This window comes from Nothobranchius furzeri, chromosome 4 (genome assembly GCF_043380555.1).
Source record: "Nothobranchius furzeri strain GRZ-AD chromosome 4, NfurGRZ-RIMD1, whole genome shotgun sequence".
In the NCBI taxonomy this organism is placed as follows: domain Eukaryota; kingdom Metazoa; phylum Chordata; class Actinopteri; order Cyprinodontiformes; family Nothobranchiidae; genus Nothobranchius; species Nothobranchius furzeri.
Window position 1 is genome coordinate 79,583,828 of NC_091744.1, and position 144,179 is coordinate 79,728,006.

At 41.7% G+C, this 144,179-nt stretch overlaps 3 protein-coding genes across 4 annotated transcripts in view; 1 reads left to right on the forward strand and 2 right to left on the reverse strand.

The window, feature by feature from the left end:
• Positions 1-25,171: 25,171 nt before the first annotated feature.
• Positions 25,172-57,800, forward strand: LOC107389090 (protein arginine N-methyltransferase 8-B). The gene is made up of 10 exons (XM_015964985.3): positions 25,172-26,281; positions 28,311-28,547; positions 31,636-31,791; positions 46,540-46,603; positions 47,508-47,650; positions 49,088-49,175; positions 50,702-50,817; positions 53,352-53,502; positions 55,407-55,528; positions 55,901-57,800. The coding sequence occupies exons 1-10, from the start codon at positions 26,213-26,215 to the stop codon at positions 55,982-55,984; spliced, it is 1,230 nt and encodes a 409-aa protein (XP_015820471.1). The 5' UTR covers positions 25,172-26,212; the 3' UTR covers positions 55,985-57,800.
• A 3,178-nt stretch (positions 57,801-60,978) lies between these two features.
• Positions 60,979-119,626, reverse strand: lamb1a (laminin, beta 1a). Of its 2 annotated transcripts, XM_015964986.3 has the most exons (33): positions 119,522-119,626; positions 115,057-115,271; positions 113,945-114,083; positions 111,772-111,845; positions 111,253-111,441; positions 108,893-108,956; positions 108,599-108,801; positions 106,465-106,585; positions 105,967-106,155; positions 102,349-102,525; positions 98,080-98,192; positions 94,161-94,240; positions 91,792-91,927; positions 86,404-86,562; positions 83,745-83,872; positions 82,794-82,914; positions 81,873-82,071; positions 80,378-80,521; positions 75,912-76,143; positions 75,647-75,810; positions 72,949-73,173; positions 71,547-71,764; positions 71,302-71,398; positions 67,864-68,233; positions 67,608-67,792; positions 64,036-64,277; positions 63,699-63,905; positions 63,475-63,619; positions 63,086-63,293; positions 62,095-62,236; positions 61,817-61,993; positions 61,586-61,745; positions 60,979-61,337 (listed from the first exon to the last, which is right to left on the reverse strand). In XM_015964986.3, exons 1-33 carry the CDS (start codon positions 119,550-119,552, stop codon positions 61,198-61,200), a joined length of 5,394 nt encoding a protein of 1,797 aa, XP_015820472.3. In that variant the 5' UTR covers positions 119,553-119,626; the 3' UTR covers positions 60,979-61,197. The 2 variants fall into 2 exon arrangements, with proteins under 2 accessions (XP_015820472.3, XP_015820473.3); XM_015964987.3 differs by lacking the exons at positions 113,945-114,083; positions 115,057-115,271; positions 119,522-119,626 and adding an exon at positions 111,964-112,129.
• A 6,264-nt stretch (positions 119,627-125,890) lies between these two features.
• lamb4 (laminin, beta 4) overlaps positions 125,891-144,179 on the reverse strand; it is an 80,201-nt gene continuing 61,912 nt past the window's right edge. The window contains exons 23-34 of the mRNA XM_054733301.2: positions 141,556-141,773; positions 140,801-140,897; positions 140,347-140,716; positions 140,086-140,249; positions 139,717-139,931; positions 136,785-136,943; positions 134,631-134,775; positions 131,707-131,914; positions 130,260-130,395; positions 130,022-130,183; positions 129,765-129,918; positions 125,891-126,261 (exon numbers count right to left, since the gene is read on the reverse strand). Coding sequence (XP_054589276.2) covers positions 126,122-126,261; positions 129,765-129,918; positions 130,022-130,183; positions 130,260-130,395; positions 131,707-131,914; positions 134,631-134,775; positions 136,785-136,943; positions 139,717-139,931; positions 140,086-140,249; positions 140,347-140,716; positions 140,801-140,897; positions 141,556-141,773 — 2,168 coding nt within the window. The 3' untranslated portion in view covers positions 125,891-126,121. The remainder of the gene's footprint in view (positions 126,262-129,764; positions 129,919-130,021; positions 130,184-130,259; positions 130,396-131,706; positions 131,915-134,630; positions 134,776-136,784; positions 136,944-139,716; positions 139,932-140,085; positions 140,250-140,346; positions 140,717-140,800; positions 140,898-141,555; positions 141,774-144,179) is intronic.

The following is a 144,179-nucleotide window of genomic DNA, read 5'->3' on the forward strand; positions in this document are numbered from 1 at the left end:
TTGTTTGTTTTTGCCTTTGACTGGTGTTGGACCAGCATGTGCTGGAGCAGGCCAATGTATTCTTTTTTTTCTGAACAGGAGAAGCAGCAAGAAGTTAAACAGAAAACAGATATCACTGCTTGCCAAGCTAAACCTTCAAAATGCAACAGTTGGACTTTAGACGTCTTTTGCCTGTAATGTAAAAATGTCATTTCAGTGCAGCGGTGGGTTCAGGATTTTAAAATGAATTAAAGTCGTTAGACAAACAAGAAATCCCCACTACAGGCACAAAAATCCAATTCAACCAAACTTGACCATTTTTCCTTAAATTTGAATTTACATTTCTAAACTCTTTTCTTCCTCTCAGTTTAAAAGTCTGTGCGTCTTCTTTCCCAGAACCCCTATTCCATTCGGTCGCACATCAATAACACAATTCAATCTGTAAACTTCTATCTTTGTAACATCCTCCCTCATGCCGAACTACACCAGTATTCTCATCCACATCCTGATGTTTTCTTGTCTCGATTACTATAATGCACCTCTAATCCCACACCAATCACTTCAAAGCTTATATTTTGTCCAGACCTCTGCTACATGTATTATCACTAGAAACATGTCCTTGGGTGCTATAAATTAAATAAACGTTGAAGGTGCGCAACACTGAAAAAGCATTATTTAAAAAAAAATTATGATTATAATGAGTCACTCTGAGTTTATCAGGCTGAACATGAAAATAGACGACAAAACTCTAGGATTTTTAATTCCTCACAGATATATATCCCAACGTAAACTAACATTCATGGACTCGCCCATCTTGATTCATGATCTCAGGCTGTCGTTTTAACATTGGGGAATCATCAGCAGACGTTTCGGCTTGTTTCAGGTAACCGTTAGCATTAGCAGCACCACCACACAGCAGAACTCCTCCAGGCTTATGTTACTTGTGTGGAGATAAAACATCAACGTTGCAGGTCAGTAGATTTGCATTTCTGTTATTCAGTCCGGGGTGAGATGTCCAAATATCAGGAAATAAGTTTCCAAAACGTGCCGTCTAAAGCTCAGCTGTGCTGTGGGCAACTTCTCAGGGGGAGAAAATATACTGGTGCACCATTCATCTGACCTAGAACGACTTACAAGGCATTCATTCCAACTAAAACCCCTGCAAATGTATTGCTTAAACAAACATTGCCCTCCTTTAATTGTTTATTCTTTCCATCAGCCAAGTTAAACGCTGAGTCTTTGAGATAATGTTCAATGTCTCTAGGAAACTCGAGGCTCATATGAAATTCTGATATATAAATATTGAGCACATTCCCCCCAAAGGCCACAACAATTAACTTGGATTTGTTTATGAAACTACACAGCTGATTTCCCTTTTTGATTAAAATGTAATCTAAACCGAGCACCAGAGCACAATTTAAATACAAACCTCTGGATTCTTGTTCATGAAAACCTCACACCTTCATGAAAACTCTGATTTACGAAGAAAGCTGCTCTTTTTTTTAAATGCTGTACATTTTCTTTTTCGTGACACGAAGGTCTGGTGTTTGGTGGAATCTCTTTCACTCGAGACAGAGTAATTACAGATGCAACTTCAAAGCTATTCCCTGAGCCTTAATCGCATTACTGAGAGCATTATCTGGAGCAGGTAGCAGGGGAAGTGGAATCACTCAATCTCAGCACTTTCACAGAACACGAGCTCGCCACTTTTGGCCCCCATAGCTGGATTAAGTTACACCAGGTTCAAGAAAGCTGACAACAAGACATTGGAGGTTTTTTTCCTCCTGTCAGCACAAATTTGCAAATAAACTTTCATTATTCGTCTGTTAACATGTGTGTGTCTGTGGGCGTGCACAACTGGTGTTGATGATGGTTTATTTTGATCTCCTGTTTCTGACTAACGTAGACAAAAACAAGCGACTCAAAACTTTGCTAAGTCACCTTTTGCAGTTGTGGAAACTAGAGGCTGACCGATATGGTTATTTTCAAGGCCGATACGATACAGCACTGATTTTAAAAGATTTTGTTGCCGATGGTCGATATTTAAAGCCAATTCTTAACTAATTCACTGCCATTGATGACAAAAGTCATCATTTGTCATCATTTGCATTTTTTTATTGTGTGGGAGTCGAATCCAGCCCCCGCACCGTGAATGCAATCTTCCCAGCTCAGATGCCAATCTTCATCTGCATACGTCACACGTCATGTGATCAGGAAGCAGAAAATCCATGTGTTATGAGATCGTTTTGGGCCTCTGCTGTAATAAAAAGGCACGATCTGGAAAAGCTTCTGCCGATCACAATTCGACAACGGATTATGAAAGAACGGATAACGCACGAAACGCGCAGATTCTTCCTGATGTAAGAGGTGAGTCTACTCTTTGTTTTGGTACTTTTGGCGTTGACATCATCCTAGAGCGCAACGTCCTGTGAGTCTTCAAAAAACGGTGAAAATGCTGAAAAACGCTGGCAGCGAAGGGCTTTTCTGATCAGGAAACAATGGCAGTTAATGAGTTAAGGCCGATTGAAATATTGAGTCATTTTAGCAGCGCATTGATTGTGAAAGACAGCTGAACACTCACTGTGTGCAATATAAATTAAGTAAATCAATCTCTTAACTGTTATTGAACTTCAAATATAAAACAAACTCGAAACATTTTTTTTAAACGGCGTGTCGGGGTCCTTCGGGTCCTTTTTTCTGTCTAGTTGTGGCAGCAGTCAGACGCACAGGAGGCTGATTTAAAAAAACAATTTTTTTTATTGGCTTTTAAAAATTATTTCAGCCAGTGGCTGCTATAAAAAATTTAATATATGGGCTTGATATATCGGCTGGTCAATATGTCGCTCAGCCTCTAGAGAAAACAGTAAAAAGGTGATCATCCCCCTGACCTAACAACATATCCTGGTCAATGGATACCATTAAATTCTGATGAGCCTAAATTTTATTTTCCTGTCACGAGTAGATTTTCTCACTTTAACGCTGGTGACTGGTGAATAACTAAGACACTCCATGGTTCTTTTTTAACAAAATGATCTTGATGACCTAAGTCTTCCTCACTGTGTTTATCAAATCCGAGCATAACTCCTTGTACATGAGTGGTCATTAGAACCGTTGGTTTTTTAAATCTACTTGCAAAAATGACAGGCTGCCAGTAAAGTCATCATCTCCAGTAAAATGTTAACTTATTATCCTTTTTTGAACTCTCAACATTTCCATCTAACCCCTTTTTGCTGTGATGGTTAAACTGTTGCAGGAAGAAGCAATATCAGCTTATTTTTAGCTGGCTAGAGTCAGGTGTCAGCGTTGCAGCTCTATTGCTTCACGGGAGGTGCTTGGTTTTTTTATGAGAACAGTCATCTGGGAGACGTGGCCTTTATAACTGAACCTCACAATGGCCAGAGATGATTTAAGAGCACTGCAGAGGCATGCTGATGTCTCGGGATGAAGGACACGCTTTCAAGTAAAACCCTCCTCACAAGATCTAGTCTCAACTAAAAAAGAACAATTAGTTGGCTCTTGAACAGTGGGAGCTTTTAAAAATAAAGTAGTATTTTAGAAAAAACATTTAAATGGGAAATTGGCAGTTTTGGGTTGCTTTTAGCACCCCTCAGTGTCCATTTAAAGAACAGTAAGCAAAACCTACGTACTTGCTGTGCGTTCATCTTTTTAACAACTTCATCTAACAGCTGAAATGTCTGCCCAGCCTTCCTTAGAGTCTACAAGCGTGATTCATCACTAAATAAAACAATCAGCTGTGTTCACGATCTAAAACATGCTGGAACCAGACAACAGCAACAGGTATGTCGGTTCAATTTTTTTTTAAAGTCCTACAGAGCAGCTCGCCAGTCTGAAGTTGCAAATGCGGTATTTTGGCCACAGGGGGCGGTGGGGTCCGAATGGCATTTCATTAACCCTGTAAAAGGGTTGTTTTAGCTCGAACGGCTCAAGAAAATTATTTAGAAATATGAAAAGTTGCAAAGTATCCCATAAACTCAGGTGCATGAGACTACCAGGACCCATATGACTAAAATCTATCATATAAACAGAGAAAAATAAAATAACCAGCACAAGTGAAGCTCCAGGACTTTTCATATCTGCACAGGACTCTGAAAGACATCCAGACAGCTTTCATCCAAACCCCATAAGGCCACGTGTCTGTTTCTCCCCTCCCCCAGATCTGAATGTCAAACCCTTAACAAGATTTACTGTCCATCATCTGCTGTCATCGGAGTCAGGAAGACAGCAGCCAGGTAGCTGGTAGCTCTAATCGTGCTGAGCCATGTCTAGGCCCTGCTTCCTCTGCAGGCAAACAGACTTCCATTCACACAAACGTCATTGGGTTTGTCAACTATAACTTGAACAGAGTATTAAAGTTTCAATAAAAATCAATTCCTCCAACAGCATGATGCTATTTTCTAGAAAACAACTGGAGTCAAGCTTTGTACACTACTTGCTTTAGTGCCTTTAATGAACATTACATCTATATAATAGTTTCTATTTGCCCATAATTCCCCCCTATGAGCGTTCTTCCTTCATGATTCCTACGTTGTTTTCACCTCGGCTCTCTCCTGTAGCCGCTCTGCTTCCGAGTCTCTGATAATTAATCACGACACACATGAATGTGGTTACTGCTGATGGAAAGTTGGCTAAGGGAGAAACGGTTTGAGCCTGCACATTCAGACGGGCTCAATCAATCCGTCATGTTCCGCAGATGTGTGAGAGTTATGAATATGAATTGGTGCTCCAGAATGGATCAGTTTTCAGCCTTTTTGCTGGCACAATACCCCCAGGAGGATGCCACCTGCAATGAGCCGTTTTATAGCCCTCCTTGCTCTTGCATACCAAGCAGATCAAGCTGCTCGTTAGAGTCTGACGCACGCAACGAAAGATTTTTAAGGGCTTCACCTAACATTGACAGGGCAATCATCATTAGAGTTTAATTTAATGGTGATTAACATCCTTTTCCCAAATGATGCACCAAACTTCTAAACGCAAATATCAAATGTGTATGTAAAGATAACTTCAACAAGCCACATGAGCGTTGTACTCAAGCTGATCAGGTTGTTGTTTGATGTTTAAATTACTGCGAGCACTAGGAGTCAAAAAACAAGACGAGAGCCTGCAGCAACATTAAACTGAACCGTTATCACATTATTTGTTTTGTAGCCTGCCTTTGACCTTTGGATGGGTCACTACAGTCAGATATAAACAAACAAAAAAAAAAAACAACTAAACAACACGGTAAACATTCTAAATGACCAAATTTAGCATTATTGGCTAAAAGAAGTGATGGAATTTTTTAATAATGCACATAAATGACTCATTTCTAACAGTGAAAGAGTTGGGTATGAAATATTGGATACTTTACATACAATCACATGAGAATATATATTAAGTATAGATGTGATGTATTGCATTATTCTTGACTTTATTATATGGTTTAATTTTTTGACTTAGATTTTTACATACAGTTGTGGTCAGAGGTTTACATACACTTGTAAAAAATATAATATAATGGCTCTACTGAGTGTCCCGTTATTTCTAAAACTCAGATTTTTCTCTGATAGAGTGATTGGAACAGATACTTCTTTGTCACAAAAAACATTCATGAAGTTTGGTTCTTTAATGTCTTTATTATGGGTTAACAGAGAAAAGTGATCACATTTGCTGGGTCACAAATATACATACAGCAACAAGAACTAGCAATTTTGGTGACTTAGAAACGTGTCAGTGAACTGAGCTTCATAGCATGGCTTCTTAACTTCTTGTGAGTGATTATGAGTGACTACAGCTGGTGACTTCTCTTAGGCCAGGTAAACAGGGCTCATTGGATACAAACGCCCACAAACGCTACAATGGGAAAGTCAAAGGAGCTCAGCATGGATCTGAAAAAGCGAATTATTGACTTGAACAAGTCAGGAAAGTCACTTGGGGCCATTTCAAAGCAGCTGCAGGTCCCAAGAGCAACAGTGCAAACAATTGTTTGTAAGTTTAAGGTGCATGGCACTGTTTCATCTCTGCCAAGATCAGGAAGAAAACGCAAGCTATCACCTGCTGCTGAGAGAAAATTGGTCAGGAGGGTAAAGAGTGAACCAAGAATCACCAAAAAGCAGATCTGCCAAGAATTAGAAGCTGCTGGAACACAGGTGTCATTGTCCACAGCCAAACGTGTTTGGCATCTCCATGGACTGAGAGGCTGCCGTGCAAGAAGGAGTTTTAGAAATAACGGGACACTCAGCAGAGCCATTATATTATATTTTTTACAAGTGTATGCAAACTTCTGACCACAACTGTATTCTTACTTTTCCTGGTATCAATATTTCTGCACCATGCACATCTTTGTGTATTTTTTGTTTCTATTTCAGAACTTTTACTTCTGACTTAATGCATCCCCCCAATTGAATTATTATTAGTAATAGTATGTGTTTAAGGGCCCATGAGGAGGTGATCAGTAACCAAAACTGTTAATAAAGAAAACAGACTAACTTCAAACAGACTGGTATGAGCAGAAACTATGAACTGAATCAGAAAAAACAAATTAAACAAATCTGAAAACTGTCTGTGGAAGCAACAGGTGTATTTACACAGGGGCAGGCAGCCCGCTGTAACAGCTGGGGTAATCAACAGAATAAATTACAAGTGTGATAGCCTGCGACTCTGGAAGTAGACTGAGAAAATATTCACAGACAAAGAAAACACCAACTCTAGAAATTCAGAGCTCAACAAATCAAACAACGAAAACAAAATAAAAGCAGAACCAAGAAAGCTCAAACTAAACAGTCAATAAAGAACACGACCGACTAAAGAATGAAATCACAGACCTAAAACAAACGATTGTCTCACTTTGGTCGGTAAGCGTACTTTACAGTTGATGCCACCAAATGCAAATGCCTCTAGGCGCTAATGCTACGCACACAAACCACATTTTTCTATTGAAAAAAAAAACCAAGCATGCAGAGTGCTTGCGTTTCAACAAATCAACAGAGACAAAATTCTAACTTTTATAGTGATAACATTCTCTAAAAGTTCTTCTATTTACTTTTAAATAATTATTTGTGTGACCACCTAATACATACGCACCCACTTCTGGTCAAATCCTTTAGCATCCACGTTTGGATGCTGTTTGGTCGAGACGTTCAGCTGCGTCTCCTCGATCACTCCGCTGCTTCATGGAAAACTCCACATCTGAGAGTGTTGGATTTCTAGAATGTAGGGCCTTTCCACGGTCAAAATGAACAACTAAATGTGATCTGCTTCACATTGAAAATCCGCTCTTCCACATAAGTACTGCCACCGCTTTGCTTTGTCTGTCTTAGAAGCCCGTTCTCTTTGCAGCTGTCATATGGTCACAAACCTTACCCGGCTTTGGAAAAGGGATAAAACATCCCCTACGACATCTGATCGGGGCATCTAGTCTGGTGTGCACCACCCCCAACAGTGGTGCTTCCTTCCTGTTTGATCATATCTAGGAGACAAAACTACAACTTGTAACAACTGGAGCAACTCTGAACCATAGACGGCGCGATGGTGGCACAGGAGTTAAGTGCTCGCCCCGTAATCAGAAGGTTGCAGGTTCGAGCCCCGCTCAGTCTGTCACTGTCGTTGTGTCCTTGGGCAAGACGCTAAACCCACGTTGCCTGCTGGTGGTGGTCGGAGGGACCAGTGGCGCCAGTGCTTGGCAGCTTTGCCTCTGTCAGTGCGCCCCAGGGCAGCTGTGGCTACATTGTAGCTCATCCTCACCAGTGTGTGAATGTGTGTGTGAATGGGTGAATGACTGATTGTGTTGCAAAGCGCCTTGAGGGGTTCCAGGACTCTAGAAGGCGCTATATCAAATACAGGCCATTTACCCATACAAAATCCATGCTTTTTTGAGTAGGGCCACCACCCAGAAGGCATTGCAACATTACAGCACAATCTACTTTTGCTTCTGTGAAAAGTTGTTGGGGCAGCAGTAGCTCAGGAGGTACAGCGGGTTGCCTCATGATGTTCTCCATCCCTCTCTAGATTCCCTTTTTGTGTCTCATAGCACCCTCATGCGTCCTTTGTCTGCGTCTCATTTATGTGTCTTCTGTTTGTAGCCCTTCAGGTCATCCACAGCCCCTCCAGTTGTAGCTCCAGCCTTTTTGTCCCCAGCTCCCTCCTGGTTTTCTTCATGTTCTCTTGGTCTCCCCACCATATTTCTATAGGTCTATTATTTCAGTTGTGTGTGTGTGTGTGTGTGTGTGTGTGTGTGTGTGTGTGTGTGTGTGTGTGTGTGTGTGTGTGTGTGTGTGTGTGTGTGTGTGTGTGTGTGTGTGTGTGTGTGTCCTTCCCCAGTCAGATCCGGTGTCCTCCCCTGCTCCTTCCTGCTCCTGCTCCCTGATTAGTTATTGCCTTCACCTGGTTCTTTCCCCACACACCTGCAGCTCATCTGCCTCCCATTATGCCCCAGTCTATAAAGCCCTGTCTGTTTCTCATCATCTTGTCAGTCCATTGTATTTGTCAGTGTTGTTTTGGTGCTCTGTGTGAGCTTCGTGTCCCGTCCCCAGTTTGTGCTCTAAGTGAGCTTTGTTCTCATTTTCTGGATTTTTGGATTTTGGCTCCCTGCCTTTTGGAATTATTTTTGTTTCATCCTACAATAAAAGGATTTTACTTCATTTCAACTCCTGCCTCGTGTCATCCTGGGTTACTGCATTTTGGGTCCAAACCATCCTCGCAACATGACACACATTGGAGCAGCAGAAAAAATTCTACAAAGAAATGTTGAATCTGCAGTAAGAAAACTTTAAAAAGTTTTATACAACTGATGATGGATGGAACTAACAAGAGGCTGGATGGTGTTGTGAGAGACATACAGGAGCTGAAGACAAGTTTGGAGTTTACACAAAGTAAAATGGAAGAGATGACAACAGGACATAAGGCAATCGAAGCTAAAGTTAAATCTTTTGAAAGTGAAATCATGAAGTCAAAACAGGACATTGATGAAATGCTCGCAAAGATGGACTATATTGAAAACCAGTACAGAAGAAAAAACATTATCATCGATGGGATACCAGATGCCAAGGGAGAGAACTTGAAGGATTTGGAGCTTAAAGTTCAACAAATGTTTTCCAAAAACCTAGAGCTGGAGGGCGCAAAGATTGAGGTGGTGCGCGTCCAGACGATTGGTCAGCAGCAAGAGGGAGGAAAGCCAAGAAAGAGCATGGTGAATCTGCTACGTCTGAAGGACAAAACGCAGATCGTCTCCTCTGTCAAAAAGCTGAAAGGAACAACCGGGGCAGTGCAACTGAAAAGGAAGGAACTCTGGCCTAAACTAAAAGCAGCAAGAGAAAAAGGTGAAAGCATGGCTGAGGTATGACAAGCTGGTCATAAGACCAAAAAAATGGCCCTACTGAACATGCACATCATTAGGAGCACCTAATGACCCAAAGAAAGAATGATATTCTGAAGTTCTAGTATCATGCAGCTTGTGACTCTACATCATCAAATGCCAAACACACCAAGAACACAGACTACACCAAGTATGGACATGGACAGGTTACAGACCATCCTACAATATCAACAAATCGAACTGGAAACGTGTGAGTATCAGGAGCACACCACAACAGAGATAAATACTGATAGAGACCCTGACAACTACTTTTTCTCTTCAGAAATTCACAACTGTAATCATCTCACCCAAGATCAATATGAAAGCAGTGTAAAATCACAATCTAACCTATCAATAATACATTTAAATAGTATGCATATGAATTTTGAAGCTATTTAAGATTATGTTGAACAATTCGCTCATCCATTCAGCATCATTGCAATTAGTGAAACCTGGTTCGATGAGGATAAAGGTATTAATTTTTGTCTTGATGATTACAAATTAAGCTATACAAACAGAACAAATAAAAAGGGAGGAGGCGTTGCTTTGTACATTCATAAATGGCAAATTTTATGTAGTTAAAAATATGTCAATAGCTTAGATGGAGTATTTGAATGTTTAACTGAGGAAATTCTAAATGGAAAAAACTGTAATATCTTCATGAGTTGTGTATACCGGGCACCTGGTTCAAGCATTGAAATTTTTAATGAATGGATGGGTAAACTGTTTTGCTCTGTCAGTCATAAAAATTTATTTGTGGATACTTTAACATCAACTTGTTAAATCCGTCCAAGCTCAAAACCATGGATTATTTCAGTGACACTATGTACAGCTTATCTCTGTATCCAACTATAACAAAACTGAGCAGAATAACGCCACATAGTGTCACACTCATTGACAACATCTTTACAAACATTATGGGAAATCAAATCACAAGTGGCCTTTTAATATGTGACATCACTGACCACTTACCTATGTTCAGTCTGTATGATTGTAATTTTAAGAAAACCATTGGCGCTACAGCAAAAGTTTCTAAACGAATAATCACAGAGGAAAAAATCCTTGCCTTGAACAATAGTTTAGTGCTCCAGGATTGGACTCCCGTGTACAGAGCACCAAATGTGGACCGTGCTTATTGTAGTTTTTTAGAAATCTTCACTTCCTTACATAATAAACACCGCCCGGTGAAAGAATATTTTATAAAGGAAAAACATAATAGCCCCTGGATTTCAAAAGGAATACTTAATGCCTGTAAAAAGATAAATAATCTTTACAAATTGTTTGTCAAGGTAAAATCAACAGAAGTCGAACAAAAATATAAGAAGTACAAGAATAAATTCATTGACATCATAAGAACAAGTAAACTGTTATATTATAAAAAAAGGAAAATAAAAATATGAAGGGAATTTGGAACATTTTAAATAACCTACTTAAACACAGATCTTCTAAGTTGACATATCCTGATCTCTTTATTGATGAACACGGTGACGATTATAGTATGACAAATGTTGTAAATAAGTTCGACAATTACTTTGCAAATGTTGGTTCTAAGTTGGCGGCTGATATTCCAGATAATGGAGTTAGAGAATCAACCATTGAACAGAATCCATGGTCATTCTTCCTCTCAGCTACAAATAAGCCGGAAGTTATACATATTGTCCAAAGTGTAAAAGTAAGTCCTCCACTGATTGTCCTGACATCAACATGACAATGGTTAAAAAGGTTATTCTGAATATCGTAAAACCATTGACTTACATCTGTAATTAGTCATTCCAGACTGGCTGCTTTCCTAGTAAAATGAAAATGGCTAAAGTAATTCCACTGTTCAAAAATGAAAGCAAACATGTATTTACTAATTATAGACCAATTTCACTTTTGCCTTAATTTTCAAAAATTCTAGGGAAGCTTTTCAATTTTCGACTTGAAAAAGTTTCTTGAGAAGCACTTTATAATTAATGAAGGTCAACATGGATTTAGGTCCAAAAGGACAACATCAATGGCAATAACTGAAGCCATTGAAGAAATTACGAATTCACTGGAGCACAAAAAGTATGCAGTAGGTCTCTTTGTTGATCTACAGAAAGCTTTTGAGACTATTAATCACTCAATCCTATCACATAAGATGGAAAGATATGGAATTAGGTGGCTGGCTGGGGACTGGATCAAAAGTTACTTTACAGGGAGGGTACAGTTTGTAAAAATGGGTCAGTATTTATCAGACACTAATGACATTACTTGTGGTGTCCCCCAGGGGTCTGTGTTGGGGCCAACACTATTTAATATATGAATGACATTTTTAACACATTTAATATACTGAGACTCATACTATTTGCAGATGACACGACAATACTTTACAGTAATGATGATTATAATGAGCTTGTAAATACGGTTAACAATGAACTAAATATAATAAAAAAAGTGAATGGACGTAAACAAATGATCCTTGAATATGAATAAAACTAAGATAATGATGTTTGGAAATTGCAACACAATGTCTGAACAAAAAATAAGTATTAATGGTGACCAAATTGAAAAGTTTTTGGGAGTAACAATTGATAAATTGTCATGGAAACCCCATGTTGGATACATAAAGACAAAAATCTCCAAAAGCCTCTCAATTATAAATATACCAAAACTATTCCTTGATGGAAATGCACTCTGTATTTTATACTGCACCTTGGTACTCCCATACCTTACGTATTGTGTTGAGGTGTGGGTTAATACTTACCAGAACACATTGCATCGTCTGATCGTATTACAGAAAAGAGCAGTGCGGATCATCCACAAGGTTGATTTTTTGGAACATACCCATAACTTATTTACAAGCCAAAGCTGCTAAAATTTGTTGATCTCGTAAAATATAATACATTAACAGTTCTATATAAATCATTCAATAAATTATTACCATCTAACCTACAACAATTTTTTATAACTCCAGAGCGAGTTTATACCTTGAGAGGATTTGGATATTTTTCATTGCCGAGAGCCCAAACCACTCGGAAATGTTTTTGTGTGTCTATATGTGGAATGAAACTCTGGAACAAGCTGGACTTACAGAAAAAGCAAAGTCAAACTGTCCATCAATTTAAATTGTTATATAAACATCAGGTCTGGTCAAAATATAGAGATGAGGGTCTTTAAATTAATCTGTCATTTTACTCTGTCTCAAAGCATAAACGTGCTTACGGTTCCTTACAATTGTTGCTATATTGTCTTAAAATTGTTGGTATTTATCTTTTACCATTGTTGATATGAATTGTGGTCTATGGGAAAATTGCATAATGTAAAAATGTAAATTGTAAATTACCTGTGGTAACACCATCATGCTATAAAAATGTAAAAAGAAATAGTTAAACAAAGTAATAGCAAACCTCTTATTTGTTGTTGGACTGTATGGGGATTTGGGGGTGGGATTATATAAATTTTCTTCTTCCCACTCCCTTTTGGGCAGAATAATATGGCCATATATGTTTATTCCTTTGTATAATATGATTATATTTACCTTGTTTACTTAAATGTGCCATTGCCTGGAAAAATATATATATATATATATATTAATTGTTTTGGTTAAAAAAAGTCTCATCTGCTATACATTCCTCAGCATCGATGCACTATTTCATCTTAAGGTTTCAACAGGGACCACAACACTGTCCTCAACTCCCAGGACAGCATGACTCAGGCTGAGAGCTGGGATTTGGAACCTCAGGACGTGCAGTAAAATCTATTATTCTCTGCTGGAAGGAGATCGGATTGAGATATCTGACAAAGGTGACTCTTATCTTGTAACAGGGAAAGAGAACCAGGGGATGCAGACATGGAGCAGCGGGCCAAATATTGATATTTTCTGGTCTACAAGAAATGACTAGAGGACGTGTAGAAAATAAAGTGTTCTCTGAGCAAGAAAAAAAATGTCTTGTGATGCATCAAGACAGAATAAATTAGAGGAAAACTGTTGATTTACTCTAGAATTTTGGTTAACACTTCCTTTTACAGTCCCTTAATTACCAAGTATGTGCATGGTAATTACATAGTAAGTTAAAGTGTATTATTGTGTAATTAAAGTGTATGATTGTAATAAAGTGTAATTATTGTGTAAAGCAGTATTTACTGGGAATGATTAATGAAAACAAAAACTAGAATTAAACCTGACTTGCATGGTAATAACTGTTTAAAAACGACCAATAATACACTTTAACTTACTATGTAATTACCAGGTAAGTACTTAGTAATTAGGGGACTGAAAAAGGAAGTGTTACCGAATTGTGACATATTTTACACTTTTTTTTTTGCAAAATCTCTAATTTTTTTTTATAAAATTAGATTGAACAAGTTAAAAAAGTCTATTGACTCATTTCCATGCTGTGGCTCAGTCATTATTGCTGCATGGGGTCATCGTTGTGGGAGATTGTAGCAAGAAAAAGACGAGCAGAAGGTTAGCTCACTGGAAAATACTGCAGCAAAGCTTTTACCTCACCAGCGGTACCTTAGAGGGGGTTTAAGGCCAGTTTTGTTTTGTGTGCTCTGCATCAACATCACAACCTCATGCATTTCAACTCACACAAGGATATCTCTTTATCTCTTCAGAGTGAGTCTATAAATGATTTAGATATTCTGTCTCCGATGCAAAAGAAACATTTGTGTTTTGGTTTGTAGCTGCACACCATGTCTAGGTTGCCAGCAACACTTTTGCATGTTCTACAGGACCGAAGAAGTTATTTGAGAGGTGAAATGTCTTCAACCAACAACCAATAAATAATCATTAACTTCTAAACTTTACTAAAATTAAATCCTATTGTAATTCTCGATTGTTCCGTTTTAGTTTTACACACAAAATTAAGATATATTTTTTATTGGCCTTATTAACTGCTGGGTTAAAAAGATAGTAAATGGTCTGTATTTTATAACTGCTTCTTGGGTTTTTACAACCCCCCAAGGCACTTCACAACACAAAAAAAAAATTGTAAGTCGCTTTGGGTAAAAGCGTCTGCTAAGCACATAAACATAAACAACCAGTCATTCACCATTCTCACACACATTCACACGCTGGTGGGGATGAGCTACGAAGTAGCCACAGCTGCCCAGAGATGCACAGAGGCCGGCCAAACACTGGCGCCATCGCTTAAGCTTTTGCAGTGTAGCGTTATGGATTTATGCTCTTTTATGAAAGAGAAACCATGCTACGTATTAATTCGGAATATTAATTTTAATAAATCAATAACCAAATTTTATATTGTTCAGAAGACTCAAAGGTTGTTTTCATCCATAAACTGCCGATAATATCTGAGTGTCTGTGTTTCAGTTCAATGAGGAAACCAGTTTCACAATTAAAAGTTTTAATTCATCAAATTAAACTAATGATTTTGAAATTGACAAACAGGAAATACAATCAACATTGGTAACTTTGTGGGACAATCTTTTTAACAGTTGATATGCTGTTCTGGCTCAAATAGACCTTCTGATGAATTTATGAAGATTGAGAATGTTGTGAATTGTGCTGGTGAGATGAGGTGAGATGAATGCGTGTGTGCATCTGATTTTGCTTCAGGAAGAAACAGGTGTCTGAGTGAAAAGTGATGGTTTGAATAAACTTAGGTTTAGTGGAAAAGATGCATCAAAACGCTATCTGTCGTGTTTTGCCTCACCGAAAATCGGACCCTCTGTTGGACCCGGGACGTCACCTTAGGATGTTTCATCCACATCACCTTGGCTGGCAAAGAAGACAAAGATGCGCTGCGAACCGGTCCAGAGTTGTCCTCGGTACACGTTGATGGTAAAGCGTTTTGTCGACGCGCTTTCTTAAGTTAATTCACTCAGAAATCAAAAGACTCGGTAATGAGTCTGCGTTAGAAGTTGCGATTCAGCTATTCTGCCTGGCGTGGCAGAAACAGCGTGAAAGGGGGGAAGAACGAGCCAACAGGCTCTGCCCCCCCTTTGGTTTTCAGGTCTGTTCTCTCTCGTTGTCCCACACGAACTGTTCACAAAAGACTGAAACTTACCAAAAAACTCTCTCTTCTCAAAGCAAAAACATGTGCGTCATCAAATGTGTCTGGATTTTACTGTGGGAAGGTGTGTGAATGTTTGTGTGCTTGAGTGTGAAGGTCAGTACCAAACATTCAACATTATCTACTTAAGTGTGGATTCATTAATCCATTATAATTACCCCAAAGCATAAGAACCATTCATTTGATTAAACACATTTATAATGAGCAAAATGATAATGGTTACTTTAACATTAAAATCAAGAAAAAGAAGTTTAAACTTTATGTTTTGACTTGGTCTGGGTACAACTCATGTAAACACATCTTCTGGTAGACTGCAGGTGGCAGATGTTATGGTTTCCTCCCAGACTCGCTGGCGTTCAGGACTTAATCTGTGGGCGAAAGTTCTCAATGACCCAGCTTTGACCTAGCTGAGTCCAACACCACCATTGTGACAGAAAACCCATATTTCCTCACGTTACAGACCCCCCCTTTTTGTGACGACATGGTGGTCAAGCACAGGCCACCTGCCGTTACAAACACAATAACGTGATGTACTCGTGAAGGTAGACATCCCAGATGAAGGCAGGAACGATGAAGCGTCACCACAGGTCTCGTGCAGAAGGGAGTCTATCCTGATCAGATGATTAAGGCCAAAACTGTTGCAATCATTGTAAAGTAATCCACTTAGGAATCTTGAAAGCAGAGCTATTTCAATAGCAGTTAATTTTCATCAGCAATAATGCAAAGGTATGCAAAGGATAAGCAGCTCGTGTGCCACACGGAGCTGGGCAGGTGATGTATTCCCCAGGCGTAGTCCAGGCAAAGTCCGGCGCAGACCTCGACCCATCTCGAACCACGACCGAAGCCCCATGCGACAGAAAACCCATATTTCCTCACGTTACAGCAGTTTAAATGATCCTTGTTCCAAAAACTGTATTTGCATCTTAAAGAGCAAGTCACCCCCTGCCAGAGTCTTACTCCACTCCCACTTCCTGTTTGAAAAATGCTGTTGCCTGGCAGACTGAAAGGGCGGAGCCGCTAACACACACGCACACGCGCGCGCACACACACACACACCATTGTGACCTCATAATGTACCAGCTGACATCATAGTGTACTTCTTAGCCTATAGCAATGGCAGATTAAATTTAAATGCAGTGCAGAGTTTTTACCTGACAACTGTGCAACAATGACAGTTTAGGCAGAATTTTTCAATTTTAACTAAGATGCACTAAAGTGCCAAATTATTGACTATGTGTCTACAGCATGGTTAGACACTCATTTATATAGTTTATCAGCAAAAAAGAAGTGGATTTGGGGGTGACTTGCTCTTTAACTTTAGATCCTTTTTGCTCTGATTTATGATCCTCACCTCTATATGCAATCTCTGCTTAAGTGCACTTGTTTTGTGTAAAACCGTTGTTATTTACTGCTTAGTTTTAGTGTTTGGGTGAAACTTTATTATAAAACTCTTACTTTTAAGGATCTCTGTACACATTTGCTTGTCACCTGTTTTTCATATTTCACAGGATTTCTGACTAAAACCAGATTATTTCTCTAAAGCAGTTTTTGTCGCTGTACTCCAGTTTAACTGTTTCCAAGAGAACAACGTCATGCATACTGCACATTTGGAGCTCTGTCTACTTGTGTTTTGCACAACGCCTCGTCATATTCCTGTACCAGTCTGATAATCATCAGTCAGGAAGATTTGACAGCGGCAGTTATTTGTTTTTGTTTTTTTCAGAATCATGAGAGATAAAGAAAAATATGTCACCATGCAGAAAGAAAATGACAAAGGAAATACAAATGAAGTGTGTGTGTGTGTGTGTGTGTGTGTGTGTGTGTGTGTGTGTGTGTGTGTGTGTGTGTGTGTGTGTGTGTGTGTGTGTGTGTGTGTGTGTGTGTGTGTGTGTGTGTGTGTGTGTGTGTGTGTGTGTGTGTGTGTGTGTGTGTGTGTGTGTGTGTGTGTGTGTGTGTGTGTGTGTGTGTGTGTGTGTGTGTGTGTGTGTGTGTGTGTGTGTGTGTGTGTGTGTGCGTGATGCAAAGTCTTGGAAAGAATAGTCGCTGCCCAGCTCCACACCCATCTGACACTAAACTCCTATGAACCCTTCCAGTCTGGTTTCCGCCCACGTCACAGCACAGAAATAGCCCTCCTCAAAATAACTAACGATCTCCTCATTGCTGCTGATTCCGGTCTACTATCCATCCTGGTCCTCCTTGATCTGAGTGCAGCCTTTGACACAATATCTCATTCCATTCTCCTCCATAGGTTATCCTCCATCGGCATTGCTAACATCCCACTTCAGTGGTTCCAGTCCTACCTATCAGGTCGCACCCAGTTCATTACCATCAAATCCTCCTGCTCACAGCCCTCTCCTGTCTCTTCTGGTGTGCCCCAGGGTTCTGTCCGGGGCCCCTCCATTTCATTATATACATTGTTCCCCTTGGCATTGTTTTCCGCAGATTCAATATTCATTTTCACTGCTTCGCTGATGACACCCAGCTCTATCTATCCGTTAAGCCACATTCTGCACTTCCTCCCTCCTCCCTCATCACCTGCCTTCAAGAAATAAAATCCTGGTTCAGTTCAACAGACAAAACAGAACTTCTTTTGGTCGGTACCAAGAACACCCTCTCAAAATTTGACAGTTTCTCTCTCACTGTTGATAATACTTCAGTTCCCCCTCTCCCCAGGTCAAGAGTCTGGGTGTCATCCTCAACAGAACACTATCTTTCCAGTCTCATATCAATAGCATCACACGGTCAGCTTATTTCCATCTTCGTAACATTAATCGTCTTCGCCCCTCCCTTACCGTTCACTCTGCTTCTATCCTCGTCCACAGTCTGGTTCCATCACGTATCGATTACTGCAACTGTCTTCTCTCAGGCCTCCCTCAGAAAACCCTCCGTAAGCTCCAGTTGGTTCAGAATGCAGCAGCACGTATCATCACTAAAACTCCCATCTCTCATCACATCACCCCCATCCTCAAACAGATCCATTGGCTTCCAGTGCACACCAGGACTGACTTCAAGATTCTCCTTCTCACCTTCATGGCCATCCATAGCCTCGCCCCTCACTACCTCACAGATCTCGTTCACATCGTCACCTCGTCCCGTTCCCTCAGGTCCTCCTCCTCCATTCATCTCCTGCCCTCCTTCCGTCTCAGCACCATGGGGAGTAGAGCCTTCAGCTGCACCGCTCCCAAACTCTGGAACTCCCTTCCCCCTCACATCAAGAACATTAACTCATTCACAGAATTCAAAAAACAAATCAAAACTCACCTCTTCATAACCACATATCAACCTTGAATTTTAGAGTGCCTTGTTTGTTGAGTTTTACGTATGTTTACTTATTTTATGATTTGTGTTTTTATTGTGAACAGTGTCCGTGAGTGACCAGAAATGCACTTTTAAATAAAATGTATTATATTATTATTATTATTATTATTATTATTATTATTATTATTATGCTGATCCAATCCAATCCAATTTTATTCATAAAGCACATTCACAAGGCATTACAACCAAACAAGGCGCTGTACACTAAAAATGTTAATTTAAACCTGCGTTATACAAACATGTCGAACACAGATAGAAGAAAAAAAGGAAATACAACAAAATTCCCAAAACTAACAGCTAAAAATCAATAAGACACAGGGAGAGTAAAAAATTAGAAAAACATTTTAAAAAAGAACCTCAATAGTACGGAAGTTGATAATTGTGAAGTCCATTTTTAAACAGTGCAGATGTAAGTGAGGTTCATAATTATGTTGTATAAGCTAGGTTGAAATAGTGAGTTTTCAGGCGTGATTTAAAAATGCTAGCTGTTGGTGCTAGCCTCACTAGCAGTGGTAATGCGTTCCACAGCTTCGGTGCACAGACAGAGAAAGCCCTTTCTCCACGGCTCCGTGGATGGAGAACTATATCAGGCATGCTTCATGTTTTTCTGATTCTCCCATGTGAATCTACTCGGTCTCAGTCGACAGCACCATCTTTCCTCAAAGTCCACCCACATGCAACAGTCAGCTAACTCAGTTTGCTGCATTTGATCCATTTTCAGTTCGGGGGTCTCGTCCCACAAAGTGCACGACAAAGCGGTGGATAACGAGTTGTCAAAACAAAACTTTATAAAGTTGAAAAAGGGTTTTTAAGGTCAGCTGCACACAATGTAAAAAGTCTTCTAAAGCTGCGAATGCTCTTTCAGCCTGAAGTGATGAATGCAGCAATAAATGATAACTTTTTTGTTCGGATCTCATCCTAATTTAACGGCCTTGTGCGAGGGAGTTTATGAAAAAGTTGCATGATATCAGATTCTGTTCTCGATCTGATAAAAGCTCTAATTTAGTAGTCACTGTTTTCTGCTCTGAGTTTGTGGCTTGAAATATTGGTTTGATTCACTCCAGCATTGAGGGTTCTTCACCCTAAAATAAAACAGTTCGTATCTTAGACTATCAAGGGTGAAACTGTTTCAGACGTTTTAAAACTCTTCCATCATATCTTGTGTGAACACTCCGAGTAAAGGAAGCTGTGCATGTGTCTTTATCTGCTATGCATCTACAACTGAAATGATCATAATTTATTGGTTATCCCTTCAAAAGGACGAGGCTTCTTTAAAATAATGTTTTCCTGCAGTTGAGTCAATTTGTTTACACACCCTGGTGGATTTATTCATTTGTTTATTTGAATGATAACACAAAAACCTTTTTTCACTCCTGGTCAACGATGTTGTGAAGCCATTTATTTAACTCCTTTCAAATCATTTCAAAATAAAAGACCACAAAGACCTTCTCGAAAACACGCCAGCTTTCTGGTTTTAAACGTGCACACAACCTGGCACAAATGGGCTTGAATGGTGTAACCGTCCTCACCTGTGATCTGGTTCCTTGCAGTCAGTGTGTGTTTATTAAAGTTGTGTGAGTTGTGGGCTCCTGACAAACCCTTGCATCTTCCACCCAGAGCTACGCTGTTGATTCCAGTTTCTGAGTTGTGGGGGAATTTTTTATTTATTTATTCATTCATTCACAATAAATGGCTACACAACATCATTAACCATGGATGAAAAAAATCAATCAATCAATCAAAGCTTTATTTATAAAGCGCCTTCCGCAACCCTGTCAGGAAGCCCAAAGTGCTGAACATGGTTCAGTTGCAGGTAAAAATATTGAATAAATCAACAATAAAAGCAATACAAATTACAAAATACAAGTTACAAAATACAAATTACAAAATACTAATTACAAGATAGATGAAACATTCTGGTACAGGACAAATGTGTGAAACACAATTGGATTGAGTGGATGGATTGAGTGAACCAATGAAAACTGAAATAAATTATAAAGGCTAATAATAAACAAAAAAGTAATAGAAATAAACAAAAGTAAAAGAAATAAAAAAGGCTTTTGCATTTTCATTCATATTCTTTGAGAAATTAAAACCAAAAACACCAGGGTGTGTAAACTCGTGGGTATAACTGTAAGTGTGTGTGCGGTGAAGAAATCTACTGCCCTTTCAGGAAGTATGTGGCTTATCAGAAATCCATAAAAGTGATTGTCTTATGTACTTTAATATAAAGAAGGCAATACATCTTTTATGTTGCTGAAACCATTACCTGTTCTGTAGAGTTCCATGCAATATGAACTAGTCAGCACTAACCAATAGCGTTACACTACGGCTTTCGTACAGACGTCAGTCACAGAGCGTGCTCCCGCATTTAAGGATGTTCCTTGGCTGATGCAGAGTTGGCAACTTTTCACATGAAACGTAAGTCTTTAAGATATAAATGTTTATGTATTTAGCAGACGCTTTTGTCCAAAGCGACTTACAAGTGATATTTACAAGTAAATATATGCTGTTTGATGTCATACATGTATGCTGCTGTTCCTTTTCACTGGCAGGACTAAAGCCATACAAGCACACCGCTGCACTTCTGGAATGATGCTGAATAAGCCATTAGGTCACTTGTTTTGACGTGAAATTTCATCGCAGAAATTTTGAAAATTGGGGTTTTATACTGAAACAGTGTGTGATTTCCTGTCTAGCATGATGTTAAATGTGAAAATTGTCGTGTCCCAAAAGCGGCTCGCTGTAAAAAAAAAAAAAAAAAAGAATCCGATCCAATCTGTAGCGGCGCGGCACGGCGAGCCACTTCTGATATGCACCGGAAAATTTAGACACACTATACTGGATTCTATTTGAAGCAGTGGCGTTCCACTGCTGCTCCACGCCGCTGATGCTTCCAGTGTGAAGCAGGAGTGAGACCATACCAACGGACTCCCTCTCATCACTGGCAATTAGCAAAGAGGTTAATGTGTAAAATAGCGTTTATGAATGGTAAAAGTTTAATCATTTGTTACAAATCAGTAAATGCATTTTGTCCTCACGGGCTCCTGTAGAAGGAAACACTGCATCTAATATGGCGTCACCCAGAGACTTAGACCCAATTTTCATGTATTTTAGACTTGATTTTCATAGTTACATGTTACAAAGCCAAAACAACGGAGCATCATTTTATTCATTTTCAACAACATTTGAATGGATATTTCCAGAGCTGAACAGAACAATCCACACACTGTCCCTTTAAATTTATGTAAACATACTAAATGCATTTACTTGAGCTCAGGTAACAAGGAGTGTTTCTCCCGTTTGTGTATGGTGTGTGTGTGATCATGTCAGACAGCCACAAACCAGAAACAGGAAAAACAGTGATTTTAAATCAGATTCTTTGACAAATCTAGAACATCCGATACTTCATTTGATGACATAAGAGACTGCAGAAAGTAGCAAAGCCTCCTCTAAGATTGGTTTGTTATAATTTCCTGTTTATTTACTGTGAAGTTAAATTTATCCCAGACTCCAAAGAGAATGGTTACATTACTGGCTGGAAACCTCAAACGTCCCGTGAGACGTTTAAAATCCATTATGAGCATAGTTCATCATCTATAAAACCGATCACATCAGCTAAACACAAGCAGATCTAATCAGGCTGCATTAAACCACAACACAAAATAAACGTAATAAAGTAGCATTTTGTGTGTCAATCTTTCTGTTGTTAGAAGACAAAAATAATGACAACATCCATCATCTTCGGCTTTATTTCACCACAGCAAAGTTTAATCAAAACAGATTTTCTGAGGAGCCTACTGGTGGTGTTCGGAGGGACCGGTGGCGCCGTGTATGGCAGACTCGCCTCTGTCAATGTGCCCCAGGGCAGCTGTGGCTACAGTGTAGCTCATCACCGCCAGGGTGTGAATGTGTGTGTGGATGGGTGAATGACTGTGTTGTAAAGTGCCTTGTGGGGTTCCAGGACTCTAGAAGGTGCTCTATCAGAAAAGGGCCATTTACCATTCTTATTTAAGTAATGATAGTTTTACATTATTGGCCAGTTAAAATGTATCATAATTCATTTTCTTTAATTTTTTAAAAAATTAAACGTGCTGTGAAATCTATTCATCTAATCAGTTTTATCTAATTAGTTTAATCAGAAACATCATTACCGACAATCCAACTAGTTAGCTTCTCTCCACTAAAAAGTTAGCCTAACAAGCCTTTAGCTTACGGCCAATGTTTGGAGTACAAAACAAGACAATCAAAAGCAGAAGTTGCTTTATTATCTTTTTAAAACATTTCTTGGAGCGGTTCCAGTTCAGTTTGTCTATTCGTGCGCCGTCAGACGCGTCCGAAAATGTCCCTGTGAGAACTGAACGAGGATACTGGACTTCCCTTTCATCAATAAGTTTGCTGCACAGAAGAAACGCAGAACCTATTTAGTGAGCATAGCCTGCTGCTGCTGCGTGTGTGTGTGTGTGTGTGTGTGTGTGTGTGTGTGTGTGTGTGTGTGCGTGCGTGCGTGCGTGTGCACCTGCTGTGTTTGCTTTTCTTTTTTAACATTTATTTAAATAAAAAACCTGCACATAGCAACTCATTTTACTCAGTAAATAATCCTGTTGGATAATAATTGAGAAAATTCTGATTAAAACTAATTAAACTCAAATATTACATCAATATTTTGTTGTATTGTTTTGATTTGAGTTTAAAATATGATTATTAATAAAAACTATTCATAATCATAACTTCAACTCAGAAATCACAACTATAAATCAAAAACGCAACTATTATCAGCGTTTGTGCGTTCGTATGCATGTTTGTGCATGTGTGTGTGTGTGTGTGTGTGTGTGTGTGTGTGTGTGTGTGTGTGTGTGTGTGTGTGTGTGTGTGTGTGTGTGTGTGTGTGTGTGTGTGTGCGTGCGTGTGTGTGTAAATGAGCTTTTGGGCATGAAGCAACTTAAGTTTTCTGATAGATTTTAGATTTTGCTTTTTCTTTACTTCACAACAAGCAGCTGGATACCAGATATCAGCTGGTATTCCTGGTCTGTTTTTTTTTTTTTTTTTTTTTTGCAATGTGTTGTTGCGTTAAGCCCAATTTTTGTGCTGGAGCAGGGAAACAACTAAAACATGATAGATTTGGAGTATTGAGGACCAAGGTTAGAGAGCTGATGGGCCATTGTCAACTCAAAATGCCTGGGCTGATTTTTCATCCCAGTCCGGCCCTGGTCTCAGCGGTGAGTGTGTTGCAAACAACAATTAAAAAGGAGAGGATGGTAAACAGGAAATGGCTTGAGAAGAAAATTGATGATGGCCAGAATATCAAAAACAATGGTAGAGAACAGCAAGAGAAAAAGGCCAGCAAAGCAAACAGACTCTGGTATGTTATGATTTAAACAGTCAAAACGTGACGGTTTTTAAATTGTGTCTCCAGCTTGAAGATCAACAGCAGCAGAACAGTTTGACGTCTTCCAGATGTTGTCAACAATGTTTAATCAACTCAACTTAACCCAACTGGACTCAATCCCATCAATCTCACACCCCATCTTTCCCTCACTCGTGAACAACACCCCGAGATACTTAAACTCCTCCACTTGGGGCAGGACCTCGTCCCCGACCGAGTGAAGGCATTCTATCATTTTCCAATGTTTCAGACAGAACTTTAAAAGAGTAATTATACTTCATTCAAAAAGCACCTCAGCAGTAATCTGCTTAACTGCATGACCAGTCATCTGTGTCATTAGAAATTGATGAAGATGCTGGAAGACCTTAAATTCAGTTCTTTTATGAGATTTTTCCACAACGTGTGTAATCTCGTGGCACGATTTGATGGCCCACAGCTTTACAACACTTCGATTCAGACACATGCTCTTCTTTATCCGCTTTTATTTCTTTAGTCACCTGCAAATATCTTGAATCAAATTTTCAGGATTATGAATGGCTATAAGGGCTGCCAGTTCAATCTTGGCTTAATCCCAATCCTTCTTCTGTTGTGTCCTTTGGCAAAGACAACGAGGCTGGTGGTGCAAAATGGCAGCTTTGCCGCTGTCTGTCGGGCTTTTTTTACATCTAATAAATTAGCCCTATTAATGCATAACAAGACTGGTTTGATCAGACTTTGTTGAATTAGACTTTAAATTAGCTATAATATAACGATATTAATATTCTCCAACTGCTGATAATCTCCAGAAAGCCTCCACGGTTGCAAACAATGTGGGCGACAAAAGAGCTGTTGGCCAGGTTTCTATCTTGGTACCTCATGTATGTCTGCCTACCCTCTGATGAATAATGTAACGAGTGGTGAGTGGTGTGGGTGGCAGAGAGGAATGGCCTCTTCTCAAAATAGATATGAGTGCAAAAATACAAAAGAAGGAAAAGGAACATTGAGGACATGATACAGTAGCACAGATATTTCAAAATGTCCTCGAGATCTAAAACACAAAACAGGTGGGGGGTGTCACACCCTGTCCTGTCTCCCCAATCGGTTCAGTCCTGTGTTCATGTTAATTGCTCCCACCTGCCTCTCATCTCCAACTCACCCAAGGTCCCAGCTCCTCCTGTATTTAAACCCTGTTAGTCCATTTTGTCTGGTTGGTTCATTGTTTCATTGTCCTACGTGTCCCTGAATAAATCTGTGTTTTAAATGTTCTGTCTGCCTGCTTCTTCACCCGCGTGTGGATCCACACCTCCGCTTCGCTCACCGGCACGTTTCTGACAGGGGGCGGTTACAGGTGTCATGACGTCATCGTGGCTGGTTTTTAGAAATTGGAAGGAGGTTTTTATGATGGCAGAATTATAAAAAATGGAAATAAATATTATTTAGGGATAGGGAAGGATCAGAATGAGACATGACGTTGGTATGAACAGAACAGGTGCAGCGTAGCAGCAGATGCCCCACACAGCGTGACAGACGCTTATTTCCTCTCTGTGTGCGCGTTTTTGTGCGTGTGCGCACTGAGCCGCCTCTCCAAATCCGTAACTTTCTCGGTCCGGTCTTTCAGCACTCGGTGCCGGCGGAGAGCAGCGAATCATCTGGAGCTCGGTTCCGGGATGGTTCCGCTTCATTGAAGATGACATTAACCGTGACAGGACGCTGATAAGAAATCCTCCGACACATTTCTGCGCGTGAACGCAGCGGAAAGTATCTCCGCGCGCACCGCCACGCAGCAGCTGCACCCGGGCTATTTTTAGAAACAATGTTGCGGTAGAGGAATCAATCAAAGTGGGGCTAAAACATTGTGTTCGAGACAATCTGCTCCTCGTTTCTCCTCCTCCTGTCTGAGATTTCTGCCCGGTCATGGCTCAGGATGTTGCATTTGTGTCCAGCTGCACTCAGCTGATCCCAGATGACGCCGGCTCCTCTCACGCTCTTCAGGAAAGCAAACCGGTGGGCTGCAAACTTTTGTACCATGGACTCCGTCGGCATTGATCCAGGCACCTCAAGTAGTTTCGTTGGAATTTCTAATAAACATCCCAGTTGTCTATATGAAAGAGATTTTTTGCTGCATAAGAACTAAGAAGCCTACAGTGCAACATATATTTTCTCTTCACTTTTATCAAGTGCACATTTTTGCGGGCTCTTATGGGAATTCGGCACTCGTCCCGCTGCATGCTCCTCAGGAGAAAAATGGCGGAGTCTGAGAGCAGTGAGGTGAGTGAGAAACAGCTTTCATTTGTTTAATCTGACACGAGAGCTCCGTTTTTGCTGAATCTGTTAGAGCTAATTGTTTCTTGCACCATGCGCCCTGCAGAAAGAGGCGGTGGAGATATTTGAGATTTCTGACAGAAAAGAGATCTTTCTCGTTTTGCAAAGACGATTACCACCATACGAGACCAAATAAAGATGTTATGTTCCGTTGAAGTTTGTAGAAATGTGTGATGCCACTTTGATTTTCTAGAAGAGTCGACAGGCGACAGGAAGAAGAATCCCCTCCGCATCCCACTTGTCCTCCATTCTAGGGCCCTGTGTCCACATGTGGACATTGTCTCCTCATGAAATCTCTTTCTCTTCCACTTATACCCTTAAAGACACTTGATCTTGACTTTAAATTAGAAATTTTTTGTTTTCCCAAAATGTTTAAGGAAATTTGCCAACGTATTTATTTAAATGTATTATTTTTATTTAAATGTTTGTAATTTTGTTTCCATTAATGAGAGTCAGCTAATCTGTAATAGCTAGACAAGTTTTTTTTTCTTTTAAATCACACCAAATACAAGTTTGGGTCTCATGGTTAAAACTATTTAAATATCCGTGACTATGATGCTAATAGAAGATGTTGTACTTTATAATGTAGGCTAACAGGACAGAGTGCGGCTTTTTCGGTCTGCTGGGAATCACTTGCGCTGTCCATGGTGCTGCAGTGCTCCGCAGCCTAAACGAGGGGATTGTTGAGACCCGATGCTTGGAGCAGTTTCTGGGACATGGAGTAAATTCCCAACCTGTAGCCTTTCCATTTTATATTTCGTTCTCTTTGGCTCACTTTGAGAGCTCTAAATTAGACATAAGAGATTTTTTTTGCCTATTTTAGATGTTTCACATCTGAATTCATGATGTGAATGTAGCCTATACAGCTGTCACGTTTGATTTATATGGACGCTTAAGTGATCCAAACACATCTCAGCCTCATCACGATGCATTATTTAGTGCAAAAAGTGAGAAAGCCAGTTCTTAGACGAAGCATTTCTCAAACTCAGCACTTTTTATGAATACTCATGCCCAAGTGGAAAAACAAGTAATACATTGAGATTATTATGCTTTTTTTCTCTCTGAAAGCTAAAACACACAGAGTCTTGCATCCTCCAATAACGACAGATATGTACTTCTCAAATAATACATATCATCTAGAGATCTTAATAAAGACAGAAATACAATCCCAAATGTGTTTATCTGTTCTGAGGGTCAAAGGCAGAGATTTGTTTCACACTCTTCTGCCTGTGGCCTCTCAGCTGCACCCACTGCACCTGCTCCTCTCGGATTCTGTTGCACCCTGAAGCTGATTTAAATCTGTTACGTAACAAAACACATTCCATCCCTTCAAAAATGCACATAAGATTCTGTAAATGAGACTCAGCAGGATATGTGTCGGATTACAGCCGAATATTTGGAGTATGATGCATTCTGCAGGTTTTGTACCTGTGCCGGTTATTAAAAGGTGTAGAGCAGTGAAAAGACGTCTAAATGATGATAAGGTTAATCTCCTTGGTTTATATGAGGTAAAGAGGATTACATTTGGAGATTAAATTTATAGAATCTGCTGCATGGCTTTATGGGGCATGTATCAGGGGTAAGTATCATGCCTGCAGCTGACAGACCATTCATGCTGGAAAAATATAGACATGTTCACACGCCAAATATTTTACAAATGCATTTTAAAACTGTCTGAAACTTGGAATGGGATTAATCACCAGAATGGCGTTAGTATGGAGACATATGGAACATCTGTCTCTGACACACACACACACACACACACACACACACACACACACACGGTGGTCATCAGGGTAATGTCCTGCGTCATGCAGAGCTTTGCGACTTCTGCCGACAGCTGACTTGACTCCTCATCAATCTGTAGACCTAATGGACTAACCCTAACCCTAACTCACCCAATAGCTGTCTGGAACGTGACCCAAGAATCTCTAATTACAAACGAAATGTTCTTAATCTTTTTTCTCTCCGACAGCCAGTCTCACGTCCACAGCCAATCCGTATAATACCATCAGCACAGCCAACCTCTTTACCCAAGCCCGTGCCTTCGGTCCAACATGCTCCTCGACCTCCCCTCCCTCCACACACGCCCCACGCTGCCAGCCTGCCCAGCTGCCCGGGACGGGGCAAGATGGCCAGGTTTCTCAACCCAGAAGAGATGACCTCACGGGACTACTATTTTGACTCATATGCTCACTTTGGGATTCATGAGGTACCTTCACAACCTGTACAAATATTCTCTGGTGATAAAACATTTTAACATGCACTTTTCTGAACCTTTGGACAACAAAGATGCGACATTTCTAAATGTCAACATTCCCTCATGTTTAAAACCAATTCAGGCAAAGGCCCATCACACTGAAACTCACACACTGTCGTATTGACTCAACAGTTCTTGTCATAAAATTGCACAAAGAGCATCAAGTCATTCTATTCTGAAATAATGTTAGGCTCAAAATATTACTTTGTATTGGGGATGCACGGAAAAATAATCATCCAGCCATAAGCATTGACATTGGACGTGTTACTGCTAGTTTACCCATTTAATTAGAGATCCACTAGGATAAATACAATAAAGTTTATCTCACCAAATAAGACATCACAATATAACTGTAGACACATTGTGTGTGTGTGTGTGTGTGTGTGTGTGTGTGTGTGTGTGTGTGTGTGTGTGTGTGTGTGTGTGTGTGTGTGTGTGTGTGTGTGTGTGTGTGTGTGGTGTGGTGTGGTGTGGTGTGGTGTGGTGTGTGTGTGTGTGTCTGCTCTGTCTTCTCGATCCCCAGTGAGTCGTGGAGGATGGCTGCTTATACTGAGCCAGGATTCTCTGGAGGTTTCTTCCTGTTAAAAAGGAGTTTTCCTCTCCACTGTCACTGCATGCTTGCTTAGTATGAGGATTGCTGTAAAGTCACTGACACTAGTCAGTGACTTGATGCAATTTGCTGGGTTCCTTATATAGGACACATTATTTCTGATTGGCTTAATGAACTGACCTGAATTGGAATGTTTATTATGTGAAGTGCCTTGAGACGACTCTTGTCGTGATTTGGCGCTTTATAAATAAACTTGAATTGAAAATATTCAGCACAATCTGCTTAATCAGTGATTGGTCAATCTGAAAGTTAGAAACTGATGTTTTATTAATTTTTGGTTAATCAATGCACCATTTCTGATCAGCAATAACAATTCCTACATAGTTCAATGTGCATGAACTCACCATGGCGAAGCGCCAACTCACACTCATACCAGATCGTTATTTGAACATTTTTACTACCAGCATCACTATAGTCAGGTTAATAAGATAAACCGTGTTTGGTATCCACAGATCAGAGCTGCACAGCAAATAGTTGCTAGTTCTGGGCTTCAAAACCAGAACTGGTGCATGTCATCGCTATAACTGGTGGGCATAACGATGTAAATATCAATAACTGAAATTACACGTTGCACCAGTCGTTTCTCCTAAAATGTGTATTATACAACGCGAACGTTGACGAAAAAATTGATGTTTTTATTTTTGAAAATCCCAACTAAATTAGCTATTTGAGTTGGCATAATTTACTAAGTTAAAAGTTCCATATGATGCTATTTTAAACCTATGAGAGCAAAGCTAGGGGACAGTATTTGATAAAACATAACCGTACCATTGAGATGTCATTGATCTAAATTTTGTCAGCCTGAATTTATACCCAGAAATGAAACGCTTTGCTTCAGTGAAACTCTGCCCACACTCGCTACGACAGACCGTGCCTACAACAGTGGCTTAGGTGAATCAGTCACCATATTGGTGAAGGCATCTGCCCGATATCTCAGTTTTGCCCTAAGCTGACGTGGGTTTGAATCCTGGTGGTGTGGGCATTAATTATTTAGCCAGCTGAAGCAGATTTTATGTTTTTATGTTTTAGTTTTATTGATTATTTTCTGCAAAATATTTGGTGTCCCTTAAGTTCTTTGAATTTGGTCAACTCCAAACAGCATTTTAGTGGATTTACGCAGCTCGCCTCACACGGACTCACACTGGCTAAAAAAACAAAGAAAGTAAGAAACACATATTAGTCCTTATAATTTAAACAGTTTATTGGTAAACAATTGAAAACATAATACTGGCAAGTGTAGCAAAAATAAATAAATAATTTAAAAAAAAAGAACTTGAAGAAAAATTTACTACTCAAACTGGGATGTGAACCTGTACACAATTGTGTGCCAGCCCAGCAGTCTAACCACCACTATGATTCCTGTGCTGGCCAGGGGAAACCTGTTTTAGACCAGAGGCTACCTTCTGGGAGAGAGGCAGCGCCTGATGACGAGGCTAGTTTCCATTGATGCTTTACAAGATTTTCAAAGTAAAACTCAAAATTTGCTGCTAAAACTGGCAAATCCATGAATGCAGCCAAAAACGGATTTGTTTGCTTTTTTTCCCACAAAGAAATAACATCACATTAAGCTCCAAAATGCCGATTATCTACAGACAGGATGTTGCTGCTGCTGATGCTACTTAGATTTTTGTCCCGATTTCAGTCCCTATCCTCCACACAGCTCTTTGTGTTTTAGAGGAACAAAACTAGTAACTGTGTGAGACCTTTTACTGTCCTGCTCTGAGCTGCTCACAGCCTTTTAACTCGGACTCTTATGTCACAGAGAGTTTTAGAGGTGTCTGAGGCTTCCGGAGCTTGTTCCGTAGACTGTTTAGTTCACATAAAAACGGATCCCTGCCTAAAAGAACGTTTTTGCTAGAAGAACCCAGCAGACAGCTGTCAAGCTCTGAAGTTGAGGAAGAAGAAACAATTCAAGACAGTGTCAGAACTTTTGCGATGGTTCTCATTGAGAAATTAATGGAAACTTTTCCTTCTGTCAGTATCATAGATCTTTCAAGGAAACCTTCCTATGAGTGTGGGGTTTAACAACATGTAGTTGCCTAAACCATCAGGGTTTTTCAGATTTTAGAAAAAAAACATGAAACCTTAAAGAGGAAAAAACAGCTATTGCAACTTGGGATGATGTTTTATTTATTTTTATTTTTTATTTTTTAGAAATGTAGGTCAGGTGTATTTTTGTCAGGTGTTATTTTTCTCACTGACACTTGCATGCACACAGTGTGAAACAGAAAAAATGATCCAGACTTGTTGAGCCTGGAGGTTCACGAGGTTTATGCAAAACACCCATCAGTTTAAATGTGGAACCAAACAGTTGATAGGAATTCAGGTGAAATTTAGTTATCTCAGTAAATCCAAACCCCTCAAAATTCCAGTTTTCACTCTTTGAACTATATGCACTGAAATCTTCATATTTTTTATTTGCTAAACCAGGAAATGCTGAAGGACGAGGTGAGGACGCTCACCTACAGAAACGCCATGTATCACAACAAGCATGTCTTTAAGGACAAGATTGTATTGGATGTTGGAAGTGGGACTGGAATCCTCTCCATGTTTGCAGCTAAAGCTGGAGCAAAGCATGTGTATGGGGTAAGTGTCATTCCCTTTGGTGAATGTATATGTAGCTGATCAACCAGGAAGCATGTAAACCAGGGGTGGGCAATCCCAGTCCTCGAGGGCTGCTGTCCAGCAGATTTTACTTGTTTCTGCTTAAACACACCTGGTTTGAATCTACTAGTGATTAACAGGCTGCTGCAGAGCCTGATGAGCTGCTGAACAGGTTATTCATCCAGGAATCGGGTGTGTTGGGGCAGGTAAACAACTAAAACCTGCTGGATAGCGGCCCTCGAGGACCAGGATTGCCCGCCCCTGATATAAACACTGGGTTGTTCAGGCTGTGCCAGAAATGACTGCTGATTACAGTGTGAGGCATTTCAGTAAGGATAGTCATCCGAGACCTCCTACATTTGTAGTCAGGTCATGTTTAGGAAAACATGCTGCATAATCACCTCTAGTGTGATATAGTTACTGGGAGTGCCTTTGTACAAAGGGTTAAAGCATTATATCAGGTGTGCACAAAAGTGGTCCGCAGGTGCGCATGCGCTGTCATAATTAAGAATGTGCACCTGAAGAAAAGCTGCAGAACGCATTTGCGCACCTAAGATTTTGAGGAGCAAGGAAGACATTTCTGGAGCATTGTAAATATGTCCAAGAGGCAAGATCCATTAAGTAATCATTTTGGTGTTCCTCCGCCTCCAAAAATACGTCAGACTGAGTCGGAACCGCAAAAGAAAAGAGTATTCACGGAGAAGTGGATGCAGGAGGTCGGCTGGCTTCAAACAAACGATGAACGGCTTTTGTTATCACAAAAGCAGCTGTTTACTTATTGTGTTTTACATTCAGTCATGTTATTTGAAAATTAGAAGGTTTAAGTTAAGCTGGCAATATGTCCCTGTTGTACTTATTGTTTTCAGACAAAATTAAAATATGTTGCATCGTCAACGCGTTACTCTGTTTTGTTCCTATTGGGAGTTGGGTTAAGAATTAAGTGCATTAAAAAATGTGAGGACCAAGCAGCAACCAGGTTCTCCCCTGAGTAACAACCCAAAAATATTATGTGCACCCCTGCATTATATTATGCAAAACTCAACTTTTGCATCCGTTTGTGCTGCCATGTGGGTCTCTACTGCCTCTATAAACACTCCAAATGTGAAAAGAAAAAATAAACTTTCCTTCCGTTTTATGTCTAGAATTCACTGTCCCCTTCTGTGATGTCACAAATGTGGAAGGTAGAATAGAACCACCTCTCACATGCAAACGAGCTGCTGCTGGAGGAGCAACAGCTTTACTCGGAGCCCTTTCCAGATATTGGAGCTTCTCAGCTTATAGCAGCTTGAGTGAGGATTGGTGGGCAGGGCCAGCTCCATGTTGTTTTTTAAATGACAGCATGCTGAAACAGCTCATTCTGGAAGGTACTGAAACTTTCAAGGATAAAACGGTTGAAATTGCTTAATGGGAGAAGAATCTTTTGCAAAGAGCGTTGTGAACTTGTTTTATATCAACAATAGAACTAATATGCAGTAAAAAGTTAGTGTGTGTCGCCTTTAAATCAGCTTCTTATTGAGCTGCAATTGGCAACAAGTTAGAAATAAAAGTTAAAAGACTCAATTTTTGCTAGGATCAAGCTGAATTGGTATATCTGACACTTTTGATACATTTATATATACAGTTCATGTATTTTTTTGCAGTTTAGATGTGAGTCCCTCCCTATCTTTAATAAGTAAAAAATTCATGCTAAATAAAGAGCAAGACCTTGTAACACATGTGTAACACATGCATGGAAATTAAGAGCCACTGCATGCTTTTCAAGTGCTTTTCGACATCTTAAATGTATGAAACAAAACTGAAACTCTAAGTTAACGCTAAAATAACAATGGCATTGCCATCTTATGCTCCTTACTTGCTGAATTTATTTTAACTTGTAAATCAGAGGTTAACAGCATGACTAGAGGGGAGATACGATATCTGGGCTAAATTAGAAACACCGTGTCCCTGGAAAAAGGACAAGCCTGAGTCCAACAGAATGACGACAGTGACAGAAACTCTTCCTGACACTAATGAGATGTGTGAAGGTGTACCTCTGATAACACACCTTCAGGCTACTGTATTCCCGATGAAGTGTGATTCTGATGGACACACGGCTAATGGCTACTCCTTTCCTCTGAGATCTGGGCAGAGATGAGGACTAACTGCCAACCGGAAGAATCACGATCGAAACCTAATTATCACATACCATCACAGAGTAATTTAGACACACTGAGGTCTGCAAATGCAACCGTATTCACCCACCTGGTCCAAAATGAGTTTGGCTGATTGTGTTGGTGGTCAGTTGCTTATTGACCAGTCCTCTACTGACTGTGAGTGGAGGAGTACAGCAGGCCAGCTTCAGGGAGGCTGTGGTGATACATCCTGCTGCTGCGGGAAAACCGTCGACAGATATACTGGACAATTCGTGTCCATAGGCTCCAATTGTAAGTTTTTGTGCCAAAATGGGAGGTGGCCACCACCGCCATTTTGACCGTGTCACAGGTTCCGTCAAGCCCAGACAATTCCATAAAAGGGAAAAGAGGTGGAGCTGAGGGTGAGGCTGTAAGGCTGGGATCAAATGGCGACACCAGTGGCGGCTGGTGAAAAATATTTTTGGTGGGGCTGCCATTCCTACCCTTTGATTTTCTTGTCAGCAATTGGACGACTGGTCTCGTCCCGTTTGGGCGATTGAAACACAGCCCACAGCCTCCACCGCTCGGCAGAGCTCGGCAGAGACCGGCAGAGACCAATATAGAAATATATATATATATGATTTATTTTTGTTACAAAACACACAATTAACTTAGAATATGTGATTATTGTTAATTTTATTTATTTATTTATTTATTTAAATAAAAATTAAAAACATTGGGGAAACTGGGAGGGCGGCGCCCTATCGCCCTCTACTGGCCAGCCGCCACTGGACGACACCCGTCGAACTGAAGCGATATAGCTACAAGCTAACCCAAAGCTAACGCGGAGGTGGGAGCTAAGCTAACGGAGGTAGCTACCTAGCTACAACCAGAGTTAACTGCACAACACCGGAGCTTCTGAGTCAGAGATGCGCCGGGCTGACCGCTGGATAAAACTGGGTGGAACACAGACAGACAGGCGCTGCAATCAGAGATGCGCCGAGCTGCTGCTGAGGGGAGGGGACCATACCGATAGTCAGGACCCAGCTCCACTAGGGCTGGGCGGATCAATCTAAAATATCGATAGAATCGATCTAACGTTGGTATTGAGTATTTATTAGACACCAACGTGATGATTTCAATTCAGTTTCTTCTAGCCTGGCAAGCCATGACGTACTCACCGCTACAGATGTTGGTCAACGAGGCAGTCCACCAAACTCCGTCAAAGGTGATGCTGGGCCTTTCGCTGGAGCTATCTGCAGTCACGTGGGTCTGATGCTCATCAATTATTCAGAATTTTAGGCATTTAATACACTTAAACAGAAGAGTGACAAAACAATCCCCCCTACAGTTGACATGAGTGTAAACTAGATCTATTAAACCAAAAACATGTTTTGGAACCAGGCTGTAAACATGTTTATTTCTGCTGTTGAAATTGGTATTTTTAACATGGGAGTCAATGAGGATTTGCTAACTTCTGACATCAGCCCCTAGTGGAAGAGAGTGGAACTGCAATGTTTGTCACTTCCTGTTTTGCTTCATATCCAGACTCGAATTATGGGGGCTTGGGGAAAACGGTTGTCCTCTGCATTAAAGAAACAGGCCAGTTTGTGCTACGATGAGACATTTACAAGATGAACTTTATAAGTTTTTCAGTATTTCAGTAATAGTTAACAGTTAAGTTAAAGTCCCATTAGCGCGCACGCGCACACACACGCGCGCGCGCACACACACACACACACACACACACACACACACACACACACCGTGTGTGTGTGTGTGATATTTATCCGCATTTGACCCATCCCCGGATTGGGGGGGGGGGGGGGGGGGGGGGTTAAGCAACAGACACCGTCACACTTGAGAACCATTTGGTGGTTTAACCCCCCAATTCAACCTGAGTATCAAAAGGGGGAAGCACTGGGTCTGGGTTTTATTTTTTGTGTTTTTAAGTCTTTTAACCGGGATTTGAACCCCGATCTCCCAGTCTCAGGGCAGACATTCACAACACTCTAGCCCACTGAGCTAGTATAAACAGATATATCAGGGAAATATGAAGCATGTTGAATCAAATTCTGGAAACTAGGAGTGTTCTGATCAATTTGTTTTGCCTCCACTGATACCAAAAAACAGAAGAAAGGAGGAAACTCACACCGCAGCTCTAGGGAACTGAAAAACCCAGCTTTTGCAACCAGACAGTCGTCCAGTGCAATAAATCTTGACTGTGATCTTTTTGCTTCCTGCAGGCAACTTATCTCACGTTTTTAACCTATCTTTTAGTGAAATACCCAATATGCACACATAACAAGAGGCTGTTGCACTGCCTCTACTGTCCAGGTTAAATACGTCCAAATTGCATCTCACTCTTCTGAGGACACACATTAGCTCTGCATTAGCCAGCTAGCTAGCAAACAGCTTAATGTTATGTTGACTCAAATCACCATCTGTCGTGAATTGCGTAATAGTCCGGCGTGAATATTCTTGTAATGGAACTCGCTAAAATTAAAACTAAGCCTGTTATTTTGTTTGAAAACTTCTGTTTCTGGGTGAATTTAAAAGGTCATGCTTCTTTTCCACCCGATTTCGATATTTTGAAATTCTCATATTCGAGCCCAATGTCCGATCGCGTTATTTGTCCGGATATTTGTTAATTTAGTCAAAGAATCTGAGAAACGTGAGACAACTTTGAGAGGTTTTGAATTAATTTAGGATAAACCGCAAACAAATTGAAGCATCGTTAACTTTTACTTATTTAAAGTTTATGATGTTATCAAATCTTTTTGTAATTTACTTCCAACCGTGGCAACTATTTTGGATAAGAAGTCTTACCAGGCTTGAGTATGGATGTTGCTTTGTGCATACACCTTTGTAGGCTCCCCCTGAAGTGTGAATCTGTAATTAAAACAAAAACTAAAGCAATTATTTCAGGGCTAATAAAAGAAAAAGGAAACAGAAAGAAAATACAAATGAGAGAAAACAGAAAAGGAAGGCAGTGGGTAAGCTTAAGAAAAAATGTTTAAATTATTCAAAAATGAATAAAGAATAAAGCCAACTTTAGGTGTTTGAAATTCTGCTGGGCTCAGTGGTTACTTGCAGCAAGCTCTAATCTTAACCTTAATTACTTTGAATTAAGAACCTCTGGCAGCACTTTGGTGACTCTAATAGACGAATTTCTCTATTTAAGCGATTTCCCCTTCATATTTTTTTCCCCTACAGCTTCTCTATTTTCAGCACGACTCCAGGGCATCTCCTGCAAAGCCAAATTAACCTCTGTGCGTGATGTCGTCTGATAATCCACCCCTTGCTAGTTGCCTGCTGCTGTCAGGCACGCAAGTCGTGTACATGCTCGGAGTTATAAAAGCTCACTTGCTGCTCTCAGATGCTGCAGAAAGAGAAAATAAAAGCCTCACGTTGTTTTTTCACACACTTAAGGTTGATTGGTTGGATCTCATTCCTTTTCCATATTGTGTGAATTTGCAGAGACTTGTTTCCATGTTTCATCACGCAATCATTTAAATAAGCCACCTATTAAAACTTGTATCAGTTAGGTCAGGTTCATTTGCATGCATGTTGTGTTTTCATCAGAACCAGAATTTTAACAATCTACAGATCATCTTAAATAAATGTTCTTTTTAATTATATGGATTTCTGCAGTATTGGAATGCTTCAAAAACAAAAACTCCCCAAAAAAATTTTAATTAAAAAGTAAAAAACAAACAGAATTCTTTCAGTTGCTCCAAGCTTCTGGTGCAATAAGAGACAACACATTACTGTCAGACAGTGTTTGGTTTAGTATTAAACCTAAGAAGGGACAAGCAGCAGACTGCATGGTGGAGAATGATATGCTTGAGGAAGTGATGCATTGTTTGCAAATTAGTGCTGTTTTTGTCTGAGCCCATAAAAAAATAGCACTTCTGTCTCTCTCAGCTCACCTGAAAAGCTTTGGCTCCAGAGCTAGCGACACTAACAGACTTAGTAAGATCAATAAGAAGGCTGGCTCTGTTGGTCCCAGAGTGGACACCTTGGAGACTGTGGTGGAGATGAGGATGCTGAATAAACTTTTATCCATCATGGACAACAACCAGCACCCCCTCCATCCCACAGTAGACAGACAGAGAAGCACATTCTCACAGGCTGCTACAGCTCCGCTGTCAAAGGAAAAGACACAGGAAGTCGTTCCTACAATTTGCCGTCACATTGTACAATAGCAATAACTAAACTTTAGTTCATAATATGCAGTCAGTATGCTTTTCATGTTTTATACTGCTATTGTGTTTAACTGTCTTAATGTGCTGCAACACTGCAATTCCCCAGCCTGGGATCAATAAAGTGGTGAAGAAATAAGAAAGAAGAAGAAGAAGAAGAAAGAAGAAAAAAAGAAGAAGAAGAAGAAAGAAGAAGAAAAAGAAGAAGAAGAAAGAATGAAATGAGAGGTTTGCATGTTTGTCCATGCAACTAATCAGGTGCAATGTAAAAAAAGAATTACACAGTTTGACCAAAAATCCTCCCTTTTTGGGGCCTAATCCTCTGAGTCACAATTTACACAGATGTTGGCTATATTTTTTAAAATCTTAGCTGGAAGCCAGCTCTCATCACCAACATCACCAACAATAAGCTAGGAGCTGTGTGTGAATCAAAAAGCGGTTTTAGGTGAAAGGTCGTCACAATCTTTGATAAAGATTTAAATAAATCTAAAAATCACAAGTTGGGCAAGATCGGGTCTCAATTCAGATCCCTGAGGGCCACTAACCTGATCTGGATGAGACAATTCACAATATTCTGAATACGAGAAAACCCTGGACGGGGGATTAAAGTGAATCTGGTTAAACATTTAAAACACAGAATATTTTCCTCTAAGAACAAGATTAAACAATGATTTAGATGTTTTAAAAATGCCAGAGCCAAATGATGAAAGGGCCTGCATCATACCATTTCACACCTACATATTACAGTTGGCACAGTTGAGATGTCAAAATGAGTTGCCCAATAAGATTCATGGACTCAATGAAAACCCATTAAGTTCTACAGAAAAATTTTAAATAACTCATATTTAAATCTGTTGTGTTAAATCTGTGAAACGTTTAACAGTGATGGGATTTGTGGCTCTTTCATGGGAGCCGTTCATTATTCTGTCGTTTACCTCAAAGAGCCGTTAGAAAGACTGGCTCCTTTGAACGAAGTGAAGCCAAGAGAGTGGTGGGGGTGGGGGGTTGTAGTATCAGGAGCAACGTCTTCCCACATAGATATGTATATAAACACGCGTTTACAACACAATCACATAGATATGTATATAAACACGCGTTTACAACACAATCACATAGATATGTATATAAACACGTGTTTACAACACAATCACATAGATATGTATATAAACACGTGTTTATTTACATATCTATGGTTCCTCCTACATCCGTTGAGCGGGTGAGTTTGACCGACTTCCGGGGAGGTTTGATAAGATGAACGGCTCTCTACGGGGACTCGGCTCTCATTCAAAAAATTTGATTCGTTCGTGAACATCACATCACTAACATTTAAGCTATTCAGGAAAGTAGGCTCTGAAGCCTATGGTAATATATGGACCTTTCGCTAGAGGTTAGAGGTGAAATGTCGGCGAAATCTTCGTTTTACCACGGGCATCGGGATAGCGATGCTCTGCCACAGGGCTACCTACACGTCTGAAACAAACACTTGGTCACACCTCGTCATTTTTCGACGCTTAAGGTGCGAGAATGTGTTGGACAGAAACAGAGGAGCAGGAAGAAGTGAGAACGTACTGAGAACCTGAAAAAGCAGCACACTCAGCTGGAGGTAATCAGAGTTTAGATGGGTGAGCTGAATGCTGATGAGGGACAAGTGTGAGTAGAACAGAACCAAGGAGAACGCAACAGGTTGAGAGGGAATAAAACTGAGGAAAAGTGAATTTCATAATTTAATTTTTTCTCATTGATATTATGAAATATAATAAATCTGCCTGTTTGTGTAGGTGCACAATATCAAAGTAATGTAAACATGACCGTTTAGACAAGAACTGAAAACTGGTCACAATAATATGGATCGACGGTGGCACAGGAGTTAAGAGCTCGCCCCGTAATCGGAAGGTTGCAGGTTCGAGCCCCGCTCAGTCTGTCGCTGTCGTTGTGTCCTTGGGCAAGACACTTAACCCACGTTGCCTGCTGGTGGTGGTCGGAGGGACCGGTGGCGCCAGTGCTCGGCAGCCTCGCCTCTGTCAGTGCGCCCCAGGGCAGCTGTGGCTACATTGTAGCTCATCCCCACCAGTGTGTGACTGTGTGTGTGAATGGGTGAATTGTGTTGCAAAGCGCCTTGAGGGGTTCCAGGCCTCCGCAGTGGGCTCAGCTATCTTCAGCTGATGACTGTAACAGATTTCTCCACAGTTTGAAAACAAGGTGCTGAATATGAGATCCAGCATTCCACCAGCCCTCGCCCCCTCAGGAGGGGAGGCCCCCCAGTGCTCCGAGTCTTTCACCTCCTCCTCCCCAATTACACTAAATGACTTAACCTCAATAATCAGTCAGATGAAACTCTCATCATGCTCTTCAGATATCTTAACTCCCTCTGTTTTAGTCGGGTCCCTTGGCGCTATCAGTCCATCTCTGTTGACTATAATCAACAGCTCACTGAGCCAAGGCTGTGTTCCATCTTACTTTAAAAATGCAGTAGTGACTCCTCTCTTAAAGAAACCCAACCTTGACGCCAGCTCCACCAGTAACTTTAGGCCCATTTCTAAGCTACCTTTCATCAGCAAAGTACTTGAGAAGGTTGTTGAAACTCAACTCAGATCCTGGTTTTCTAAGTCAAAGATCTCTGACCCCTTCCAATCTGGCTTTCTGAAGCAGCACTCAACTGAGACTGCTCTAGTAAGGGTGCATAATGACCTCCTGATGGCTGCTGATGCAGGGAAATGCTCTGTCATGGTCCTGCTAGACCTCAGTGCAGCTTTTGACACTGTAGACCACAACGTTCTACTAAACAGGTTAAAGGCCCTGGCTGGGATTTCAGGTTCTGCTCTAGACTGGCTCTCTTCCAATCTCACTAACAGAACATTCACAGTGAAGTCCGAAACCTTCTCTTCAGATACTGCCTCTCTAACATGTGGGGTCCCACAAGGTTCAGTTCTAGGGCCTCTATTCGCATTCTATATTCTTCCCCTAGCTGGCATCATTCAGTCTTTCCCAGACATCTCCTACCACATCTACGCTGATGATATTCAGCTCTATATGTCCTTTATGCCACACCAGTTGGACAGGCTGGCCACACTTGTACTCTGCCTGACCCAGATCAGTAACTGGCTGTCTAGCAACTTTCTTGTCCTCTATGCTAACAAGACAGAGACCCTGATCGCTGCACCCCCGGAACTTCAGCCAAAAATCGAGCAAGAAATTGCCTCTTTCTGCCCATCAGCCAAGGCCAACATTAGAAACCTGGGAGTTATTTTTGATCCAGCTTTAAGTTTAGACTCACGTCAAAACCATCTCCCGCTCCTGTTTCTTTCAACTGAGAAACATTTCAAAAGTCCATAAACTGGTTTCTACTGCAGATATGGAAAAAAATCATCCATGCCTTTGTGTCATCACGCTTAGACTACGGTAACGCTCTTTTTACTGGTCTCAGCAAAACCTCCCTGTCACGCCTTCAAGCCATCCAAAATGCAGCAGCCAGACTCCTAACCAAATCCAGCAGACGAGCTCACATCACTCCAGTTTTACAGTCCCTCCACTGGCTCCCGATAGAATATAGAATTCAGTTTAAAGTTTTAGTCCTGACCTATAGAGCTCTTAACAACCAGGCTCCAAGCTACCTATCTGAGCTTTTATCCCCACACACCACCTCTCGGAACCTCAGATCCACATCTGAAAACCTCCTGGCTGCTCCTCGAACCAGACTGAAAACCAAAGGGGACAGGGCCTTTCAGACTATTGCACCCAGACTTTGGAACAGTCTACCTTCAAACCTCCGTCTCTCTAACACTGTAGAGGTCTTTAAAAATCATCTAAAAACTCACCTTTTCATCCAGGCGTTCCCTCCCTAAATGTTTCAAAAAGATGGCTTTGTTCGGGTTCACAACTTCACTTTGTTTATACTCCTGATTTAATTTTCTACGTTTATCACTGCTATTGTTTTTTCTGATGTTTTTATTGGTTAGAGGTATTTGCCCTGATCTTTATCATGTTGTACAGCGCTTTGATTTATATCTGTGCATAGGCGTCATTTTAACCGGGGACGCCGGGGACATGTCCCCGGCAAAATTTGTGATTGGCAGCTGTGTCCCCCCCCCACTTTCAAAAAAGCCTGCTGATGAGGATTTTTGTTTTACCAGCTCAGATCTTATACCGGGGGTCGGCAACCTGTTCCCATCAAAGAGCCATTATTACCCGTTTCCCACAGTAATGAAAACACTGGGAGCCACAGCAGCGCAGCGTTGTGGGCGGGGCCTACCCTCAGACAGCAGAGAGCTGCTCACAACAGGTGACAGCAGCCGGTACCATGGGCGTCGCACCCGTGGGGGATTCAACACCCACACTTTTCCAGCTGTTTTGCTCACCTCCACACCAGTCTGGTTTCTTTAGGTCGCACTCACTCTGTTTGCCTCGTCTCCTTCTTCACCTCCCCTATTCTGACAGCCGATGTCGGGTTCAAGGAGAGCAGGAGAGAGAGGGACGGAAGAGCTCGACTGAATTCATAATTTTACATCTTGACATTAGCTGTACAAAGTCTGAGTTTGATCAAGTGAAGAACAATAATTTGCAGAGGTTTATAACAGGCACAGCGCCAGGTTTTCATTTTTGGGTGGGCCACGGTAATTCTGGACGGACCTTAATAAGCAGAGACTTAAGTGAAGCAGGCAGGTCGCGCTAGAAAATCTCGTTTAAAAACACGTCATAAATGTGTTCCCCCGTCATTTTTATTTCTAAAATATGAAGTAAAAACTCACAATTTAATTTTCATTCATTTGTCATTAATATGTAGTCTACACCTGTGCGTTAAGTGGACCATCTTCCAGCATCCAGCCCACCTCTCCAAATGCGTAAAATGTGCATCACAGCCACTAGGCGCACCGTGCGCACTGTCAGCTGATCAGCCCAGACAAGAGCAGAGCAAATAGAGAAAGAATAGAGGATAATTGTGTCTGGATGTGGATGGAGATTACATTTTACAGCAGCCTGATCATCATCTAAATACGTAAACCATCACCTGTCTTCTAGTCCACGCTATCAGCATTATGTTAATTGGTGTGTGTGTGTGTGTGTGTGTGTGTGTGTGTGTGTTTTCCACATCAAACACTGGTCTAACCAACCAGACCAGCGTGTCCAGTAACATATTAATGTTACAATTAAACAGTTTCACTTCATGTAGGCTAGGAACATTTCACCTGCCGTAGCCCGACCGCTTCTGCTCCACATAAACTTTGTGCGTGATCAAATGTCTCTACAGGTGCTTTCTGAGCTGAAGAGGCGATTCTGCCTCAGACTGGATGCGTCATGCGTCTCCATATTAGAGACGGGAACAAGCGCTGTTCAGCCAAAGTTTAATAATTTCATAAAAATAAATTTTTTCCAAGTGACACATCCCTCAGAGAGACCGGGTTTCCAGACCGCTTCAGTGGGAGGAAATCAACCAACATCCTTGAGTTTATCCGTCAAAATAAACAGTCAAATGGAAATATCTGTAACCTGTCATTTAACTGTTTTGCCTTCTTGTGAAGATTGTTGCAAAGAGAAACAATTAAACCTGATTAACCCCAGAGCCACGCGCACTGCGCTGTACTGACTGTAAGTGAGGGGAAACGATTTAATCGGATCCTTTTCTTTTCAGCATGGTTTAATGTAAAGTTTCATTCAGTACAAACTTTAGTTGTACCAATATAACGAGACAGAGCCTGGATTTGTATTCTGAACAGTTTAAACATGTTTAAAACGGAGACGTGCGTGACGCGTCTAAAATTCGTACCTGCTCCGCTCTTATGGAAATTAAACTAACAAGATGAATAACATGAACTTATTTTAGGCACAGACAACATCCCCCACACTATTGAAAAGCTTGCAACGCGCCTGGTCGCTCGTGTACGTCAAAGTTATCTGTAAGAAGATAATCAATAAAACGATTAAATAAAGTGGATCCAGAAGCTGTAGCCCGTCTCTGCCTTCAATTTTTGGTATTTTTCACCCTGTTGATGGTTTTACTGAGCAGGTGCCACTTTTGTCATACGTTTCTTTTTAAAACGTGTTTAGACTGTTCAGAATACAAATCCAGGCTCTGTCACGTTTGATTGTTGTAATTAAACTTTGTAGGTGGGGAAGGCCAGAAAGCAGCTCAGAAGCGCATGATTACGCACAAGCGTGACGCGTCAACCCGGTCTCACAGTACGACCGGGTTGGACCTGTTCAGGTTTACAGACAATCTTTACATTTAGAATTGGCATACAGATGTAAAATTAATGCAGTAAAATATAAAGCATTTTATTTAAATATCCATTCATTATTTTAAAAGTACAGAGAGCCACATCAGATGGATGGAAGAGCCGCGGGTTGCCGACCGCTGTGCTAGCCTACTTTATTGTCCCCAGCAATTTTTAAGCCCCACTCAAGTGTATGGTTATTGTCCCCAGCAATTCTGAAAATAAACTGACGCCCTTGTATCTGTGAAAGGCACTATATAAATAAACTTTTACTTTTACTTTTATATCAAATACAGGCCATTTTTACCATGGATCACTTAAATATGAAACCCTAATTTTAAGTCAAACATTTGGAGAAAATGCTATGAAGGTTTAGATATTCACACATCTAAACAGGCTGTTATGTGTGGAGCTGTGGGTAGAAGGGTTTTCACCTTGCTTTGGAACATCTGTAACAGACCTCAGGACAATGAGCCGCTTGTTCCAGAGTGTTTGACCCTAGCAGCGAGCAGCAGATCTGGTCAAATTTGGATCTAATTATGGAAACCGATGAAGGCATCTAATGACCTGAGCAACCTCATCTGGTTAAAGCCAAGGAGGTCCTCTGCCGCAGGGCCAGGTGCTTTAATAATGAGTACGATGTAGTTCTGAACACAAGTCAACAATGAAATCTGTAATGGTGTGTTTAAAATAATCCTGGAAATTATTTTAACTACTAGATCAGAATTATTTGACTATTGTTGTGGAGTCAAATCAACATCTAGAGTTCAAATTTTAAAGCAGTCCTGGTGATTACAGTAGGGTGGCTTTAAAAACAAGATTTTAACAGAGTTTGAGAAACTAGGAATTATGTGAGCAAATAATTCTCATATTTTAGGAATCATGACAAAATATAAAATGTAAAGCTAGAGGATAAAATCTGTCACTATCACTAAATTCAGGTTTTAATTTCTTGAATGGATGTTAGATCTGCAAAAAGTGCCCAAGTTTTATTGTCAAACACAGTGAAATCCATGATTTGCTTACGTTGCTTCAAATATTCAACAAATAGCTGGGCAGTGAATGTATCATGTATACGTTTGTGACTTGATATTTTTAATGATACATGCCCAAGCAGGAGTGTGCAGATCCAATCAAAAATGGGCTGAGATTCCAGCCTTGAGGGATCCCAAGAGAGTTTTATTTTGCTAATATGAAGGTTGCAATATTAGATCTTAAGTACCACAAGACAAACTGTTTAAAATGGTAATCAGGCCGAGTTTCTCAGAGAATCACTCAATTTGGTCAGCTTTCTGGCTGCACGTAACACGCATGAAACCACGTTTCTGCAAATCATAGTTTTATAATCAATACCATGTTTAACCAGCTGTTAATATGTAATATTATAGGACTACTTTATACCAAAGTATACAAATGGATATTAGTCTGTACCTATTTATTATACGTATTAGATTGTTTTGTTTTTAGCAACAGGGAGATAACAGCACATTTCTGAGAAAAAAAATGGAGATCTGAATAATTTTTTGAAGGGTTTCATTCTAGCTTCTCCTGTTGCACCAATATTTACACTGATATCTTTATATTGCATGTCTCAGGCATGAAGTGTGTCACTCCGCACTGAAATATTCAATAAATGGATCTGTCAAACCTTCATACAGCATTAAATAGTTGTGTACAAAGTCAGGAAGTGATGGAGTAACTGATATTTCTGCTTCGTGGTAGTTGACCCTGCCTTTAGGTGTGTGTGTGTGTGTGTGTGTGTGTGTGTGTGTGTGTGTGTGTGTGTGTGTGTGTGTGTGTGTGTGTGTGTGTGTGTGTGTGTGTGTGCGTGTGCGTGTGCGTGTGCGTGTGTGTGCGTGTGCGTGTGCGTGTGCGTGTGCGTGTGTCTTTCATGCTGACCAGACTGAGTTGACTTCTTCTAATAATAATTTTTCGTAAAATCCTTTCGGAATGCCATCTTCAGCTGCCCGAAAGGCTCCAACTCTGTTTTTTATTACTATTATTTACTTTTGCTTTGTGCTAAAGTTCTTTTGCTCCAGTTTAATACTGTGATCAAAGCTTTTTTCCCACAACATGTACCTCAGCAGTTCAAGTCACAGATTTTGTTATTGTACACATTTTGTTGCTGAATTTGAATTTTGCGTATATACAGTTTGTCATAATGAGTATATATATTCTGCACATTTTGAATTTTTTTTCTTCCAGATTGAATGCTCCAGTATATCCGAGTACTCAGAGAAGATCATCAAATCCAATCATCTTGACAACGGTAAGAGCTACAGCTGCTCCTCTGCTTCGGTGACTCAGCACTTTATGAACACAAGAGAAGTTGTAGCCATGACGGCGAGTGAAGAAAGGCAAACAGAAAGAGATAAGTTTAGTGGAGGAAATCATGAATATAGTCACACCACCATGCATTTTCTTATGTCTTCTGTTACGGTTGCCAGTCTGGCCAGGGAAGAGCAGGAGCCAGAATCACCCAGCTATAGTGAATCAGCCTTCTTTTGCATCTTCTTTTGCAGAATTGCATCCAAGTGTTTGACTTCAAAGCATGTGACTTTTAAAAGTCTTGTAAAAAAACACATTTCCCTCAGAGCGCTCTAAGCTACACACCTTTAAAAAGAAAAACTCCTCCATAAACTGTCTCGTCAGCAAACTGTCCAATCTGTAAATCCGTGAATACCAAATATGCTCCAGTAATTTAGAAATGTATTACCACTATTTGCTGTCAACAATGAATAAGCAGGAAGCAATCAGCACTCCCTGTATGAAAAAAGAGAATCATTTCACACGTCATTCTGACAGGCGCTCTGTATCGCCACAAAAACTCTTCAGTAACTTCTTCCCAAAATAAAACAAACAAAAGTAAAGTCAGTTCAGCTCCAGCAGAGCAAAGAACCAGACCTCTGTTGTGATGCCCGGCTGGGCCGGATTCCACCAGAACACAGTGGCTGTCATGGCAGCACATGATGTGTGAACTAAAGCATCACTCTAGGCTTCTTTTGCTCTGCTAATTTCTTATTTTAGAAACAAACTAACAAAATCTGAATATATTTGCATTTTTTTAAGATTACTGGAGACAAAAACTACTAAGTGTCAAATATTTTACTAAACGTAATTAAAAAAATTTAAGCTTTAATGATGCAGATTAATACGTTTGTTGCATGTTTCAGTCATCACCATTTTCAAAGGAAAGGTGGAGGAGGTGGAACTTCCTGTGGAGAAGGTCGACATCATCATATCCGAGTGGATGGGCTACTGCCTCTTCTACGAGTCCATGCTCAACACGGTCATCTTTGCCAGAGACAAGTGGCTGGTAGGACACACGGATCATGTTTGTGTGGAAGATTTAGGCCTAGTCCACACGTAGCCGGGTTTTTTAAAAAACGAATATCCGCCCCTCCAAAAACTTGCATCCACACCACCTCATTAAAAAAAAAAAACTCTGTCCACACGTACCCGGATAAATATGTTGTTAAGGACATGCCAGACCTGTAGGCGGCAGTACTTCCTCCGTTCTTAACCTCGTCCTTCGTCTGTGGTCTTCCACAAGGAGCAGTAATTCCGCTTGCAAACACAAACAAGCAGAAAGCGCTTGGACAATTGATAAAGCGAGCGCAGCTCTGAGGGCATCCATGCTGTCGGCTAGTGTAAACACAGGTCGCACACGTGATGTCAGCATTTTTTTGTCGCGGAAAGTGACGTTGCGGACCTTAAAACTCCGGTTTTGTCCGTCCACACGCAGACACCCAAAACGGAGAAAACGCAGATCTTCACTTTGGCCGGAGTTTTTAAAAAGATCCGTTTTCGTGTGAAAAAACTCCGTTTTCGTGTGGATGACAGGCCAAAACGTAGAAAAATATCTACGTTTTGGCAGATCCCCGGCTACGTGTGGACAGGGCCTTAGTCTTGATACGTCATGCAGTAACAGACAAGCTCATTTAGATAAAATCACTCAAAAGAAAGTTTCTTTTTCCTTCCTCAGAAAAACGTTTAAGAGCACATTGTAAATTCTCCCCAGTTTAACTTTTATAAGTGATAAATTACTTTCTGTAATTTACTGTGAGTGATTTCATGGGTAGGAATAGAATGGAAAAAGTCAAGGAATTAAAAGCTTCAAACTGAAAGCCCTCATGAAGCACTTTCTGCTTTAAATGCATCGTTTCACATCCACTCTTCTCTGCAGAGACAGAGCTTTTAGGGAAGTAAAGATGAACATTCGCATCTTAAAACTCTAAAATAAACTCTAAAATTAAAAACATAACTTCCTGTTGCACAGTGAGTTACTTTTACAAATAAGCATGTCAACATGCCACATGGCACACACGTTATGCAGATTTTACGTGTACATGTGATTTTGTGAAGTGGTATTTTATGTCTCACTAAACACTCGTGTCCACACACACTTTGCTGAAACTTTGCAGCAGAGATTAAAAGTATATGCAACATTTTTTTATTTTTATAACTGTGACAAATGTAAACAGGGAAAACACTGAACTTTTAATCAAGTATTATTCAAATCTGAAGCAGTCATCAGTCATGAGTTTTGCTTCATTATCCTGTAATTGAAGCCTGGTTGAGGCGTGGGTCACACATTTTATTTTGTTATGATAGGGCACATATTTAAAAGATCCAAGGTTAGAGAAACACAGTTGATTTAATTAGATTCTTTGCGGGGGAATAATCTGTTGTTGGGATGTAAAATCTTGCTTTTAAGGTTATTCCAAATGATTTGTCTCATTATTCCTAACAGAAACCTGGTGGACTGATGTTTCCCGACCGGGCCTCTCTGTATGTGCTGGCCATAGAGGACAGGCAGTACAAAGACTTCAAAATACATTGTAAGCACATTTCTATTCTATAATGGCCACAGAGGAAAATATTCAACTCTATATGTTCAGAAAAAAAAACATTAAAACACTGGTAAAACTTTTGTCAAAAAAAAAAATTAAAAGTTGATGAATACATTAAATTTTTATTTTTGCCCCTTCTGTGTGTCCAGCTCACTTGTGCTGTATTGATTTTTCTCTTTGGTGGTTCAAACAAAAATAAAAATTGTCACACCCTGTCCTGTCTCCCCTTATGGTTTAGTCATGTGTCTCTTTTAACTGCTCCCACCTGCCTCTCGTTTTCCAATCACCCAAGTTCCCAACCCTCTGGTATTTAAACCCCTTCAGTTCTTTGTCTCGTGTTGGATCATTGTTTCTATGTCCTGCCTGCTTCAGATTAAAGTTCTTGTTAAACGTTCCTACCTGTCTGCCTCACCCCGTTTGGATCCTCACCTCATCTCCGCTTTGCTCACCGGCACGTTAGTGACAAAACTACGGGATGACTAATGAATGGCTGCTAAAATGTGTCTACACCTCCGTATCACCCCAGGGCACATTCACACTCAAGCTCTCCAGCACGACTAATAATTCAGTTATTCTTCTGGCACGAGACCAAGGGGCAGTGCTTGACATCATGGGTCAACAAGCCTCCCCATCACTCATCCCACTCTAAACCTTTCTGGAGGACTGTGGGCGATGTTTCGCTTGTGGACATAAAGCGCAGATGACATTAGACTCACAAAAACAACAACAACAATAGCCGAAAGGGCTCCAACTCACACTCCCCCACACGTGGGAAATTATACAACCTGGGTGCACCAAGTAAATCAAAGAGAAAGTCAGAAAGTGCTAGTTTGATGCACTGCAGTTTTCTTAACAAGTCTGTAAAGTTCATTTTGGTCGCTCTGGGATGCACATTTTGACTGCAAACTTGTTTGTTGCCCCTGGCGAGAGCCCCAGAAGACCTTACAGCTGACTTAGAAGTGGCTCTCTGAAGGATCTCAGCATTCTGAGTACATCCAGTGATTGTTGCCGCTTCTCTCGGCTGCACACGCTCTTAGACAAGTGGGAGGCAAGAAATGCAAATACGCCATATAACGAAAGCCCCGGGGGGATTTGTGACCTGCTCATCATCGCCAGTTCTCCTAAGTGCTCAAGTTGTTCTCCCCTTTCAGGTCAGGACAGAGATGTTTGCTCACACATTATCCTAAGAAGCTGAATGAATAATGCATGTGATGATTTAGCCAAGGATGTGCGAGGCAAAAATCAAGTTTGACTTCAAGAGAACACATGATAACAAAGCAGTGCCAAAGCCAATGTGACTTTTCATCCGTCACAATAAAAGTCCTCCCGAAATGTTGGGAGGTGTATCTGCTGGGTGTAGATCAGACTATCCTCAGATGGTTTTTGGGTAATTCTCTGATTCAGAAACTGTCTCTTTAAAGTAAAAACTGAATGGAAATGAGAACTTGGAACATGGGTGGCAAATTTCATGTATTCATTTGAAGAAAAACTAATTATGGTTTTTTTCTTACCAGGGTGGGAGAACGTGTATGGTTTTGACATGACATGCATTCGTAATGTTGCCATGAAGGAGCCCCTGGTGGATGTGGTGGACCCAAAACAGGTGGTGACCAACTCCTGCCTGGTCAAGGTCAGCACGGTCACAAACTACTCCGGTTTCCACGGATTATTTTTTTTTACTTGGGTAACAACAAATCGCAGCCAAGCTCAACTGTACAGCCATAGGAAAGCAAAAGAGTGTTTGTAGTAGTGTTTTCATTAAAATTACACGACATTTAGCTGCTAATCTTGCACTGTAAAGGGCATTAAAGGTTTTGCTAATATAATGTGCCGAGCCTCAGGCTAACATGCCTATGATAAGAAATTAGCTGATGGGAAACAACAGGCTTTAAAAAAGTTGGTCCTACACTGTGTTGGAATTCTTTCTTTCAATGTTTAGGCAACACAGCTTTATTTATGTAGCAGATGTCACGCACAGAGGCAATTCAATGTGCTTTCCAGTAGCATGAACAGCAATAACGTTAAAATCAACATGACAGAAAATACAATTTAAAAGTTAAAAAGAAACAGTTTTGTGTAGCATAGTGGCCAAAAGCAGCTTAAGAATATAGAAAATACATTTACAGGGTTAATTTAGAAGCCATTCCAAATTGTTTTTTTTATTGTAAAATGGCATAACCTTTGGTGTATCAGCACAAACACCACGTCAAAAAAATGTGTCCAACTTTACCTAAATGCAATGGGTCTCTGTACTGCCCCTATAAATACTTCAAAAGTGAAAAAAAACTCTTTTCTGTCAGTGTTTGGTTTTAGGAATGATGTGCCTAAAATAAGCTATTTAGAAAATCCCTGTTTGTGATGTCACAGACGGGGGAATTAGAATAGAAACACATCTCACGTACAAAAGACCTGCTGCTAGAGCAGCGGCTCTACTCTGAGTGCCTCCCAGATATCGGAACATCTCGGCAGCCTAAGCGGGGATGGGTGGGCGTGGCCACCTCCTGCTCGTTTTCTTAAGGTCATGAAAAGCCCTCAGATGGTTCATTCTGGAAGGTGCTAAAACTGTCAATAATACAGCTGCTTAAACCACGTTGTGAGAGGGATTTTGTGCAAGAACTTCATGAACATGTTTTGTGAACCACAATAACTTTAGAAAAGAAATCATAAAGATGACCCATTTTGGAAAACTGACCTTCTGCACATCGTGCTTTCATGTGGGACTCTACGACCTAAAAGGAAAAAAAAACACTGTCCACCTGTTTCCTGTCCGTGATTGGTTTTAGGAATGAATTAGCCATTTTTAAAAAGGCCTCCATTTGTGATGTCACAAATGGAGAAAGTTAGCATTGAACCAACTTTTGTAACCAAGAGAGCTGCTGCTGAACGAGCAGCAGTTCTACTCCGAGCCCCTTCCAGGAGCTTCTCAGCTTATAGCAGCCTGAGAAGAGAGGTGGGAGAGGCTAGCTACAACTTGCTGTCTTGCCCTGAAACGACTCATTCTGGAAGGCACTGAAACTTAAAGGGGGAAAAAACTGTCAGTCAATGGAGGGATTTTGACTATAACTGTTAAAACATTTATGTCTCATCTTAGTAGAAAGCTAAACAGTTTGTTATTCATTATCATGTAAAATATGTTAGTGTTACATAAATGTTGCAGCCCTGATTTATTTGTAAAGTAAAGCAGATATTATGCAGAACATTTGGTCTAGCATAACTAAATCAGTGCCGTTATTGGAGGGCCCTGCAGGAGGCTGGAATGAGTATGACCTTGGTGTGTGCGGCGCGCTCTCGCTGTGTGAATTACACTCATCAGGGCCGGTGTGCCACGCATGACAATAGCAGCCCGTCTCATCACCCTGATTGCGCAGCTTGTCATGGCGCCCTTCCTAATGACTGACATTGATAACAGGGCTCTGTCCCATTTTACCTCTGCCCCAGTGGAAGCACACCTGGGACATTGTACCTGATGTGTATTTCTGTAAAAATAAAAATAGAACTCTGCAGAAATATCAGTTATGAACATTGGAAAAAGGATGATTTCATAGAGAAAGAGACAGCAGAGTCTGAGCATCTGCTGAGGAAATTCTGACTGCAGTCTTCAAATGAATCTTTACATTCAAGTTACAGCTGAGCTGCTTTACACGCCAGACTTTGCTATTAAAGCTCTGCTTTAAACTTCAACAGCAGCACTGAGGGGGGATTATTACCAAATCTAATTGTGAATAAAACAACTTTAGCAGTTTTTGTTCGACTGTGACTGTAAATGAGCATTTATTGATCTTTTAAACTCGAAACAAGACTTTTACCAGAGCAAACATTTGATGTATCTGGCTCAAAGGAGGAGCATCTCTTCTAGAAGCAATGATATATAAAACAGGATCATGACAGCACTAACTGTGGGATCATTGCGCCTCAGAGGTTTGATATGCACTGTAAACTCTTTGTTATGCTCTCATATTTCAGTAAGATGGTTTGCACGAGTCTAAGATCTCTGTCCATTTCAAACAGACCCACGGGACTGCTCTTGCAGTCCTGCACTTTACTTTTGCAGATGGAGACTTTGCTGCACATCTCAGTGTTCCTTTGTTGACACGAGTGATGCAATGCAAGTGATTTCAACAGAAACCTGACTCGTAGCTTTTGTTTTTGTCTCTATCGTTTCAGGAGGTGGACATTTACACAGTGAAGCCTGAAGACCTCTCATTCTCCTCGGCCTTTTGCTTACAAATCCAGAGAAACGACTATATTCATGCACTAGTTACGTACTTCCACATTGAGTTCACAAAGTGTCACAAAAAGACTGGGTTCTCCACAGGTGAATGTGCTTTTCTTCACACTGCAGGGGCCTGTGATGCTCATGATTTATATCATCAATTAACAATCAGCTGACATCTAAAGGCCTGTTTCATCCAATTAGGAGGTTCTTTCTTGTAAATTTGCCACATGTTCAGACTTCACAGAATGTTTGCAAATTTAGGATTTAACAATCTCTGTGAACATTGACCTGTTTATAAACTTAAGAATTTTATCTTGAAACATCCAAGTTTTTCGCTTGCAGATTCATCATTTAACATTTAATCTTTATTCTCTTGCAAAGTTTTTCAATATGACACACCAGCCTTTTTAAGGGTTTTCTTAGAGTTTTACCCCTTCACCCGGCTCAGGTTTGATGCTTTTAATCCACAGTGACCCTAATTTGCCTTTGGAACGTTTAAAAAAATAGGAAATGTCCTATTATTTTTAGAAAGCTGCCACATAGCTCATACTGGGGCTTCTTTTATGTTGATCCAAACACTCCACAGCAGCTGGTGAGAGGGCAAGACAAAACCAGAGTGTGACTGCCCTCTAGTGGTGTTACAGCAAACCATTTCCATTGGTAAATGCAAACTGGTGCAAAAGAAAAAAAAAAAGAAATATGCAAACTAGAGTTTAGTTCATGAAGCGACTCACTTCAGGACTAGAGGTTTATGTTTGATGTGAATTTAGGTTTGTAATCATGTTATTTTGAAGTCTGCTACAACAGGCGGTCATCAGCATTTCTGAAGTGTTGCACAATTTCATCACAATAATAATAATAATAATGCATTGAACTTATAAAGCGCTTTTCAAGACCCCCAAAGACGCTTTCACACACTCACATTCACACACTGCTAGTGATGGTAAGCTACTTGTAGCCACAGCCGCCCTGGGGAGGTCTGACAGAGGCGAGGCTGCCATTTGGCGCCGTCGACCCCTCTGACCACCACTAACACAGGCAAGTTGGGTGAAGTGTCTTGCCCAAGGACTCAACAGCAGGATACCCCTGGCGGGAGCTGGAATCGAACCCATGACCCTCCGATCATGAGGCAACCTGCTCTACCACCTGAGCTACTGCTGCCCCAAATGAGTTAATATTTTGGTTTTATTGACAGAAATAATATCAGCCTCTTCTTTTTATCAAGGACAACCTGAGGACCTTTCATTTTTGACACAAGGATGTAATTTTTTATGACTTTGGTTTTCCCCAAACTTCCCTCCTGCAAATTTATCAGTCAGGCACGTTTGCCAGTATCAGACCTGTGAATTCAGCTGACAAAAACTAAGATACAAATAACTACTTGCACACAAATGCAAGCACTTCTAACCCGAGGCAAAAATAAATAAAATAAAATAAAAAAGCCCAGAATAAGTCAAAGATTTCATTTCACAGCCATCAGTCGAAAAGCCATGTCATCTGCTGCATTAGCATGAGAAGCAGAGCTCGTTCGTCAGAGTCTTTGTTGAAGCGGGCCCAAAACCCAGAGCCAAGCCTATCCCACTGACAGGCCCATTTATCTAAGAACTCAAAGAGCTCGTCTACAAAAGCCTAAATTTGTCTTAAGAAAACTAGAAGCTGGATTTAGGAGACGGACTTTTCTGACCTCATCCAAGTCACACACATTTGTTTGGTGTCACAGCTTGCCTGACGCACAATATCACACAAACAGACCAGAAGATGTGGGGATGAAGGACGAAAACCATCAAACCTTTTAACTGCGTCTGTGTTGAATTGGCCTCAATGTTTTTTGTAAATGAAACCTGCGAGTTTTCAGGTCAGAAAAACGCAAAGATCCAGTCCGTCTTGAACTGCACGTCTTTATCCAGATTTTACCTGCATCAATAAATTATCTTTTAGACATATTTGGTGGAGTGTTCGAGTTGACAGAATTGCTGCTGTAAACGTTTCTTTGTGCATTCCAGCTCCCGACGCTCCGTACACCCACTGGAAGCAGACTGTGTTTTACATGGAAGACTATTTAACGGTACGAAGAGGAGAAGAAATCACTGGCACCGTCGCTATGAAGCCCAACGAGAAAAATATTGTGAGTTTTTCACCAAAAACAACTCATGCAGTTTGTGATTTGACTCATTCCCTTACCGATCTGCCCTAAGAAGACGGTTTTCTCCTCAGAGCTGTGCAGCAGCCAAGCAGCCGGCTGTACGGCTCTTGACTTGATTAAACAACTCATTTTGCAGGTGACCTTGACAGCGTCCTCCCCTCCCCTTAAAGTAACAGAGAAGCAGCTTTTGATTTTTCTTGTTGTCTGACACAAACATTGTTTATCAAGCGCCTTGTCCTGCTGACAGGTCATCTGATTGGTCTCGCTGGTCTTCATACACGCTGCTGTTTGATCAATTGTTGCCCTGATTTAACAGAAATATCTTCTGTCTTGTCCCCCTCTGTTCACCCCCAGCGTGACTTGGACTTTACTTTTGAACTGGATTTCAAAGGGCAGCTGTGTGAAGCAGCAATATCTCACGACTACAAGATGCGTTGAATTGGAAGGTGGCGCGCCGCCTGAGTTCGAGACCAGAGCATCGAGGGGAGAAGGATCCACGGCGGGATGTGAGAGGGTCAGACAGAGGTGGCCACATCGATTCTATCAATAATCTCATTTCGTTAAATACTGACAAGGGGATGTCACTTCTGCAGACTGTTAATAAATCTGAATGTACTATCCATAAAAACTGATCAAAAGCCTTTCTAATGGTGATGAATGTTGCCGTGTATTGATGTGTGTGTAAAAAGTTAAGCTGCAGTGTGGTCATGTTTTATTCAGCAACCGATAACCACAATAATTGACTGGACTTTAAGTATTTGCTCCAGATTTCTTCTGTTTTTCCCATTTTTGGGTCTCACATTTAAAACTTTCAGAGCTTGATTTTATTTTTCTGCATGAACAGCCTGTTAAAGGTCAAAGTTCAGACATTTTCCTTCAGGATAATCAGGTAGAAGTGGCCCAGATCCACTAACAGCAAATCAGCCCCATACCAATACACTACCACCACCATGCTTGGCTGCTGGAAGGATGACTGAGATGTGCATCTTCTAAAAATCTTACTTTATGTCATCAGACCACACAGGTCTTTGTGTCTTAGCCTTGCAACTCACACATATTACCCATCTGCTGTCTCATTCTTATTGCGATCATGAGCTCTGACCTTTAGAAGTAAACAAGTAAGGCCCACAGTGCTTTAGAATGTGCTCTTGGTTATTTTGTTACTGAATTTCATTTGAAGGGGAGTACGTAGCTTTTTGAGATCTTTTAGCCCACTTCATGTCGTCAAACTGGCTCTATTAAAACCATTTTGTCCACAGATCTGGCAGTAATCAGGCCCAGGTAGGAAACTGGACTCAACTTCCCAAATATTGAGTTCATCACAGTTAAAATGACTTTTTTTCCACACATTGCCAGATTGATAACAAATAAATTCATCTTTTGAAAATTACAATTTGTATTTTCTCAAGTTGTTTTTTGTGTTTGAATTAAAAATTTCTTCACAAGTTTAAAATATTTAAATGTGACAAAAAGTGAAAACAGAAATCTGTAAGAAAATAAATATGTCCCGCAGCGCTGCTGATCTTAGTGAATTATGAAATTAAATGTTTTGTGTATTTCTGATGACCAATTGTTTTTCGACATTCTGTATTGGGTGGACGACACAATCTGAATAATACAAATACACTCGGACATAGATAATGTACTGTAATGAATGACCGATTTAAAGTGTTTCATTAGCAACAGTGAAAACTAACAGTAAGTAAACACCACAGCCAAGGACAAACAAATGTATAATACAAAAAATAATGTTTCTGTTGTCTGTATGCTTATTTTTTGTGAGAAATATAAAGTGTGAAAACTGTCAGCTGGAGCTGTGATGTTTTCTGGTCAGTTACATCATGTTACTTCATCCTGAAGCCCATGACCTAGTCTTCATGTGTCTTCGTTATTTTGTGTCTAAACTCATTGAAGTTGTCGCTTTTGTACCATAAATACTTATTAGACCTTTATTCAAACAATGTGGAGCTTTATTTATTTATAAGAACAATTTTTAAATAATTTGTATCCTTGCAATAAGTCCCTCCATCTTTATTTTTCCTAAAAAAAGATTTGGATGATAGGATTATTATTTCCATATATTCAACATTTTAATAAACTATTTTTAATCAAAACCTGAAAAAAATATCTGATTTTCAGCTAACAGAAGCGAGAGCCAACAGGATAATGGTTTCTAGCAGCGTGATGTCGAACACACACACTTTGATCATTTCTTTGATCTTGTGTATTTTACCCGCTCCAGGGTTGTTGACAAGACAGAAATTCTGTCCTTCAGCTATGCATGACTCATGTACCCTTAGTGCCTGCGTGCACCCCAGCTGGGGGAAAGTCTAGCAGCAAACTTCATTCCCCATTCATCAATAAATATCCTCAAGCTGCACATCTAGAAAAAAAACAGCAGATCCTTGGCTACAAGGCCACAAAACCCTTCTTTACATGCTCCAAACAACTAAAACTAGAATAAAATAAATCTTGAGAAGTCACTCTTCATACAGAACCACTGTGAGAAAGTTTTGGCTACATTTCTGTCTCCAGCACTGCTAGACTTTTCACCCAGTACTGCTGATTCTAAACATGTGCTCATAACCTTCTACACCCAAGTTTCACAGAGATGTGAGCCAAAGGAAAACAACAACAGAAATCTTCATTTCTGCAGAGCTCTAAAAATGTTCTTACCTTTGATGTTTTGCCTTGAAAAGTTTGTTGTACCCAGAGTGTCTCATCATTTTCTACTAGCCCTCCCTCTTTTGCCAAACTGAAAAATGTTTAGACTTAAAGCAAAGGCATTATGACCGAAAACAGAACTCAAACATTGCTGACAGCTGGTCTAAATCCTCGTTTGTGTTTGACGAACCTCATTGGCCGAAAGTGTTGCCAATTTCCTTTTGGTAAGTAAAACTTCATTCTATTGGCCCCAACAATCCAAAAGGGTGTCAATCATCCAAATTGACCCCAATCATGTCTATAGAAGGCTACTTCATGAAGCTTCTGGAATTTACAACTTCTAGATTTAGGGATAAAAATAGAAAATTTCTAAAGAACATTCAAAAAGCTGTTGAATTTGATTGTTTAGAATTTATTTAGACACATAAAAAATTATATACCTTAAATCCTCTAATACAGGCCCGGGCCTGTATTTGACTCAAGCTCATCAAGCTCCAGGCCTTTATTGGAAGGAGGGCCAGAATTAGAGGCAGGCCTCAATTTCTATTTGAGCAAAATGAACTAATGGTTTGCTGGAGTTTTTGACAATTAAAATTGCACCCACATTTTCAAAGTTAAACACATTTCTTTTAACAACGGTAGTTTCTGCTTCAGCCCTCTTCCCCCTCCCCCTGCGCAGCGGCCGCAAACTCACTGATGAAAAAGAAAAACTGCTACCTGCCTTCATATATATTCACCTTATGAGTTACCTTTGAACTGCAGTTCTAAAAGATCTACCGACCTCAAAAACAGCGGAGTGCTCGCTGCTTGGCGGCCGCATCAGTGATCGGTGCGTCACCGGAGGACGTGGTGATGCGCCTCGCTCCACAGCAGCGAAACGCGTCAGGCGCAAATATAAGACAGAAAACATTAAAGGAAATGAGCCGACATGAACGATCGCGTGTCAGTACCAACGCTCTGGCACAGGCCACAATAAGAAACCGGCCATTATTCCCCTCCGCCGACTCCGACACCGGCCAAAATATGAGACCCGGCCGTTAATTGAATACAGGCCTGTATTAGAGGATTTACGGTAGATTGCACTGCTACTTAAACTCATGAATCTGCTACTGCAGATTCTAGTCTTAATAAGTCTGCAACTGTGGACTTGGTTCTCAGACACTGGCAACAGTAGGTGTCAGCAAACCCTCAATATTAATAAGCCTGAAACAGGATCTTAAAGTACAAGTTCACTTATCATTAAATTAAAAATACTGCCGTTATCAGGTTTTTTTTGTCTTAATGTGGGTTTGCGGAACCCCAAATAGGAATTTACGAAGCCCAATTGAGCACGATGGACACACGCCGAGAGTTGATCACCTCGGCGGGCCTTGCCAGAATAAAGTGTTCATTAGTGATGGCCGAAACACTCGATTTCTGGGTCTACTGCTGATGATGTGTCCTAAAATTGTATAGAATTAATTTGAAGGAATGTAAAGTAGTAGCAGTAGTACATCTAAACCCTAACTAGGGACATGAGAACCATCTGTTTAGCTCAAATTGAGATTCATTAAAGGCACTTGGCCTCAATATCTAACCTCTACCATAACCTTGTTTTATTAAAGCCTCATCTGCAGGATCCACATTCCCAAGGGATCATAATTTGCTGGGAATTAAATAATAAAATCCTGGGGTCATGAGCTCTTGAAACCAAAACTGGTCATCTGTTAACGCTAACCAACGCTTTTTCCTCAGCAGACACTCTTGGGTGTCAAGGAGGGGCAGAATTGTAATTCCACCCAGCTTACTGCAGGAGTGCCCGTGCACCGGAGTTCTGGGGGGCTCTGTCCTTCAGAGCTCTCTTTATACAACTCCTAACCCTAACACTATTCTCTGAGTACGGCCATGTCTGCAGCTCGCCGCTCCCCATGATGATGTGTCAAAAAGCAGAGGACAAATGTCACCACACACCAATATGTTTGACAAATGATGGGACTTTAACTTTCACTTATTAAACACTCAAAACAAAACAAAAAGTCATTTAAAGTCAGTTGGTTTATACATTTTATTTTTGATAAAATGCACGTTTCTGCTCAATAGTACCCAGGCTGAACAAAATGTAAACACTCTTGCAAGGAGTTTTAGGAAACAAATCTATTACGTTACATGGAATTTTATGAAACTGCATTTCAATAGCAACCAAACGTGTTTTACAAGATTAGGTATCTTGCAAAATTTATGTGATAAATTTAACATAATTGCAACTAACATTTTAAGGCCCTGTCCACACGTAGCCGGGGATCTGCCAAAACGTAGATATTTTTCTACGTTTTGGCCTGTCATCCACACGAAAACGGATCTTTTAAAAAACTCCGGCCAAAGTGAAGATCTGCGTTTTCTCTGTTTTGGGTGTCTGCGTGTGGACAGACAAAACCGGAGTTTTAAGGTCCGCAACGTCACTTTCTGTGACAAAAAAATGCTGACATCACGTGTGCGACCTGTGTTTACACTAGCCGACAGCATGGATGCCCTCAGAGCTGCGCTCGCTTTATCAATTGTCCAAGCGCTTTCTGCTTGTTTGTTTTTGCAAGCGGAATTACTGCTCCTTGCGGAAGACCACAGACGAAGGACGAGGTTAAGAACGGGGAAAGTACTGCCGCCTACAGGTCTGGCATGTCCTTAACAACGTATTTATCCGGGTTCGTGTGGACAGAGTTTTGTTTTAAACCGAGGTGGTGTGGATGCAAGTTTTTGGAGGGGCGGATATTCGTTAAAAAAAAAACGGCTACGTGTGGACTAGGCCTAAGTCTGATCAAGGCATGATATTTTTCTTCAACCATGAATGCTCAATCTTTGTTTTTGTTTCATTGTGTAATATAACGCAGCATTTGTACTACAGCTCAAAGTTTTACTATAGCTTAGATGAGCTACATCTGTAAATGACACAAAAGGTCGGATTCTGAACAAAGTTTTCCACATCTCAGTTCCGTGTAAAGCCATGAAACATCCTACAATAAACAGGTGCTGTAAACCGTGACCTTGTGGCTGATTTCCTGCAACAGCTTCTTCACAGCTTCTTCCAACTCAACAAGCTGCTCTGCTTTCACCTCCAGAATCTGCTGATTGTCCTCATATGACTTCTCCAGATCTGAATCAGAAGATCAAGTTCATCTTACCGTTACTTGCTGTTCTCAGTAGCACGTGTTAACTATAACATGTTTCTTTGTTCCTTCTCCTCTTGTGTTAAGTGCTGTTTAAAATATTTTAATGCTAAACGAATTATCCTAAAAATAAAGATATTAAAAAATAAACTGTAGCAGGATGCCTAGCTGCTGAATTCTGATGCAGCTCTCAGCTACCAAAGTGATTCTGCTTTATTAAGTGATGTGATGTCACCTTTAAGTAGCTGCAGTTTGTCACTGGCCTGCAGCAGCATTTCCTTGGCTTGCTTCTGAAGTGTCTCTGCCCTCTTCTTAGCGTCTCCAGTGCCGCCGGCCTTTTTATTTATTAGCTGTTCCACTGTGCTGTACTGGTGCTTTACATCAGTCTCCAGGTCCTAAACACACAGGAACACAGTGACAACACAAGCACACAAATAAATGAAAAGGATCATATTGCAAAGCTCACCTTTTTGATCTCCTCTGCAATCTTCTCTATGCTTGAAGCATCCTGATTGGTCAAATCACTGCTCAGAGTAACATTCACAGCTTTTTCTTTCACTTGCACCAGATCTTGCTCAAGCCTTTGCATTCTCCGTGTGGCATTATGCAGCTGCCGTTCTGTATCTGCAGTTTCCAACTCCACCTGAACACAAGGTAGATATGTTACCTTTATGACTGCTTTAGGATAATAAATGTAAAGTTAGGAAACTTTGGATCATCATGTTGGAGACAGACAGTACTGACAGAGGAAAGGAGGTTTCTGGTAGTCTGTACGTCATCGGTGGCCTGCTGTAGTGCACTGCTAGCAGCAGTCTGAGCTCTCTGGGCTTCTTCCAGAGCTTGCTTTACTCTTTTTACGGACTCTTTTACATCACTGGCGTCCTCACTGATGAATAAAAGAAATGGGATTTTAATAACCATCAAATGTATGGTAACGTATAACTCTTATAACCAATAAAAATCAGTCATAAAATATGTATTGAGCTTATGCTGTGTAAAGTTTATTCTTGTCAGCAACCTCTAAACCAGGGGTGTCAAACTCATTTTAGCTCAGGGGCCACATTGAGGGAAATCTAGTCCCAAGTGGGCCAGACCGGTCAAATTAAAAAAAAAACAACTTCAGATTGTTTTCTTTGTTTTAATACAATCAATATAAAACGAGGCTGGAGCCTGAGGACAGTGTAGTACAAGTACAACACCTGAAGTGTACTTGAAAATTTGAAAAATAAATAAAATCAACAAATAAAAAACACATTCCTTAGTGATTCAAATAGCTTACAGATCACATGGCTAGATCAGTTTCATGCAGCACTTAAAGTATATTTGACTCATTTTACTTTACATCTTTTAGCTTTCACCAGCACATCAACATCAGAAGTCACATCCTGAGTGGCGGCCAACTTCAGGATGTGATTCAAGTTCTTGTGTGAGCCTTGAGTGCAGCTTTGTTTTATTTATACTCATTACAGAGGAAACTTGCTCACAAAGATAAGTTTATTTTCACTCTACATTGTAAAGTATGAAAATAAAGTTTTCACAACCATCTCGCGGGCCGGATTTAACCCGCTTGCGGGCCGGATTCGGCCCACGGGCCGCATATTTGACACCCCTGCAAACAATGGGACCTTTCAGGGTTCTACTAAAACTTTTCCAATTTTTCAATCCGTATATATTCAAAGTAGAAAAAAGTGTTTATAGGAAGGCAAAACAGAGTTGGTGGTAACCCAAAACACACCTTGCTTGGCGAGCATGAACCAGCAGAGCCTCTGCTTTCTGGATGTCATCAGAACTTTGCTGAAGAATAGTCTCGACATGTCCCAGCTGTCCAACCTTGTGTCGAATCTCATCAGTAATGTTCTGCAACTGAGCGGGAGTTGTTGGCAGCTCCATGGCCAGAACCTCATTTGCCACAAGTTCAATGCTTTCTAGATCTGCAGCATCCTCTGAACAATCACAAATATAGTTAGAACAAATGGACCCCGCAACTACAAATGTAAAGATCCAAATGGTAATCTGTTCATTTTAGTTGTTCGTCGTTTTCTCTGATGTGGGTTCTCACGGACACATCTAAAAACCTGGTGTTCCAATATCAACAAGATGTATAGAAAACAAGCAGAGACGTACGTGTGAGAAAATCTTTGATCAGTTTTATCAGGTTTCTCAGCTCCTCGTTGCTCTGATCAACTCTCTGTTTGGTTTTATTCGTCTTCATCAGGACATTCTGAGCACTAAGTTTCGCTTCATCAGCCTGCACCTTCACCTCTGCCACCTGAAGACAAATTACAGCTAAGAACATTTTGTACAGTTCTACTACAAAATAATTTCAGACCAGGACACAGCAGACTCACCATATTTGAGAGTTTCTCTACTTCTGCCATGGCACTGGTGATTTCCCTTTCAGAATCTTGAGTCTTTACCAAGACAACGTTGGCTGTAGTCGCTACTCCACATCCATCTCCACTACACCTAGCCTTAGCTTCTGAGTCTGGACAGCCCAGACCCCCACAGGATGAATTCCAGCAGGTATCATGACTTGTTGGTGAATTACCACAAAGCTGCAAGAACCATGGCAGAAATTTAGATGAACAAAGATTAAAGGTATAAAGGCTGTTAGACTATACAGTTCAAGTGAAGATTCAAAACTTGATTGAAAAATAATTATTGAACACAAATAAACAAAACAACCTTTTGAATGATTAATGTGAGATCCAGAGTCTGCAGTTCTCCGGCTAGGGTGTCCAGTTTTTGAGCATGCTCAGTGTGGTTCCTCAAAAACGGCTCTCTGCTCTGGTTCAACTTGTCCTCTGTGAGTTGCCGTAGAGCAGCGGAGGTTTCCACTGGGCTGCCTGCAATGATGGTTGAGGCATTGGCTCTAACTTCAGCTGTCTGGGACTGCAGGAAGTATTTAATAACACTGTCTGTTGCTCCTGTGGATATGCAAACACAACATAGTTAAAACGTTCCAACACTGGTGCTTTAAAGGCTTAACACTTCTAATGGGCTCGACACACGGGAGGCGACATCGCCTCTCCTCCATTCATTTTCAATGAGACATGCGCGACAAAGCGATAATCGCGGGTCTCTCTCCTACCAAGCGAAACGCGAAAAACGTGCGTGTGAAAGTTTGCACTCGTGCACGGACGACCCAGCGACGCGATCCCAGAAAGTTGAAAAATTTTCAACTTTTCATCGCTGTCGCTCGGGCGAGGACCAATCAACGGAGGTTTCATTCACTGACCAATGAGCGGGCAGGATGCTCCGCACATCTCCGAGCAAACATGGAGGAGAAGTTGATTATTATTATGTTTTATATTGTAAAATCACAAGTAAGATTTCACTTAACTCTAGCAGCAACTTGTGAAACATCATATCTACCACTTTATTAACTCTGAACCGCTTAAATAACCTTAATTCCCTCCAACCTGACACAGCCAAACAGAACAACGGAAGTTTCGATTTCGCCATGGAACAGAATGCGTAGACGGCTTTGCCGCTGACCGCTGCCACGGATCGCCTCCCGTGTGACAGGTCATAAAAGCGACAGCGACAAATTTCGCTGATCGCAGTCGTTTGTCGCCTCCCGTGTGTCGAGCCCATAATAATCCAAACCCAACAACGATCTGCAAAGTAATGTCCACTAATTATAAAATGTGCACATTCTCAGAACTTTAAATTTAAGCATTGGATTGAATTGATGCTTTACAAAATGGAGGTCGAGCAGCTGGTGTCCAGGTGCAGCCACAACAACCTGGTGCTAAATACTGAAAAGACAGCAGAGGTTATTGTGAACTTTAGGAAGCACACAGCCCCACCTCCCCCATAACCCTGTCTGACACTTCCATCACGATAGTCATGTCACTTCCTAGACACCCCCATGACTTCAAGTGGGAGCCCACTATCACCTCTCTCATGAAAAAGGTCCAGCAGAGAATGCACTTCCTGAAGCAGCTGAGGACATTCTACCTGCCAATACAGTCAGTGAGGCAGTCCTACGCCGCAATCATCAAGTTCATCCTCGTCTCTTCCATCGCCGTGTGGTATGCTGGAGCTACCATCTGGGATATGAAGAGACTGCAAAGTGTTATGACCTCTGCTGAGAAGGTCATTGGCTGCAAACTCCACTCAGAAACTGTACACCTCCCAAGAAATTGTGGTGTGCAGGTTGGATCACAGCTGACCCATCTCACTCTGGACAGTCTTTCCAAATTGCTCCCTTCTGGCGGGTGGCTTTGATCCATTCAGACCAGAAACTCTCACCACAACAACAGTTTATTCCCCTCTGCAGTTTGACTCGTGAATGACAATTCCACTACTGCCCCCTCCAGTTGCCTTATTTCAGTCACTTGACCCTGCACTGAATTTGGGCTCTAATCAGTAACTACAATGTCTTGTATATACTGATGATTTCTCTAATGACTGTTCCTTTATAATATTATTTTATTGTGCTTATCTTTTATTTTTGCACCAAGTCTCGCAGCAATTTCCTATTCAAGTTCGGGCCTCGAGGGCTGGTATTCAGCACATTTTAGTGGTTTCTCTGGTCCAGCACACTAGATTCAGTGGTTGAGTCACCTGTGCAGTAGCTCATCAGGCTCTGCAGAAGTCTGTTAATCACCTGCTGATTGAAATCAGGTGTGTTGAAGCAGGGTTAAAAGTAAAGCATGCTGGATACTGGCCCTCTTGGTCAAGCTCCTCTCTCTGTTACTGAACTGTTAAAACTCTAACCCGAGCCCTGCGGTCCACACACCAGAACCTTCTAGAAGTTCCAAAGACCAGGTATAAAAGTCGAGGTGATCGCTCCTTCCAGACAGTTGTACCCCGACTTTGGAATGATTTTCCTTTATCCTTATGTATCATTGACAGTCTGGGCATCATTTTTAAAAAGCTAAAGACCCTTTAATTTAAAGCTGCTTTTACTAGAATCTTTTGACTTTCTGATTTTGACTAACTAATTTTAATGTGGATCGTTATGCTGATCTTGGCCCTCTTTCTCCATACTCAAAACCAGTTGTTACCAGTTTGGGGGTGAAACTTGATGCAGGACTTAAATTTGATGCTCACATCAACTCTGTGATCCGGTCCAGTTTCTTTCATCTGAGACGCCTTGCAAAAATCAAGCCTATGCTATCGAGAGCCCACCTGGAGCGGGTACTGCATGCCTTTGTAATTTCTAGGCTTGATTACTGCAACTCTCTCTACGCAGGGTTGTGTCAGTCATCACTGCGTTGCCTACAGGTTGTGCAGAACAGCGCTGCCAGGTTCCTGACTGGGACCAGGAAACGGGACCACATCAGTCCGGTTCTGGTCTCCCTGCTCTGGCTTCCAATTTGCTATCGCTCACAATTCAAAATCCTCGTCTTTGTTTATCATTTCTTCCAGGGTGGTGGTCCCCCCATCTGGCCACTCTCCTGAACAGACATTCCCCATCACGTGCTCTGCGCTCCTCTGACCAAGGCCTGCTCGCTGTCCCTCGGTCTAGGTGTCGTACCCGTGGGGACCGGGCTTTCTCAGTCCTAGCACCGTTACTCTGGAACCAGTTGCCACCCTCGGTTAGGCTGTCCCCATCTCTGCCAGTCTTTAAGAGTCGCCTTAAAACACACCTCCTCCGCTTGGCGTTTCCAGAACATGTTTGATTTTGGCCCTCTTTTATGTTGAATTTATTTCACAGTTTTCATTGGTTCACTCAATCCATCCACTCAATCCAATTGTGTTTCACACATTTGTCCTGTACCAGAATGTTTCATCTATCTTGTAATTTGTATTTTGTAATTTGTATTTTGTAATTTGAATTGCTTTTATTGTTGATTTATTCAATATATTTACCTACAACTGAACCATGTTCAGCGCTTTGGGCTTCCTGACAGGGTTGCGGAAGGCGCTTTATAAATAAAGCTTTGATTGATTGATTGATTGATTGATTGATTGATTGATTGATTGATTGATAACTCAAATTTGAAATCATCTTTCATCTGTTTATGAAATGTAATAATTTTATAACTTTATTTGTTTCTGATGTTAGTCTTTTTCATTATGATTTTATGACTATTTTATTCAGTTTTGATCTTTGTGAAGCACTTTGTGATTCTATGTCTGTGATAAGTGCTTTACAAATAAAATGTACTTACGTACTTACTCTAAATACGAAACACTGAAGATGGTCAGGGTTCATAGCTGATCCCTATTAAATGCTCACATGTATGTTTTTTTGTTTTATTAATGAGAAACAGCCAATTACAAACAAGATTTGGATTTCTTACCTCTGATATTAGAGTTTTTGATAAGCTCTACTTGATCCAGAAGCTCCTGTACTGTTTGCTCTAGTTTCTGAGCATCAGATGTCACTAATTGTAATTTGTTTTTTATGTCGGAATTTTGTTTGTCCGCCAGAAACAGGGTCTCTTCAGTGTTGTCCAAAGTCTGATTCAGAGATGCCATCAAGTCACTAAAAAACAGTGGTCAAAGATTAAAGTGTGAATTTACCAGGGCTGTTATCTTACCAGTTTTTAATCTCACCTGGCTTGTTGCAACAGATGCTGGATCTCAGTTTGAGGTTCTGAGGCTGGGTTTTGGTCGAGAATAACCTGGATGTCTGCAGCACTCTTTTCCATACTCTCAACAGCCTTCCTGAATGGTCCGTTAATTCCACTGGATTTAATGGCCCCGATTTTATTGACCAATCGATGTGTCTGATTGGTCAACTGACCAATGATACTATCCCATTCTGCAAAACACTGGTGGCAGAGGTGACAGTCTGGAAATGTTCCAAAATATCCACGAGCACAGCTGTCACACCGAGGTCCAGACACTCCCCCCACGCAGACACAGTGACCATTGGCTTTGTTACACTGTTGCTCAGAGATCCCACGAGGGTCACAGTCACATGCTGAGGGGACACACCAGAGTTCAGTTAATTCTGCTTTCTCATCTTTAAACTTGGAAAAAAAACTATTAACCAGCCTCAGTTTCCACATGTTGCTCCTTTTGCCAGAAATAAAGGACCATTTGATCAAATTATGTAGTTTTCAATAATAATCAGAACCCAGTAAATTAACCCCAGCAAATACTTTATTGTGTGTTAATGCATTTTTCTATTTTATTTTTTTGAAAGTCTGTTGCTCTTGAAATATTTCAAAACTTGCAAAAAATAAATGCGTGCACACACTCAACTGAGCATAGTAATATGACACACTTGGAGGAAGTTATAAACTTCAGTGGAAACATAGTAAGAAAGCATTTTTAAGCAATATAGAATTTGAATGTACAGAAAATTATGTACTTGGAATGTACATTACATTATCTACCTTCAATAATTCATTGCAATCAATAGTTTTTGATCAATGTGCCTGCTTTTGAAACCTTATGACTGTTTTAAGTCTGTTTTGATTGCTTGTACATATTGTAAATGAGAGCAGTCCTTTGTATTTATAACTGTTTTATATTATTTTTATCTTGTATGTTTTTATCTTATCTGTTGTTCCTTGGTGTAAAGCTAACTATGTGTCTGCTGCTGTGGCCTCTTGGCCAGATTGTCGTCGTAAATGAGAATGAGTCCTCAATCGACTCATCTGGATAAGAACGGTTAAATAAGCATCTGCATGAGTGACTGTAAACCAAACTGTGCATGCAGCTGTGGGCACAACAGTGTCAATATTTGAGAAACCATAGAGAACCAAACCTGTCAACATTAGAAATAAACACAAATGGCCTGGTACAGTAATTCAGTTAAGTCACAGAATTACATTTTGCCAAGAAATCATAAAAAATTCATAAGTTTTTTTTTATCAATTTTGTTGTTTTACTTATTTGCCTCATTTCATTGTTCATCCCTCACTTGATGAGGGAGGTTCTGTGATTGTGTCTGACTTGAAGTCTAGCATACTTTGCAGATGTGCCTTTGCAGCTTTAAAGAAATTTAGAAATATGAATAAAATAATGTTGCATTACATTTATAATCTGTAATCGATTTTTATTTGCTATTAATTTCTAGTTCACTGTGAAAGTCATAATAATTCTTAACAGCCCTACATTTTTACATCCTTGTTCTATTTTATGATTCGCGTTTTACAATATTCAAGGGATGCTTCAATTTGATCACGGGATTTTCAGAAAATGTAAATCTGGTGGGAAAAATCGTATTAAACCATTTAAAACAACAAACATGACTTTTTTAATTCATCCTGAGAAAGACGTTGTCAAAGGGAATAACAATAGCTTAGTTATGAATATTACAAGTTCTTCTACATCTATATTTTCTGTTTCTCTGACGACAACGCTGTTAAGTCCCACAATTTACACACCATAACTTGTAGCGGTTAGCTAACAAAGAGCATACTTGTTGCCACAAGAGAAAGGTAAAATCTGTCATTTTGACGTATTTTAAATGGATGTATTTGCTGCAGTTCACTGCAGATAAGCCAGTTGACATGAACAGAAGTTCAGAAAGAAGAAATATTCTACAGACAGCAAAAATGCAGAGATTGAAGTGTATTTATCATGCTAGGTGAGTGTCTGTGGTTGCAAATGTCAGCTTTAGCAGTCTCTCTGAGGTGTGGTTTGATGTTTTTTCTTACTACCTTCAAAGAAGCAGCAGAACTACAAGTGTTTTGTACAAAAGACTGACCCTGTTGCTGATTGTCATGTGCCGTGCCATCCTTGTCGCTCAAAACAATTGCAAATTGAGTAACGGGTTTAATTTTATACATATTATTAATATTAACACATTTCTTCATAATGTAAATGGAAAATTAACATTTAATTTTACATTTATTCCTATTAATACTAGTTTCTTGTTAATGTAATGGGTAAATGACTATTTACTTTTAACTATATTCCTAATTTTAACATGTTTCTTATTAATGTAAATGGTAAATGGCAATGACTTTTACTTTTTTTTTTAATAACAACAAGTTTCTTATTAATACTTCCAAAACAAATGTGTTGTGGCAAAAAAAGAAAGAAATTACATTAATACAGAAATAAAGAAATGTATTAATATTTGAAAAATAAAAACTTAAAAGTCAATTCTAGAGTGTTCTCCTTTTTTTAACTCATTCACCGCCAGCGTTTCTTATCATTTTTACTGATTTTTTTAAGAGTCACAGAACGTTGAGCGCTAGGATGACGTCGACGCCAAAACAACCAAAACAAAGCGGAGACTCACCTCTTGCATCAGGAAGAATCCGCGTGTTTCGAGCGTTATCCGTTCTTTCATAATCCGTTGTTGAATTGTGATCGGCAGAAGCTTTTCCGGTTCGCGCCTCACTTTTTTTAACAGCAGCGACCCAAAACAATCTCCTAACACACTGATTTTCTGCTTCCTGATCACGTGACGTGTGACGTACGTGGATGAAGATCGGCTTTAGAGCTGTGATGTTTGTTCACTTGGTGCGGGGGCTCATCTGACGCTCACACAGTGAAAAAAATGCAAATGACGACTTTAGTCGTCATTGGCAGTGAGTGAGTTAAATGCATTACTAAAGTATTGGATCAGAACTCATTATTTGAATATTCTTAAAATCAAATGACGCAGAATCGGATTGGGAGCAAAAAATATGTGATCGCAACATCCCTACGTTACTTTTCCTATTCAATTCTTTATGTACAATGTTTCCTTCTGACTTATTCACTTTAGTATCTTACTCTCTACCCCCTAGAAGGTCCAATCAGAACCACCACCAAAACAAGCGTCCTACCAACAGAGCTCATTTTAATGCATTCATGTGGAGGTTCAGATCAACTCTGATCTCATTTCCATGAAGACCAAATAACTTGAATTGAATCCGATGGCACCAGAAGAGCATGGCTAGCTGAAATGTATTAACAGGCTTAAACAATTCCACAACATTTAACATGCATCCCAGTTCTGGATTAGAAGCAAGCCTTTTCAAGAGTAATACAGTAGCAACTACTGCTCCAGTGTGATTTTAATTGTTAAACCGATATCTGATTTACCATGGCATTTGACTTCAGGGTCTCCCCAGAACAGCTCTCTACACTCGCTGCACGTTTTTCCTCCAAAGCCAGGGTGACAGGAACACTGACCACTAATCTGTGGAGCAAAAAGACATGGATTACTTGTTTATTATTTTATTGAACAAGGATCAGAGAAGATTGTTGTAATGAGACCATATCCTTCCCCACATTATTTTCATGTCAGCAGTGCTCATAGAGTTGTTGCATTCAGCAAAGCTCCTCACCTCATTACAAGATGTCTCATACGAGTGTTTAGTGTCACAGTTGCAACTCTGGCAGCCGAGTCCACTGGCCAGATTCCAGGTGTCAGGAGCACAGTGATCACAGCGTTGACCAATCACGTTGGGCCTGCAGTAACACTGACCGCTGTCTTGGTCACAGTTACAATTGCTGGAAGACGGACAGCTGGATGGTTCACTCCCCAGCTGATTGCACACACATGCTGATAAAAAAAGTCTGTTTTTCAGGTTTTATCTTAACATATACACATGCACAATGCACAACAAATGTAATGTAATATTTTGTTGTCAATCATCTTGATTGTGATCTTATTGTTTCAATGACACCAAAAATATACTTTGTTTTCAGTCTATTGATCCCAGTGTCCTTACATATGTTATGGCTCATTTATGTCTAGCTGAGGGTCTATTAATGGTTAGAATGCTGTCATCCACCCACTCTCAATAAACAGAAGACTGACCCTCTATTTTAATGTTAAAAAACAATCTCAACAGTGCTGTTTACTGCCAAGTTTCAGGGAAAGGATGTTGGTCAGAAGCTTAAAGCTGGTCAAAACAAACTTTAGGATATTGTATAATCAGGCTGTAGAAATTATTCAACAGAAAAAAGTGCTTCTTTTTCCTCCTCTCATATAAAGCTTTTAATAATCAAGCTCCATCATACATCAGTGATCTGATTGTTCCACATGTCCCTAACAGAGCATTTCGCTCTCAGACTGCAGGTTTACTGGTGGTTCCCAGATTATCTAAAAATAGGGTCGAAAGCAGATCTTTTAGCTATCAGGCTCCTCTCTTGTGGAACCAGCTTCCAGCTTTAGTCCATGAGGCAGACACAGAGGAGTTGTCTTTTTCCACACAAATTAAGTTGGACCTGTGGATAGAGGAGCATCCGAGGGGTTGAATAAAGTTTGGAGACAATCTGCTGGTGTGGAGTGTTTGTGTGTGTGACTCCAAAGTAGCTGCACGGCTACAGCTTCCTAATGCACAAAATTACCCTCTAAGGGAGAGGCGGGACAGTGCGCGGGGGGGGGGGGGGGGGTGGGGGGGGGCTGTGGATGGCTAGTGTTTACTTGGAGATGGGCAGATGGTTTTTCAGAAATCTCTGCGATTTTGACTAAAAAATGACCAGAAAAACTAATGGTAGTCATCATACCCTGGACAAAAGTCCCAGGAATAAAGCACTGAACATCACAAAAGAAGCAAAAAAATGTTTCCCCGCAAGGAAAAAAGTTCAATCACCAGAGAGAGGGACATCAAAAGCAGAGGGTGGGGGAATCCACCAACACCAAATCACACCCTGATTAGGATAAACAAGAACTTGTGTTCCTGTAAGTGAACTAAAAGCAATGACAAAGGTGGCAGGGAAGTTAAACATTGGTATACTCACCTCTGCAGTCCTGAACCAAGGCATTGCCATAGTAACCCAGTTTGCATTTCTCGCAGCTGTTGCCTTCGCTGTGGTATAGGCATCTGAGACACTTGCCATTTAAGGTGTCACAGGACCCTGGGTCCATCATGTCAATGTTGTTGTTGCACTGACATGGATGACACTGCCCACCTGCCTCAGCAGGGTTTCCATAGTACCCAGGTAAACATTCCTCACAGCGAGTACCTGGACAAAACAGGTGACAAGAAAATGTAAATGTTCTGTTAAAGCTGGGAGAAATATGTTTATCTGACATCAACACTTTTGGTTTTGATTCCAGACTTTACTATCAGAGCTCTAAACCATTTCTTGCTACTTCTCAGTTTAATCTTTGTTTAAAGAGACAATGTGTAGTTTTTACCATGAATCTCTGGAAATATCCATTGAAATGTTGTTGAAATTAAATTAACTAATGCCCAGTTGTTGAAAACTACTGGCGGCTTTGTGACATATAACCATAAAAACCAGGTTTAAAATACATGGGAGTGGGTCCATGTATTCGTGTGCTGTCCGCTCCTCCTCTGTTCACATCAGGTGAGACTTTTCAATGAGCGCTTCTGCTGCCTACTGTTGTCCCACCCTGCCCCACTCCCGTGCCCTTGCTATGCACGTGTGTGTGTTTGTGTGTGTGTGTTTGTTCATTTTCATCTCTCTAGACGGTTTACACACACAAAAATGATCACATTTATCAATCGCTGTGTTTTATTTTGAAAATTTTCTTTTATTTTGTTAAATTTACCGGCCTGCCTCTTCTGCTTTGGTTTGATTTCATGCCAGAATTGATACGGCTCACAAAAAAATTAGAGCTCATGCCAAAACGATCGCTGCATGGCGCGAGCCTTTGTGGCATGTCGCAGCTGGTGTGACCAAGAGTGTAGGTTAACAAGGGTGCCGATAAGAAGCACTCATCGTTCCATGGCGCTTTGCAGCACATCTTCGCGCTTCCGCATCTGATGTGTTCCAGGCGTTAGTCTCTGGGCGATGCCATATTAGACACCATGTTTCCTTCTAAGGGAGCACGTGAGGACAAAATGCATTTACTGATTTGTAACAAGTGGTTACAAAACTTTTCCCATTAATAAACGTTGTTTTACACATTTACCTCTTCACTCGTTTCCAGTAATGAAAGGGTGTCTGATGTGCTCGTCATTTTGCTGGAGATTTAACAATCTGACAAAGTACTCATTCAAAAATTGCGCTCCAAGAGATTTTTGACCCTAATGGCCAACCGTTGGTAAGGTCTTTCTCGAACACAAAATTACCACGTGCTTACCACGACTCCAAAAAAAAAAGACACATCGTCACTTTCAGCGTTCTAGCTTGTCGAAGCTTATTTTTATAAAGCACAAGACTCTATCCAGGATAAGTAGGATTCCTCCTGGTGTGTAGAGTGCCATGTTCTCTCCAATTTTCTAGAGTTTTGTTTTAAAGTTTATAGATCAGAATGAAACCAGGGAGCCAACTTCCTGGGCAACATCTTCTAATGCCACACCAAAGAAGAAGTAACATTATGAACTAGATCATCAGTTTGTGAAGGGTTAAAAATGAAAATATTGCCCTCTGCTACGTTCCTCTGAGATGCTGAGGACAGTAAAGATGGAACTGTTGACTTAAAAAATGCAACTGCGTTGTCAGAGACAGACCGACTATAATGAAATTTACTTTCATGTCTCGAGAACTCAGTTATAAAAAACTCAAAGGTTATCAAAAAGTGGTCCAAGAGGACTGTATTATGCAGAAATATTGTTATTTCCTCACACTCTATGCCATAAGTCAGCACAAGGTCCAATGTATGATGGCAGGAGTGGGTGGTGCTATGTATCCTTTGGGTAAAACCAATTGAGTCTAAGATATTACTAAAGGCTACATTGAGGCTATGACCTTATCAGTATTTAGCACCAAATCAGATAAAAAAAATCAGAGATCTGATCCAAAAACTCAGAGTAAGGGCCTGGTGGATGATAAAAAACTACAAACAAGAGTGGTTTTACAGTTTTGCAATCTGGATTAGGAAAATTAAGAATAAGATGTTCAAAAGAACTGTAACTATTAATCGGTAAGGGACTGATTAATAGATCTGGATGAAAAATGGTTGCTGCTACTCCTCCTCGCCCTGTACTCTGAGCAATATGATGATTTAAATGATTAGAAGGAGTTGACTCCTTTAAACTAACACAGTCCTTATGTATTCACTACTTATTATGGACTCAAGCAAAGTGGAAGTTCATATTAAAGTTTTAGGCCAGCAAATGAGAAAGCTTTATGAAAGTCAAATTTCAGAGCCTTCCCTCATGTGGATTAATCAGTCTTTAGATTATCAGGATAAGTTTAAACTCATGAAAAGACACAAAATGACCCATCTTGATCTCTTTAACCAAGACCTCTAGTTTTCTTGGTTCAGTTGTAGAAAACTTTTTTACTGGAAATTAATGCTGATTTGGGCCATGAAGGTTACTGGTATGGCTGATATGGCTGTTTGACTTTGTACACAACTCTAAATCTGGGGTTTTCAGAATGAATCAAGTCGTGCAGGTTTAAGGAGGAGATGCACACAAAAATTGTTCCATGAGATTTGTCTTGCAGAAAGATTATGCAAATTATACAAATAAAAATTGAAGTTTTTTTTTTGTCTCAACCTCATTGTCAGTAAAATTCTTACCTTTGTATCCCGTGTTGCAGACACAAACAACCAATTCAGAATCGTCACTACGATAGCAGCGTCCTGCAAACTGCCGCAAACTTCCAGGTCCATCAGGACACATACAGGGACGACAGTAGTCCACTGACCCCAACACTGGATCACCATAGAAACCATCCAGACATCTAAACACAAGGGAGAAAATATCTGCTGAGAACACAATTCATCCTTGCATATTAAGTCTCCCATTTTCTCTGGGTCGTCCTGTTTTTGATTTACAGTGCACCTGTCACAGTTGTGTCCAGTGGTGTGATCCCTGCAGGCGATGCAGCGGCCTGTGTCGGCATCGCAGGCATCAGCGTGTCCATTGCAAGAGCAGGGTCGACATGATGGAAATCCCCAGTAGCCTGGCAGGCAACGATCACACTGCCGTCCATATGCACCGGTGACACAGACACACTGACCAGTCAGTGTATTACAGAAGGGGCTCTGTGATCCCTGAAGGTCACATGCACATTCTGAAAGATTCACAAATAAACAGAGAGAAAAAAATGTGATCAACAATACTGCTGGATGGGAAGCTTGTAGATACTCTCTTGTGGAATGTATCCGTTTCATAAACATTTTTAAAGCTAGCATGGTAGCAAGTAGAACTTATGTATGCAGCCCTTGATCAACATGTTACATTTTACTTCTGGGCATACTTTTATTTTGGTGACTTTTTTTTATTGTTCTGGGTAACTCACGACACACTTCCTAGTCACATGGTTGCTGTAGTGTATTTCTCTGCTAAAGAGCTTGGGTGAATTACACAGATGCTAATTCAGTCGTCAACTGCACCCACCGTCTACATAGCTGTGCCAGATTCTCTGAATTCTCTTAAGCTGTATATCCTTGAACTCACCTCAACTCCAGGTGTTAAAACCAATGCTATGATAGTGTGAGCCTGTACTGAAGTAAGTACATTTGATTAATTTTATAGGTTATCAGAGTTATAATGTGTACTGTTTTCTGTTATTGTTTTTATTGACAATCGAATTGTTTTGATGATACCCATGAAGTGATATGAAGTGAACATCATGACTTGCTTTGAGATTGTAGCTTATTTTGTATATTTAAGATTTAATTAAGTTAAAGCATAAAGCTTGTGCAATGTTATATGCCTTTTAAACTGAAGTGCCTCATGATTTTTATCTTGAGAGGAGCTACATAAAATATTTCCATTTTTTTTCTTTTCCTCTAACTATATCAGTTTAATAATGTATAGTTCAGACATTGTTTTAGATGAATTTTTTTTCCTTCTTTCCAAATATCAGACCCCTGAGTGACTGGAAATGGCAAGCCACCCAACCACCGCCACTCTGCAGTAGGAAGTCTTATTAACTGTTTTTTCCAAACTTTGCTTGTTGGATTGAATTAATGGACCTTTGAACTGAAGCAAAGAAAACACAGTTCCATAGTTTGTTTTTGGTGGTTTTGGTTTGTTTATACTTCATTTGTTTGTGTTATTTTTTTTAATACTTTAAGAGCTTTATTGGTGCCATCGTTTGTTATAATACATTTCATAGGCACTTGTGTACTATTCACCCTTAAGCTCCACAGCTGAGCCTATTGGAACTGAATATTGTTTTTAACCAACATTAAATGTACAGTACATGTTTGTCTAACTTCAGCAACTGCTGCATCACATGGGGCAGTGATTGCCAATCAGAGGTACACATGCCCCTAATGGTACATGAGCGCATTACAGGAGGTACGCGGAAAAATTATTGCGTCATCACCCATATGATGACAGCATTTGCTTTGCCCCTGGTAAAAAAAAAAAAAAAAAAGAAGAAGAAAAAGAAACACATTGGGCTGGGATGTGTTGTGCTTAATGAGTACCCAAATATAGTAGTGCACAGTGATTTATGGGTTATGCCATATTATCAATTTTAAATTTAGGCCAACTGCGACTGTGCATGAATTTTGTCAAGCTGTGTCAGCTATGGAGGGTGTTGCACAGGCCAGCCGTGCGCGCGCACACGCACGCACACACACACACACACACACACACACACACACACACACACAATTAAATGTCTACTTTGTGTGCATAATTTTATTGTTATAAGCAGTAGAGTTGTTAGCTATAGTATGTTACAATGGTGGTTTAATTTGATTAATATGTGTGGTTTATAACTTATCACTGAGTCATAGTCATAGAACATCATATTAATAGTGTGACAACTTCCAAAGGAACATTTTATATTCTCCCGACTCTCTCTGCGTGCTCTAGCAGCCTCAATGTGATACCAGTGATTTCATCGCTCATCAAAAGTATTCTCGTAAAGCATAAACAAGTTTTGAATAGTCTACATAAATTAATGGAGAAAAGGACCTAATAAAGCACCAAAGCAGTTGGCGATCAAAGACAAAGATACTTTATATAAGGAACTAGCTGAAATAGTGACTATTCTCAATAACCATTTTGTCAACTCTGCTAGACTGACTGATGACCAATTGATGCATCACAGCCAGTCTTTGTCCTGACTGAAATATCTGAATTCAAGGTTAAATCTATAATCACATCTATTAAGAACTCCAAATCAAAAGATATATTTGGACTGGACTCCATGTATTTAAAGAAACATGCTGATTCTCTTACAGGGCCCATTACTACGATCATAAACACCTCTTCTACGGAGAGTAAATTTCCAAATGACTGGAAGTCCGCTGCTGTTGTACCAGCCTATAAATCAGGAGATGTAACTGGCATGAATAACTATAGACCGATTAGTATCTTACCTATTATGTCCAAGATCTCTGAAAAATGTGTAGCTGAGCAATTAACTAACCATCTTAACAGCAGTCCTTTTAAACTACATCCTATGCAATTTGGCTTTAGAGCCAATCACTCTACAGAGACAGCTAACTGTTTCGTTGTGGAAAACATCAAGTCCAAATTGGAAAAAGGAGGTATAGTTGGAGCAGTTTTTTAGATTTGAAAAGAGCTTTCGACGCTGTCAACCATGACATACTTATCCAGAAATTGTCTTGTTTTAACTTCTCAACCAGTGCAACTGACTGAATGAGGTCTTACCTAGTGTGTGAGAGTTAATGGTGAGACATCGACACCACTGAGGAACACATTGGGTGTACCCCAGGGATCTGTCCAGGGCCCTATTCTATTCAGCATTTACATAAATGACCTGCCATCAGTGTGCACTGGATGTGAGGTGCTGATGTATGCTGATGATACAGTCATATATGTCCATGCAGAAACTAAAGCCCAAGCTGCTACTAAGCTTAGCGATGCAATGATGCGTGTACATAAATGGCTTACATGCTCGCAGCTGTATCTCAATGTTGAGAAGACAGTTTGTATGTTCTTTAGCAAAAGGAACACTTTATCTCACCGTGACCCCACTGTCGGTGTGTCTGGGGCGGGCATTCAAACAGTTACACAGTTTAAAAACCTGGGCATTATTCTTGACTCTACTTTATCATTTAAACATCAAGTGGAAAAGGTGGTGCAAATTACTAAATACAATTTAACAAATTTTAGGCATGAAAGAAACTGTTTAACAACACCTGTAGCAAAGTTATATATACTATAATTTTCCCTCACCTAACATATTGTGTTACAAGCTCGACCCAGGTGTGTAGTACAACATTAAGGCCTATCTTATCACTTCACACACAGGTACTTAAAGTCTTGGACAAAAAATCCCAGCCCTATCATCACTGTAATGTCCTTACCAAATATAACCTACTTAGTTGGGAAAATATCCTAAGATATAGTGATGCATGGCTAATTTTTTAGATTATGAATGGGAAGGCTCCCCCATCGCTTAGCACTTTTACACAGCAGAAGCTATCTAGCAGCAGAACCACACGGTCGGGACTCGGGACTGTGCTGTCCCTCATAGGTCTAGTTCCTTTGGTCAGTTGTGCTTTTCTGTGAGAGCCCCTAACGGAGTCAATTACCAGTGGACATTAGAAACTCTACTTCATATCATACATTTGCACTCCATCTTAAGAACTGGCTTTTAAGCACACAAAAATGTGAACACCTCATAATAATCATTGTATGTTTGTCTAAGACTTTATTGTGTAATCTATTAGATGTATGAGAGACTGATGGATATTTGGCTACTTTGGATTATTTAATGAGATGTATGGTTATATGAATATTTGTTTTTATGTTCTTATGTTTTCAAGAAGAAAGTGCAATGGCATTGTGTTTTATTGATGTATATACATTCTTGTGCCATTTATTATGCTCATTTAATATGTTCTTTCTTTTTAGCCACCGTGTGCTTAGTAGAACATCTTGCCAATGGACTACAGTTGAAAATTAGCCTGCTGGCTAACATTGGCACATTAACAGAAATGTTGATTAATGTGCACTGTCCTTAAATAAATGAACAAATGGAAATGAAGGTAATGAGCACTGTTGCCTCCTGAATCTCCCATTAAATTAGCTTTGTGTTGTTGAAGCGTCACACTGTTGCAGTCGGCTTTGTCGTACCTGCTTCTAATAGTTCCCTGAGCGCTTTAGAAACATCATATGAAAATGTTCCTATGGGAAGGGTGGTTCTAGGAACTAAATTCTAAGAGGATTACGCAGTCCGAATGTGCCTATTGACTGAGTATTTGTGGTATGAGAAAACGGCTCATGGGGTCCACAAGTCAAAAATGGTTGGGAAATACTGACATAAGGCATTGATAGAACAACCTGTGTTGTGATTTATTAACCAGTTTACTGACCTCTGCAGCCACTTGCTCCAAACTGGAATGTGGCTGGAGCACATGTGTCACAGCTCCTGCCAATCACGTTGGGTCGACACTGACACTGACCCCCACTGGGATCACACACGGTGCTGAGGGAACCCTGACGGTCACATTGGCATTCTGGCAAATCGAGTCAAACATAGGACACGTTTAGATCAACAAGTTCCAGCACTCTGCAGATGTAATGAGGAATAGTGACAAATTTAGAAGCTGGGAAGGTTTCCTGAAAGAACAAACAAGTTCAGACTTGTTAAGGCAGTCAGGCTTAAAAGGGAAAATTGATGAGCAGCATTTAGAGTTCAAAAACTCTACAGGTTACCAGAGTTAATCCCCTGACATCTGCTGATATTAACACATTAGACTTTAGAATGAATGATTAAAACACAAGACTCTCCAACTTCACTCAACATTATCTCATGTATTTTGGGCAAAGCTTCTGTTGCATACAGTAAGTTATGAAGGTTCCTATTCAAACCAATCCACCTTTGTTTATATAGCACTTTATACACAACTCTGTTGACCAAAGCGCTGTACAGATAAAAAACAAACCAGCAAAGGTAAAACACTGTAAACAAACATAAAACACCAAAACTATACTAAAAATATTAAAAAATTAAACACAACACAGCTTAAAACAAACAAGAGTGGATAAGAACAATCAGGCAGTGTGTTAAACGCCAGCGAATAAAAGTGTGTCTTGCGTACTTAAAAACCGCAAGTGAATAGGTCCGTCTAGTACCGAGAGGTAGCTGGTTCCATAGTCTAGGTGCAGCAACAGTAAAGGCCCCATCACCCCTCAGCTTCAACCTTGCCTTTAGTACCACCAACTGCTGCTGGTCAGCCGACGTCAGCTGGCCTGTTGGCTCATATGGCAAAAGCATGTCCAGTAGGATAGAAAGTGTCAGCCCATTTCAAGATTTGTATGCCAACACCAGGATCTTAAAACAAATTCTAAAAACAGCTGTGAAAATTGTAAATTGAAGCCAGCACTGGGTGCCCATTAGCAAACAAGCCACAGCATTCTGTACCAATTGTAGTTTAGAAAGACAACCCTGATTCACCGGAATATATAGACCATTGCAATTCTTGAGGTGATAAAAGCATGAATGAGTCTTTCCAGTTCGTTTTTCCCCAACACTAACTTGACTTGAGCCAGCTTCCTTAATAGGAAGAAGCAGGGAAGAAGCAGTTTAATGCTTCAGTAGCACTTTCCCATTTATTAAGGGTTTAGTATAAAAATAACAAATGCAGATTGAATAGGCAAAACTGATATATTGCACCTTAATATGAATTATTTATTAGCCCATCTAAATGTACAAGGTTAGTGGTGGGGAGAAAAACAGCAACATTCCTCAGATGACAGGAACAGCCACTCTTCCATTAGGTTTGGGATTATTGAGTTCTGAATTATAACGTTTTACAGACTGAGGTAATTAAGAAGGAAATGTTGACTTAAGGTGGACTGGTATACCTTTGGCTCCCTGATGCAACAGGGCAGAAATACTAAAGATGAAGTTCCTGCATATGTCAGTCATTGGTGTCTTGACAACACTTTGGCTGTTCTCTAGACACCGATAACGCTCAAATGTTTCCCAAGCATTATTTCCAGAGTCCCCTCCAACTGAAGTTATGAACATTTCCAGGTTCTTACAGTGAGGCATCAAGACAATCTGTAGAAGACAATAAAAAGCACAGAAAACACTGGTTTAAGAAACACGCAATAAAAATCAAGAACAGCCACTTGGGTTCCTTTAGACGTTTTAGTCTTCTTGTAGGTATAAAGGTCTCAGAATACGTTAGACCACATTAGATCCTGCAGATTCTACATAGTGTACTCATTCTTGATAACTGAACTTAAAGATTATTTTTCCCAATGGGTGAATCTTGAATTCTGTTGATTGGGTTCAATGTAGGGAGGTTCAGGGGGCCTGGGGGTTGGAACTAATTTGCTGTAAAACCATCCATCCATCCATTTTCGGCTGCTTATTCGGGGTCAGGTCACGGGACAGTAGCCTAAGCAGGAAGGCCCAGACTTCCCTCTCCCCAGTCACTTGGACCAGCTCCTCCGGGGAATCTTAAAGAGTTCCCTGACCAGCTGTGAGACATAGTCCCTCCAGCGTGCCCTGGGTCTTCCTTTAGGCCTTATCCCGGTTGGACGTGCCCGGAAAACCTCACCAGGAAGGCATCCATATCAGATGCCCGAGTCACTTCAACTGGCTCCTCTCAATGTGGAGGAGCAGCGGGTCTACTCCGAGCCCCTCCCGGATGACCAAGCTTATCACCCTATCTCTAACGGAGAGCCTAGCCATCCTGCAGAGAAAACTGATTTCGGTATTGCTGTAAAACCACCATAATACATCTATTTTTACTGTGTCCAACTAAAATTCCTCACCGAGTCGATGAGCATGTATGGAGAATGGACATCGCTGAGGGCTGAGTACAGGGGCAAGCTGAGATGAATTGTGTAGTTCAGTCCAGATTCAAAACAAACTGGCCTTGGAAGAACGGCATATCTGTGGAACAAAGCTATTATCAAGTGTAAAATAATATTCTTTAATTATAGAACAGTCTTGTACCTTTTCTCATCACAAAAAATGTTAGACACAATCCCAACACCCAATTATTGCAACAAAATCTTTAGATTCTCTAAAATTCAACCCAGTAAATTAATCTGAATCATGTATTTATGAATTTTTATTAAGTGTGTTCTGCTAAGACCAAGTTTTGTTACAGTTAGGTATTCCAGCAACGCCACTGGTCTCAACTGTAGGGGCCTTCCTGGTCCATTGGATCAACCAGCATTATGGAGAGGGAAGAACTGCTACCTGGGCAACTACTGGACCTTCATATTACTCTGCCTTGGTTTCTGTCTATACTGTTGTCACAACGTGCTGGAGTTCTGTGACTTCAACCTCCCCTGTAAAGTTGTTCAGACTGTGGAGATCAGTTGACTGAGCAGCTTAAAAAGCAGCTCTAAACATCTTTGTAAGGGCTAACTTTGAAATGAAATCCTGGTCATTCAACATTTGCTCACTAGCTTCTTTTCATGCTGGTGTTTCTGTCATCTCTTGCCTCTTGCAAAAATTAATGGTACCAATTTGCAGAAATCTGCCATTGTGTTTATAATACTGTCAAGCTTGGCGGCATGAAAGCCGCAATATTCTTGCATTGCCATCACAGTACTTTCAAATAACCCACCGGTGCAGCAGTATTACCCTGATTTGCCACCATGTTGTGTATTTTGATAGCCGCTAATAAAAAAATCTCACCTAATCATTTTTTGAGCACCTGAAATAGGAACTGCATTAAAAAAGTTTGATAAGAAATTTCTATTGCCACTGACCGTGAGCTGGGGTGTAGTGAAATCATTTGGTTGTCGTCATCAGGTACTGTGTTGACACAGCGGCTGTCTGCACTGATTGGTCCCGGCCTCATCACCATCATTATTACCTCCTCCCATTGGTCAGGCAGCTGTAGAACAAACAAACAGATCATGGCTTTTAATTGGGCACCAACATAGCTGCACATTTCATTATTTTTCCTTTTTTTTTTCCATAGCACCACTACAGCCAGTACCAATAATGGATGTGGCTGTCTGTTGCTTCACTTAACTTATCTTCTTTTCAGTTTCTTTAGAATTTTTCTGATGGTGCAAATCCCAGCTGAGTTATGGTACACAACTGAGTATTCTAAATTTTCCAGCTTCACATAATTGCGTGTTTTTAGTAGCATTTCTGTTGCTGGTAATCTAGTAACGGTTAAATTAATTAAAAAAAAATACTTAAAAACGACACTAGAAGAGGCACAAACCTGATGGAGGAATTAAATGTACTAACTTGGGTCAGACCCAAACACAAAAGAGCAGAAGCTGGGTGGTAAAGACACACAGGTAGTTCTAATAACACCTGAGCTCCATGACGTCTAAGACTGATGCAACAGTGTTACAGCGGGACCAAAGACATGATCAGAAACAGGTTACAGCTGGATGATCTAGGAAGGTAGAAGATCGTGATGTTTGAGCGGTGAACAGGTGAGCGGACCTTCGGGACGTCACGCTGTCACGCCAAAAAAGGCACGGCTGCAGATTCACACCTGCAGCAGCGAATCTGCGGGTCTGCAGCTGTAGACTGACTATTCATCACGTCTTCCTCGTTCTTCACGGCCGTGATGCACTTGGATGAAAACATCCACCTCTTTAGCTCCCAATCAGCTGGTGACATCTTCAACACACTGCGCTGCTGAATTAGTAACGCACGCATTTCCTTATCAGTAACAAAAACGGCGTTATGATAAAAGAAGACGGTAATTCATTAGATTACTCGTTACTGAAAAAACTATTTTTTGTCACGCTGTTATTTTAAAGGGCATTATTCCCATCGCTGCTCAAGGGGGACGGAAAGCGCTTAATACAGCACAAATAAAACAGAAAACAAGACACCAGCAAAAATAGGATTAGAAAAAAAATCTATCAAAGCAAATAAAAATATAAACTATTTAAATCAGATAAAAACCAGTCACTGAACAGATTAGGTGACGAGCCAAATGATAATGTGACTCTTGATGCGACTTAAAAGCAGCCAAAGATAGAGACAGCTGAATGTTAAGAGGTAACTTATTCCAGAGGAATGGGGCTAAAACAGAAAACGCCGTATCCCTGCATGTCCTTGTCCTGGAGAGGAACAGTAAGCAGGAACTGATCTGCAGAGTGCAATGACCTTGAGGGAACATGTCTTTTTAACAGATCACAAAAGTATGGAGGGGCACTGCCCTGACGAAACTGAAAGGCAAATAAAAGGAGTTTATAACAGGCCTGATAAGAGACCGGAAGCCTATGGAGCGTTGCCAGCACAGGACTAACATGGTACCCTTTGTTGGACCCCATTAGACATGATCATTATATGTGTAGCTGAAATCAGTTGTGGCTCAGAATTTTTTTGATTGCTGCATCAAATAGAAAATTCGTCGTCGTCATCTTCCTCCGTTTATCCGGGTCCGGGTCGCGGGGGCAGCATCCCAACTTGGGAGCTCCAGACCGTCTTCTCCCCTGCCACCTCCACCAGCTCCTCCTGCAGGATCCCAAGACGTTCCCGGACCAGATAGGAGATGTAACCTCTCCAACGTGTCCTGGGTCAACCCGGGGGTATCCTGCCGGCAGGACGTGCCCGAAACACCTCCCCAGGGAGGCGTCCAGGAGGCATCCTGACCAGATGCCCAAACCACCTCAACTGATTCCTTTCGATCCGGAGGAGCAGCGGTTCTAATCCGAGTCCCTCCCGAATGTCCGAGCTCCTCACCCTATCTCTAAGGCTGAGCCCGGCCACCCTACGGAGGAAACTCATTCCAGCTGCTTGTATCCGCAATCTCGTTCTTTCGGTCATTACCCAAAGCTCATGACCATAGGTGAGGATTGGGACGTAGATCGACCGGTAAATCGAGAGCCTGGCTTTCTGGCTCAGCTCCCTCTTCACCACGACAGATCGGCTCAGCGCCCGCATCACTGCAGACGCCGAACCAATCCGCCTGTCGATCTCCCGATCCCTCCTACCCTCACTCGTGGACAAAACCCTGAGATACTTAAACTCCTCCACTTGAGGTAGGACCTCTCTCCCGACCCGGAGTTGGCAAGCCACCCTCTCCCGGTCGAGAACCATGGTCTCAGATTTGGAGGTGCTGATCCTCATCCCAGCTGCTTCCCACTTTCAAATTCAATTCAGAAAACAGAATAAACAAAAATAAAACACATCCCCTCACAGTCTGCTTCCATAAACTGACTGGTGTCAGGTTCTCCAAACATTAAATGAGCACATGTTGGGTTTTAATGGCTCTGACATTGCACATATACATTGCAATGCTGATGCTCAAACGTAACAAACTCTAATTTGCATGTTCATTTGCAATGCCTAAACATTTCCTGAAATGGAACTGAGAAACTTTAAGACCAGACTTCTTATCCAGTCTACTTTATTTTGGGTTGGACAGCAAATGCCCCAAAACATATTTACCTGAGGCTCATAGCGAATTAGGATATCATACTCCATGGATTCAGGGATGTTGTCGACAGAAAACTCCAGAAACGCCCCCTCTGGGATGTTGACTAGGCCAATACCTGTCCAGGTGGGGCTACGATCATAATGATGAGGTCTTGGGACCACTGCCACTCCCTATGAACACACAAAACCTAATGAGTTTTACATCCAATATAGTTTTGCATCTTAAAAACATTTGTCAAAGAAAATAAATGTTTAAGTGGTATTTACTCATATTTTTAATACATTTGCAGTGGTCTCTTGCAGGACTGACTGCCTTGTGAGTCGTACTGGGGCGGGGAGCTCTGGTGCTAGGGTGACCAGATCCCAAATCGCTAAACAGAAACTACTCACTGTGGGACAATGTGAAATTTCAACACAACAAGACAAACTTAAACAGTAAAAAATTAAAAATTAAAAATCTATTCTGCCTTTTAGCTCTAACATCACTGAGAAATATACACAAAATCCTTACTATCATCATATATTTCATGTACGATTAAATTCAAATTGTACTTTAGCAAGTAAACATCAAAAGCTTTCATACTATTTCACCGTTCAATCTCCTACCATCTTTATGCAGATGACATCCAACTGTACATCTCCTTTAAGCCCCATGAGATGTCTAAGCTGCAGCTGTTACACACCTGCTTAGACTCTATTAAAACCTGGATGGTGGGAGCTTTCTTCAGCTGAATGAAGATAAGACTGAGATCCTCATCTGTGCCCCAGACAAGCTGGTTCCCAAAGTCAGAGACTCTCTTGGTCAGCTTGCTTCTCACACCAAACCTTCCATCAGGAATCTTGGTGTGACCTTTGACCCAGCTCTCACCCTGGATTCTCATGTCAGTTCTCTTGTTCGCTCTTCCTTCTTCCATCTCAGGAACGTTGCTAAGCTGAGTCCCATTCTGTCCCGCTCTGAACTTGAGACAGTTATCCACACCTTCATCTCCTCACGCTTAGACTACTGCAACTCTCTTTTCACGTGTCTGAGCAGAACCTCCCTGAACCATCTACAGGGGTTCAGAAGACCTGTGCTCGGCTTCTGACCAAGTCCTCCAAACACACCCACATCACCCCGCTTCTCCTCCAGCTTCACTGGCTGCCAGTCAACTTCAGGGATCATTTCAAGATCCTGGTTCTGGTTTTAAGACGCCATTTTACATTGGTCCCTACACCCCTAGTAGGTCACTGAGGACCAGTGATCAAAGCCTACTGGTTGTGCAGTGCATCAGGCTAAAGACCAAAGGTGACAGATCATTTGCTGCTGTGTGTTCAAAAAGCAACTGGAGACTCACCTGTTCAGGCTTTTCTGTGACCTTTATCACCACTCTCTCCTAATTCTGCTCTTTCTACCTATTCTGGCTTTACTGAAATCCACTGATTTCCCCCTTTCTTACTCACTTTCTCTCTCCCTTTCCTTACATTTTTAAGCACTATTGTTTTTCTCATTTTAATCATGTTTTTAAACACTTCAAAAATTTTATTTACATTTTTTAGTTTTTGTGAAGTGCCTTATGACTTTTATCTTGAGAGGCACTAGATAAAACATTGTTTTCTTTCTTTCTTTAAAAGGGTTTAAATCAATTCAATTTAAGTTTATTTCTATAACACCAAATCACGACAAGTCATTTCAAGGACCTTCACACAGTAAACATTCCAGTACAGGTCAGTTCATTAAGCCAATCAGTAAAAAGTTTCCTATATAAGGAACCCAGCAGGTCAAATCTTTTAAAATATTTCTGTGGTATTGCAATAGGAAGACATTGAAGCAAGTAATTCAGCTTTGGAATACAGTTCATCTTCAGGACATTGACCTTTCTCCATAATGACAAAAACATTGAAGCCCATCTGTTGGTATCCAGGGATATTTTGTTGAGAATCAGGTCCAGATTTTTTTCAATAATCTTGTCTATTTGCTGAGGAAGGAGAATACCGAGATATTTTATACCTTCAGTGGAATATTGAAATAGACCTGCCCGAAATAAGGTTTTTGGGCATTATGAAGTCAATGGGAGGGACTCTGACTTGGACCAATTGGCTTTGTATCCGGATATTTTTGAGAATGAATTAATAACTTCTAGTAGTGCTGGGAAAGATTTGACTGGGTCTGAAGCAAGCTACAGAATATCATCTGCGTACATCAAAAGTTTATGTGTGGACTCATTTTAACTCCCTGTATACGCTTATCCATCCAAATGGCTGCTGCAAGAGGCTTTAGGGCCAAACAAAAAAGCCCTGGTGACGGTGCAGAGCCCTGGCGAGTGCCTCTGCCGAGAGTGAAATATGAAGAGATCAGACCATTTGTTTTCACTGCAGCCTGTGGGTCTTTATAGAGAATCTCAATCCATCTAAGAAATGTTTGACCAAATCCAAAGGTTTTTAACGTATGAAACATGGAAACATCCCAACCGATCAAATGCTTTCTCCGCATCGAGTGAGATTGCAGTCGTTGGTTGATTAAAATCCTGTATCAGCCACATAATATTTATAAGACGTCTGATATTATGAGAAGAGTTTCTTTGTCTAATAAAACCTACTTGATCTGGATAGATACATGAGCTGAGTATTTTATCCAATCTATTTCCCTCTGGGATTAATAAAATATCTTTGGATTTGCAAGTATTTTAGATAAAATTCTACAATCCACCGATATTAGACTTATTGGACAATAGTTTTTACAACCAGTTGGCTCCTTCCCTTTTCTGAGTATAAATGTAATAATTGCCTGATTTAGGGAGGTAGGTAAGTTCCCAGTTTTAAATGATTCTGAAAGCATACTTTCCATTAGCGGTTATAAGTCGTTTGCAAAGCATTTAAAAAATTCTGTCGCAAAACCATCTTGGCCTGGGGATTTGCCCGATGGTAGTCTTAATCACATCCAGAATCTCCTGTGAGCTAATAGGTAAGGCCAAATCTTTCTGTTGTGAACTACTCCATTTGGGGAGGTAGAGATTGTCAAGAAATGGTATGATCTCTATCTGTAGCAGAACTTTCTGCTGTATAAAGATTTATATAGAACTCCTTAAATGTGTCATTTATTTCCCTAGACTTAGTTACCAGGCTTCCCTTCTCTGACATCACTGCTGCTATATTTGATTTGGTCTCTTTTTGTTCAATATATGTAACCAGGTGAAAAATGGGTACCGGTATATGCGTTGTAAATCCTGTTTATTTCAGTGTTCTGGTTGCAATACTTGTTTTGTTCATAGAGTGGCGCTAGTCCCATGTTTAGAGGTAGAAAATTCTAAGAGGTGGGGGAAAAAAAGCCTCACTAGAGTGGCGCGGTTTTGCCTGAGGAAGATGATGAAGGAAGACATATTGAGCTGAGCCTGGTTGGGAAAAGACGATGCATTAAGCCACCTGAACAAATATTCGAGTGTCTTGAAGTGCCACTGCCGTTTTGTAACCCGTTTACACCGCGTTGTGTGCCGACTAGTACTCTGTTAGCTTTCTGTGCAGGGAGCACATGGCTCAGATTTTATTTTAGATGTGCACAAGAATGTGTTTTTGCCCTTTTTTTGAAGCTGAACTCTGTGACGGAGAAGTCAAAACCAGTGTCATTTTTATTTTGCACAAACCTCAACAGAGACTACTATTTATTTTAATTTTTTATGTGCATTTCCAACTGTTTGAAAACGAGGAAAACTACTTTTTTGAGAATAAAGAACCCCTTTTTGAAGTATTTTGTGGTTCATTAAAACCCGGCTTCAAATACCTAGCTAAAAATTTTCCCGCCTTATCTCCTGATTCAAAAATATTCTGTCTGGCCCTAAACAACAGATATTCAGTTTTTGGGGATATTATAGTGTTATATTCATATTCAAGGTGGATCAGTTCATCTAGAATAGTATTTGATATATTCCTTTTAATTTTAGCTTCCTTATTCTTAATCCTCTTTTCCAGCTCAGTCAATTTAACAGCATTTGCCTTTTTCTTGTATGAAGAAAACTGAATAATAAATCCCCTTATAAATGCTTTCATGGCCCCCCAGGCCACTAGGGCTGATGGAGCTGTGGGGACATTGGTCTCCATATACAGCTTAATCTGTTCTCGGAGGTCTTCCTTGAATGTCAAATCTTGTAGTAATGATGAATTAAAATGCTACATTTGTGATCTTTCAGTTTCCCAATATGAAGTCATTTTTAGCCTGACCATAGCATGGTTCATTAACAGAATACTATAAACTATTTCCTTACATTGTCTGCCTGTTAAATTCAGAATAGATTTTAATTTCTCCCCCAGAGAGAGCGGCCGACTTCAGAAGCGCTCATACACTTGAATCGCAGGTGGGAGGGAGATTGAGGGAGAGTGAAGAGTACATTCACTCCTTCAGTTGATGACCTTGCCAGGCTCAGTCCACCAATCCGAAGGCAAGGGGGGTACGCCAGGTTTTCACAGCATCTGTCTGCATTCCTTCGTGGAGATTTGACTTCTTGCAGCTCAAGGCTGCCAGGGCGCCAGATTCAAATAGGAAGAATTGTTTGGGTCAGAGCAGAGATAATTTCCTTTCTGACTTTCAGTCTTTGATTATTCCAGTCCCTCAGTGAATCCAACTTTGGGTTTAAACTTCCAAACAGAAGAAATCCAGTAATCATCAGCCCAAAAATTCCTCCTCCACGGACAGCTGGGAGAGGCATATAATATTCCACTCCTTCTAGGAATCCAATATGTACCCCACCGGATGCGTCCCCTGTGGACAGGCAGGAGCCCCCTGCTCCATTCTCATTGTTGAAAGAAATCTTGTTGATCGCGTTGAATGACCATTTAATCAAATCCATGATTAATAAAAACAGAGTTTTAGGAGGAATGCAGAGAAGTGCTCTGTGGGCAGACAGGTCAAGAGCCGTGGGGGAAAAAAAAGACAAGGGAGAGAAAAGAGAAGCGTCTGTACTCTCCGGGTGCCAGGAGAAGAAGTCAGTGACTCGATGCAACCTGCTGGGTTCTTGTATAGGAAACTTTTTACTGATTGGCTTAATGACCTGACCTGTGTTGGAATGTTTGCTGTGCGAAGGTCCTTGAGACGACTCTGGTCGTGATTTGGCGCTATATAAATAAACTTGAACTGAAAATTGAATTGAACATGTAACCTCATTACATTCATAACAAAAGTCTTAGTAAAAAGTAGACACCTTCAGCATTTTTACAAGGTAATTTTTTTATTAAAGAAATATATTGCTACCTTATAGAAATATGCTGAATTCAAATTTCTATATTTTGTAAATGTTATTTTTAAGGGACAAAATCTACTTTTTTTTTTTTTTTTACCAACATCACAACCATTTTTTGACAGGAGATGAAAATAGAATTTAAAACCCTTCTCTTTAGTAAAATGTCAAAGGTTTAAGATCAGGTAACACTCACTGGTCCAAGTTTGGCATTTTCGGCTTCATATGTGTAGTGATCCAGGGCAACAAAGAAGAATCCAGACTCAACTTGATCACAGCGACGACCAAACATGTGATCTTTACAGATACACTGACCAGTCATGTGATCACACCTGCAGCAAAAGAAGAAGTAGAATGACCCAACACCCACAGTCTATAACAGATCCAGAAATTATTATTTGTCTGGAAGATCAGTAGAAGCTAATGATTTGTGATCTTTCCATCAACAAAATTAGATTTTTCCCTAACCTTTTGATTTTTCAACTTTCTTACGAGTTTCATTAGCTTCATGGGACCTTGTGGAATATTTCATACTTAACATTTGTCTGTTCACAACATCTCAAGATTTGAAAGACTTTTTATGTCCTGTAGATTAGGGCTGAACGATTGAATAATTTTGGACCGAAATTGTGATTTCTAACAATGCAATCATGTGATCGTCAAAGCTGCGGTTTTTGTAGCGCTCCTGGCTGAATCAGGATGTGTTGTCATCTATTTTAGACATCTGGGGTTTTCCTGTGTGTCACGGCGGCAGCAGAGAGTGTGGGTGGGAGGGGTTAATGACAAATGACCTGCCTTTCAGAGTCAGAGAACGCCAATGCGCTTTACACTACAGTGTATCATTCATCCATTCACACACATTCACACACTGATGGTGATGAGCTCCATCGTAGCCACAGCTGCCATGGGGCACAGGCGCCACCGGCCCCTCGGACCACCACCAGCAGGCAAGGTTGGTTAGGTGTCTTGCCCAAGGACACAACAACAGAATTGTCTGTGTGGAGCCGGGATCAAACCTGCAACCTTCCGATTACTGGACAAATCGCCCTACCTCCTCAGCTACTGCTGCCCCCCCGGTATTGGTTCTGGAACTGAACCCAGCTGACAGAGCTAAACATTTTGGTTATTTTCCTGTTTTTATTCCATTACATGGCTCTGCTACCACAGCTGATATTAAAAGTGAGCATCTGCGAAACATTTGTGCAGAACTACAACACCAGACAGAAGGACATTTGCCCTTAACAGTGGTTTATGAGATAAATAAACAGCTGAAAAAAGTCCTCATCTCACTGCAGCTCCATGTTCACTTTCACCATTGATCAACCTTCTCTTAAAGCAACAGTAGCATTAGTCTACACTCACAATAATCCATAAAGATCGTTACAAAATTTAGCATTATATTCATATGTTTTCTGCTGTTTCATAATCATTTCTAATAATTCTATAATTAACTGACAATTTTCTGAACAATTCTGTTTGAGCTGAGGGACTGTGTAAACCTCACATTAGAAACAGTTTAGCAAAAAGTCACATTGGCAGTTCTTTTTTAAAGTTATTGCAACAGATTGTCACAATAAAAATGTGTACATATAAAGGTCATAGGTCGCTAAAAACTAAACTAAATAGATGCTAATATGAAGCCCACAAGGACAAGAACAGCATATTTTTAAAGCGCCTGTCTAGATAAAAGTCACAAGTTGCTTCAAAAGTACATACATTTTTAAAAAAAAAAGGTCAAAAAAAGATAATGGGAGAAAATGATTAGCATTCAATGTTTTGATGGTATGATTTATGACTATTTTGTAAATAATGTGTTGAACCTTGATTTGAAAAAAATTGTGAATCAAACTGAAATTGCAATTTCTCCTTGAAAAACTGCAACTCAATCTTTCCTTAAAATCGTTCTGCCCTACTGTAGATGTGCATAGTTTTATTTTAAAGGTACAACAAATAACAATTTTACAGTGAAATGATCACAAACAGTCTGATGTTTCAATCGTGCTGAAACAGATTTTCTTCTCAACCAGATGGGTGGATGCCGGTTTACAATCTGTGCGCTTGCAGGGTTACCAAGTTTGCACCAGCAAATGCTGCTGTACCAACATTTGTAATTCAACAACCACCAGCAAACATCCCCAGAGTTGTGGAAATATATGAACAAGTAAAGGAGAGGCCCAGAAGTTGTTTCTTGAATTCTTAAGAATCCACAGCATGTTTTTGTTTTACTTTATTATAAAAACTGCACAAGTCCAGTCAATGCCAGGTTTAGATTAAAAATCAGCTGTGTTCTAACACCAAGCATTATTAAACGTAGGAGTATTTTGTTGAGGATGGGTCCTCTAACTGGTTTGCTTTCAGCATTTCAGCTGAACGTCTAACCCAGTTGAGGGAAACTCTGGGTAGGTAAATGAACATATGACTATTACCCCTCACCTCCTCGATCAGACACGGCACACACACACACACACACACACACACACACACACACACACACACACACACACACACACACACACATTAAAATAGATGCGGCAGATAAGAAATGAGTTAATGATGCTCTCTCACTGGTTGTTGACGGCACCTCCCAGATCACAGTCACATGGCCTGCAACCATCCATGTCGTTACTGAGACCCCAGTGTTCAGGCTGTAAACACAAACAGAACCCAAGTTATTTGTGTAACATCAGTGTAATTTGTATGAATACACTTTTTAAACTGTAAGAGGAATTCATTTAAACATCCACACTCCAATCAACACCACAAGAAACAATCACACTCATTATTTAGAAACACAAATCTGCAGGTTGAACTTGCTGAAGTTTAGTTTTAACACAAAATGTCTCCTTATGGCTAAATAAATTGCACATTTCTTGACAAAGTTTTTGCCTAAACAGCAGAGGTCTGTAGACTGCTAGTAAATTTTTATGAATTGTGAGGTTACTAGGAAGAGTAACGTGGGGATTTTGCTATTATACAATGTATAGAAAAACTGATTTTCATCAAACAATGAAGGATATTAATGGAGAGTTTGATCTCAAGGGGGGTTATGGTAGCTGGGTGAGTTTCTGTCCAGCTTTTAAGCTCCATGGGAGTTAGACACTTTCAGCTTATTTTTAAAACCCTAACCAGTTAATTACTACTTAAATTCATTTCTGTGATACAATAAAAATATGTTAATAGAAAAGATATTAAAATAAGTTATTTTTTCTAAACACTTTAAAGTTATATGACTGAAGCCTGACATGCCATGTCCAGGACACCTCAAGAAAGTTGAACTGTTCAATTAAATTAAAACACTTAAAGAGCAAGTCACCCCCCACCAGAGTCTTACTCCACTCCCAAGACTAGAAGAGACTCCCTTTTCTGTGACGCTTAGAAAGCTTATTTCACTTAATATATGGGGTAAGTCTGTTAAACATTCATTTGTTTATATACTGATATTAATATGTGAAAGCAAATGATAATTAACTGATTATAAAATCACTGTAGATAGAATATTCATTGTAGATAACAGAGTATGATTGTAAACCTGTAGATTGAAAATGAAGATGAAAAAAATACCATAACTCGAAAAGTTGTTAATCAGACACGAGGAAAGAAATACCTAGATGTGGGCTTTTTTGGGGGTTATTTACTTTCTTATTGTTATTCTTATTCTTATTATTACCCATTCAGCCGTCCATTTTCTTCCACCTAGCCAGAGTCAGGTTGCGGGGGCAGAAGCCTAAGTCGAGAGGCCCAGACTTCCCTCTCACTAGCCACTTGGGCCAGCTCTTCCGGGGGAATCCCAAGGGGTTCCCTGGCCAGGTGAGAGACATAGTCCCTCCAGCGTGTCCTGGGTCTACCTTTAGGCCTCCACAAGGTTGGACGTGCCCGGAAAACCTCACCAGGGATGTGTCCAGGAGGCATCCTGACCAGATGCCCAAGCCACCTCAACTGGATACTTTTGATGTGGAGGAAAGGCGAATCTACTCCGAGCCCCTCCTGGATGACTGAGCTTCTCAGCCTATCTCTAAAGGAGAGCCCAGCCACTCTCCGGAGAAAACTCATTTTGGCCGCTTGTATTCGCAATCTCGTTCTTTTGGTCACTACCCTAAGCACATGATCGTAGGTGAGAGTAGGAAGGTAGATCGATCGGTCAATCGAGAGCTTCACCTTCTGACTCAGCTCTCTTCACCACGACAGACCGGTACAACGCCCGCATCACTGCAGACGCAGCACCAATCCGCCTATCGATCTCGTGCTCCAGCTTTCCCTCACTCGTGAACAAGACCCTAAGATACTTAAACTCCACTTGGGGCAGGACCTCATCCCTGACCCGAAGAAGGCATTCTACCCTTTTCCGAAACAAGACCATGGTCTCAGGTTTAGAGGAGCTGATTCTCATCCCAGCTGCTTCACACTCGGCTGCAAATCGCTCCAGCGAAAGCTGAAGATCATGTTCTGATGAAGCCAACAGGACCACTTAACCTCAGGAGTGTAATCCTCCTATAGTTGGAACACATCCTGCGGTCCCCCTTTTTAAAATGGGGAACCACCAACCCGGTCTGCCAGTCCAGTGGAACTGCCCCCGATGTCCACGCGATATTGCAGAGCCGCGTCAGCCAACACTGCCCCACAACAGCCAGAGCCTTAAGGAACTTTGGGCAGATCTCATCCACCCCTGGAGCCTTGCCACAGAGGAGCTTTTTAAGCACCTCAGTGACCTCGATTTGAAAGGCCAACTCAAAGTCCCCAGACTTTGCTTCCTTACTGGAAGACGTGTCATGTGGCATGGAGGAGGTCTTCGAAGTATTCTGCCCACCGATCCACAACGTCCTGAGTACAGGTCAGCAGCACACTGTCCCTAATATAAATAGTGTTGGTAGCGCACTGCTTTCCCCTTCCTTCCTCGAAGCCGTAAGGAAGTCTTGCTCCATGGTCTCACCGAACTCCTCCCACATCCAGGTTTTTGCCTCCACGGCCACCTGAGCCACATTCCGCTTTGACTGCCGGTACCTATCAGCTGCCTCTGGAGTCCCACAGACCAAAAAGACCTGATAAGACTTTTTCTTCAGCTTGACAGAATTCCTAACTGACGGTGTCCACCAGTGGGTTCAGGGGTTGCCACCAAAACAGGCACCGACAACCTTGCAACCACAGCTGCGGTTGGCCGCCTCAACAATGGAGGCATGGAACAGGGACCATTCGGACTCAATGTCCCCCGCCTCCCTCGGAACATTTTGGAAGTTCTGTCGGAGGTGGGAATTGAAGCTTATTTTGACAAGAGACTGCCAGACATTCCTAGAAGAGCCTCACATTATGTTTGGGCCTGCCTGGTCTGACAGCCATCCTCCCCCACCATCGGAGCCAACTCACCACCAGGTGGTGGTCAGTTGACATCTCCACCCTTCTCTTCACCTGAGTGTCCAAGACATGCGGCCGCAGGTCAGAGGAAACAACAACAAAGTCGATCATCTAGCTGCGGCCACGGTATCCTGGTGCCGAGAGCACATGTGCACACCACTATGTCTGAACATCAAACAATCAAAGCTTTATTTATAAAGCGCCTTTCGCGATCCCGTCGGGAAGCCCAAGGTGCTGAACATGGTATTCATTATGGACAATCCATGACTAGCACAGAATTCCAATAGCAAAACACCACTCTAATTCAGATCAGGGGACCGTTCCTCCCAAACATACCTCTCCGCGTCTCACTGTTGTTGCCCACATGAGCGTCAAAGTTTCCCAGCAGAATGAGGGAGTCACTGGAAGGAGCACTCTCCCCGCACCCTCTCCAAGGTCTCCAAAAAGGGTGGGTAGTCTGAACTGTAGTTTGGTGCATAAGCACAGACCACAGTCAGGACCCGTCCCCCCACACGTAGGCAGATGGAGGCTACCCTCTGGTTCACCGGGGTAAACCCAAATGTACAGGCACCAAGATGTGGGGCAACTAGTATGCCCACCCCTGCTCAGTGCCTCTCAGTGGGAGCAACTCCAGAGTGGTAGAAAGTCCAACCCCTCTCAAGGAAACTGGTTCCAGAGCCAGAGCCATGCATTAAGGTGATTCTGACTATATCTAGTCAGAACCTTTCAAACTCAAACAGCAACTCAGGCTCCTTCCCCACCAGAGAGATGACATTCCACGTGCCAAGAGCCAGCTTCTGTAGCCGAGGATCAGACCGCCAAGGTCCTCGCCCTCGACTACCACCCATCAAACATTGCACCCGACCCCTTTCGCCCCTCCCACGAATGGTGAGCCCACGGGAAGGTGGACCCATGCTTCCTTTTCGGGCTATGCCCTGCCGGGCTCCATGGGTGAAAGCCCAGCCACCAGGCGCTTGCCAACGTGCCCCACCTCCACGTATTATTATTATTATTATTATTATTATTATTATATAATTAATCTGTAGAGCTTGCTTTCACCCCAAAAGGAGGCAGCGCTGCGAAACAAGGAAATTATGTCATACAGTTTGACTCTATGAAACAGATTGTGTTTTCTCACCACACAATGGTCACAGTCCCGACCCGTCACCAGACGCTTACAGAAACAGCTTCCGGATTTGTTGTCACAAGGGTTTCCTCCAGGAGCAGTTCCCAGAGCACTACAGGTACATTCTGCAGCAGCAGCATCATCATCATCATCATCAATCTCATGTGAGTTACTCATGCATTTAATGAATGTTGAATGTTAGTTTTGTGTTCTGTTCTGTTGTATTTGAAGCATGGACAAATTTTTCCAAAGTCAAGTTTTGACCCCTGCACTTTTTACCATCCGAAAACAATATTACGCTATATTAAATTGACACTGGTTGAGCTCTAGGACCAAATGGAAAACAACCGTTTGTGTTGAAGCCTGCTTCCCATTAGAACATACTGAGTTTGAGTGCCCTAATGATCCTAGGAGCTATGTGACCCTGGTAGGGTCTCCCATGACAAATTGGTCTTAGATGAAGGGTGAGACAAAGAACGGTTCACAGGATCTTTTATGGAGGTAAAGTCAAAGAGTCGAAGTACCCAGCCCGGAGGGTTACCGAGGTCCCACCCTGGAGCCAGGCCTGGGGTTGGGGCCCGTGGGCGAGCACCTGGTGGCCGGGCTTTCGCCCATGGGGCCCGGCCGGACCCAGCCCAAACTGGATATATGGGCTCATCCAACTGTGGACCCACCACCCACAGGAGGAACATGAAGGGTCAGGTGCAATGTGGATCGGGTGGCAGACCAAGGCGGGAGAATTGGCGGTCCGATCCCCGGACAAGAAAACTGGTTTTTGGGACATGGAACGTCACCTCACTGGCGGGGAAGGAGCAGGAGCTTGTGGCAGAGGTTGAGCGGTACCGGCTAGATATAGTCGGACTCACCTCGACACATAGCATTGGCTCTGGAACCCAAGTCCTTGAGAGGGGTTGGACACTGTCCTTTGCTGGAGTTGCTCCGGGTGAGAGGCGGAGGGCTGGGGTTGGCTTTTTGTTAGTCCCAAGACTTTCTGCCTGTGTGTTGGGGTTTACCCCGGGGGACAAGAGGGTAGCTTCCCTGCGCCTTCGGGTCGGGGAACGGGTCCTGACTGTTGTTTGTGCTTATGGGCCAAATATCAGTTCAGAGTACCCACCCTTTTTGGAGTCCCTGGGACGAGGGCTAGATAGTACTCCATCAGAGGACTCCATCGTCCTGCTGGGGGACTTCAATGCTCACATAGGCAATGAAAGCTTGACCTGGAGGTGTGTGATTGGGAGGAACGGCCCGCCTGATCTGAACTCGAGTGGTGTTTCGTTATTGGACTTCTGTGCAAGCCGCAGTTTGGCCATAACGAACACCATGTTCGAACATAAGGATGCCCATCGGTACACTTGGTACCAGGGCAGCCTAGGTCGCAGGTCGATGATAAACTTTGTAGTCGTATCATCTGACCTGCAGCCATATGTTTTGGACACCTGAGTGACGAGAGGAGCGGAGCTGTCAACTGATCACCACCTGGTGGTGAGTTGGATCAGATGGCAGGGGAAGAGGCCGCGTAGACCTGGCAGACCCAAACGCATAGTAAGGGTCTGCTGGGAAGGTCTGACAGAAGAGCCTGTTAAGACGGTCTTCAACTCCCACCTCCGGCAGAGCTTTGACCGTGTCCCGAGAGCAGTGGGGGACATTGACTCCGAGTGGGCCTTGTTCCACTCTGCGATTGTTGAGGGGGCTGTTGCTAGCTGTGGTCGCAAGGTGGCCGGTGCCAGTCGTGATGGCAACCCCCGTACCCACTGGTGGACACCAGAGGTGCGGGGAGCCGTCAGGCTGAAAAAGGAGGCCTACAGGGCGTGGCTGGTCTGTGGGTCTCTGAAGGCAGCAGACAGGTACCGGATAGCCAAGCGGGGTGCAGCAGTGGCAGTTGCCGAGGCAAAATCTCGGGCATGGGAGGAGTTTGATGAGGCCATGGAGAAAGACTGTTGATCGGCTCCAAAGAGGTTCTGGCAAACTGTCCGGCGCCTCAGGAGAGTAAGACAGCAACTCGCTCAAACTGTTTACAGTGGGGATGGGGAGCTGCTGACGTCAACTGAGGCTATAGTCAGACGGTGGAAGGAATACTTTGAGGAGCTCCTCAATCCCACCTATGCGCATTCCAAGGAGGAACCAGAGCTGGGAGACCTGGGGATGGACTGTCCAATCTCGGGGGCAGACGTTGCTGAGGTAGTCAAACAACTACACAGCGGCGGAGCCCCGGGGGCAGATGAGGTTCGTCCTGGGTATCTCAAGGCTATGGATGGTGTAGGGCTGTCATGGTTGACACGTCTCTGCAACATAGCGTGGTCATCGGGGGCAGTTCCCGTGGAGTAGCAGACCGGGGTGGTGGTCCCCATCTTTAAGAAGGGTGACCTGAGGGTGTGTTCCAACTATAGGGGGATCACACTCCTCAGCCTCCCTGGAAAGGTCTACTCCAAGGTACTGGAGAGGAGGGTCTGATCAATAGCTGAATCTCAGATTGAGGAGGAGCAATGTGGTTTTCATCCTGGCGTGGAACTTTGGACCAGCTCTATACCCTTGCAAGGGTGATGGAAGGGGCATGGGAGTTTGCCCAACCAATCCACATGTGTTTTGTGGATTTGGAGAAGGCTTATGACCGTGTACCCAGGGGCACCCTGGGGGGGGGGGGGGGGGGGCGCTCCAGGAGTATGGGGTGGGTGGCTTTCTGTTAAGGGCCATTCAGTCCCTTTACCAGAGGAGCGTGAGTTTGGTCCGCATAGCCGGTAGTAAGTCTGACCTGTTCCCGGTGAGGGTTGGACTCCACCAGGGCTGCCCTTTGTCACCGGTTCTGTTCATTACCTTATTGGACAGAATTTCTAGGCGCAGCCGTGGTGTGGAGTGTGTCGAGTTTGGTGGCAGGAGAATCTCGTCTCTGCTTTTTGCAGATGATGTGGTCCTCCTAGCTTCATCCAGCTCTGACTTTCAGCTCTTGCTGGGTAGGTTCGCGGCCGAGTGTGAAACAGCTGGGATGAGGATCAGCACCTCCAAATCTGAGACCATGGTTCTCGACCGGAAAAGGGTGGCTTGCCAACTCCGGGTCGGGGGAGAGGTCCTACCTCAAGTGGAGGAGTTTAAGTATCTCGGGGTCTTGTTCACGAGTGAGGGTAGGTGGGATCGGGACATCGACAGGCGGATTGGTTCGGCGTCTGCAGTGATGCGGACGCTGAGCCGATCTGTCGTGGTGAAGAGGGAGCTGAGCCAGAAAGCCAGGCTCTCGATTTACCGGTCGATCTACGTCCCAATCCTCACCTATGGTCATGAGCTTTGGGTAATGACCGAAAGAACGAGATTGCGGATACAAGCGGCCGAAATGAGTTTCCTCCGTAGGGTGGCCGGGCTCAGCCTTAGAGATAGGGTGAGGAGCTCGGACATTCGTAAGGGACTCGGAGTAGAACCACTGCTCCTCCGGATCGAAAGGAGCCAGTTGAGGTGGTTTGGGCATCTGGTCAGGATGCCTCCTGGACGCCTCCCCGGGGAGGTGTTAAAGGCATGTCCTGCCGGAGGCCCCCGGGTCGACCCAGGACACGTTGTGAGGTTACATCTCCAATCTGGTCCGGGAACGCCTTGGGGTCCTGCCGGAGGAGCTGGTGGAGAGGACGGTCTGGAGCTCCCTAGTTGGGATGCTGCACCCGCGACCCCGACCCGGATAAGCGGAGGAAGACGACGACAACGACGGATTCCCTGCCAGGTTTAGATGCTCCCACATTGCAAGCTGTTTAAAACAAGTTACTAGCAACTCCTACAGAATCCAAAGAAGGCAAGGAAGATAATTCAGCAGTTGGAATCAGGTGTGTATGAGTAGGAACATATTCAAAACATTACTTGTCTCTCAGTGCTACAATGCTATTTGTGTGCACGACATGGAGAATGGATTTCAGCTCCTTATAGAAGGCAAAGAAGAGTGAAGACAAAAGCTATAAGCTCTTCCTCTCCAAGATGCTATGGGGCAGCATTAGCTCAGGAAGTAGAGCGGGTTGCCTCATGAGTGGCAGAATCGGTTCCAGCTCCTGCAAGGGGTATTCTGCTGTTGTGTTTTTGGATTAGACTCTTGACCTGACTTGCTGATATTGGTGGTGATCAGAGGGGCTGATGGCGGAAAATGGCAATGTAAGAGTGTGTGAATAATGGAAACGCTATGAGTGCTTAGAAAAGCGCTATATAAAATCAATCCATTATTATAATAATAATTATTAGGCTACAGACCACCGCTTCAAGTTTTATGGCTTTTTTTGTGTCCATGTAATGCGGATGTGTTGTGTTGTTTCATACCTTTACAACCTTTAGGTTCATCACTGAGACCATAATAACCCATCTTGCAAAGGTCACAGCGTTCTCCATCTACATTGATTTTACAGCGACATTGACCAGCAATTAAACCATTTTGGACATCTGTCATCCGGTCACAGATTCCTCCATTCAAAGAGCCCAGAGGGTCACAGTTACAGGCTATAAAGACAAGTATCAAGGATAAAAATCAGCAATGGCAATAGTTTAAATTTTAATTAATTAAAGAAACCAGTTGTGGCTGCAAACAAATTGTGAAACTGGATAGCAGGATGAGTCTTATATGAGTCTTAGATGAAGTCAAATGTTTTCATTATTTATTTTCTGGGCTGAGACTCCAACCCAGTCCCTCTTTGCTCTAATTTTGCAAGTGTAAAGCCTAATGTATACTTCTCCATCTGCATCGGTGCAGAAACACACAACGCCATTTTGCGTCGATGCAATGTCACAGAGGCTGACGGAGTCATGGCCCAATTTTTAACAATCCGTCAAAAGTGATGGAGACCACAAGTTTGCGATTGGTCAGGATGCTGCTTCCTGTAAATTTGTCAACAGCACCCCCATAGGGAGCCTAAAGCCTGGTTCATGCTTCTAAGTCAGCTCCGCAAGGGACAGACACGCACGGATTGAGGGAAGCGTTTTGCTCTCATACGTCTCCATCTCCTAGAGAGTGTTGCAAAGCAATTGCCTGGCAGGACAACAGAGGGCGTAGCGCTGTTCTGTGGTATCCTGGCATGTATCGGTCCAAAATAGTGTGTTTATATTATGTTTTTTGTATATAAGAGACTTTTTAACAGACAAATTTGTCTCTAATTCTCCTCCACCTCTGTATGCGCTCGCCACCTCCAAACCCACGTTTCCTGTCATTTCCATCCACAAATAAAACGCTTGCTGCACATCTTTTCACTCCTCCAGTCACGGGGAATTAAACGTTCATGTTTTCAGAGTTTTTTACGAGGTATTCTTCAAGCTTCTCCGTGTCTGCCGCTAGTTATCCTGGGCTCCCTTTATGTTTTTGAGGGCGCAATGGCGGCGCTGTAAACAACAGCGGCGTCCTGACCAATCACAAGCTGCATAATCTGTCTCATTTGACGGATGTTTGAAAAAGTGGGCTTGACTCCGTACGTACTTGCGTGCCTGCCGGAGCCCTACGCAAGGACAGATAATGGCGTTGCGTGTCTCCTCACTGACGCAGACGGAGAAGCATGAATCAGCCTTAAGTCAGGCCTGTCTACTTCCGGACCATGGGACCCCAGAAGAACAAAAAAATGAATACAAGTCAATGGGGCTTATTTTGTACTTTGGGTTTCACTTGTGGCGTTCGTGGATTTTAAAGAAGCAATTTGATACCAAGAATGTGCTTTTTTTTTCGCATGGAGGGAAACGCTATTTTAGGTTTTGTGTGAGAGTAAGTCCAGCACCACAAATGTGCTTCACAAAAGTGACGTCATCGAACCAGAAATGGAGAAAAACAGAGGGATAATGGCTGTAAGTTCAGCAAACTTCAAATCCTTCCTTCAGGAGGAAAGAACCACCATAAATCTGGCCATGTAGTAAGTCGCTATGCTTAGGGGGAGGAGATTCGGTGGTGGTGTCATATATGCGACACATCGATGTCTTGTTTGTAGTCGTGCTAATTACGAACTTTTACAAGCTGATAAATCTCTAAGTACGTGACCGGCATGGTGGAAATACCCATCATTAGTTTTCATTGAAACTGCAGTACAACATGTGTGCGATCCAGGGCGTAAGGCAAAGCGAATTCGAAAATAACTCTTTAAGCTCCACTGACTTACATTAATTTTTTCGTTCTTCCGGGAATCCATGAACTGACCGGGAAGAGAGGAAACGTAGGCTCCCTATTGCTCCCTCAAAAAATAAAAAGACTTATAGGTGCCAGACACGGAACAGACTGAAGAATGCATCGCAGAAAAAGTCCTAAAATTTAAATGTTTATTCACCCGTGACTGAAGGAGTAAATAGATATGCAGCAAGCCTTTTATTCGTGGACAGAAATGACAAGAAACATGGATTTAGAGGTGCTGATTGCATGAGAAGGTGAAGGATAATGAAGGACAAATTTATCCATGTTAAAAAGTGTCTGAAATACATTAAAACAATGTAAATACAATAGTAAGTACACTATCATGGACCGGATGACTGTAAGGGTAGCAGGATACCTCCGAGTAACGCTATGCCCTCTATATTTTTTAATTTTAAGAGAGGATAAAAAAGGTACCTAAAGGTATTGTTCTTATTGTTTATATTATTTTATTATTTTTTATTATACTTTATGTTCTAAGCAAAAACAGAGCAAAGCTACAGTGCAAAAAGTAAAGCCAAAACCTGGAGATATCTGTACAAAATTAGCCTTCATTAATGCTTAATTTCATGTCAGTAATAGCAGTAATAACAACCATGTGCAACTGCATGTTATAATGCTGGTAAAGAGCAGGTAAGTTGGTTTTATGTCCTATTTTTGCTTTTCTCAGCCTCCATCCTCAGACTCCTCCAGTGATTTGGAAGGTGATGGACTTGGGTTTACTTTTTGCAGTCAAAGACTTTCCATGTTTCAGCTCTCAAGATGATTCCCTGCAAAAGGAGGTGCTAATTTTTACTAATTTTTGTGGCACAAATCTTCACGCTGGTGTTGCATTTAGCTGCTGATTACTTTAGCAAAATGCACCAAAACATTTGAGTATTTTAGCATTTTCATCTGCGAACTGCATAGAAGTGTTGTTAAAAGGAGACACATCTCCTCCACTCATAACGTGACTCGGGATCAGTCGTGTGACCCGTCGTGGCACATTGGGACAGTTAATCATGTTTTTCTGATATCAGTACCTACCGAATGTTTTCACTCAGTCCCAAAGAGGTCCAGAGTTCTGGCACCCAGCCCCTAGGCGCGTAAGTCAACTTTCTCATGGTCTGCCGAGATTGTCCGCGTTCCTCCTCTGCTGGGGGGCTGTGTTTTGTTTACTGTTTGGTACCGCTGCTGTGGCGCAGGAGCTGAATATGTCACGTGTTCGGAGTATTTTGACCCGAGGCTGCACTGTGTTCTCAATTATTGGTCCCGTCACTCTTTATTTATGCTATGTTATTTAATTAAAATGGTTGTGGTTGACAAACAAAACTTTAGAGAGCAAATACAGAATGGAGAATTTACACACACCACAAATTTTTAGACCCAGTTATGAAAATTCAAGACTTTTTAAGGTATTGTTTCCAGATTCTTTTTAAGACCCCACGGGAAACCTGTATTTAGCACTGGAACTGGTTTAATGGGCATACACCTGCATAGATTACAGTACTTAGAATGTGCCATTTGATTTGCTACTCTTTGTCCATCATATTTTAATTGTTTACCTGCATCAGCACACTTGATCAAATGGTTGAATCACCTTTTCAACCAGTTAACCACCTGCAGATGAAAACCAGATGTATTGAAATAGGAAAACAACTAAAACATGCTGGGTAGTGGACCTTGAGGACTGGAGTTCAAGCCCCTGGTCTAGAAAGCTGCGTTTAATTGCTTCTTGAAATGGCATTAGACTACTTTTTAGTACAGTGTTAAAGCTGTTCAAGTTAAACAAGCAAACTTACGATGGCAGATATTTGGATCTCTGATGTCTCGTTGCGGATGTTGGTAGAAGAAAGGTTTACACTGCTCACAGTTGTGCCCAGTTGTGTTGTGCTGACAGTCATCGCAAATGCCTCCACTGACATTTCCTGAAGCCACGAACACGGCCATATTGAAATGGCAGGAGTCAGAGTGCTGGTTGCAGTTACACTCTGGGGATTGGTGTTGGGAGAATTAGGAGTTAGTTCAGGTGAGTAAGGTAACTTATTTATGTGCAAACAGTTCAATCAGTTGAAATTCTTCTGGGCCCTGTGAACATACTCTTATGTCTCTGGCTGCCTAATGCTAGTAATAAACCACACACCCCAAAACCACTTCTCAGAGGACCAAATGAAGGTCACATGAAATTGACCAGTACAACCAGTTCATTGTGATATTGATACTGGAATTACAGTATTTTGGATCAGCTCCTGTGGAGCAGTTTGGACCAGATTGAACTTGTCTGGGCTCTGCGGACTCACTCTTGCAAGCATTGGTGTTGTGTCCCTCTGCTGGTCTCCAGGGATGGTCATGGTAGAAATCCTGACACTGTTCACAGTTCAGTCCCTTGGTGTTGTGATTGCACATACAGTGACCATGAACCTGAAACACATTAATATAGAACACTGGCCAATAATACCTCAACACCAACTTACAGTTTCAATTTGACATATTTATAAAAAGAAACATTGACAAAGCAATTATAGAACAAAAACAACTTTCGACTCAAGGATTAAATCACGTTTGTTCTGACCACACTTAGAGACAGTTAGGCATGCTTTTATTACATCAAGGCTGGTTTTTGCAATTCTCTGTATGCACTTCAAGAATAAAATTGACTGACTGACTGATTGATGATTGATTGATTGATTGATTGATTGATTGATTGATTGATTGATTGATTGATTGATTTCTTATGTTCTTTTCAATCAATCAATGTAAATGGAACCAAGTAACTCACAAATGTTTTTTTTCATCCAACAGAATAAATAAGGTTAGCCTTATTATGTGAAGAGCTGATAGTTTCTGCTTTAAGTTGACTTGTTGTAGAAACAAAATGCAAATACAAACAATTGACTTTTGAACAATTAATATCAAAACAACATTAAAAAACTGTTACTTTCAATTAGGGCTGCCACGATTAGTCGACACGTCACGAAGATGTTGAGAAATAAAATAGGCGACAATTAATGTAATCATCGACACGTCATTTATTTTATACAAATATTTTTTATCTCGCCTGCTGTGGCACATTCTGCGGTTGCCTCCTGCTCAAACGCGGCTTAAGCTCCAAGGCGCATGCGCAGTAAAGACAATGCCGATCAGCATTCGTCACCGGAGTAAGAAAACATGACCCCCTACCCCTGAGCCAGAGATCAGTGGACTCGGTGGTCTCCATTAAATAGCAGCTGAAAGCTCACCTGTTCAGGCTGGTTTTTGCGTCACCTTCAACTCCACCCTCTCCTTATTCTGCTCTTTCTATCTATTCCACATTCCCCAGGAACCACTGATTTCCCTCTTTCCTATTCACTCTGTCTCCATGAACATGTTTTTGAACAGAGACAACGGTGTTTACACGTTGGATCACACATGGGGCTGTGTTATCTAGCCTGGCCTGCCAGACTCCTCTGTTTAATTCTGCACAGAGAAAGGGTGTGGGAACTCTCCTATTCAAATAACCCCGCCCCGTGAGAATTCTAACCGTAGCCAATCAGTGCTGAGTAGCGTACGTCACACACGATAACGCCGAGTTTGTCATAAACATGGCGACTGAAGCGGAGTTTGCTGTGGCTCTTTCCTCTGGTCTAAATGACTTGAATGTCTTTTAAACCACAACAAATAGAAGCGCTAAAATCCTTTCTTCTAAAAAAAAATGTTTGCGCCGTTGCCGGATGCCTTTTTTCACTACAGCTAAAAAACTTCACCGTCGCTCGGTACGACCGGCATTTCCTTCTTTTTTCTGATTGGTTATTTTTGAGCTGCCTAGTCCCGCCCCTCATGTGCCTCTCTGCCTGTGAGTTAACAGACTCTTTCTCTGTGTAGCATCAAACAGAGGACGAGTCTGGCAGGCCAGGCTAACAGATGCATGTCCCTACACGCTCCCTTTGCTCAGCTGATCAGGATTTGTTCATCGTCACACGAACAATGTTCAAAACAAGAGGTGATAGGGCATTTTTGGTCCTAACTTTAATATCTTTTAATGACGTGCTGCTGACATGTGGACCAGCCGTGCTACAGAGGTGTACCTTGGTGTGTCCTGCCATTTACCGAGTTAAGATTGGAAGATGAAGCGCTTCAACCTTGTCACCATGCCTCTTGTGAACACAAGTCATTTTTGTATGAAATTTATTTTTGGTTTTAGGTGTCTACCTCCATCAGACTGTAACAGGTTACAAAGTTAATTAAAAGTTATTTTAAAAGCCATCATCTTGTCTTTATTATTAGATGGACCATAGCTGATCACACTTTAGACTAGAAGCTAATGATGGGTATATTAAAGCATCCTGGTACAATAAGCTAAACTTTTATGGATGACACGATTAGTCAGCTACTAAAATTGTTGTTTGTGGCAGCCCTACTTTCAATCAAGACCCTCTGGAATGGTTTATGTCTCACCTTCCCCTCCCTGGAATGGCTACCACCATTGACTGGAGCGCACTCAGAGGCGTGTCCATAGCAGAAGCAGTTTCCTCTTACCACCATGTCATAGATGGCGTAGTAATATTTCTCTTTGATCTCTACACGAGAATCTAACAGGTTATCACCAAGTGTGTGCAGTTTTGTGAATTTCACCCGTAGATTGGTAATCTTCAACAAGTCTAAATGAAGAGAAAACAGATCTATAATCAATGATCAGTTATTCTAGACTGATTGAACTTGAGTTAAGTGAGCTGATTTTGGGAGTCATACTTTGGATTTGTGGGCTATATGGGTCTTCAATCCAAAAAGCTGGGTCCAGAACTCTGTAAATGACCTGTAAAAGAACCTTTAATCAAATTATGTTTGCATTCAAATGTTGCAATAGCAAAAATAACATCCTGTGATATCACAGTGGCATCTACAGTCAGGTCCATAAATATTGAGATATCTACACAATTGTAACTTTTTGGCTCTATACATCACCACGATGGATTTGTAATAAAACAAACATGATGTGTTATAACTGCTGACTGTCAGCTTTACTATGACGGTATTTTCATCCAAATCAGGTGGATGGTGTAACAAATACAACAGTTTGCATATAATTGGACCCTCCCTGGTGTAGCATTGGAAATGTCCAACAAAGTTATTTGCGATAACTTTTTAAATTACAAACAGCACAATTTATTTTATAGTCCCAGACATCACACCTTTCTGAGTCACTTAGTGAAGGTCTTGAAATATACAAGGTCGTGTTTCATCAGAGTTCATTCATTGTCTCATATTATATCAATGTAGATCACTATTTATAATCATTTGCCTTTCATCGTCATTAATATAGTAATAAATAGATTTTTATAAACTATATTTTTGTCTCTGTGTCAAATTATTATAAAGTGTTGTTTCCCTGGCGTTACCCAAAGTACCCAGTTTCATCATCAATCAAATATTAAAGGCTCAATAATATTGATAATCTATATTTTTATGGAATATTATATTTTATTGATTGCCTTTATATTCTATTGACAATTGATTAAAAGTAACCACTTATAAAACATTACACTGGGCTGCCACCTCATCGTGGAGGAGGGGTTTGAGTGTCCCAATGACCCTTGAACAGAGCCGTGTCCAGGACATTTAAAATGGGGTGGCCCATGTGGGGCACTTGTTTATTCGTGGGTGCCACCAATGGTTATGCTTATTTATTTATTTACACAAATCGTTTATTTATTTACTCTCTAGTGAATTTTTGAGTTTCACATTGCACAATCACCATTTTTTTCCCCTCTTCATCTTCTACTTTTGTGGTGGTTAGCAAGTCCCTTTCTGTTGCATTACTGCCACAAACTGTAGTTGAGTGGGACTCTAAATACTATGTATGTGAATATTAAAAAATATTAAATAATATTAATACTACATGCCTGGGCTAGAAAACAAGCTGAAAGGTGCATGCAACCACACACTATTTCGGAGTTTACAACCCAAACCTTTTGTCGACAATGTAAAGTCAATTTAAACTGGAACTTAGTGGGGTGGCACCCGGGGTGGCCAATCAGATTCTAAGGGTGGCATGTGCTACCCCAGGCCACTCCCTGGACACGCCCCTGCCCTTGAAGCAAAGTTGTCTGAGGCTTTATGCATCTGGTAGGGTCACCTGTGGCAAATAGGTCCTAGGTGAGGGATCAGACAAAGTGCAGCCCACAAACCCCTTATGAAGAAAAATATAAATGCAGGTCAGCTAGGCCCACTCTGGAGCCAGGCTTGGAGGTGGGGCACGCTAGCAAGCGCCTGGTGGCCGGGCTTTGACTCCTGGAGCCCGAAGAGGAGACATGGGTTCCCCCCCCCCCCCCCCCCCCCCCCCCATGGGCTCACCACTCGTGGGAGGGGCCAAAGGAGTTGGATGCATTGTGTGATTTTAATACTTTGTTGCAAATCCTTTGCAGTCAATTACAGCCTGAAGTCTGGAATGCATAGGCATAACTAGATGTTGGGTTTCATCCATGTGATTCTCTGCCAGGCCTTTACTGCAGCTGTCTTCAGTTCCTGCTTGTTGTTGGGGCCTTTTCCCTTCAGTTTTGTCTTCAACAAGTGAAATGTATGATTAATCGCTGAGCTCACTGACGCGTTCCTTATTTTTGGCCACTTTGATGATTTTGTTTGGTTTTTATAGCCTAATGATGGCTTGCTTCACTGATGGAGATAGTTCTTTGGATCTTATCTAGAGAGTTGACAGCAAACGATTCCAAATTCAAATAACACAACTGAAATTAACTCTGGAGCTTTTATCAGCACATTGTAATTGGGATGATGAGGGAATATCACACACCTGGCCATGAAACAGCCGAGAAGCCAATTGACCCCATTACGTTTGGCCCCTAACGAGTGGGAGGCACATATGCAAACATGTCATTCCTACGCCGCTCACCTGATCTGGATGTAAATACCATCAAATTAAAGCTGACAGTCTGCAATTATAGCACATCATGTTTGTTTCATTTAAAATCCTTTGTGGTGGTGGATAGCCCCAAAAATGTTAGAATTGTGTTAATGTCCTAATATTTATTAACTTGACTGTACATAACAACCCTACCACCTTCCAATGTGTAAAAGTCTTTGACAAGCAGTTGTACCTCTCCCTCAGTGGACGGCTCAATGTCGGAGTAACGCGAGTCACAGATGACATCATCAACCTTTTGCATTGGACCATGGGGGACTGAAGGGAAGGATGACTCACAGTCATAAGCAAAGTAACGGTAAACCTGCCACGTTTTCCCAAAGTCTGCAGATCGCTCAATCACCATGGCAGCTGGTCGAAATGTCTGAAGAAAAAAGTCAAATTCAAAAGGTTGAAGATCACACAATAGTACCACTGAAATTCAAGAACTGTGCTCCGTTTTGAATCAAGCATGAATGGCCTTTGGATGAAGTTAGCGTTGACACTCCAGTTTAGAAACAAAGATCTGAATAACTTTACTCTATTTAGTGGCGGATTATATTTTGATCTAGTAGCACAAACACGTAAAGTTGCCACATTGTTTTTGATAAGCAACAAGTTCAGGTGAAACCTCACCTTTAGCCCTGTGACGTTTGAACAGTGTATTATGTGGTATAAACAAGACTTGATTTCTGTTTATCTGTGAGTGACTCACTTTAAAGGTCATAATAAGATGTGTGAAGTGAAATTCAGCCTCAAGATTCAGCTGGATGGTGACGTTCTCCAGTCCTGTGTACAACAGAATGTGGACATGTTAGATATTGACTGTTGAACAACGAGCCCAGCTGAAGCCTTGGGCCCGGCTCGGATGAACAGAATACAGCAGTTGAGCTCATGGAACACTGACCGATGCTGGCATCCTCATTCACCTCAAAACCAGGCACTCGCTCACACATATGCGCAGCTCAGACTTTGATGTTGTGAAAGAAAAGAAAACAATTTGATGTACTGCTGCTTCAAAAATGAGAACTGAAACGACAAATCTTGCTTTTTTCATGCTTTACTCACTTGTATTTAACCTTTGTAAACGTATGAGTAAGTAGGAAGTAAGTAAGGCCGACGGTGGCATAATCGCAATCGGTTGCAGGTTCGAGCTCCGCTCAGTTTGTCGCTGTCGTTGTGTCCTTGGGCAGGACACTTAACCCACCTTGCCCACAGTGCTGGTCAGAGGGACTGGTGGCGCCAGTGCTCAGCAGCCTCGCCTCTGTCAGTGCGCCCCAGGGCAGCTGTGGCTGCATTGTAGCTCATCCCCACCAGTGTGTGAATGTGTGTGTGAACAGGTGAATGACTGATTGTGTTGTAAAGCACCTTGGGGGGGTTCCAGTACTCTAGAAGGTGCTATATCAAACACAGGCCATTTACCATATGGGTAAATGGCTCAACTAGGTCAAAAGCTACATCCAGTCAAAATCCTCTCTGCAACATTGTGAGTGATACAGACACAAAACGGCTCTTCCAACACCGAACAACAGCCTTAGATGCAAACAAGCATTCCAGCTTCCAGATGGTACCTGGAGATAACTCAAGACTAGACAGGTCGTGTCGGAGCAAATCTACGGGTTCCTGATACCTTGAGGTCCATGTCCGTCCCGACCTTGTGACCCCCTGGATCTGAATGGGGATCTTCACATAAGGGTGCGTAGATTCAACAGATTGCGTTGGATGGTTTATATAAACAAATGTGTAGTTCAACAAACAGCCAAATTCTTTTAAAGCCCAGTCATCATATCTTGTCATGTATAATGATTAGTGGGGGGGGGGGGGGGGGGGGTATTTCTTTTCTTTTTTTTTCCTCCCATGTCCTGTCACGCTGTGAAGCAAACAGAATTGATGTCTGAATGCTGGTGACAAGCTTTACAGATTTACTCTCAGGTGGAGCATCAAAGCGTCTGCTTTTAATGTCACGCCTGATACTTCAAACTTTATTGTTATTGTTTTTTGAATGCTTTATAATTCGGACCAGACATGGAGACAGAGGTGAAAGTGAAAGGAAGAGACAAAAGAAGGGGGGGGGGGGGTCCACAAAAATACACAATCAATGATGAACAAGAGTCTGCTTCTAGACCTGCAGAAGGAGAAAAAAAACAACACACAACAATACAACAGGAGCAAACAATCATGAAAGAAAAAAAAGTGCATCAGTCGAGGCTCTCTCGTCGTTTTTCCCTTCCTTCAATCCTGGGACTGCTAAGTGGATAAGTGGAATGAATGAATGAATGAATGAATGAATGAACGACTGAATGAATGAATGAATGAATGAATGAATGAATGAATGAATGAATGAATGAATGAATGAACAAACGAATGAAGGAAGGAAGGAATGAATGGATGGATGGTCATTTTTCCCTTCCTTCAATCCTGGGACTGCTAAGTGGATAAGTGGGATGGATGAATGGATGGATGGATGGATGGATGGATGAATGGATGGATGGATATGCATTGTCACTTTCAAATGAATAAATACATCTACAGGCTCTAATAGTTGAAAGTGAATCAATATTTTGCTTAAAGTTTCTTTATGTTGTTTAAAATGTGTTTTTGTAATTGTTTAAATAAGTAACATTTGATAGAATGTATATTTGTGGATTAGTAATTCAGTTTACACACAATTTAGCATAATTTCTGGTGACAAACGAATTTAAGAAACAAAAACCATGTGAGGAGCTGTTTGAGAATGGGATGCCTTTTTATTCAGGTCCAGCACAATGGTTTTAGGACCGGGGTATTGTTGGTGTTCAAGTAGAAGAAGGTAGGGTGGGGGGGTCGGGATTTTCTTTTTCATGGTGAAGTCACCCTTTTAAAACAATATACAACGAGTGAATGCTTACCATTTTCAGACTGCCACCAAGTCTTCAGTCTGTTTGGACCGAAAGTGGTGACAACGTTCTCAATGCGATGGCTGTTTGTGTAATCATTCAGCTCAGCATGAGGTGCTGTAGAGTCACAAACAAAGCACTTCTTCTCCTCCTGGTTAAAGACCAAAGGAAGGGTTAACAGAGGTAAATTCCTCACATTCCTGCTATTGGTCAGTCCAGATAAACAGATTAACAATTAAGTCTTCAACAACCAGTTTTAAAGGTTTCAGTTTTTACTTACTTTTACATTTAAAAATGGAGTGCATTCCCCTTTCAGCAGTAAACAACATAACATCACAATCAACATACATCTGTATCTTTATCAAAAACAGATTGAGCCAGCACTCTTCCAGCTCCACAGGCTGTCGTCTTTATTCAGCTTTTAGATGCTTTGGTGCTGGAGGTCAAAGCACCACATGAGACTGAGAAAATATCTCAAACAAATTCAGAACCAGTGAAAGAAAAAATGCAGAAGTTAAAACTGTTGAGCATTTGACCTATGAAGTTGTTAGTGTTCTGTCTGCAGAAACATCTGGATAAACATCTGTCAGCGTCAGGGCTTAGAGTTTCCTTATAGGGGATCATTTTACACAGGAAACCTCACAGACTGGAATTCACTTTCATGTTTAACAAAACACTGTAAAACACTCAGTTGTTTAAAGGCTGAAACAGAGAACACTTGAAAAGGAAAGGTGAGCTCTGTTTTTCATGTATTCATTCTTTCAATATGTCACTCATTCTATTTAGCTGCAAAAATAGATTTTTTTATTTTGAAACAATCAAATTCCCCATTTTAGTTCAGTGGTTAGGTATCTTAAAGGCTTCAAAAACCTGTCACCAACTGGCAAATGAATTACATAAACCCGGATCATCACCGTCCAGAAATTACACATTAAGTCGCATTTGGAGTTAGAAAATTTTGCTTCATTTTTATTTATTTATTTTGTGTTTCTAACTCATTGAGTAACCAATTTTGAAATAATCAGAATTACTTTACCAAGCAGCTGTTACATGTTTTAGATAATACCAACCAAGGAGAACATGGATTGTTTGGTGTTTTACTTGTTTCCTGTGTTTTTTTTTACCTGAAGGTGGCTGACAATGCAGAATGGTTCAGGGTGGTTTATTCCACAGGTGGAGGTGGAGAACAGCTGGTGAACACGACCAATCAGAAGGTCTCCTGTCGCTGGGTAACAGCTGCCTTTAGTGCACACATCACTGAGCTCTGGGAGGTTGACCTCATCCAAGGACCCTGCCCCTGAGGCCCCATCCTCCTGAGTATAGGTGAACACCTGAAGAACTGAGAGACAGATCAAACAGAGTCTCCATTATGGGCTGAAGAACATTTCTGATGAGAAATCACCGTCTTACCCAGGGGTGTCAAATATGCGGCCCGCGGGCCGGATCAGGCCCGCACACAGTTTAAATCCGGCCCGCGAGATGATTGTGTAAACCTTATTTTCAGACTTTACAATGTAAAGTCTGAAAATAAGCTTTCATTTTTCAATTCAACTGCTGGTGAAATCTAAAAGATGTCAGGTATCAGGAGTCAAAGACATGCATGAAACTGATATAGCCATGTGATCTGTGAATCAGTTATTTGAATTACTGAGGAATAGTCTGGGTTTTATGTTTTGTATTTCACATTTTCAAAAACACTTCAGGTGTTTTATTATTAATAGTGATGTTGTGCTTAAACTATTTTGGATACACTGTCCTCAGGCTCCAGCTTTGTTTTGTGTTGATCGTATTAAAACAAAGAAAACAATCTGAAGCAGTTTTTAATTCATACATACTTTAATTTTACTGGCCTGGCCCACTTGGGACTAGATTTTCCTCAATGTGGCCCCTGAGCAAAACTGAGTTTGACACCCCTGGTCTTACCCAGCTAAAGCAAGGCGTACACTACAAGAGCACACGTTCTGTGTTGTGTATTGTGTAGTATAAAGTGTGCAACAAGAAGCATTTGATGACTCATGACTGATTAATGACCCACACTTGTATAGCTTTTCTTTTTTTTTGAGTCAGAGTTCTTTGGTATAAAACTATGTGTGTCTGATGCTGCCGCCTCTGGGCCAGATCGTCGTAAATGAGAATGAGTTCTCAATCAATTCATCTGGTTAAATAAAAGTTAAATAAAAATATTTTAAATATCTGCCTTGTCTCTGAGCACCAAGGGGCCATTATGGCCTACATTTTTTGAAGCCAAGAAGTGGCTAAAATTGCAGTTCCACCCTCATCCACTAGGGGCCGGCAGCAGAAGTGAGCAGATCCTCATTGACTCCCATGTTAAAAAAGCCGTTTTCACAGCAGAAATAAACATGTTTGCAGCCTGATTTGGAAACCCATTTTAGGTTTAATAGATCTAGTTTACACTCATGACAACTCTGGAGGGGAGTGAATTGTTTGTAACTCTTCTATTTAAGTGTATTAAATGCTTAAAATTCTGAATAATTAATGAGCATCAGAGCCACGTGACTTCAGAGCTAGCTTTGCAGAAAGGCTTCAACCTGGGTCTCAGCCTCACGTTAATAGATGTTCGACCCTTTCGGCTCTCTGAACTTTAGTTTTGTCTGTGTTTTTGTGTTTGGGTGTTAATCAGGGAATTATTTGGACAGGGTCGGATGCCCGAATTCTGTCTCCTGCCCGAGACGAGTTGCTAGAGCAGGCGACTGGCTGTTCCCGTTCCCCAGGACAGCCGACGCGTTGACCGGTGTCGGTACAGGATCTGCTCGGGTGCAGGATCGGCTCGGGGTCCTTCGACTGCCGATGACGTCACATTACTGCAAATCTACTCGGCTTTCACACATACGTTTTGGAAGGACATCAGCAGTTTTGTTAATAAATTCTTGTTTGTTGACACCTAAATGTTTTCTTTATAATTGTAATTTGTTAATAAAACTCCATATTATCTTTGTTTAGTAAAGAATGTGAAACTGCATAAAACCAACATCGGACTGACAACAAATAGAACAGTTCTTATATGTGAAGCCATATCTGTTTGTATTAATGTGGAGTTTGTCTGTATATTTCCTTAGTTGTTATCTAAATACATTCTTTGACTCAACATATTGCTTGGTGTCTTTCAATAAAGTTCTTATAATTTATTTTTGCCCTATTTCATCAACATCAAGAGCTTTTGAGGGTCACCGTTTATCATTTGCTTATATTTTACATTTCCTTTAGAAATTCAAACACATTTTCTCCAAAAAGTGTTGATTTTTGGACTAGAACCACCAAGACTATGACCGCAAATTTGTTCTGACCAATCAAAATCGTAACGTAATAACGTAACTTCCGTAAGCTTCATGTTCAGCCAATCAACTACTTTGACGTCATCGGCAGTCAAAGGACCCCGAGCCGATCCTGCACCGACACTGTCTCCCATGTAGGAGGTATCATTTGGAATCGTAGGATGTCCAAGGAAGGTCCTGTCTTTTTCGGCACAGAAAGGCTCTATGATTGGCTATTTGATTTAGCAGCAAACTGTCTTCCCATGCTAAGTGCCAACTGTTCTCCTGCCATCGCCACCAACAGAAAGCTGTTTTGGGGAGTTTTGTACCGAAATTGTGAACTTAGCGCTATAATAATCAGAGGTCCATTTTTGGCTTTAAATTAACCGCGGTGGAGCAATGGGCAGGCTACGTCCATATTTTATATGTTTTATCTCGATGGTTGGCACTCAGCACCTCTGCATGTCATGTGGATGAACAACTCTAACCACATCCATATCAACTCCAACCGCATGTCGCCTCTGTCAATGCACCCCAGGGCAGCTGTGGCTACATCATAGCTCATCACCATCAGCGTGTGAATGGATGGATGATACACTGTAGTCACTTTGGAGTCCTCTGACTCTGAAAGGCGCTATACAAGTGCGGGTCATTTATCATTATCATGAATGCTGACATCAACCGAAAAAACCACATTGCCTTGTATTCAAGGCCAGATAAACCATATGGGCAACTGGGCAATTGCCCGGGGCCCACGAACTCCAAAGGGCCCAGGCCCAGGGCAACAAGAGCATGAGCAAAGTACTGTATCTGTAATCTCCCGCTATATATTAAACTAGGGTGACCATACATCCTCTTTTCCCCGGACATGTCCACTTTTCACTCTCTGTCCGGGCGTCCGGGGGGTTCTTGTAGCCTATTGATGAAAATGTCCGGTTTTTCATCCAGGAGCAGGGATCGAATTATGGGGGAGCTGGATATCCTACACATCCAGTGGAGCCGGAAAAACGTTTTCTACCTATATTACATCATTCATGGACTCTTTTGAGCAGAGAGCACGTATAGCGATGATCGTTGGTGTTCAGCGCTCCAGGCAGCTGCGTCCAGCGCACGGTCCATTCTCAAAGTGGCGCAACCAAAAAACTATAATTAGCACACGATCGTTCATGTCCGCACATGTTTTCTACTTTCTGTCTTATTTGTGCCTGAAGCACTCTGCTACTGAGGAGCTCATCGTGTGCTGCGGTGATTTCACCTCACTGACGCAGCATCGAAACGCGCTCTCCGATTTGCGGTCAGGAGATCCCTTTGATCTGCTCAAAAGTAACTGATGAGGTGAAAAAGTAAGAATCCAGGCAGCAGTTTTTCTGGAGAGTTTAGAGGAGATGCAGGAAGATGAGATACACAGGACAGGAAAATAGTTAAATAAAAACAAAAAAACAAAGTAAAATGTAGGTAGATTTATCTCCACTACACGTTTTTACCTGTATAAAGCAATAAGTTACACATGTAATATGTATACAATTCAGATCACCTTCAAAACTCAGTCACACACCCAGGGCTGTCTCAAGACCTTTTGGGGGCCAAGGCTAAATGTACCCCCCCCCCACCCCCCCCCCACCCCCACCCCGCCGGCTGACCAATGAAGAGAGGGCCAAAGGTTACCCTGAGCGGGTTACGTGATGTCAAGCATTCAAGTATTGAGTATATTTACTGCATATTACAGTAAATATTCTGTATGTGACCATTTTATGGTGATCCTTGGGTCGTGATGATGGGGCCCTTTAATATTGTTGCCCAGGGTACAACAAAGTGTTAATCTGGCCCTGCTTGTATTGCAAATCTGTGAAAAGTTTTTCATTAGCTGGTCAGAGACGGCCACCCGCACTTTAGTTTTTGGGCGGACTCCTGAACTGACTCTTACTGGTTACAACTCAAATGCCAAAATCTTTAAATGAAACCTACAGAGGATGAAAGTTGCATTATTTCAACATGAAGTTACTTTTTGTCTGAAGAACAGCGTATCCCCAGTCTGATTTCTTTCCAAACTGAACAACCCATCTGATGAAAACCAATTTTAGCTTAGTCCCCTTTTCCTTTTCTAAACCAGCTGATTCAGACGCTACTAGGCTGGGAACAGCTATGCTTGTTGTACACCAAGTTATAAAATATTTAATCTAAAGTAAAATCTTTTCACTCAGTAAAGCACAAATGGCTTCTGATCTTAGACCTGATTCTGTCTCACAGGTAATGCGAGTTCAAAAGTTCTACCAGGAAAGTCTAACAGAACCGGGCCGCTCAGAATTAGCTGACTTACCGAGCAGCACGGTGAGCCGAAGCTGCCACATGATCCAGAAGATAAAAAGTACTGATGAAAGCAGCAGATCCAGACTCTAGAGACCCCCGGAGAGGTTTGGGAGCTCCGCCTCATCCTGAGACCCTGTGGTACAGACAACTCAACGCCCACATCCGGACTGACAAAGTAAAATCCAACCACCCAAGAGCCAGAACCAGAGGAGTGGAGAAACAAACTCCTAAACAAAAAAAAAAAGATAAAACATCAGCTCAAATGTTTCTAAATGAAACTAAATCTGTTAAGAAAACAAGATGTGTGTATTTACTCTAAACAAAAGTAAAAAGCAACAAACACAAACCCTGAAAGTTCTCAGATCTCACCACAAATCTGCCTCAATTATGTTTCATTTAAAAACATTAAGCCTGACCTCCAATAATTTTTTATTGTTCATTCTCATTGTAGTTTGAAAAACTTCACTGGGAAGGAGCTCAGCATTTTTCCGAACCCCCAAAGAGTCCCAACAAAGACATTCCTCAACCCCCCACCACACACACACACACACACACACACACACACACACACACACACACACACACACACACACACACACACACACACACACACACACACACACACACACACACACACACACACACACACACACACACACACACACATCCCCCCTTGTTAAAACTCACCTGCATCTACAAAGGAAGTGTGTGTGTTATCTTTGCAGGCTTACACATGTTTGATCATTATCCACAACGCACTATGGGAGCAAAGTGTCTTCAGAATTTGCGGGACTTTCATCTGAACATATTTGAGTTGAACTTCAAGAGATCAGAATTAAGGTTTTATTTCCAGGTGTTCACAACTGGATTTGTTTCATGACTTGTTACTATGACAGAGATTTTCCACTAAGTTGGCCAGCATATTCATCACAGTGAAGATGGCTTTTATTTATATATCACCTCTCAAGATAAAAATCACGAGAGGCTTCACAAGAACAACAAATTTAATAAAAGAAAATACTGAGTATTAAAAAATGGGAAAATTGACTAAAATTTACAAAATAAGAAAGAAAGAAAGAAAGAAAGAAAGAAAGAAAGAAAGAAAGAAAGACATCATTCTGTGGGGTCGCAGAAAGCTTGTGGATCTGTCTCTCCACTGCTGGACTGGTTAAGGAACGTCAAATGTGGGATAGCCTCTTAACTCTTTACACCTGAATGATTTAAACTGAAGTCATAATTCTCAACCCAGGCAGATTAGTTGGCTCTGGCTCTGGTTCTGACTCTGACATGGAACTTGGCCTTTTGGCACCTCTTGAAAAGAAATTAGTCAGCAACCCGGGGATAAAAATGGACGCAGGCCTTAAATTTGTTCTCTTCAGTCTCCTGCTTTGCTGGGTCTACTGTCTTATTATTACTTATCTACTACGACTGTATGAGCCTGGGCCCTCTTCGGGTATCGCACTCAGGCAGTGTCCAGGCCTGTTAATGACTACCATTGGTATTTAACACAGTGCAGTAATTAGACGGGTTTTTTTTTTTTTTTTACCTTCAGCTAATATGTTTCGGCCAGAACTTCCGTCTGGGACTGTGTTATCAGCATGAAGGATGCAGACAGCAGAGAACGATATCGCCCTCTGCTGTCTGCACATAAACAGACGTGATGCCACGAACAGCTGGCGGCTCTGACAAAGGCGGAAGTTCTTGCCGAAACATGTCAGCCAAAGGTGAAAAAATATCAAATTACAGCACTGTGTAAAATAAGAAAAAAGATTATGTCAGTTTTCTGTCGGTGGTACAACCCATGTAGGGATTACGCCGGGGACACACTGGCCGCCGAAGTGCCGCAAAGCGCCGGGAGGCAAAGCGCTCATGAAATTCAGCCGCTGCTCCTCAGTTCAGACCAGACGCTTGTTTCTCCGGTCGAGGCGCGCCTCGTGGTTTTTCTTTTAACCACTTGGTGTCCTCCATTTGCTCTCTGCCTTTTCTCTGCTCTTTTCCTCTACACCCCCTCCCCCTTGCTGTTTGTATGTGTTTGTACATGTGTGTGTGTGAACCTATGGTGTGAACCAGTTGTTAATAGCTGGCCTACAAGTTTGCTGTGGTTCAAAGACACCCAAAACCACACCCCCCTCACGTGGTCACACACACACACACAAGTTCGGTGTATGTGTGTGTATATGTGTGGGTGTGTGTGTGTGTGTGTGTGTGGTTTTTATGCAGTGTCTGTTTATGAACACATTTGACTATCGCGGAATTTTATTTTGAAATGCTTTATTATGTTAAATTTACCGGCCTGCCTCTTATGTCTAGGTTTGACTTCCTGCCAGAATTGACGCGGTTCACCCGCGGCTCGCGAAAAAAATAGAGCAGACGTCGAAATGATTGCTGCACGGCGCGGGCTGGAGCGCCGGCGCGCGGGCCATGTGGTCTATAGAATAGGATAACAAGGGCGCCGAATGAAGGCGGTCCCCGTTTCGCGCTGCTTCGGCGGCCAGTGTGTCCCCGGCATTAGTCCTCCCATGATGGTGTTTCCAGCGTCTTCTCTTCTGTTTGCCATTGTCTGAGACATTCAGTGAGCACATCATCTGTTGGGACCGTATCCTTTATGTACTTATGGACACACTCACTAGTCCTCGACCAGTGAGGGCAATTTTAGGGGGATGAATATGGATTGGAAACCTCCATGCACGGTTACCAGCTTGCATGTTTAACATCTGTGGTCTGTATTTCTTTTTTTGGCCAGCGTATTATTACTGCAGGATATCTGATTAATGGCAGGGTATAGCTGTTTATTGCCAAGATCTCGTTCTTGCCATTGAGTTGACTTCTTAGGACTTGACTTACCCCTGCAGGTTGGCTGTGGCTCTTTTCCTTGCAGCTTCATCGGGGTTTACATTTGCTTGTGGGATGCCAAGATACTTGTAGCTGTCCTCAATGTCTGCTATCTTTCCTTCTCTGAGTGAGACCCCTTCTGTGTGGACCATCTTCCCTTTATTTGTTACCATCTGACCACACTTCTGAAGTCTGAATGACATTCCAATAACAGTGCTGTAGATCCTGGTGGTGGGGATAAGTGAGTCGATGTCTCGCTCATTCTTGGCATACAGCTTTATGTCATCCACGTAGAGGAGGTGGCTGACTATGGTTCCATTCTCGAGATGGTATCCATAGGCAGTTTTGGTGATTATTTGGCTTAGGGGGTTCAGACCTTTGCAGAACTGCAGTGGGAAGAGGATGTTTCTTGGTATATGCCAAATTTGATAAAGACTTATGCAACTGGCTTGAGGGATGGTTTTCAACAGCCCCACCGAGTTTGCAATGAAAGGTCTCAGAGTCTTGTGGATGTTGTATAGGTTCAAGGTTCAAGGTTGTCTTTATTAAGCTCCAAGCATTCAATAATCCATGAGTGCAGCAATGAGTCATAGACTTTCTTGTAATCAATCCAGTTCGTACACAGGTTGGTGTACTTGGGCGACTGTTCAGCCAATCAGCAGCTGGTGTTGCCTTTTTGTGCTGTGCTCATGAACTGATCCATGTGCCCACTTATCTTATATATATATATAAAACTTTGGGTTGGGCACTCATATATCTAGTGCTGAGGTCATTGGTGTGGTCAAAAAGCTCCTCTGTGGCAAGGCTCCAGGGGTGGATGAGATCCGCCCGGAGTTCCTTAAGGCTCTGGATGTTGTGGGGCTGTATTAGCTGACGCGGCTCTGCAATATCGCGTGGACATTGGGGGCGGTCCCACTGGACTGGCAGACTGGAGTGGTGGTCCCATTATTTAAAAAGGGGGACCACAGGGTGTGTTCCAACTACAGGGGGATCACACCCCTGAGCCTTCCTGCTAAGGTCTTTTCAGGGGTTCTGGAGAGGAGGGTCCGTCGGATTGCTGAACCTCAGATTCAGGAAGAGCAATGTGGTTTTCGTCCTGGCCTTGGAACACTGGACCAGCTCTATATCCTTAGGGGGATCCTGGAGGGTGTGTGGGAATTTGCCCAACCAGAGGAGCTTTTTAACCACCTCAGTGACCTCAGCACCAGAGATTTGAGAGGCCAACTCAAAGTCCCCAGACTCTGCTTCCTCACTGGAAGACGTGTCGGTGGGATTGAGGAGGTCTTCGAAGTATTCTGCCCACCGATCCACAACGTCCTGAGTAGAGGTCAGCAGCACACCCTCTCCATTATAGATAGTGTGATAGTGTTGGTAGCGCTCCCCCCCCCCCCCCCCCCCCTCCCACCACCAGATTTCTTGGTGTAATAGACAATAGCTGGAAAGCTCACATTAAACATATAAATAAAATCTCAAGAAGCATCTCAATATTAAAAAAAGTCTAACACATTCTGGACCAAAAGTCACTCCACATTCTACACTGTTCACTTATTTCCACATATTTAAATGACTGTACAGAGGTTTGGGGAAACCCCTATAAATGTGCTTTATCATTATCTGTGTTACAAAAAAAGGGCTCTAAGGTTCATTCATAACCCTGGTTACAGAAATCATACATACTCATTTTTTAAATTACAAATCTTAAAATTTCCGGATATAATTCAGTTTCAAATAGCACAGCTAATGTACAAAGTAAACAATAAACTGCTTCCAGACAACATATTAACCCTCCCACTGTCTTTATGGGTGACCCCGCGAGGAAAGTTGACCACTGAGCAGGATTGATGGTTTATCCCTTGGGGTCCACGTGGCAGGGGTGAGGTGGTGTTCACTCCTCACCCCTGTCACATGGACCCAAGTGATAAACAATCAACCCTGCTCAATGGTCAACTTTCCTCACGGGGTCACACTCATTAGGGCAGTGGGAGGGTTAAAACTGTTTCATAAAAGGGAGGGGAGGTATCAGTTAAGAGGGGAGTTAAAATTCAAACATGCTCGTGCCATGGTTTGTGCTGAGCTAAACTGGTTTTGTTCTCCTCTGAGTGTTGTCTGCAGGTGAGCGTGTCCTGGAGAGCACAGCTGTTGCTGTTCAGCCCATCAGTGGTCAGGGGGTTTAAGGAGCGGCGTGACAACTCACCAGTGCCGGATGATACTGAGTCTTGTGTAGTTCTAGTCGCTATCAATCCTAGCTCTTGTCATCTCAGAATATATGTTTGTGCTTTTGTATCCTGGCTCCACGTTTATCTGATCTGTTCTCCTGACCCATCCAGATTTCCCTCACCTGCAAAGAACATCACACTTCAATAACTTTGGATTCACTCAAGCCTTCAGCCACGTCGTTCACCTCTGACCACCAGCTCTCCACCAGAGAAAACAAGACATTGGATTTGTGTTATGCAAATGTAAAGAATGCATACATGTCCAAAACAAGACCTCCTCTGGGACAATCAGATCACAATCTTGTTTTTCTCTGCTCGGAATACAAATCACTTGTTCAGAGTCAACCTGTGACAAGAAGAACTGTTAGAAAATGGTCACAGGACGCTGAAGAAGCCCTGCAGAGTTGTTTTGAGACCACAGATTGGATGACTCTCTGCCAAGGATATGAAGAGGACATCAATGCCATGACTGGATGTGTCACTGACTATATAATCTTCTGTGTGGATAATATAATACCCACCAGAACAGTGAGATGCTTCACCTGCAACCTGCTCACCTGGACACACCTGCAGCCAACTCCCTGTGCTCAGCTCCCAGCCTTGGTCTCTCGATCTCCCGCTCAGCCTGACCTGACCTGCCTCCCTCCTTGGATTCCCAACTTCCTGAAGACCGTAAGCCTCCTATAACCTTTTGATTATCCTCTGCATCATTATCCAAAGACTAGAATCCATTCTCTCTCCAGAACACCCGGAAACTCCTCAACCCTCTGGATCTCCGTTTTTTTCTCTCCTCCACAGACTTTAATAAAATACAAAGAAACTTTTACTTACCTCTGGTTCTGTGGTGATTCTTCATGTCGTGGGTCAAAAAACTACCCTCTAACATGACAGCTCAAGTCCGAACAACATTAAAAACTTTTAGTGTGTCTGTGTGTGGTGAGAAACTGTGGAGCAGAATGACTGATGAATTGAGGCAATGTCCGAACATGATGCTGTTTAAAAAAAGGCTTAAACTCATGATGTTTACCAAATACAAGGAAGAAGGTCCAAAATGTGTGCCTAAACACAAAATGTGTATTTATGGCATGATCGTGATAAACCATGTGAATACGTTGCAACGTAATTTGCCAAAAACTACCGGGCAGCATTAAATAACTATTAGTTATTTGATGTCGAAAGAGGTGGGATTAAATAAGCTGATGGTTCTTCCTACTCCCTTTTGAACATGTGTGTGTGTGAGAAGGAGAAGTTACTTATGTTGTGTGTACTACTATGTGTATGTACGCACGTTCAAAACAAAGACAAAGAAAAAGACAAACCCATAAAACAGATAATTGTCCAAATGAAACACTTTATTTTTGTAAAAACATTATCTGTAAGAAAAACAAACATGTATTTCAGTGTTAGACTTAGAAATCTTTTTTAAATTTTTATTTTGTTTTTGTTGTACCTCAACATGTATTTTTATATTTTTTATTTATCATAAGGTTCATTACAGAAACGTATATTAAGAATTAGAGTGGTTTGTTTTAATTTCAGACGTGAGAAGGGTGCTGCATTATTTACGAGGAACAGATGGTGTATTCTTCAGCGCGAGAGGCAATTTCCTGTTGCAGCAACTCCGCCATCTCCAGCAGTTCTGCCACTTCAACAGCTTTTTGTTTCTTCCTCTGCAGCAACTGCTGAATTTTCTGCTCCACATCTGATAGAAATACAGTGAGAGGAAAGTTCAAATCCCCATCAGACATTGTAGCATAACCACAACAGCGTGTACACACCGGTGTGATGTCATGACATGTTGACAGAAGCACCATCAGCTGCTAGAAAAATCTGGACTTCAGAGACTTTGCTCAAACATAAAATTGAAAACCCAAAGTGTGCAGGATGGGGAGGTGCAGGAAAGAGCAATGGTTAAAAAGTTAAAAAAGAAATGTAACGGGTGTGCAGGTTGTCGGTCATGGTAATGTTGACCATTAAAATGTAGATTCTAACTTCAGCAGTGTGATTATTGCATCAACAATGTATGTATGTATGATTGAATTATGTATATATATATATATATATATATATATATATATATATATATGTATGTATGTATATATACATACTTTCTTTTCTGAAAGACAGCACAGAGGAATGCAAGACCCAAGGTGTAGGCTATGCAAAGAGGCCCCTGAGACAATCCACCACATAACTGCAGGGTGTGAGATGCTAGCAGGGATAGCATCCATGGAACGCCACAATCAAGTGGCTGGCATCGTGTACACGAACATCTGTGAAGAGCATGGACTAGAAGCCCTAAGGTCAAAGTGGGTAACACCTCCTAATGTAGTTGAGAACAATTGAGCCAAGCTCCTGCGGGACTTCCAGATCCAGACCGACAAAATGCTGATGGCGAACCAACTAGACATTGTTGTGTCAAGTGATGGCAACATCAGGAAAGAGGAACACAAGAAACTAGAGAAGTACCAGGGCCTCAAAGAACTTGAGAAAGCCTGGAGAGTGAAGGGGCATATCATAGACTCCTGGAAACAGTGAAACCTGATTTGCCTATCTCAGCTGTCTGCAGAGGATTCTGAAGACGTCTGGATATTCGTGGTGTTGGTGTCAGGTTTCCTGCCCTTTGGCCTAGGAGGCTTCCTGGCTTACCAGAAAATGAATGAGCTGTCGAGGAATATTGGCGCTCTCCCCAAGCTCAGGGATGGATTACACCGCGCTGTGAATTCACAGACTCATATAATTGTCGAGATGAGTCGTAAGCTTGGAACTTTAGCTGAGATTCATGCGCTGGCACAAAAGATGGATGCCGTCAATGAGCGAGTGGACGTATCAGCACGGATTGGGATAGATTAATTTATGCCAAAATTGGGATTTTGATAGTTTGAGGACCAACAGAACTTTAAGACAGAGAGGAAATTATCTCTGTCTGGCCCCAAAACAATTTCTAATCTGAATCTGGTGTCCTTGAGCCTGTGAGGCTGCAACGAATACTCCCCCCTCAGATGAAATGTGGAATGCTGCCGTCGCTATGGCAACTCTGTCTCCCTATCCCAGCCTGGGCGGGACTGCGGGCTGTGAAAGCCGCCGAATCGTTCCAGGAGTCACCATGCCCTCCAAACCTCAACGACCTCCCTCCCCTGTCCAGACTGAGGTGACGTGCGCTCCTTATCGTGGCTGCATTCACTGACGTGTGGAGAGTCCCAAACCCACCACCCCACCTAGTAGACACTTATGTTGTGTGATGTCTGTTGCATATCTCTGTCTGAGGTGTTTTTTGCATAGCAAAGCTGCCCTCCCTTTGGAGGGTAACTCTGAAGTGCCTTTTTTTCCCTCCACCTGAACCAATCCTCATGTATCCCCTCTGATCTCTATTAAGGTAGCGCGCCTCGGGTTGCAAATGGCCACAGTCACCAATTCTTGTCATGTGTCTTGCCCATGTATGTCTGATCTCAGAATTGTGTGTACTGAAACTCTAATTTCCCTCTGGGATTAATAAAGTATCTTTCAATTAAATTGAACTGAAATGAATAATTTTTGCACTGTTATTGATGTGTTTCCTAAATGGTCTGAGGAACAATTTAATGTTGGCACTGCTAAAAGTATACTATCTACCCATTTCAATGGCAAAAATGAATATACCTATCAAGGTTTCAAAATACTGTATGTCGTGTTTTGTGTGATCCACTGCTTTTTTGTAGTGATAGCCTACTAGGTACAATGATTAGATTTATAGCACTGAGCGGCATCAACCACAAAAATATGTGTTTGCATTTGTAGATGGTTAAAACAATAGAAATAGATTAAAACAGGCGGATAAAAAATGACACATAAAACAGACATTGTCCTTTCTAATTTAGTTTCATTCATTTCATCATTCACTTGCACTCACAGTACTACACTGCCATTTTATGTTCACACCACTAGGTGGCGCAGTGAACTTGTGGCAGGATAGGGCTACCATATAAGCAAGCCAGAAGACCAGCAACCTTGCTGGCTATCCAGTTAAGGAAGTAACACATTTTAATTAAAACAATCAGAATAAAAGAAGTTACTTTCCCTAGTAACTATTTACTTAGAAACTAACGAGTAACTTAAAGTAACTGAGTTACTCTTGAAAGAAGTAACTAGTAATGTAACTACGTTACTAATTTAAAGTAACTTTCCCAACACTGCTGCTCAGACACGTGAAAAGAGAGTTACAGTAGTCTAAGCGTGAGGAGATGAAGGTGTGGAGAACTGTCTCAAGTTCAGAGCGGGACAGAATGGGGCTCAGCTTAGCAACGTTCCTGAGATGGAAGAAGGAAGAGCGAAGAGAACTGACATGAGAATCCAGGGTGAGAGCTGGGTCAAAGGTCACGCCAAGATTCCTGACAGAAGGTTTGGTGTGAGAAGCAAGCTGACCAAGAGAGTCTCTGACTTTGGGAACCAGCTTGTCTGGGGCACAGATGAGGATCTGTCTTATCTTCATTCAGCTGAAGAAAGCTCCCACCATCCATCACGGGGCTTAAAGGAGATGTACAGTTGGAAATGGAACCTAATGGGGGGTTGAGCCTAGAGAGCTTAGGTCATGGCTTGTATTCCTTAGGTTAGGGTGAAGAAGAAGAAGAAAATATCATTTCTATAGCGCCTCAAGATAAAAATCACGAGGCGCTTCACTAAAACAAAAAATGTAAAAATATAACAAAGAACTTAGAAAATGGTTAAAAATATATTTAAAATGAGCAAAAAATAGACAATTGTGATTAAAAAATGTTAAGAAAGAGAGAGAGTGAACAGGAAAGAGGGAAATCAGTGGATCCTGAGGAAGGTGGAATAGGTGGGGAGAGCAGAATACAGAGAGAGTGGTGAAGAAGGTCATCCAAAAGCCAGCTTGAACAAGTGAGTCTTCAGCTGTTTTTTAAAGGTGGGTGCAAGTGGTGGTGCCTGGCCCTGGCCGGGGGATTTTGGTGAGGCTTGGTACCTCCTAAGCTGTCAGGAATACATCTACTTCCATCATTGGGGAAGGAGGGACCTCATGGAGAAGGTGGATCCAAATTTTTCTGGATGACTGATGGCTTACGTACTCTGGAGATCGATCAAATGTAGGGGTGGGGGTAGATATTCTGCTGGGGTGGGGGGCCTCGGGCTAAGTTGAGCACTGTGATGCTGCTGCTATCGGCCCTGGCTAGATGGGATCATTCAGAGGCATTAAAGTAGTGTACTAACCATGCACCTGTTGAAGTCCATCCTCCACTTGTTTCTGAACATCTTTGGCCTCATTTAAGATTTCCTTCAACTGTTCTGCTGCTCGGACTTTCAGTGTACGATTTAAGTGCTTCTGCTTTAAAAGCTCAAACTGCATCATGACATCCAGCAGATTCTGTTGAAAAGAAGAAAATCCAAGGTCAACCAACTCCACAAATATTACTGGTATGATCAGACTAGATCACCAAAACAGCTTGGAACCCGACTAATCCAATTACCGTTTGATTGGCACTGTTAAAAGCTGAGTCTGCAGTCTCCTTGGCCTCTCTGGCCAGCTCTCTACTGCTCTCAGTTTTATTTTTCATAGATTCAAGTCCTCTCCACAGATCTTCAGAGTGAATCATCAGCTTCTTCTCAATGTGCTCTAATTTGTTTTCAGTCTGAAATAAATTGACAGAACAGGTAACCACACTGATGACTGAGCTTGTCAAAAAAAATCTGAGTTATTAAACTTACATCTTGGATTTGGTCTTTGGATTGGTCTCTGACTTGACTTGCTGCCTTCAGGTTGCCGTTGGCTTTGTTGTGAGCTCCGTCAGTGGCAGAAATGTCTCTGCTGATATCTTCGACATCTACATTTTCAGTCCATTTCCTGCCCAAGAACAAAAACTGTGAAATATATCATGAAGAATTTAAAGAAAAGACTAAATATTTTATGCTCAATCAGAATGTTCAAATTTCTTTGTTAATATTAAACTACTCACAGGTTAGTACACTGCATTTATAAAGGGTGTAAGAGGACGATCCCCGGGTTGCACTACGTAGTGTGAGAGTGTGAACGAGTTAGGGATGATGTCACAAGGACCACAAGCTCTGGATCTATTTTGCATTCATTCATAGTCTGGATATTCCTTGTATATATTCTGCAATGTAAGTGGTGCAACATTCTACTTTGTTTTCCTCTTGTCCAACTAGAGTGTTAGCTTTCGCAATAGCAGTCTAGCATTAGTAGTAATTTAGCAATTCAGTCAAACATTAGCAGTATTGCAGCCTAACCCCGGGTTTCCAACGGAGCCGTCAGCAGCACGTCTTGCTCGCGTAAGCTGCTGCTTGGCCCTTCCCACGAGACGCGAAGCAGCAGGGGAGCAGCTGTCACCGACCGAGCACGAAGTCACACGAGTGACTTCGTCAGTAAACACAACAACAAGCAGGAGAAAATTACAACATGGTTTGTGTTTTATGTTCTGTCCGCTTTATAATCGCCAATACGGACCTGAAAAACAAAGGAGACCGCTAGCTAGGTGATAACTTCTCACGGGGACGCACAGTCAGTAACTTTTTTTAAAAGTAAAGCAACCGGAAGACAGTACGTTCTTTATTCTGAAAATCTCGGGAGCTTCTCTCCATTTCCGCGTCCGATTTCCTGTCTTTCCTCCCCCAAAAATGTCGAACTTGACCCGTTTCAGAGGTGTCGCGCGTAGAAAATAGAACCGGCGCGTAAAGGCCGCGACATGCTGCTCCTGAGACGCAGCCGACTCGCGCTGCTGACGGCTCCGGTGGAAAAGGTTCTGTTGACCACAGCGGTTCCTATCAGCAGCTATGACGTGCTGCTGCAGTAACGTGCTGCTGACGGCTCCTGTGGAAAGCCGGGGTTACATTGATCAGTTTGCATTGATGCAACTAGCATTTATACTGTACATTGCAGAGATCAGTGAGTTGGGACGTGTAGGTGTAAAACTGTGTTGTTTGCTTATTGCTAAATAAACCAGCTTTCTTCAGAACTAACCAATTTTCCCTCACCTTTTGAATATTACCTATTTGCACAGCATGGTATGCTATATTAGACACCCCTAGCTGCCTTTATTCAATGTCAATAAGATAAATGTGGTTACAATGTGTAATGCCTCTCTTAAAGTTGCGTTGTAAGTGGACAAGCTGTTAGCAGGTGTTTTCATTTGCTTACTTGAGTTGATGGGCTTTCTTCAGCAGCTCCTGCACAGTCTCAGTTTTTGTCTCAAGCTCCTTCGCATGATCCTGGTATTTGGAAGCATTGCTGTTCAGATTCAGGATGTCAGTGATTGCTGAGCGAACCTCAACTAATGACGGTGGCAACTGGATGGTCCAAACAGCTTTGGCCATTTTCACAATGTCCTCTGAGGGTACCATTTCATCTACCAAAGAGAAAACGAAGAAGCATCACAACAAGGAAGGTTCACGTAAAAAGTAGCATTGTCGTTAAACATTTGAAAATCAACTTTAGAGAAAAAAACTAAACTACTACATGAATTTTTGTTTCCTTCCTTTTACTGATGGATGGTTGATTTCTCACTTACACAAAACTAGATTTAAGTTATCTCGAATAAAAGAAAACTGATCCATCCATCCATCCATTTTTAACCGCTTGTCCGTAGTCAGGTCGCGGGGTCGAGAGGCACCTGGCTGCAGACCTCCACTGTCAGGTTGCTTATGGTGCAGGCTCCACTGTCAGAACAACCTCCACGGTCAGGACTGTCAGGATGGAACTGCAGACTTTTTTCCCACCAGCCTTAATTTAACGGAGTCCAGCTAAAGTCCCGAGTAGCGGCGAGTTGCTGATTTTGTTAAGAACTTATCCACACAAATTAAATGTATGGCGTCGTGTTTTTTGTCAATATAGATGCCTTAAAAATGTCAAAGTTAAAGAAGTTATTAATACTTGATGCAAATTACCGAATGTTAGACCGACAGGGTAGATGGTTTGAAGCCAAGTGTGAAAGTTAACTTTCACCAATGGCGGTTAGCATCAACACCTTAAGTTGGAGTGACCATACGGTTTGCCCAGACTTGTCCTCATTTTTGGCCATAAAATTAAGCCCGTGCGGATTTTTTTAAATATCAGAAAGTGTCCGGGTTAACCTCATATTGTTTCATTGACTGTCATTCAACACTTTAAATACAGCCACTGCCCTGTCTGGATAACATGAAAGATCAAAAATACAACTTTTTAAAAATGAAACAAAGCTAACGAGGAGCTGCGCAGCATGTGTTGCAATGTGCCACTAAAATACAGAACCTGAGTGTACTTTCACAGACAGATTTCTGAAAAATATACCCAAAGTTCAGTCGTGGCTGTCAGAGAAGCTAATTCCTGCTTTATTTGAGAAGAAAGGTGAGCAGCACACCTTAAGCAACAGTCTGAGCTGCTACAGCAGGTTATGAATTAATGTCGGGACAACACAGATTAATTATTATCAGAAGTTCATCACAGTTATCACGACCATCATTTGACTCGGAGACATCGCAGTAAAAACAGTCCAAATTTGGATCAATATTTCATCCCTTTCCTGGTGATGAATCAGGACATATCTACTATCAGTGGATTGCTCATAATCTCAGGATTATAAATAAATTACTGATATCGCTCTATCTGCATAACTGAACGAAACAGAACTAAAAACCTGTAGTCTGAACATCAAGTGATCTTGGGTAAAAATAGATGATGAAAAAGTCAGTCTGATTATTATCCATCCATCCATCCATCCATCTTCTGAACCCGCTTGTCCACGTAGGGTCGCGAGGGGGCTGGTGCCCATCTCCAGCGGTCAACGGGCAATTAGGTGGGGTACACCCTTGACAGAGAGCCAGTCCACCACAGGGCAACACAGAGACACACAGGACAAACAATCACACACACACACTCACACCTAAGGACAATTTAGACAGACCAATCAACCTAACAGTCATGTTTTTGGACTGTGGGAGGAAGCCGGAGTACCCGGAGAGAACCCACGCATGCACATGGAGAACATGCAAACTCCATGCAGAAAGACCCCAGGCCGGGAAGCGAACCCCGGGCCTTCTTGCTGTAAGGCAACAGCTCTAACCACGTTGGTCAAAACCACAGGTGTGTACCATAAACACTAATATATAATAAACATAATGTGTTTGTTTGCTTGTCTTAGCCAGAGACGTGCAGAACTACATCCAGAAGAGCTGAAGAGAGCCTGTCTGACCTCCCAGGATGCCCAGAGACTCTAACCTCAGCTGATGATGTGATTATTTAACCATCATGTCATAATGACACTACACACACACACACACACACACACACACACACACACACACACACTGTAATAAAAATGAACTTGTCATCTGTTGTATAATTGCTTTATACAAGTTATTGATCACTACTGTTTGTCAATCACACTTATCATGAGGATGTAATCAAGGAGAGCCGAACATAATGTGATCATGAGGATGTAATCAAGGTAATCCTGGTGGAGGTGTGTAGCTTTGCACGCACATCAGGGAATGTATAAGGAGCAGAGCAGAGCTCAGAGCTGTTAGAGCTGTTTGAAGGATTCTATTTGACGAGGTTCATGGATTACGTTTTCTAACTGGGGTGTTCAGCTCTCCACCCATAAGCAACGGTAAGAGAAATGTTTTGTTCATGATTGATAACTTGTATGAATGCTGGTTGAATAAAGCCTTGTTGTTCCTCTAATATTCAAGTTGTGTTTCATTGTTTCTGGCGTCGACTTGACAAACGATCCTGATTAAATAAATATAAAGTGTAAAAAGAGACTTTGAGTCTTTTAAGGTAATTAAAATAAAATAAAACATTTTATTTTAGAACACACACACACACACACACACACACACACACACACACACACACACAAAGACAGAGTAATGTGTCTATAGTTATATTGTGATGTCTTAGTAAATATTCTATTTGGTGAGAGATAAACTTCATTGTATTTATCCTAGTGAATCTATAATTAAACGGATAAACTAGAAGTAGGACATCCAACGTCAAGGAAAGCAAAAAGTTATTATCAGGAGAGAGAGAATAAAATACAAATGAATATGAATCAGTTCATTGTTTATGTAGGAGTAAATACTGACCCATGAGGTAATCTCTGATTTGCTGGATTATTTCCTTGGTTTTGATCTTCTCTGTTTCCAAGGACATGCTGTTGTTAGTGATCTGGTACTGCAAGTCGCTGGTTTGGTCTTTGAAGCCCTCAGCCAACAGCTGAGCATTAGTGATCTAAAAACAAACAAACATGGTTTTGACAGCATATTTACACTTTTTTTACATCACAAATGAAATGATCATTGTTGATTCAGAACTGAGACCTGTCAGAAGTCAGGATGTTGATAGCCTCTACCTTGGTATTTTCTGCCTATTATAAAATGTATTGGTAGGTATCCACTGGAGCATGGACATAATTTTTTTTTGGGGGGGGGACATGTCCCCCCCACTTTTTCCAAAGTCAAGTTTTGACTCCTGCACTTTTTACCATCCCAAAACAATATTACACTATATTAAATTGACACTGGTTGAGCTGTAGGACCAAGCGGAAAACAACCGTTTGTGTTGAGGCCTGTTTCCCATTAGAGCTTACTGTAAAGATACCCCCCCCCACCACCACCACCACCACCACTTCTAAAGTGAAAATTACGTCCATGCACTGGAGGACACTATGGGAATGTTCTTCTCAGCTTCCTGATGAGGGGCTGGAGCAAGTGTGTCTTTTCACACACCTGCGGCTCATTCAATCAGCAGATGTGAGGACACAAGGAGTCAGGAGTCAAGGATTCACTGCCAGAGCGTTTATCTATGTAGTAGCATTAAGCCACCATTCTTGTATCCCTGAGTTTGATTCTTGTCTGTATTTTACCCAACTAGGAAATTGTCCGACTGATCTGTTCGAGCTGGGATCTTTTTTACTCTGCAGTTAAGCGATAACCTTGATCCAGTCCATCTTACATTCATCCATCCATTTCTGTCTGCTTATCTAGTGTCAGGCCGCGGGGGGCAGCAGCCTAAGCAGGGAGGCCCCAGACGTGTGCCAGCTCCTCCGTTGGAGTCCTAAGGCATTCACTGGCCCGCTGAGAAACAGTCCTTCCAGTGTGTCCTGGGTCATCCTCTAGGTCTCCACCCAGTTGGACGTGCCAGGAAAACCTCACCAGGGAGGTATCTAGGAGGCATCATAATCAGATGCCAGAGCCACATCAACAGAGCCACCTCTCGGCGTGGAGGAGAAGTGGGTCTACTCCGAGCCCCTCCAAGATGACTGAGCTCCTCACCCTATCTCTAAGGGAGAGCCCAGACATCTTGTGAAGAAAACTCATTTCAGCCGCTTGTATCCGCGATGTCATTCTTTTGGTCACTACCCAAAGCTTGTGACCATAGGTGAGGTGTTGGATCATAGATTGACCAGTAAATCGAGAGCGTTGCCTTCTAAATCAGCTCTCTCTTCACAATGACAAACCGGTACAACACCCGCATCACTACAGACACAGCACCAATCACTTTTGTGTGACCTCCTGCTGATTGTTCATTCAATTCTAATCAAGTTTATTTCTAAAGCGCCAAATCAGGACCACAGTAAACCATACAGGTCAGGTCATTAAGCCAATCAGTAAAAGGTTTCTTATATAAGGAACCCAGCATGTTGCATCGAGTCACTGACTGGTGTCAGTGACTTTACAGCAATCCTCATACTAAGCAAGCATGCAGCGACGGTGGAGAGGAAAACTTCCTTTTAACAGGAAGAAACCTCCAGAGGATCCTGGCTCAGTATAAGCAGCCATCCTCCACGACTCATTGGGGATGGAGAAGACAGAGCAGACACACACACACACACACACACACACACACACACACACACACACACACACACACACACATCTGTGTGTGCGTGGGTGAATGACCGGTTGTGTTGTAAAGTGCCTTGGGGAGTTGTAAAATCCTAGAAGGTACAAATGCAGGGCATTTAGCATTTTTAGTCTATTTTCTGTAAAGGCATTGTTACAACCGAGAATTATTCTGCATAAAAAATTCAGAGGCTATAATTAATCAGTTAATCAGCAACATGGAAAGTTTTGGTTTTTAATTTCTGAGCGTTCCTGATGGAAAAGATGTTTATCATCCGACCCCTCCACACTCCGGGGTTTGTGGAAAAAAACCTGCGATTTTTTCATAACAGAACCAGTTAGCTACTCCTGCATCTGCCTCAAAAGAGAATTAGGAAATCTTTCATGTACACATACCTTTTTCATGAATTTCTGCAGAAATGACGGTAGTTTGGCGAGTTGCTCCTTTATGTTGTCCGCCATCTTGGAAGTTTTTTGAGTATGGGGAACAACTCCAACACACATATGACCTCCACCACATTTTGAACAGTCATCCAGATCTGGAGCTCCACAGATCTGCACAGGACCATAACAAGTTGTTTAGAGAACACAAAAGGTAACAAATAAGATTGTTTATGACCAATGACTGAAGTATTAAAACTCACTTTAGAACTAAAACAAAAGCAGGCATGAGATGCCGCAAAGTTTACTTTAATAACGTCAAACCAAAAATAGGACAAAATCTGTCTTTAAATAAGCCCAGAGACAACTCTGGACCGACCTGGTCGTACTGCGGTCTTTTCTATGAACTTCGGTACCTTGGGGTCCCCCCCCCCCCCCCCCGCCATCTTGGATCCGAAAGGGGGTCTCCTCAGAGGTATGTAGAACAACAAGAATGCATCTGATGCCGTTTTGATAGGAACCAACTTCGTAGTTTAATGCAAACCAAATTCTTTTCACACCCAGAACTCAGTTCTTCTCTAGATACGAAGGTTCTGATAACATTACATTCACACATAATCACACCTCACATTCCGTCTCTCACGTTGAGAGCCAGGGGAGTTGGACCCAACATGCAGATACCCAGAACGACACGAAACAGGAGCGGATGTGAAAGAAATCATTCCTTTATTAGGATGAAAAAAATAAATAACATCCAAGCAGGTCACGAAGCCAAATAACCTAGAGACCAAGAAGGAGTGGGGACAAAACAACGCTGACACGAACAATGGACCAACAAACCCAGAAAGACAGGACAGGGTTTTATACCTGGGGGGGGGGGGGGACCACAGGGAGGCACCTGAGGGGGGATGCAGACAAGGAGACACATGAAGAACACAAGGAGACACATAAGGGAGATGCAGAACACAGACCATGACACCATCCACTTAGATCCAGTCATCACATAAAGTGTTCCCTAGTTGTCTTGTTTTTAATTATTTAGAAAATAAATTTCTTGCCTTTTATGAACCTGACTCTGAATTGATACGAAGTGTGTTCATGATCCCTGAAAAAGCAAAGAATCCTAGAATCTTCTGATTAAACATCCAAAGACCAAGCAGGTTGATATTCTACATTTATACAGAATATCACATCTTATTGGTCATAAGTAAAGGTAATATATTAAGCTTAAAAGCAACAATATATTTAATCCTACTAGGGTTGTCATGGTAACCGGTGTAGCGGTAAACCCCGGTAAAAAAGCTGACAATAATAATAACCGTCTTGTTTTAAAAAAAAAAAAATTATCTCGGTGGATTACCGTGGCTGCGGTGTAGGCGCGGTGACCCTTACCAGCCACCGTATCATCTGCTGAAGTTGCCGGCGGCACATGCGCACTTTGTTGTTTACAACCAAAACTTTCTTGAAGCTAAAGCTGAAATAATGGCCAAAGGAGGAGACGGCAGCGATCAGGACATTCATTATCCCTCAAAGAAGACAAAGTGGGAAGTATGGGCATTTTTTGGATATTTGAAGAATGCCGAGGGACAGCTGATAGAAGACGGCTATCCTGTTTGCAGCACGTGCAGAAAAAGTGTCTGTGAAAGGCAGCAACGCTTCAAATCTCATGACACATCTGCGTGACCATCACCCACAACTCTACAGTCAACGCAAGGCAAGCTAACGTTAGCACTTTAGCTAAAATGTGTGATCCGAGGATTTGGGTTGAGGGAGAATGCAACGAGTCGTTATATAAAGCAGCCGCAGCGCCGCTACCTGCATATAAACCGTGTCGCGGACACCCCCATGTTGAAATGACGCTATGCATTACGGGGCTCCCAGGGGCAGATAAGAGTTGGTCTCTCTCCGAGAATAATTATGAATTTAACAATGATTACTGCCTGATGACATTTTCCCACATCTGCAAAGCTCACTGGAAGGACACAAACCGAGGACAATATTTTCCTGATATAGGGTTTATTACTCAAGTAAGGGTAAAAAAGTATCTGATCAGAAGGCTACTTGATTACTGAGTATCATCTGATCTAATATTTTTAAAGTGATGACATCAGACATAAAATAAGAGGTTATGGGCAAATATTGGTATTTTAAAGACTAAAGGGGAAAAATGTAAACAAATAAACAACATAATTACAAAAGAACACATTTTAGGCAACATTTAGAGACAAACTGAGGACAATATTTTCCTGATATACAGGGTTTATTTAGTTGTCTGAAAATGTAACACGTTTAAAAAAATACCACGATAATACCGAGAACCATGATACTTTTGGTCACAATAACCGTGAGGTTAAATTTTCACACCGTGACAACCCTAAATCCTACATATAGGTCTCATAACTCAGAATTCGCCCGTTTCTGAACTCCTAAGGAAGTCATTAACAAGACGTCCAGAAGACTTTAATAAAATTCCATCATCTGGCATCACAGTCTACACACTGAACAGACCAAAACTGCATGTGCAGAAATGACCTTGAAAAGACGTTGCTATGACGAGCCGTTGCACAGCCCACATTGCAAAGTTTAACATCTTCTGCCTTTCTGTGTTTGACCTTTCACCTGCCTCTTGTTTATGTGGATTTTGGATCAACCCTTGTTTCAACAACGTGGCAACATCCAATTTTCTACGAGTGTTGTGGTGTTTCTTATCATTTTGATGCAATTTTTTTTAATCAAACTTCGATGGACCAAATTATTATTCACAATAAGGGAGGGACAACAGTAGACAGACGAACTGGAATCTGGATAATTTCAGGTGGACAAAATGGCAAATGTCAGGTTTTAAACCTAAGAGTTGCTCCATAGCTTCCATTTTTAAAACTGAATAAAACCTGAATATAAAAAAAAGAATAAAACTTAAATACTGATGAGGGGAATGCTTTCTCACCTTTTGGTTTAGTTTGATCTCACTGAGCTCTTTGACCTTCTGCTCCAAAGCTGCGAGGTTTCCCCTGTTTCTGCACATGCTCAGTTTGAGTTTGATTTCCTGTCTGGTGTCTATGGAATCCATCGTGACCTTGTTGGAGTTTCTAATCCTCTTTTCATCAGCTATAAAAACTTGATGAAGCTGCCGAATCTCATCCATAGCCTCTGCATCAGATTCTATTACGAAAAAAAAGTTGATAATTAAATATAAAGTTGATCAAGGATCAGAAAGTTTCTTTTTGTATTTGTTTGCTTTTACATATAATTTTAAAGCACATGATATAAATGTGTAAACGTTAGAGCAGTATTAAAATCAGATCTAAACCTCTACCTTTCAATCGCTGCTTTTCCTTTTTGTTTGGCTCTTGGAGGAGCTTATCCTTCAGCTTTGGTAGAAGCTTGTTAAACTCCAAGTGCAAAAAAACAATCTCAGCATGTAGGAGTGGAGACGGGTCAATCAGAATCGGTGTCAAGTCAACAGCATCTTTCAGCTTCCTGTAGCAAAAAGTGTGTTTAAAGTCTGACAAACTGAGAAAAAATAACAGAAGAGGAAGACAGAAAGCCTCCCGATTTTCAGAAACACACAACTTACCTGATCTGCAAGTAAAGTTTCTCCATATTTTCCACCTTCGACAGCGAGAGACATGTCAGGTTGGCGAGAGCGTCCAACTTGGGGTACATTGCAAGCATTTGTTGCCAGTAATGACTGCCTGGGGGATGTTGGTTGTTGCCATGGTGAGAAATAAATGTCTTCATTCTCTGGGCAGCTTTTTGGGCATTGGTGACATTTTGGATCCACAGAGATGTGCATGGATGACACTTTTTGCAGGATGGAAACTCGGACTCGTAACCTGGAGCACACTCGTCACAGGAGATTCCAGCAACACCTGCTCGACAAAGACACTCACCAGTTTCAGGGTTGCATGGTGGATGCTCGCTTCCTTCCAGGTTACAGTCACAGGCTAAGAAAAGTAAAATGAAATTTTGACAAGGAAGATCTGTGTGTCAGAAAATCTTTTGAGAAAATGTTAACATTTTCCACTCACACAAACACTGCAGGTCTGGATTCCCAAAGTAACTATCTCCACATTTATCACACTGTCTTCCTCCAAACCCTGGATGACAGGGACACTGTCCTGTCACCTGAAAGTGGGGCCAGTTCATAAAAAAGGATGTAAATGATAAGTGACTATATAGATAAAAATACAGTGTCTTGCTAAATGATTCATAACCCCTTGAACTTTTTTACACAATATGACACCATACAACCACAAACTTTTGTATTTATTTAAATAATTTAATTGTTTTACTGAGATTCACTTTGATAGACCAACACAAAGACGTAGATCTGTCAGGATTTTCTAATCCTAGAGTTTCGCCGTCTGTTTTCTATCAGTATCGAATGCAGGAGATAGGTGTAGGAGACTATTTTCATGTTCAGCCTGAATGAAACACTCAAGAGTGACTGAACATTTAAAAAAATAATGATTAAAAAGGTTTTCTCAGCAAAGGACCTCTTTTATAAATATAACCAAAAGTGAAAGAAAGTTAATCATATATGCAGCCATCTACAAATTAATTTGTATTAGAAGTCACAAGGTTATCCAGATGTTGCTGATGGGTGTGATGCATCCTCTGTGTCACTAATTGAGCTGCACCATGTCCAACCGTTGGCGTAGCCTCTGTCTTTAGCATGTTCACATTGATGTTTGTAAAGAATTTTATGATCTGTCTAGTTCCTGGTTGCAAGGTAGCATAACGGTTTGGATGTTGTGTTCTGGAGTGAACTTGGAGCTCTTACCTTATCGCAGATGTTGGAGATAGAGTTTGCAGGATCACATCTACAGGCCTGACATTCCAACGCTCCACTTAGATCCCAGGATCCATCCTCACATTCATCACAGAGAACTCCCGCTACCCTGGTCCTGCAGGGACATTGTCCCGTTGTTGGATCACAGAAACAGGGGCGCCCCTGATGACAATGACCCACCTCAGTCCCCCGCCTGTCACAGGAGCATTCTAGGAAATACACAATATAAAGACATGCACAATAGTCTCTTTCATAAAACAATGCCACCAATTGCTGGTGAAAGTTTTCAGTCATCCAGGTCACGGTAATCCTATGCCGCTTTCACACCTGGGCCGGCCCAGTCCAGGCTGGGTGGCATCGGTCCGGGTCCTGCACCCACACACACACACACACACACACTTCTTAGGAATGCAGAAATCTTGGCTGGCTTGGGGGTGGGAGGCTGCGGGCGGGCCTGTGGGCTTCCCGCTGATATCTCCCGGGACTCTGCCGGCTGCTAGTTGTGACCCCCCGGGGCAATCCTCTGTGCCTCTCGAGGGGGGTCTGGAGCTTTTCTGGTTACAGTCTCCCTGGGGTCCCTGCGCTCTGGGGCAGCTCCTGGATCTCTGGGACTTGGAGCTCCCTCCATCTCCTACACATCTCTGGGGGCAGATCTGTGCCACTTACACTCTCTGTTGGACGCTCCTATAGAGAAACCTTACATATACACGCGCAAGTACACACACACAGGTGCTCACATGGTGCTCTCATAAGTATGGACTTGGGCATTTTCAGCACGTCTTAAGGCTGTGGTTGGCACTAAATGCACTGAGTTATAATCATGTGATTGTTCAGTAAAACAATGTTGATTTTATATTTCTTCATCAGGTTGACGCAGTGATAGTTTGCTCTGGTTGTATTGTTGTGTGTTGTATTTCTCTTTCTGCAGGTCTAGAAGCAGACTCTTGTTCATCATTGATTGTTTATTTTTGTCGAAGGATCACAAAGTGCTTCACAGAGACCAACAAAACAAAACATAGTCATAAAGTCAAAATGCTTTTCAAAAACAAAACAGCAAATATCAACGAATCACTTAAAATCAGAAAAAAGTCATGAAATTAAAAAATGATCACAAATATAAGACAAATGAAAGATGATTATAAATTTGAGTAAAAAAGAAGAAAACTAAAGATTTAGATAAACACAGCTTTAAATAAATAGGTCTTCAGCTGACGCGTGCAGAAATCTGTGGTGTCTCCCTGAAGTTAAGGCGACCTTGAGCTGTGTTGCTTTTGGAGACTCTGATATCGCTTCCAGACTGCTGCATCTGTCCTCGTGCTGGGAAGTTCATGCCTCGGCATTGCTGTCAGTGAGTGTGTGTGTGTGTGCTCCTCACAGCACATCTCAGTGAGAGGGACAGACGGCTTCAGTCAGAGAGGTTTACTCCTCAGTATCCAGACTGATAATGAACTGCACATGTGGGAAGTCCCTCTCTGGCTTCTACCCACCAATTGGAGGCTTCCCCTAATGGTGGGTGGAAATTTGAGCCAGCATCTGGGGTTGTGTTGGGTCAGTTCAGCCTGAGCAGACTTCCTTAGGAAGAGGGCAAAAAAAAAAAACTGGTTGAGCATGGGCTACCCAGATGTGAACACTTGCCATACATGGGCGGGGCCAGGCTGGCCCTGACGTGAAAGCGACTTCAAAGAGTTCATTTGAAGGCAACTGGACTTCTTTGGTTTCTTGAAAGTCATTTCCCTTCTCATCCGAGTAGCTTGTCGATTCTGACTGGAACATGGGAGGGTCAAGCTTTGAAACTGTAGCCGTTTCCTGTTGCTTAATGAGCAGAAATTGCTTATGAACACCCCTTCCAAACTACCTCCTGAGGAGTTGTTGTAATTGGGGCATATTGTGTGGGAATGGTCGCTTCGATTAGATGCAGGAGGGTGTTATTTAGACTAAAACCATTTTGATATTAGGTTCAGAGTGTAACATCTAGAAAGGGTCAGTTTTGACCTATATGTTGACCTACATAGTGACCAGTCACCTACAGACATAACTCCACTATCTAGGTGGATTTGTTACTCTATCTTCTAACACCCAGAAGATTCTGCAGTGCTTGTTGACATTCCATGAAGACAAGATTGTCAAACTTATCTCAGACTGCAGGATTCCACACTGAATGAAAAGTGAACTTTTACAACTCATAAGTTAAATAATCATAAATCATCATCATGGTTGAATGAACCAGGTGTTATATGAAATGTTGGAATAATTTGTGCCTAATTCAGTGAAGTTGAAATGAATATTGTCTTACAATGATCCATTTATAAACTGTGATCAGTACTATTTGATTTAACAAGGTAATTATATCTACACTCATACACAATGTTCATTAGATGCAAATTCAGGTTAAGGCCATCTCACAAAGTTTAAAGATTCTTTATCCACAGAGCTAGAACATCTTGTATCTGGAAGGTGTGGTTTTCTGAGGGATGTTTGGTAAAAGCCTACAACATGTCAAATTCTGATTTGCAGAAATGATAAACCTAGATTATTAAAACTAGAGTGACTGCCCGAGTTACTCAGTTTCCAGCTGACACTCCGAAGTGGCCAATTCGGAACCAGCATCTTTTGAA

What these genes read in the sequence shown, in the direction of transcription:
- lamb1a (XM_015964986.3), bottom strand. Translation starts at nt 119,552, where the DNA reads ATGTGGCAGCTTCGGCTCACCGTGCTGCTCG. An exon ending in CTGCAACACGGGATACAAAG is followed by an intron (nt 73,174 to 75,646) that starts GTAAGAATTTTA and finishes TGTTTTGTCCAG; the next exon opens with GTACTCGCTGTGAGGAATGT. An exon ending in TCACATTAATCATTCAAAAG is followed by an intron (nt 63,906 to 64,035) that starts GTTGTTTTGTTT and finishes TGGTTCTTGCAG; the next exon opens with CTTTGTGGTAATTCACCAAC.
- LOC107389090 (XM_015964985.3), top strand. Translation starts at nt 26,213, where the DNA reads ATGGGAATTCGGCACTCGTCCCGCTGCATGCTCCTCAGGAGAAAAATG. An exon ending in CGGAGTCTGAGAGCAGTGAG is followed by an intron (nt 26,282 to 28,310) that starts GTGAGTGAGAAA and finishes TCTCTCCGACAG; the next exon opens with CCAGTCTCACGTCCACAGCC. An exon ending in AGCCCAACGAGAAAAATATT is followed by an intron (nt 55,529 to 55,900) that starts GTGAGTTTTTCA and finishes GTTCACCCCCAG; the next exon opens with CGTGACTTGGACTTTACTTT.